The following is a 144,179-nucleotide window of genomic DNA, read 5'->3' as shown; positions in this document are numbered from 1 at the left end:
CCCTTTACAAATTATTATTTTTCTTTTATAAAAAGAAATTACAAACAAGGGGGGTTGCCATCTGGGACCTCTGGGCCCTTTAATAAAAAAATTCATAGACAAAATATATAAAATGAATAAATAAACATTTATAACAAAAAAAAGGTGGGGGGTTGCCCTGCAGGGCCCTGGGGACCTCTGGGCCCTTTAATAAAAAAATAAAATAAAACATTTATAAAAAAAATAAAAAAAGGGGGGTTTGTCACATGGGGCCCTGGAGACCTCATGAGCCATTTAATATATATATATATATATATATATATATATATATATATATATATATAAAAAGAAATAAAATAATATAATATAAAAAATAAATATTGTTTTTATAAAAAATGGGGGGTTGCCATCCGGGTCCCTGGGGACCTCTGGGCCCTTTAATAATAATAATAAAATATATATATAAGAAATAAAAAAATATATAAAAATGTATTAATTTTTTTTATAAAAAAAGGGGTGTTTTCATCCCGGGCCCTGGGGATCTCCGGGCCCCTGGGGACCCCCATACCCCTAAGAAAAAATAAATTGTCCCTTTAATAAAAAATAAATTAGAAAAAATATATATTTTTTATAAAAAATAAATAAAAAAAAGGGGGGTTGCCATCCGGGGCCCTGGGGACCTCCGGACCTCTAAAAAAAAAAATGGCCCATTAATAAAAAATAAAATAAAAATATATTAAAAAATATATATATATTTTTTATAAAAAATAAATAAAAAAAGGGCAGTTGTCATCTGGGGCCCTTTTTTAAAGGGGGTTGCCATCCGGGCCCGGCTACAGCAGGGCCAGTTGTACTGGCTTTTCAGCGGCCTTGACAAACATTCTCAGAACCAATGCTAACCAAGACAATATTAGCTGAAGCTGCCCAAAGGGTGGCGCTAAAGAGCTGAAAAAACACGTTGTTTCATGTATGTTGACCAACAATGTTTTGCCGTATGTATGCAGAACAAGTTCACGGCCAACGCCCTTCAGACAGAGCCGGACTGGCCTACCGGGATACCGGGAGATATCCCGGTAGGCTGCCAGTTCTGAGGCCGGTTTGAGCTAAGCCACGGCTGCCCCGCTCCTCTCCCGCCTCCTGTCACACACTGCTGGCACTGAGGAACGGAGTTCATTGTGAAAAGTTTGGCCGCGCTGCCTGTGACAAAAATCCCGCCTTCCTCCTAGACCAACTCATGTTATAGACGCAGTGTTCTGTCTATCACAAGAGCTGGTCTAGGAGGATGGCGGGACCTTTGTCACAGGCAGCGTGGCCTGCTGAGGGAAGGTAGCGGCATAGTCGCCGGGAGACGGTCGGAGGTAGGTCCCGATTCCTCGGCAACAGCCCACTTCTCTTAGCGGTAGCAACAACTTTAAACCGAGGGAGAGGCATCCGCGGGTCAGAGCACCAGCAAAGCCCGCCCCCTCCCTCCTTGCACACAGACTCGCCCACCTATGTGTCTACACAGCCACCTTCACCTGCTTCCCATCACTGCAGCGGAGCGCCCACATAGACAGTGGCGGTGCTGCGCATGGAGGAGAGGGTGGGGGCAATATTAACTTGCCAAAGGTGGAAGATCTGTTGTGACAGCAAGTCATTCAGAGAGTGGCTTGTTCATGAGATATTTAATTTTTTTTATTTTATTATTATATATTTATGTGTGTATTTATTTATTTTTGTATGTATTTATTTGGATTTATTTATGTGTGACTTTTATTTATTTATGTGTGTATTTATTTATTTATTTTTGTATGTATTTATTTTTATTTATTTATGTATTTATTTATTTTGCTAAGGATAAATGCAACTGTCTGTGTAGTACACCGATGAAAGGAACTTGGGGTGTCCGCACACACACTTCAATAAACAATCAATTTATTTACTGTACAGGATTTATAATTTCATTAACAGTTTGCGCAGCACTTTACACCAATGAGGGCAGACAGGACAATTATTATACAATTCATGTGCAGCACCGCCACTGCCTATGTGGGCGCTCCAGTGATGGGAAGCAGGTGAAGGTGGCTGTGTAGACACATAAGTGGGCGAGTCTGTGCGCAGGGAGGGAGGGGGCGGGGCTTTGCTGGTGCTCTGACCCGCGGACGCGTTCAGGTGATACAAAAGGTAATTACTGGGGAATGAACTGATGGAGAAAATGGAATTGAGTGATCGTGCGACTCTGTTTCCAAACAAAATGTATGCCCCTTTTTTTGCACAAATGGAGCTTTCTTTTGGTGGTATTTGATCACCACTGCGGTTTTTATTTTTTGCGCTATAAGCAAAAAAAAGAGCGACAATTTTGTAAAAAAATATAATTTTTTACTTTCTGCTATAAAACATACCAACAAAAAATGTCTTCATCAATTTAGGCCAATATGTATTCTGCTACATATTTTTGGTAAACAAAATTACAAAAAGCATAAATTGATTGGTTTGCGCATAAGTTATAGTGTCTACAAACTATGGGATATTTTTTATTTTTTTTATTTTTTTTTGCTGCAATTGTGGGCACAGTAAGGCTGCAATGGGCATGGTAAGTAGGGGTGCAACGGATCGAAAAACTCACGGATCGGATCGATCCTCGGATCAGGAGTCACGGATCGGATCATTTTTCGGATCAGCAAAAAATAAAAAAAAGACTAATCTTGTTACACCCAACAGAGTTTTAGATTCAGTTATTTTCAACACAAAATATAGTTTACATGTTAAATTTTAAAAGCCGCAGCAAACCTTACATGTTTGAAAATCATAGGTGTTCTGTCACATTAGCAAACATGTAAGGTTTGCTGCGGCTTTTAAAATTTAACATGTAAACAGTATATACGTATGTGAGATTTTATATAAATATACACAGTTGTTTTTTTTTTTTGGCAAATTTGTAAACTTAATTTTCTTTTAAAAAAATTGCCCAAAACCTTTTATGGCTTCATTTCAAGCTCTATAACTGCTCCTGGGCTACATCACTGACCTGTGCCATCCTTCCTATCCACCTGGTCTGTTTGCAGGAGAAGTTTAATCAGTGTGCAGGCAGATTGCATGGAGTGTGCGTCACAGTGTATTTTACAGTGGAAGCCAAGGCACCGGAATGAAGACACATGTCAGCAGAGATGATTCCCAGAGCGCGCCAAGTAAGCCAGCCAATCCGGGCAGCTCATCACGCGGGCCAATCAGGTGCAGAGACCGGACATCCCATCCAACCAATCACAGCCGATCTGTGATTGGTTGGGGTGGAGCAAGAAGCTCCGGAGCTAGGCCGAAGCCGGGGACTTTCCTACGGCCGAGGCTCCGGAGCGCTCCGCGGATCGCCTAGTGTGCCGATCCGAACGGGGTGACCCGTTCGGATCACGGATCGGTGACGATCCGTTGCACCCCTAATGGTAAGGCTGCAATTATGGGCACGGCGAGGCTGCAATGATGGACATGGTGAGGCTGCAATTATGGGCACGGTGATGCTGCAATGATGGGCACAGTAAGGCTGCAATGATGGGCATAGTGAGGCTGCAATGATGAGCACTGCGAGGCTGCATTGATGGGTAAAGTAAGGCTGCATTGGTGGGCACAGTGAGGCTGCAATGGTGAGCACAGTGAGGCTGCATTGATGGGCACAGTGAGGCTGCAATGATGGGCATAGTGAGGCTGTATTGATGGGCACAGTGAGGCTGTATTGATGGGCACAGTGAGGCTGTATTGATGGGCAGTGAGGCTGCAATGATGGGTACAGTGAGGCTACATTGATTGGCACAGTGAGGCTGCATTGATGGCCAGTGGTGAGGCTGCATTGATCTCCTGTAACATGCCCGCAGCCTCCGACATCTCCTGTACCATGCCCGCAGCCTCCGACATCTCCTGTACCATGCCCGCAGCCTCCGACATCTCCTGTACCATGCCCGCAGCCTCCGACATCTCCTGTACCATGTCCGCAGCCTCTGACATCTTGACATCTCCTGTACCATGCCGTAGCCTCTGACATCTCCTGTACCATGCCCGCAGCCTCCGACATCTCCTGTACCATGCCCGCAGCCTCCGACATCTCCTGTACCATGTCCGCAGCCTCTGACATCTTGACATCTCCTGTACCATGCCGTAGCCTCTGACATCTCCTGTACCATGCCTGCAGCCTCCGACATCTCCTGTACCATGCCCGCAGCCTCCGACATCTCCTGTACCATGCCCGCAGCCTCCAACATCTCCTGTACCATGCCCGCAGCCTCTGACATCTTGACATCTCCTGTACCATGCCCATAGCCTCTGACATCTCCTGTACCATGCCCGCAGCCTCCGACATCTCCTGTACCATGCCCGCAGCCTCCGACATCTCCTGTACCATGCCCGCAGCCTCTGACATCTTGACATCTCCTGTACCATGCCCGCAGCCTCCGACATCTCCTGTACCATGCCCGCAGCCTCCGACATCTCCTGTACCATGCCCGCAGCCTCCGACATCTCCTGTACCATGCCCGCAGCCTCCGACATCTCCTGTACCATGCCCGCAGCCTCTGACATCTTGACATCTCCTGTACCATGCCCGCAGCCTCTGACATCTCCTGTATCATGTCTGCAACCTCTGACCATCTCCTGTACTATGCCCGCAGCCTCTAACCATATCTTGTATCATGTCCGTAACCTCTGACCATCTTGTCCTATATCATGTCTGCAGTCTCTGAGGGAGTCTGGAGAGGAGAGGGAGCGCCGCCGGGATGGAGGTCAAGGTAGAATTCAGACTTGTGTGAACTGTGGAGAGGAGACAATAGGAAAACCAGAGCCACCAAGCTGGAGCCGACTGACTGAGCCCTGCACGGTGCACCTGAGAGGAGGTCAGTGACAGCACCGCCAGGCCAGTCTGAGGGGGGTCACTGATGTAAGGGGGGAGTGAATACAATAATGTAAGGGGGCACTGATATAAAGGTTGCCCCCTTATATCAGTAACCCCCCCCCCCTTACCTTAGTGTATTCTTTCTGCGGAAAGGTTGTCGCTGGTCATCAGAGTCTCCCCACATTCCCAGTGTCTCAGGTGTCCCCCTTGATAATCGCTCCACTTTTACCACTTTTAACTGGAATTTGCCTTTATTTATATATATATATATATATATATATATATATATATATATATATATATATATATAATAGCCCTATGGGCTTTTATATCTGTCTTATCTATATATAATACGCTCTTCAAATCAGTTTTAAAATGCATGGTTTTCCCTTTTATGAACAAGAAAATAATGGCGTCATGCTGTTACGCTGGTATATTAATGTTATGGGGCTGGTATGAAATTATTTCCAGGGCTGGTTTTTATTCACAGTCCGGCCCTGCCTTCAGACAACATTCCACGGATTTGTCCGATGAAAATCTGATCGTGTGTACGAGGCTGATGAATGACAAATGTTCGGTCATGCTACACTTAACCATGTGAATTTTTTTATCATTTTCTTCACACAAATAGAGCTTTATTTTGGTTTTATTTAATCTCTGCTGGGGTTTCTATTTTTTACAACAAAAAAAAAAGACAGAAAAAAATAAAAGTTTTTCCTAGTTTCTGTAAGTACATTTTGTAAATAAGAAATTTTTCTCCTTCACTGATGTGCGCTGATGAGGTGGCACTTATGGGCACTGATGAGGCAGCACTTATGGGCACTGATTCGGTGGCACTGATGAGGAAGCACTAATATGCCACACTTATGGACACTGATAGTCAGCGATGGACTGGCCATCGGGAGTACCGGGAGATTCCCGGTGGGCTGATCGGAATTGGGCCTGCTGTCAATCACTGTCAATGTCAGTGATTCTGATTCAGTATTTATTTACCTGGCTGTACGAATCCGGCGTCGGCGGCGCCGTCAGCCAATAACCATCCATTACGCTGCGGCTGCCACTTCCCTCCGGCTCCTCCTATGTTTAGACCGGCCCTGCTCCCCTCCCAGCGGCGTGACGTATCTCAGGGGTCATGGCCGTATGCAGGAGGGGATGGGAGGAAGAGCATGGGAGGAGCCAGAGGAGAGAGGCTGTTCAAGTAACAAGAGGAGGCGGAGCCAGCGCCGCCGAGGAGGAACAAAGAACGACGATACAGTCAGTGCCACCACCACCATTGCCAGCAAGTTACACAAGTAAGGTTAACACAAACTTACTAAGGCATCTGACTACAGTGCAGTTTGATCGGATGTATGCAGATTATGATCTGTGACTGCCATTCAGATTTTTTTAATATGCAGCATGGGGGGGGGGGGGGTGTTAAATCTGCCACCACTGGTCATAGTTACTGATGTGATATGTGTATGAAGATTATGAACTGTGACTCACAGTTCATAATCTTCATACACTTATTACATCAGTTACTTTGACCAGTGGTGGCAGACAGTACATTCCCCTCCCCCTCCCCTCGCCATGCTGCGTATTAAAAAAATCAGAATGCCAGTCTGTGAGGGGGGGGGGGGGTGGAGGAATGTACTGTCTGCCACCACTGGTCATAGTAACTGATGTAATAATGTGATATGTGTATGAAGATTATGAACTGTGACTGCCATTCTGATTTTTTTAACCACTTCCATACCGCGCCATAGGGAAATGACGGCGGCAGGAACCCCTCGCCGATCCGGGTGGACGTCATATGACGTCCTGTGTTCCCGGCGATCTAGGGCGCGCGCCCGCGGCAGCGCTCATGACCCAGCGCGGGTGCCCGGCGGCCGCGATTGCTGCCGGGTGCCCGCGATTGCCGTGTGTGTTTGGAAAAATAAAGTGGGCCGGTCTGGCTGAAGTCCAGGGCCACTTTATTGTCCCAGTCCATCCCTGCTGATAGTTGGCACTGATGAGCACTGATGGTGGGCACTGAAAGGTGGCACTGATGAGCACTAATAGGCAGGACTGATGGTGGGCACTGATAGGCAGCACTGATGGGTGGCACTGTTTGGAAGCAATGATGGGCAACAATGATAGGCGGCACTTATAGCCAGCACTGACTGGCATAACTAATAGGCGCTGATTGCTGGCACTGGTGGACACTGATTGTTGGCACTGGTGGCAATTTATTGTAATCAGGGCACTGATGATCAGTGCCCTGATTACATGTTTCCATGTCCCTTGCGAGGAGATGCCACTCTTTGGCTCTCCTCATCATCACACACTCTGTCAGTTTAAGGTGATGAGAGCAGATTTCTGGCATTTCCGTGTTTACATGTGACCGGCTGTGATTGGACACAGCTGATTACACGGCTCGGCCACGATCGCCGCGCTGTGCGGCCCCGCAGGCGCACGAGAGCGGCCATTCTGGGACGACTTCATATGACGTCGTCCTAAAACTAGAGCTGCACCTCCCCTCTGTCCAGGGGCGTACCTAGAGCATTTGGCACCCGGGGCTGATCCTACATCTGGCACCCCCCCCCCCCCCCCAACGTTTACCTGGAAAAACAGCCACAATTTTTTTTCATGTTCTCAAGAACATTTATTGCACGAATTTGTAAACTTTACATCAACTTAAAAAAAAAAAAAAAACATTGGAAAATAAGTTATTAACTTACTTAAACCCATTTCAATTATTTATAACATTTACTCAACAGATAATACTGCTTTTTTTTTTAACAAAACCATAGCATAGCAAACGCCTGGATTCTGCACACTGTAAATCGCACGTGTCTACATTCTGCACACTGTAAATCGCATATGCCTACATTCTGCAACCCTCCCAATCAGGTCAGCTACAGTGTTACACTATACACATGGCAGGGGGCCCCAAATCAGGGCCGTCTTAATAGCATCATGGGCAAATGGGCAAAGCAATGCTCTTAATAGCATCATGGGCAAAGTAATGCTCTGGGGCCCCTACAATGGAGACAGTGCAGGGTAAACAGACATCAAGTAGGTAGGCGGTAGGGGATATCTAGGGTGTAGAGGGGTCAGAGTGCTGGAGGGATATCTGGGATGTAGAGGGGCAGCCCGGGGCCCAAGGAACAGCTGCTTTGGGGAAAGAGCAGGGGCCCCCATGCAACTGGGGCCCCTGGGCAGTGCCCAGTGTGCCCTCTCATTAAGACAGCCCTGGGGCAGCTACATACAGTGCTAGTACACATGGCAGGGGGTGGCGGACACAGCAATCACCCCCCCAAATCAGGTCAGCTACATACTGTGCTAGTACACATGGCAGGGGGTGGCGGACACAGCAATCACCCCCCCAAATCAGGTCAGCTACATACAGTGCTAGTACACATGGCAGGGGGTGGCGGACACAGCAATCACCCCCCCAAATCAGGTCAGCTACATACTGTGCTAGTACACATGGCAGGGGGTGGCGGACACAGCAATCACCCCCCCCCAAATCAGGTCAGCTACATACTGTGCTAGTACACATGGCAGGGGGTGGCGGTCACAGTAATCACCCCCCCCCCCCAAATCAGGTCAGCTACATACAGTGCTAGTACACATGGCAGGGGGTGACGGACACAGCAATCACCCCCCCCCCCCCAAATCAGGTCAGCTACATACAGTGCTAGTACACATGGCAGGGGGTGGCGGACACAGCAATCACCCCCCCCAAATCAGGTCAGCTACATACTGTGCTAGTACACATGGCAGGGGGTGGCGGACACAGTAATCACCCCCCCAAATCAGGTCAGCTACATACTGTGCTAGTACATATGGCAGGGGGTGGCGGACACAGCAATCACCCCCCCAAATCAGGTCAGCTACATACAGTGCTAGTACACATGGCAGGGGGTGGCGGTCACAGTAATCACCCCCCCCCCCCCAAATCAGGTCAGCTACATACAGTGCTAGTACACATGGCAGGGGGTGGCGAACACAGCAATCACCCCCCCAAATCAGGTCAGCTACATACTGTGCTAGTACACATGGCAGGGGGTGGCGGACACAGTAATCACCCCCCCCCAAATCAGGTCAGCTACATACTGTGCTAGTACACATGGCAGGGGGTGGCGGACACAGCAATCACCCCCCCAAATCAGGTCAGCTACATACTGTGCTAGTACATATGGCAGGGGGTGACGGACACAGCAATCACCCCCCCAAATCAGGTCAGCTACATACAGTGCTAGTACACATGGCAGGGGGTGGCGGACACAGCAATCACCCCCCCAAATCAGGTCAGCTACATACTGTGCTAGTACACATGGCAGGGGGTGGCGGACACAGCAATCACCCCCCCCAAATCAGGTCAGCTACATACTGTGCTAGTACACATGGCAGGGGGTGGCGGTCACAGTAATCACCCCCCCCCCCCCCCCAAATCAGGTCAGCTACATACAGTGCTAGTACACATGGCAGGGGGTGACGGACACAGCAATCACCCCCCCCCCCCCAAATCAGGTCAGCTACATACAGTGCTAGTACACATGGCAGGGGGTGACGAACACAGCAATCACCCCCCCAAATCAGGTCAGCTTCATACTGTGCTAGTACACATGGCAGGGGGTGGCGGACACAGCAATCACCCCCCCAAATCAGGTCAGCTACATACTGTGCTAGTACACATGGCAGGGGGTGGCGGACACAGTAATCACCCCCCCCCAAATCAGGTCAGCTACATACTGTGCTAGTACACATGGCAGGGGGTGGCGGACACAGCAATCACTCCCCCAAATCAGGTCAGCTACATACTGTGCTAGTACACATGGCAGGGGGTGGCGGACACAGTAATCACCCCCCCCCCCCAAATCAGGTCAGCTACATACTGTGCTAGTACACATGGCAGGAGGTGACGGACACAGCAATCACCCCCCCCAAATCAGGTCAGCTACATACTGTGCTAGTACACATGGCAGGGGGTGGCGGACACAGCAATCACCCCCCCCCAAATCAGGTCAGCTACATACTGTGCTAGTACACATGGCAGGGGGTGGCGGTCACAGTAATCACCCCCCCCCCCCAAATCAGGTCAGCTACATACAGTGCTAGTACACATGGAAGGGGGTGACGGACACAGCAATCACCCCCCCCCCCCAAATCAGGTCAGCTACATACAGTGCTAGTACACATGGCAGGGGGTGGCGGACACAGCAATCACCCCCCCCAAATCAGGTCAGCTACATACTGTGCTAGTACACATGGCAGGGGGTGGCGGACACAGTAATCACCCCCCCCCAAATCAAGTCAGCTACATACTGTGCTAGTACACATGGCAGGGGGTGACGGACACAGCAATCACCCCCCCAAATCAGGTCAGCTACATACTGTGCTAGTACACATGGCAGGGGGTGGCGGACACAGCAATCACCCCCCCAAATCAGGTCAGCTACATACTGTGCTAGTACACATGGCAGGGGGTGACGAACACAGCAATCACCCCCCCAAATCAGGTCAGCTACATACAGTGCTAGTACACATGGCAGGGGGTGACGAACACAGCAATCACCCCCCCCAAATCAGGTCAGCTACATACTGTGCTAGTACACATGGCAGGGGGTGGCGGTCACAGTAATCACCCCCCCCCCCCAAATCAGGTCAGCTACATACAGTGCTAGTACACATGGCAGGGGGTGGCGGACACAGCAATCACCCCCCCAAATCAGGTCAGCTACATACTGTGCTAGTACACATGGCAGGGGGTGGCGGACACAGTAATCACCCCCCCAAATCAGGTCAGCTACATACTGTGCTAGTACACATGGCAGGGGGTGGCGGACACAGCAATCACCCCCCCCCAAATCAGGTCAGCTACATACTGTGCTAGTACACATGGCAGGGGGTGGCGGACACAGCAATCACCCCCCCAAATCAGGTCAGCTACATACTGTGCTAGTACACATGGCAGGGGGTGGCGGACACAGTAATCACCCCCCCCCCCCAAATCAGGTCAGCTACATACTGTGCTAGTACACATGGCAGGGGGTGGCGGACACAGTAATCACCCCCCCAAATCAGGTCAGCTACATACTGTGCTAGTACACATGGCAGGGGGTGGCGGACACAGCAATCACCCCCCCAAATCAGGTCAGCTACATACTGTGCTAGTACACATGGCAGGGGGTGGCGGACACAGCAATCACCCCCCCAAATCAGGTCAGCTACATACTGTGCTAGTACACATGGCAGGGGGTGGCGGACACAGTAATCACCCCCCCCCCCCCAAACCAGGTCAGCTACATACTGTGCTAGTACACATGGCAGGAGGTGGCGGACACAGCAATCACCCCCCCCAAATCAGGTCAGCTACATACTGTGCTAGTACATATGGCAGGGGGTGACGGACACAGCAATCACCCCCCCAAATCAGGTCAGCTACATACAGTGCTAGTACACATGGCAGGGGGTGGCGGACACAGCAATCACCCCCCCCCCAAATCAGGTCAGCTACATACTGTGCTAGTACACATGGCAGGGGGTGGCGGACACAGTAATCACCCCCCCCCCCCCCAAATCAAGTCAGCTACATACTGTGCTAGTACACATGGCAGGGGGTGACGGACACAGCAATCACCCCCCCAAATCAGGTCAGCTACATACTGTGCTAGTACACATGGCAGGGGGTGGCGGACACAGCAATCACCCCCCCAAATCAGGTCAGCTACATACTGTGCTAGTACACATGGCAGGGGGTGGTGGACACAGCAATCACCCCCCCCCCCCAAATCAGGTCAGCTACATACAGTGCTAGTACACATGGCAGGGGGTGGCGGACACAGCAATCACCCCCCCAAATCAGGTCAGCTACATACTGTGCTAGTACACATGGCAGGGGGTGGCAGACACAGCAATCACCCCCCCCCCCCCCAATCAGGTCAGCTACATACTGTGCTAGTATACATGGCAGGGGGTGGCAGACACAGTAATCACCCCACCCCAACCCCCCCCCCCCAAATCAGGTCAGCTACATACAGTGCTAGTACACATGGCAGGGGGTGGCAGACACAGTAATCACCCCACCCCAACCCCCCCCCCCAAATCAGGTCAGCTACATACAGTGCTAGTACACATGGCAGGGGGTGGCGGACACATCAATCACCCCCCCCCCCCACACAAATCAAGTCAGCTACATACAGTGCTAGTTGTACACATGGCAGGGGGTGGTGGGCACATCAATCAACCCCCCCTAAATTAAGTCAGCTACATACAGTTCTAGTTGTGCACATGGCAGGGGGTGGTGGACACATCACCCCCCCCCCCCCCCCAAATCAAGTCAGCTACATACAGTTCTAGTTGTACACATGGCAGGGGGTGGTAGGCACACCAATCAACCCCCTAAATCAAGTCAGCTACATACAGTGCTAGTTGTGCACATGGCAGGGGGGTCCCCCTCCCCCCAAATCAGGTCAGCACACACAGGGTGGCAGAGCAGGCAGACACACTCCTACAGGCTCTTCTTCATACAACACCCCCCCCCTCACCACTGTTGTCCAGCCTCAGGCTCTCAGACTCAGCCTCTGCTAGGGAGTAACTTGGGAGGTCCAGATGGATTTGATTCCTGATCCTGCCTCACTGCCTGTGTCTGTATGTGAAAGCAGCAGCCGAGCCGCCCCAGCGGAGAGAGATGACAGACACAGGCTGAGGCCGCAGTGGTGGGTGGAGGCGGAGCTATCAGGAGGGAATTCAGTCAATAAAACTGGACAATCTGGACTAGTCCATTGCGGCCGCGGCGATGGGGGTGTTCTAAAAAAACACCTAAAGGGAAATGGAGCAGCCAGACCCAGCAGGGATGCCTTGGGATGATTAGACAGTATCACCCGACTTGGGTATGGAGTGCACCCCACATAGCGAAGTCACTCGGCCACTGACACCCCTTCAATGTGTGGTACCTGGGGCGGACCGCCCCCGCCGCCACCCTATTGGTACGCCCCTGCCTCTGTCATTTCACAGTGGGCGGGCGGCAAGCGGTTAACAAAAAAACAAAACAGTAAAGTTAGCCCAATTTTTTGTATAATGTGAAAGGTGATGTTATGCAGAGTAAATAGATACCTTACATGTTATGCTTTAAAACTGCACACACTCGAGGAACGGCGACAAACTACGGTACTTAAAAATCTCCATAGGCAACGCTTTAAAAATATTTACAGGTTACCTGTTCAGAGTTACAGAGGAGGTCTTGAAATGATTTCTCTAAAGCCCTGTACACACGGCTGGGAATCCCATCAGGAAAAAAACATTGGTTTTCCTGACGGGATTCCTGGCAAGCTTGCCGTGCATACAGACGGCCATTCAAAAGAACCGCCATTCTTTTGAATGGCAAGAACGCGGTGACGTCATCGGCTACGACGAGCCGGCGCTCATCACATTCAATGCCGTCGCCGCCATCTTGCTACACCCCACACTAAACTTGTATGCTACCGCACATGCGCCAAACTCTTATGGAACATGCGCGGGTTTAGCATGGAACAGGTAAGCATACAGACGACCGGTTTTCTCGGCAGCAAACACTCTGCCGGGAATCCCGACGTGAAAATAGAGAGCAGGTTCTCTATTTTTCCTGGGCAGTTTTCCTGTCAGGAAAACTACTAGGGAGCATACACACGGCTGGGATTCCCGGCCAAATGCTCTCCTGGCAGTTTTCCGGCCGGGAAAACCGGTCGTGTGTACGAAGCTTCACTCTAACTGTGCCCACATCAATTGTCGCCCGTCACTTACCTTTCTGGGGTTAGCCATCCTCCTTCCACGGTCCCTCTGTCTTCTCCCGCCCTCAATGACGCTTCAGCCAATCAGGTTACCAGAACCGGTGTACCTGATTGGCTGAGATGCCAGTCAGTCTTATCCAAGGAATGCACTGTTGTGCGTCCCCTGTATAACTATTTGGAAGCCGATTACAGCCTGATAGGCACTTCCAAAGCCGCTGGCTCTGATAGGCACTTCCAAAGCCAACCAGCTGCCGTTATTCAGATGGCCGGCGATCACCAGGGGGCCGGCCATCTGAATAGTGGGCGGCAGCAACAATACATAGATTTATGCAATCTAGGCGCCAAGTAGAGAAGACATCAAGTAAGTGCGCTAACACTACACTGACACCAGGACACATAGGCACACAAATCACCCCCTGCACCCCCAGACACAGTGTCACTGATTGCAGTGGTAATTTTTTTACTGATCACTGCATGCAGTGTCATTTGTGACTGTAAAAAATGTCAGGGCAGTTAGTCTTAGGCCCCTTTAGTTCCAGGCTACCCACCTAATAAAGGTTTAACCCCTTGATTGCCCCCCAGGTAACCATTTCACCCCCTGTTGCCAGTGTCTGACCGCCGTATTTAGGTTCACCACCAGGTTTTTATATAGTGTCAGGTACCCCCATATATTACCTAATAATAAAGGCTTTAACCCCCTGTTTGCTGCAGATTGGCACAGCACGCCTGGGTTTTTTTTCGCCTTCCTCTGGACCATGGGTGCTCAACCTGTGGCTCTCCAGCTGTTTCAGAACTACAATTCCCATGAGGCATTGCAAGCTACTGACTGTTACAAGCATGACTCCCAAAGGCAGAGGCATGATGGGACTTGAAGTTCTGCAACAGCTGGAGAGCCACATGTTGAGCACCCATGCTCTGGACCAATCGGGGAGAGAAGACTCAACGAGTGACGGCTCACTTGGACAGTCTTCCACCCATCACCATATAAGACCCCCCCCAATCAACATTACTTCCCTGCGTTTTTTTCTGCGACCATGGGTTACCTAAAATACTCTGCAGAAACCATCCGGGAACTAAAACCATTTGCCTCTATACTCCCAGTTGTCACCAAAAAAGCTCTAAGGAATGAGCGACTGTTGAGAATCAATCAACGATCAACAGTCAAAAACTACGCGCAGGTACCCCAGCCCAAGCACATAATATGCGCTTTGGTCAACACAAGATCGGCAGTAAAACACTGACAAGAAATCTATGATTTCATCCTTCAACACGATCTAGACTGCCTCTTCATCACAGAAAGCTGGCTGACAGCCGACTGCAACACCATTCTAACAGAATTGGTGCCAGCAAATTATCGCATTCAAATGCAAAACAGAGCGGGGCAAAGAGGGGGGGGCCTGGTGGTGATCCACAAGACTCACCTCTCGATCACCAAACCAGTCCTTCAAAACTCGCTTCCATTTATGGAAACCCTCACTCTGCAGCTGCAAACAAATCCCCAAGATACGGTCCATATGCTACTTTGCTATAGACCACCAGGCCCAAAAACGCACCTTCTCACGTCATTGACGGAATTCATCTCCACATATACCCTAAACATCAAACACCTTTTGGTGCTTGGGGATTTCAACCTCTGGGCCAACCCCTCGCTGGACCCCGTAGCCGACGCCTGCATCGACCATCTGGAAGGATTAGGTCTGCAGCAACTAATACAAGGCCCCACTCATGCCTCAGGCCATACGCTCGATCTCATTTTCAAACAAGATTTGGAAATTGACGTCCTGGGAAATGAGCCGCAACCATGGACCGATCACCATGCCATCAAATTCACAATCACCAAAAATGCCAGCCCAAAAAAAACCGACAAAACCGGTGACAACTCACTGGACTAGATCTCAGAAGAAGCTCCACTCGGAACTCTTCAAAACAACACTAGGGAACAAAATAAAAACAACCCAACAAAAACAAACAGCCACAGAAACACTTGACACCATCAACAAGGCGCTACTACAGTCAGCTGACTTAGTAGCACCAAAACGCAAAACTTGCATGCGGAAAAACAACTCCAGCTGGTTTAATGACCAGCTGACGTTGCTAAAGCAAGAGCGTAGAAGAGCAGAAGCTGCGTGGAAAAGGTGCTCTTCAGATAAAAACCACACCATTTACAAGATAATAACAAAGAAATATCACAAAGCAATCTTCACGGCCAAAAAAAATCATTTCTCCAACATCATCGCAAATGCCCTTAACCGCCCCCGAGAACTCTTCAAGCTGGTCACTCAGACTATAAATCCAGCTTGTTTAGAGGCCCCTAATTCTGATTCACAAGAATTTTGCAACGAGTTATCGGATTATTTCATTAATAAAATTGAAAAAATCCGTGAAAGTATTCAGCAAAACGGAACCGTCACCAACTCCCCCCCAAATCACAAACCTAATACCCACATAAATCCGCCGCAATCGCCAAAATTCACTTTAAAACCCATTTCCATCAATGCCACTAAAAACATCATCGGGACTCTGCGTAATAGCACAGCACCCAATGATATCATCCCCACTAAACTGCTGAAAGAAAGTGCCGATATACTGGCACCAGCTATCACGCAGCTCATTAACCAATCATTCAAGGAGGGCATGGTGCCCACCTTGCTAAAACAAGGTACAATAAAACCAATTCTAAAAAAAACTACCCTCGACCCCAAAGACCCAAACAACCGGAGGCCCATAACAGCTCTAAATGTCTTCTCCAAGGTAATGGAGAAATTAGTTGTACAACAGCTGCAACTGCATTTAGACACCCATAAATTACTCGATCCGTTTCAATCAGGCTTCCGTCCGGATCACGGAACAGAAACGGCGCTGCTCAAAATATGGGATGATGCTCTAGAGGCCGCAGACGAAGGAGAATCTTGTCTCCTGATACTGCTGGACCTAAGCGCGGCTTTTGACACTGTAGACCACGGACTACTACTGGCTAGGCTAGCTGAAGTAGCCGGAGTCGCTGAATGTGTTTTACCCTGGTTCTCCTCCTTTTTGGAAAACCGATCACAAATAGTGAAACTGGGGTCTTTCACTTCTGAAAAACGTACGGTGTCATGCGGAGTCCCTCAGGGATCTCCCTTATGGCCCGTATTGTTTAATATCTATCTTCGTCCTCTCTTTGAAATCATCAGTAACCAGAAGTTACTTTACCACTCCTATGCAGACGACACACAACTGTATTTCCGCATCTGCAAAAAAAAAGATCATTCTCTTGGACTAAAGAAATGCCTCACTCTAATAGATAACTGGATGACAAACAGTTATCTTAAACTCAATGGTTCGAAAACAGAACTTCTCCTGTTTCACGCTAACCGGAAAAATCACCCCGCGTCAACATGGACTCCCCCACCCATTCTGGGTAAAACTATCACCCCTAGCACCAAAGTCAAAAGTCTCTGAGTCATTTTCGATACCTACATGACAATGGATGCACAAATAGGGTCAGTAGTCAGCGGATCCCACCATCTGCTGCGCCTACTACGCAGACTCACGCCCTTTATCCCGAAAGAGGACATTGCAGTCGTGGTGGGAACAATCATCAATTCTAGACTCGACTACGCAAATGCCCTCTATCTAGGACTCCCCAAATACCAAATCACTCGTCTGCAAGTCGTTCAAAATACGGCCGCTCGACTAGTGACTGGGAAAAAACCATGGGAATCAATCTCACCTTCACTGAGATCCCTTCATTGGTTGCCAGTAAAAGACAGAATCACTTTCAAGGCACTCTGCCTAATACATAAGTGTATTCAAGGCAACGCCCCCCAATATCTATGCAAAAAAATAAAAGCCCATAACCCCAATCGCATTCTGCGATCCACCAATCAAAACCTCCTCCAGATACCCAAGGCCAGATACAAGTCCAAAGGAGATCGAAGATTTGCAGTCCAGGGACCTCGCCTGTGGAATGCACTACCAACCACCATTCGACTGGAGTCGGACCACTTGGCCTTCAGGAGAAAGATTAAAACCCATCTCTTCTGAGGTCAAGGGGTACCTTACCCATGAAATGGATACAGCGCCCAGAGGCGATTCAGTTCGCATGTGTTGCGCTTTACAAGTCTCTCTCTCTCTCTCTCTGATTGCCCCCTAGTTAACCCTTTCACCAGTAATCACTGTAAAAGTGTTACGGGTGACGCTGGTTAGTTAGTTTGCTTTTTATAGCGTCAGGGCATCCGTCATTTATTACCCAATAAAGGTTTAACCCCCTGATCGCCTGGCGGGTGAAATCAGTTAGGTTTAGTGTCGGATAGGGTCTGCGTTGCCCCAGGCAGCATCAGATTAGTGCCAGTAGTGCTAACACCCACGCACGCACCATACACCTCCTTTAGTGGTATAGTATCTGAACAGATCAATATCTGATCTGATCAGATCTATACTAGTGTCCCCTGCAGTTTAGGGTTCTCAAAAACGCAGTGTTAGCGGAATCAGCCCAGATACCTGCTAGCACCTGCGTTTTGCCCCTCCGCCCAGCCCAACCAAGTGCAGTATCAATCGATCACTGTCACTTACAAAACACTAAACACATAACTGCAGCGTTCGCAGTCAGGCCTGATCCCTGCGATCGCTAACAGTTTTTTTGGTAGCCTTTGACTCAGTCGCTGACAGTCAGGTGCTTTTTTACCTGTGAATCTCACTAGTCATACCAGTAAATTTAGAGCCCAAAATGGCAAATCAAAAGATAAAACTAGTGAAGAGGCCTACACGTTTTTGAGCATGACAGATAGTGAAGAGGAGGTCACTCATCTGTCAGATTCAGGCTCAGAATACGATCCTGTAGATGACAGCGGCTCCATGACAGATAGCTCTGACGATGAAGTTGAGGTCCCTGCCAAGGTCAGGCGTACCCGACCCCATTCTTCTGCTGTTGTTGAGGTGCAAGAACCGCAGGGCTCTCGTATGGAGCAGAGAAGTACTAGCACCCTCATCCTTCTGGTGAACTGGCAAGCACCAGCGGCCTAGTACATCCTGGTCGTACATCCAGCACTGCAGTAACACTTGGTGACGTGGCGAGTCCCATAAGTGCAGTTCAAGCTGGCGAGGTGGCAAGCACAAGTAGTGTCCGGCTGCCACCAAGAAGAAGACAAAGACAGGCCTGTCGTCCCCATAGTGTCCTTCCTGCAGAATTCGCCAATCCTGATTGGGTGCCCACCTGTTCTTGGGGTGAAGCTAGAAGACCCTTGAGAGGACCTTGTTGTCACTACTGTCACATAAGGGGCTTGTCAGTACATACATACATGGTTAGGACACACGTTAACGCATAAACACATATTACACATCCCTACACACAGCAGAAGTGGAAGAAGTAGCCAGAGCCCCTTCCAGCCTTGCAAATGTGGCCTGTGCATCCAAGAGGTAATGACCCCCGGTCATGAAAAGATTGAATAAAAGAGGAAGCAATTCAAATGTAAATATAACACATTTTTATTGTGTGTTTATGAAAGTATAATTATGGACCTATACAAATGTTTTTATTTTCCAATTATCTAGTTATCCAGAGGGTTTAATCTCTGGAGGTGTGACCTGTGGGCTGATATAATACACAATCAACCATGTGTGAGAAAATATATATATCAGGGACACAATGTACCCAATATTTGGTGTGGATAACCTAAATACAAACAATCTATAGAAATATAATTTATGCAAGTGTGACACAGTATTTTAAACGTGAATCAAAGATTTGGATTGGTGTGTCGGCATACACATCAATATGCCATAGTGCTCCTGTGAAGGAAAAAAATGGCTACTGTTGCTACTACTAGCCGACTAAATGGTGAAAACAAACAATGCAAAAAAATATATATAAAATATTCAGAAAACAAACACACAATGTGCAATGTGCCAACTGTACCGTGAATAATCCAATAACTAATATTGAAAACAAATACCAAAAAATATGTATGAATCAAAAGTAATCAAGAAACCAGTACAATGTGCAATGTTCAAGCTGCACTGAAAATAGTCCAATGACAGACAATCTTGCTCTTATACAATAGGTTCCAGTATAACAAAAAGTTCAATGCTGGTAGTGCTGTATACAGAAAAGTGCAGCTATCTCTTCCACCCGACAAAGATTTGCCACCATCACCAATGGTTAAACTCAACACTCATCAGACCCCAGATAATATTAGGCCCCAAAGTGGTGTCTTTTCTTTGTCCGTCAGTGGGTGTTGCCTCCTTTTCCCTTTTACAAGATATCCTTAAATCCTCAAAAACAAGGGGCTCATCATGGTGTAGTATGTTAAAACGTATTTATTAAAAAAGATAAAAAAGTTGCACTTACAATATGGAGTGCCTATGACCGCCACTGAGTGTCTTTGGCTTTTAACGGTTGACACTGCCAAAGACACTCAGTGCCGGTCATAGGCACTCCATATTGTAAGTGCAACTTTTTTAATAAATACGTTTTAACATACTACACCATGATGAGCCCCTTGTTTTTGAGGATTTAAGGATATCTTGTAAAAGGGAAAAGGAGGCAACACCCACTGACGGACAAAGAAAAGACACCACTTTGGGGCCTAATATTATCTGGGGTCTGGTGAGTGTTGAGTTTAACCATTGGTGATGGTGGCACATCTTTGTCGGGTGGAAGAGATAGCTGCACTTTTCTGTATACAGCACTACCAGCATTGAACTTTTTGTTATACTGGAACCTATTGTATAAGAGCAAGATTGTCTGTCATTGGACTATTTTCAGTGCAGCTTGAACATTGCACAATCTACTGGCTTCTTGATTACTTTTGATTCATACATATTTTTTGGTATTTGTTTCCAATATTAGTTATTTGATTATTCACGGTACAGTTGGCACATTGCACATTGTGTGTTTGTTTTCTGAATATTTTATATATATTTTTTTGCATTGTTTGTTTTCACCATTTAGTCGGCTAGTAGTAGCAACAGTAGCCATTTTTTTCCTTCACAGGAGCACTATGGCATATTGATGTGTATGCCGACACACCAATCCAAATCTTTGATTCATGTTTAAAATACTGTGTCACACTTGCATAAATTATATTTCTATAGATTGTTTGTATTTAGGTTATCCACACCAAATATTGGATACATTGTGTCCCCGATATATATATTTTCTCACATATGGTTGATTGTGTATTATATCAGCCCACAGGTCACACCTCCAGAGATTAAACCCTCTGGATAATTAGATCAGCGCAGTAACATTTTTCTTTTTTATGCACATATAACCCCTGTTTAGGGTACACAGTACTGCAGCAGATCACGGTTTTTAATTTCTTTTTGTGCCGGTGACACCTATAACAATATTTTCCAATTATATATACTCTGATTAAATCAAGAGTCCTTTGGTAAAATCAGTTGGCCAGAAGTGAAGATCTAGTGATTGTCTCGCCCATTAGCTGTCACACTTTTGACCAAGAGATTCCAAGCCTGCCCACCACGACAAGGTAGACTCTTCTAGGGCAGGACCTACACTAACTACACTAAGCTACCCTACTGGATGCTAGTCATCCTTTTTCTAATGTTGGATGTATGTTTGTAGTAGGCCTCATCCTATAATCTGTGTGTGCAATCTACTCTCTCCTAATTTGATTGTCTGTCTGTGTTTATCTCTCTAAAGCATGGAGTGGTCAGTTCATGTACATCTGGACGTCCTCTGTTAGTGTAAGTCAATGCATGCCAGTCATTGTATGTTGTCCAGTGTGTGTCATAGTCGCCTGATCCGCTGTGGTCTGGGTATGGGAGAGGCGAGTGCCTCATGGGTGAGCAGATAGTCATGTTAATTGGGGATGCTGATAGCAGGCTTGTCTAGGAAGTTGAACAGCTCTGGTAGTTGGTCTGGGGATCGAAGACAGAAGTCAGAGCCCTGCTTCCGCACACTTAAATGAAAAGGGTGACCCCAGCGACAAATAGCTTCAGCTTTACGAATTACTTTGAGGAGAGGTCGCACGAGCCCTCGCAGGGCCCTAGTTTGCCTGGAGACATCCAGGTGGATCCATTGATGTTAATGTAATAATAGCCTGGAGTGTTCACCTGAGAGGTATTACCTCAATCAAGGTGAAGTGACTACATTTCTGTAGAATTCACCTGAGAGGTATTACCTTAATCAAGGTAAAGTGACTACATTTCTGTAGTACTCACCTGAGAGGCAGTAGCTCAATCAAGGTAAAGCGACTCCTTTTCTGTATTAGTTGCCTGGAGTGTTCACCTGAGAGGTATTACCTCAATCAAGGTAAAGTGACTACATTTCTGTAGCATTCACCTGAGAGGTATTACCTCAATCAAGGTAAAGTGACTCCTTTTCTGTAGAATTCACCTGAGAGGTATTACCTCAATCAAGGTAAAGTGACTACATTTCTGTAGTACTCACCTGAGAGGCAGTAGCTCAATCAAGGTAAAGCGACTCCTTTTCTGTATTAGTTGCCTGGAGTGTTCACCTGAGAGGTATTACCTCAATCAAGGTAAAGTGACTACATTTCTGTAGCATTCACCTGAGAGGTATTACCTCAATCAAGGTAAAGTGACTCCTTTTCTGTAGAATTCACCTGAGAGGTATTACCTCAATCAAGGTAAAGAGACTACATTTCTGTAGCATTCACCTGAGAGGCAGTAGCTCAATCAAGGTAAAGCGACTCCTTTTCTGTATTAGTTGCCTGGAGTGATCACCTGAGAGGTATTACCTCAATCAAGGTAAAGCGACTACATTTCTGTAGTACTCACCTGAGAGGTAGTAGCTCAATCAAGGTAAAGCGACTCCTTTTCTGTAGTAATAGTCTGACGTATAAATATACACATTGGTATAATACAGTGATGGAGAACCTTGGCACCCCAGATGTTTTGGAACTACATTTCCCATGATGCTCATGCACTCTGCAGTGTAATTGAGCATCATGGCAAATGTAGTTCCAAAACATCTGGGGTGCCAAGGTTCGCCATCACTGGTATAATACATTACAGGGGGTGCCCGACTTACGAACGCGTTAGGGACTTTCGCTTTGTTCTTAAGTTGGAAATGTTCATAAGTCAAGCCGTGCATGCGCAGAACGGCAATTGCGAACATTTCCGACATTTTCCGATGTTCCTTTGAAAGGCTGTGCATGCGCAGAATGGCAATTACGAACATTTCTGACAGTTTCCGATGTTTTCCGAGGTTCCGTCTAGCCGCGCATGCACAGATCGTCAGTAAGTCGGGCGTTCGGAAGTCGGGGACCCCCTGTACCCCATGATGTTTTCAGGGGATCTGAAAGAGAACATTGTACAACCTGGGAAAGTGGGATGGGGGAACCATTTGCATCAATCACCAGGAGACCATCAATGTGCACACCGTCTGCACGTTACATAATATACACACTACCGTCTTCACGTTGACATACATACCAAACTGGAACCAACGCCCGGCACAAGGGACATGTCAGGCCTGGGGACCCTTGAAGCCAACTGTAAATACAAGAAAAATGATATCTGTGAGTACAGCTTAACTGAAAAGAGTCCTCCTCACTATACTCACACAGGCAAATGGAACAGGTAGGCTGCTCCATTGCCGGTGGTCTCGGAGGCGCTGGCTGCTGATCCCTGGCGGCATCCTCTCGTTGCCTCCGAAGCCGTCCTCTCGTCCGGTGGGCGATCGGCTCCGCTCCTCCCTCCTGGCGTCGCCTTCCACCTGACCGGCGTCGAGAAGGTCGGGGCATCTTTATGCCGGTGTACCTGAAAAAAAAAAAAAAAAAAATGTTTAATATTAATATATACAATAATAATATGATAATGGAAATATATTTGAATAAAAATGCCAATAATCGCAGGAAACACAATCTTATAATGTGACTCGCTCAGCTCCCAGAGCAGGAATGATTTGAAACAACTTCAGCCCACTGTGACGTCACACACCTCATACCAACTGACACTTTTCAGGCCTGGAAACTGACTGGGAATACCTTGGTCATGTAACACTGTAGCCAAATAAATGTTATATCATTTTATAGATTTTACATATAATTAAACTGTAATATGGTAATTTAAATGGCTGGGTTTGCTGGGTAGAATTCTCAGTATCTGTTCTTATTCTGTATGTATGGACCCTGCACAGTACCACTTCTCTTGTCCTGTATGCTGGGTATAATTCTCAGTACAGTGGAATTCCACTGGGGGGGGGGGGGGGGTTTGTGATAAGAGGAGAGACGGGTGATAAGAGGAGGAACAGGGGGGGGGGGCATTTGTGCTAAAAGGAGGGACGGAGGGAATTTGTGCTAAAAGGAGGGATGGGGGAGAATGTGTGCTAGAAAGGATAGGGGGGATTTGTGCTGGGAGGAAGAATTGGTGGTATTGGTCCTAGAAGAAGTAATTGGGGGACTTGTGCTGGGAGGAAAGATTGGGGGGGGTGCTGGGATTAGGGATTGGAAAGGATTTGTGCTGGAGGGAGGGATTGGGGGGGGGGGTTATTATGCTGTAAGGAGGTTTTATTTAGGGGGGGTGTTTGTGCTGGAAGGAGGGGTGGGGGGATTTGTGCTGCGAGGAGGTTATATTTTTTTTTGGGGGGGGGGGGGGTGTGCTAGAAAGGACTGGGGGAATTTGTGGTCGAAGGAGGGATTGGAGGGGGGTTTATGCTGCAAGGAGGTTTTATTTATTTTTTTTTGGGGGGGGGGGACTTGTGCTAGAAAGGATTGGGGGGATCTGTGCTGGGAGAAAGAATTGGTGGTATTGGTCCTAGAAGAAGTAATTGGGGGACTTGTGCTGGGAGGAAAGATTGGGGGGTGTGCTGGGATTAGGGATTGGAAAGGATTTGTGCTGGAGGGAGGGATTGGGGGGGGGGGGTTATTATGCTGTAAGGAGGTTTTATTTAGGGGGGGTGTTTGTGCTGGAAGGAGGGGTGGGGGGATTTGTGCTGCGAGGAGGTTATATTTTTTTGGGGGGGGGGGGGGGTTGTGCTAGAAAGGACTGGGGGAATTTGTGGTTGAAGGAGGGATTGGAGGGGGATTTATGCTGCAAGGAGGTTTTATTTATTTTTTTGGGGGGGGGGGGGGATTTGTGCTAGAAAGGATTGGGGGGATCTGTGCTGGGAGGAAGAATTGGTGGAGTCGGTCCTAGAAGAAGTAATTGGGGGGATTTGTGCTAGGAGGAAAGATTGGGGGGGGGAGGGGTTGTGCTGGAAGGATGAATTATGGTGGGGATTTATGCTGCAAGGAGATTTTATTTATTTTTTGGGGGGGGGGGATTTGTGCTAGAAAGGATTGGGGGGATCTGTGCTGGGAGGAAGAATTGGTGGAGTCGGTCCTAGAAGAAGTAATTGGGGGGATTTGTGCTAGGAGGAAAGATTGGGGGGGGAGGGGTTGTGCTGGAAGGATGAATTATGGTGGGGATTTTTGGTGGAGATTTTATTTATTTTGGGGGGGGGGGATTTGTGCTGGGAGGAAAGATTGGGGGGTTGTGTTGGGATGAGGGAGTGGAAATGATTTGTGCTGGGGGGAGGGATTGGATAGGATTTGTGCTGGGGGGAGGCAATGGATAGGATTTGTGGGATCTGTCCTGGAAAAAGTAATTGGGGAGATCTGTGCTGGGAGGAGGGATTAAGGGGGGTGTGCTGGGAGGAGGGATTAAGGGAGGGTTGTGCTGGGAGGAGGGATTAAGGGAGGGTTGTGCTGGGAGGAGGGATGAAGGGAGGGTTGTGCTGGGAGGAGGGATTAAGGGAGGGTTGTGCTGGGAGGAGGGATTAAGGGGGGTGTGCTGGGAGGAGGATTCCATAAAGGTGTTATCGCTGTGTTTCGGTACCCAGTCATCCTGCAAGAGATGGAGAAACGGGGAAGGTGTCCGGGGCGCCCCCTTCAGGCCAGCTAGTTACCGGAGCTCAGTGTCGGAACTTGCACTGGGCTCTGGACTTTGTTCAGCACACATCAGGATGGAGGTGCCAGGAGAGTCTAATGGGGCCCCTGGAGACTCTTGGGCCCCCTACATCTGTACTGGCTGTCCTGCCTGATGGCGGCCTCACTGTTAAGATTACATAGAAAGTAATGACCAGGGGAGGGCTGGCAGTGGCAAAGTGATGAACCAGGAAAACAGTCTAAGCTTTTCCATGATCACAAAGGTGGGGGGAGGGGCAGGGAGGACAATGTGGCCCTCCAGGGCCCGTGGGGGACTCAGACCACCATGGCCTCCAGGAACTAAAGTGCATACAAGTCCCTGTAAGAATCCCTCACAGCTGAGGACCTGACCCCCCCAAGTAGTGAGGGACTACAAGTCCAAGCATTAATGCCTGAGCTCTAATGTGGCGTACACATGACCATTTTTAATGGTCTAGAAAAAGCGACGTTGTTTTCGAACTGGTTCTTGATAAGCCGGCCTTGCCTACACAAGACCGTTAAAAAAAAATGCTCTAGCAAAGCGCGGTGACGTACAACACGTACAACGGCACTATAAAGGGGAGGTTCCATTCGGATGGCGCCACCCTTTGGGCTGGTTTTGTGTTAGTAAAAGTTTGGTGAGAGGCGATTTGCGCTTTTCAGTCTGTTACAGCGTGATGAATGTGCTATCTCCATTACAAACGCTAGTTTTGCCAGAGCGAGCGCTCCCATCTCATAACTTGCTTCTGAGCATGCGTGTTTTTTTCCCACACAAAAAAAATAGGATTTTTTGTACTCACCGTAAAATCCTTTTCTCTGACGTCCATGGACGGACACAGCTCCTTAAGTCTTGACAAGTGGGTTATGTTCCCTGTTTACAGGAGAGGACTAGGCAGAAACATGTTAAATGGTTAAATACATGTTACATTAACAGAGTTGAACAGCCCCGCCCAGGGGGCGGTCCCTCCAGACATAACCCTCCTCACTGCAGCTTGCAGCCTCAGTTCGTAACAAGCAGTACAAACCTAAAAAGGAGGGGTGGGAGCTGTGTCCGTCCATGGACGTCAGAGAAAAGGATTTTACGGTGAGTACAAAAAATCCTATTTTCTCTTATCGTCCATGGACGGACACAGCTCCTTAAGTCTTGACAAGTGGGACGTCCCCAAGCAGTGTCAAAAAACGAGGGGTGGGAAATATATCAGTAAAACCAATTTTAACTTCACCCCAAAACAAGCAGAGCTCCTCAAACGGAGGAGATGCAACTTCAAACGGCCGCCTGCAAACACTAGCGGGCGAAAAAAAGCATCAGAAGATGCACTCACAGCAACCATGTAAATTCTGGAAAGGCTGTGAACGGACGACCAAGTCGCCGCCTCGCACACCTGAGACCGACGCATGTTGTCGGACCGTAAAAGGGGGGCCCGCCCCTTAGGAACACAGGCCTGTATGACAGCCTACCTGATCCACCGAGAAATGGTGGGCAACGAGATTGTCAGTCCCCTTTTGTGGACCAGACACCGACACTAAAGAGTCAGATCTTCCGAAACTGAGCAGTAGCAGGCTAGTATACCCGCAAAGTGCGTACCCCGCCTAAAGTATGAAAGGCAACCTCTGTAGGATGCGGCGGCCGAGGACAGAAAGATGTGAGAAACAATGTCCTTATTCTGGCGAAAAAGCCGAAACCACCTTCGGAAGAAGGGTAGGTCGCGGACGCACCACCACCTAAGGCTATGAAGGATCAAACATGGCGGCTTGCAAGACAAGAGCGCCAATTCAGAAACCCCTCTAACAGAGGTAAAGCCACTTAAAGGGGCCACTTCTGATATAGTGTCAAGAGAAAATCTCTCTGATGTTTCCAAAAGGAAGATTCCCGAAGAACCGAGAGCGCCAGAGTCAAAACTCATGGGGGAAAAGATGGGCCAAGGGGGGGTAAGGTATAGGATAAGCCCCCTCCACAAAAAAAGGTACCCACCAGGGAACGGCCGCAGAAAGGCCACTGAAAGAACACAGCCAAGGCTGAAATCTGCCCCCAAACGGTGCTCTAAGCTAATTTTTTGATCCACCAAGCTGTAAAAACAGCAGGCCGATGGACCCCGAGTACGTCCGTGGACGTCACTCCATCTCCTTGCACCCAGAGATGTAGGTCCGCCAGACACGACGGTAGGTTCACCGAAAGAAGACTACCGTGCACTCAGCATTGTTGAGGTGACCGGGTCGGACAGACCCCGGTCCCTTAAAGTCTGGCTTCCAATAGCCCTGTTGAGCAAGTCAGTGACTGTACAACAGGAGGAAGTATGGGACCTCGAGACAGGAGGACCTCCTGCCCTGGCTACCGCCAGGGTACCTCCGCTACCAGGCGGCCGAAATCGGCGCACCCAGGATCTGAAGCTATTAAAATCGTCGGGATTCCTCAGCCTCCACTCTGTGGGGAAGCCACTACAATGGGGGAAAGGCATAAAAGTCGCCGAGACAGACCCCACAGGGCCACCAGCGCAACTTGCACGTCTGTACCAGATCGCTAGATCTGGCCACTAACCTTGATACCCCTGTGGCTGAGACGAGTGGCTAGGAGATCCATGCCCTGCGAGGCTCACCTCCTGCCAGGGAGTTGACTCCATGTACCAAGACCAGTTGTCCTGATTCAACATCAGGCGACTCCAGTAGCCCGCCTGCCGGCATACCTGATGGTAGCCCGAAGCCACCGGCGTGGCGTTGTTAGGTTGAATCAAGATCGGACGACCTTGCAACCCCCTCGACCATGAGGAGAGGCATAGCCTCTCATAGTACCGCCCATAGTACTAGGGCAAGTAACGGTAGACAAGGTCTACGGCACCTGGTATTTCCAGGCGGACTCCCACCCAGGTGCTAACCAGGCCCGAGCTTGGGCAGTTACCGAGATTGAGCGCATATAGGCCTGTGTGGTCGTAGGTCCACTCACGTCCAGCGGCTCTGGGCCGACCGGACCCCCCAGACGCCCTCACAACCCTAGAGGTTGGCGTCCATTGTAATCTCCACAGAAGGGAAGAAACCACCTCCCAGACCGAAAAGTCAGGGATCCCAGCCACCAATTCAGAGAGACACTGACTAGGTGGCGTACCTGAATCTGATGATTCAGAGACCAGAGATTCGACAGCATTTCCCTCTGGAAAAAAACACGAGTGTGGAACTAGGCATACTCTACCGCCTCGGAGGAGGCTATCCACAGACCTAGAATTTGCTTGCAAACGGAGAGACCAATTGCGTGATGTCAATAATCACCACCGACTGAAGAGTCTGCAAGTTCTCCAGGGAGAAAAAAAGACCTTTGCCACCGAGGAGTCCGGAAGTCGTAGGCAATCCAAACTGAGTCGGAACCAGGGCCGACTACAAATGTTTAACACCCACCCGAATTCACGGAGGGTCCGAAAAGCCACAGACACAACCTCTGAGTCAGGAAGTCGTCTAAGTAGCCACGACAGCAAAGCCTCGCTGTCCCAACAAGGATAGGATAAGTGCAAAACTCCTTGGTGAAAATCATTGGTGGCGCCCAACGTGGGACACGAACCCACGACCCTGCGACTGAGCTAGCCGGGCTGCTGGCACCAGTTCAAAAGGAAGGCCCACAACTGACCGTGGGCATCTCCATCGCGAGGCACAGAAAAACTCTATGACTTGCGCAAAGTTGAACAAGCATGTATGCGTCCTTATGTCCAAGGACGCCAGAAAGTCCCCCGGATGGAGCGCAGCTAAAAGCTATATAGGTAGCAGCCCCATGGTGGGTCGTACCTATGACCTTCTGCACCGAAGTGCAAGTGGCTACCCCACTGAACGAATGGATTCCGAGCGGACCTACCCATCATTCACAAAGACCTTTAGGTCCTTGAAGCCCAAAATCGAATGGATCATGCCCATCCTTGGGACCGAGATAGAGTCCCTCAAACCACTAGTCCTGCGGAAAAGATAAAATCACACCGCAGCTTAGCAAGTCCCATACTGCTCAAAGGCAGACCGAGCCGGGAGAGGGAGACACGAGGGAAGAAAACTGTTCGGTGGATCGGAAGGGACCCTATCTAGTACCCCGAAGATACCACCTCACAGACCCACTGTCGGAGGGCAGGGAGGTTCACCGAGCTGTTAACAGCAAAGGCGACCCCCCACTTCAGAGACGGGCAGGGGAAGCTACATACATTGGCGGGTTCGGGTGCCGGCGCAATTGGCTTACGCACCCAGGGACGGATCAGCCCCCCAGCTGAGCCCTTGTCGGCCCAGGAGGTTCGCCCGCGGCCCCTGACTGCCGGAAAAAGACCGCTTTGGAAAAAGAAGGACCCGGCCCACGGCGGGGCCCCTTCCCCCTGGAAGCCTGAGGGAGGAGAGCGCTCTTCCCTCCAGTGACATCCTTGATAATGTCAACCAGCAAGGACCCAAAGGTCTCCCATCAGAAACCAAAGCCCTGGATATCAAGGGCGCGGCATCCAGTGAAACATCACAGACATATACAGGGCCCTGGACCTGCAGGTCCGTTAGCCTAACAACTTCGGGAGAGAGTAAAGTACTCATTGCATTGTCCGGGAATCGAACCCGGGCCTCCCGCGTGGCAGGCGAGAATTCTACCACTGAACCACCAATGCATTTATCCACTGTATGGTTCAAAATGCTCACTCAGTGAGCGACTGGGATCCAGAGTAGTGGCCACAATAGGCCGCAAGACAGACCCCAGCATGATAGACATGGAACGGGTCAGAACTTCGGATCTTCTCAGTCAAATTCATACAAGCGGGGGTGTCCCGCAATAGGGGGGGGTGGTCACCTATACATGACGCCCGGAGGGTCCACCACCGGAGGAGAAGCCCACTCTCTTAAAAGGCTCCCCTCAAGGGGCACCGAGCCGCCAGGCGGTGAGGGACTACAAAAGCCCTCAGTGGCTTTTCTCATTCCGCGTTTTTTTAAAAATTAGCAAGAAAGGGCACAGAAGGAAAACCTACACAGAGCGGTCTGATTTGTGTGATCCCAAAAAAGACCGAGCCCTCAGCGGAAACCCAGCTGCACTATCCAGCTACAGGGAGTCCCGTCCAGCAGTGAGAAGCGCACCTCTAAGTGCCTTATCCTGCACCCCCAGGTATCTGGTCAATGGCTCCATCTGTGACAGAGCATTCCCCAGGGGATAAGAGGGGGGGGGGGGAGGAGGGCACTCCTTTGACCCCTGCCCGTCCACAGTCCCCCACCCTGGCACCAAGGTGTCCAGGACAAACAGTAAAAAACCATCTGTGGGATCCCAGGTGGGGAAGGACCAGATACTGACTCCAATAGAGCAACCCATACACATAGTGTGTATGTATAAATTGCCATTGATTTACAGAAGCTCCAATGCCCTATGCAGGGCAACTCACCCTTCGCTGCGCTGGTCGGGGGTATCCCAGGGGACTCACCGAGGAGGAGACTGCCCAGCGCGCCATCCGCCCACAGCACACGGCGTGTGGGGAGGAAAAAATACTGTGAGGAGACTGCGGCATCCGAGGGACCTGTGTGTACCGTAGGATTCAGCACTAGGGGTCAGCCAAGATGGCCGCCGAACGTCCTCAGAGCGCGGCTACGGCAAAATGGCCGCCAATGGGAGTTTTCAATGCAATTGAAAACCACCCCAAAAATGGCGCCAGAGCCGGCCGAATGGCGGCAAAACGCAGCATTTAAACAGCAAAAGCCTCTAAGGCTTTTAAAAGTGTAAAAAAATTAAAAAATACACACAGAAACCTCACAGAAAAACTCAGGCCAGACACAGTCCCCTCAGGGAGCCCCCCCCCCCCCCCCCCGACAGCGGCAAATGTTTGCAATGCAGCAGAGGGAAAGGAGCAGGGGAGGGAGGAGAAAAGGCCCCCCAAACCCCGGGAATGCCCAACCGTACCAACCCACCTAAGCGGGAGGGACTGTACTTACCTCAGAGCGAGCATTCGCTGACGCATTCCTGACAGAACTACAACCGCAATGGAGGTAGCTGTCGGCCCGGTCCACTGTGAGTGAGACAACACCACAGCCCAGTCATATGTGGACCTCAGAGCAAAGCTCACCGGCCACCTCAGGAGTCATGAGGTATGGCGTGGCAGACCAAGCCTCTTTGCAAAGGTGTGTCCACGCATGCTGGTCGGACTGAGAAGACTACAAGGATCTATAATATCCAGCCTGTCTCTCAGCCGACAGTTGAAAGAAGATTCTTTAAGAAAAAATTAAAAGAAAAGAAAATAAAAGAAAATTTCTCCTCAAGGCGCTGGGCCCAAAGGGAGCCATACGTCCATCTCCTTTGCTAGGCAGAACGAAACTGAGGCTGCAAGCTGCAGTGAGGAGGGTTATGTCTGGAGGGACCGCCCCCTGGGCGGGGCTGTTCAACTCTGTTAATGTAACATGTATTTAACCATTTAACATGTTTCTGCCTAGTCCTCTCCTGTAAACAGGGAACATAACCCACTTGTCAAGACTTAAGGAGCTGTGTCCGTCCATGGACGATAAGAGAAATTTTATTTTTCACATCATGAAAAAAGGTCGTGTGTACGCGGCATTAGGATGTGCCCCCCCAAACTAGTGAAGGACTACAAGTCCCAGCATGAACCCCTGATATCTAAGAATGTGACCCCCCCAACTAGTGAAGGACTACGAGTCCTTTATTAATATAAAAAAAAAAAAAAAATTGGGCTAACTTTACTGTTGTCTTATTTTTTAATTACATAAAGTGAATTTCCAAATATGGTGTGACAAAAAGTATAGCAACGACCGCCATTTTATTCTCTAGGGTGTTAGAAACCACAAACAAACATACATACATACACACACATATATATATATATATATATATATATATATATATATATATATAATAGATATATATTTTTTTTTCTTTTTTTTTTTATAGCAAAAAAATGTTTTTAACTTATAAACACCAAAATCTCAGAAAGAGGCTCGGTCCTTACGTGGTTAAAGGGTACATGATGCTGTGCAGAGTGCAGTAATCTATAGTAACCAGATGTCAGTTCATTGAAAAATACATATAGCCAGATTCTGAGAGACTTACGTCGGCGTATCAGTCCGAATCTGCACCGTCGTAAATTTAAGCGTATTCTGGAAACCAGATACGCTTAAATTAGGCTAAGATACAAGCGACGTAAGTCTCCTACGCCGCCGTATCTTAGGGTGCATATTTACGCTGGCCGCTAGGTGGCGCTTTCGTTGAGTTCGGCGTAGAATATGAAAATGACTAGATACGCCGATTCACGAACGTACGTGCGCCCGTCGCAATTAGTTACGCCGTTTAAGTTAGAGATACGCCGGCGTAAAGATAAAGCTGGTCTCTAGGTGGCGCATCCCATGCAATGTATGGACGTCGGAACAAGCCTATCTTTTTACGTCGTTTGCGTAAGTTGTACGCGAATAGGGCTGTGCGTAAATTACGTTCATGTCACAGGCATTGAGCCAACGTATCTTTGGGCGTAAATACGACGTGATACTGAGAATGCGCGCGCATGCGCCGTTCGTTCGGCCATGCATCTACATGGGGTCAAGCCTCATTTAAATACAACACGCCCCCTACAGCCTACTTTGAATTACGCGCGCTTACGCTGGCCCATTTACGCTACGTCGCCGTAACTTAGGAGGCAAGTGCTTTGTGAATACAGCACTTGCCTCTCTAAGTTGCGGCGGCGAAGCGTAAATACGGTACGCTACGCCCGCGCAACATAGATCGGCCGTACCTGAATCTAGGCCATAGATTAGTTGCTATGGGTTACAGATTTTGGCATATTTCAAACCTTTGCCCTGATGAATAGATCTAGTAGTTCAAACACTGTAAATGGCACATGTCTACATTCCGCACACAGGCACTAGGGCTGCAACGGATCACAGGTGATCCGTGATCAGAACGGGTCACCCCCTTCGGAACGGCACACACTGCGATCCGCGGATTGCCGCGGCTCCGGAGCTAGGCCGAAGCCGCGGCCTTTCCTAATGTTATGTCCGCGGCTCCGGAGCTAGGCTGAAGCCACGGCCTTTCCTAACGTTATGGCCGCGGCTTCGGCCTACCTCCGGAGCCATGGCCATAACGTTAGGAAAGGCCGCGGCTTCGGCCTAGCTCCGGAGCCGCGGCAATAACATTAGGAAAGGCCGCGGCTTCGGCCTAGCTCCGGAGCCGCGGCCATCTTGGTACACCCGGCAGCGGCCGCCCTATATTATAGTGGGGGGGATGTGGATATTACAGTGGGGGGGGGGGGGGGAGATGTGGATATTACAGTGGGGGGGGGAGATGTGGATATTACAGCGGGGGGGGGGGGGGAGATGTGTATATTACAGTGGGGGGGGGGAGATGTGTATATTACAGTGGGGGGGGGGGGAGATGTGTATATTACAGTGGGGGGGGGGAGATGTGTATATTACAGTGGGGGGGGGGAGATGTGTATATTACAGTGGGGGGGAGAGAGATGTGGATATTACAGTGGGGGAGAATTTTTTTTTTTGCCAATCCGAAAAATGATCCGATCCGTGACTCCTGATCCGAGGAACGATCCGAACCGTGAGTTTTTTGATCCATTGCACCCCTAACAGGCACTGACCATTGCCAGGAATGCAGCACCTATCATTGTCAGGAATGCACTCACCATTGCCAGGAATGCAGCACATATCATTGCCGGGAATGCACTCACCATTGTCGGGAATGCAGCCCTTATCATTGCTGGGAATGCACTCACCATTGTCGGGAATGCACTCACCATTGTCGGGAATGCAGCCCCTATCATTGCTGGGAATGCACTCACCATTGCCAGGAATGCAGCACCTATCATTGCCAGGAATGAACTCACCATTGCTGGGAATGCAGCACCTATCATTGCCAGGAATGCACTCACCATTGCCAGGAATGCAGCACCTATCATTGCCGGGAATGCAGCACCTATCATTGCCAGGAATGCACTCACCATTGCCAGGAATGCAGCCCCACCATTGCCAGAAATGCACTCACCATTTCCGGGAATGCTTTCACCATTGCCGGGAATCCAGCACCTATCATTGTCGGGAATGCACTCACCATTGCCAGGAATGCAGCACCTATCATTGCCGGGAATGCACTCACCATTGCCGGGAATGCAGCACCTATCATTGCTGGGAATGCATTTACCATTGCCGGGAATGCAGCACCTATCATTGCCGGGAATGCACTCACCACTGCCGAGAATGCAGCACCTATCATTGCCAGCAATGAACTCACCAATGCCGGGAATGCAGCACCTATCATTGCCGGGAATGCACTCACCATTGCCAGGAATCCAGCACCTATCATTGTCGGGAATGCACTCACCATTGCCAGGAATGCAGCACCTAACATTGCCAGGAATGCACTCAACATTGCCAGGAATCCAGCACCTATCATTGTCGGGAATGCACTCACCATTGCCAGGAATGCAGCACCTATCATTGCCGGGAATGCACTCACCATTGCCAGGAATACAGCACCTATCATTGCCGGGAATGCACTCACCATTGCCAGGAATGCAGCACCTATCATTGCCGGGAATGCACTCACCATTGCCAGGAATGATCAGTGTCCATCTGCAGCAAAGCCCAAGTGTCCATCTGTAGCCAGCCGTGCCCAAAAATTAAGCTTTCTTAGTTTTAAATTTTGCCGCCGAGATAGAGCCGGATGTCTTGTGTAATCGGCTGTACTTGGCTCCTCTTGCAGTCCCGCCCCTTGGCCTGGCTTCTATGATGGACATAACACACGTTCAATGGCGGGACTGGGCATGACTGCGAGCGGAGCCGAGCCTAGCCGAGTACACAGTACACTCGGCTTGGGCTATTTCGGCGGCGCTCGCTCCTCTTCCCCTCACAGGCAGCAGGGATCGGCGTATAATACACACCCCTGATTTTAAGGGGAAAAAAAGTATGTGTTAAATGCCGATAAATACGGTATATCTTTTGTGGCCCTGGCGCTGGGAGATCATCAGGGGCCAACAAAGATATATATGTGTGTAGATAACCAGGCGGGCCGCTCAAAAGTGGACATCGCGGCCCGCAGGCCGGACTTTGGATATGCCTGGTATAGGATATTATAATGACGGGTTGGGGTAGTATAGGGTATTATAATGACGGGTGGGGGTAGTAAAGGGTATTATAATGACGGGTTGGGGTAGTATAGGGTATTATAATGACGGGTTGGGGTAGTATAGGGTATTATAATGACGGGTCGGGGTAGTATAGGGTATTATAATGACGGGTCGGGGTAGTATAGGGTATTATAATGACAGGTCGGGGTAGTATAGGGTATTATAATGATGGGTGGGGGTAGTATAGGGTATTATAATGACGGGTCGGGTAGTATAGGGTATTATAATGACAGGTTGGGGTAGTATAATGACGGGTGGGGGTAGTATAGGGTATTATAATGATGAGTGGGGGTAGTATAGGGTATTATAATGACGGGTGGGGGCAGTGTCATCTTAAGAGCATTATAGGCCCCCGGGCAATACAGTGCACTGGGGCCCTGTCTACACAATCACGCACGAGAATTTACTGACAAAAATCATAAAATTTACTGGCAGAACCACGTCTTTTACTGCCAGTGCAAAAAAAGTACCTACAATTACAGTTTTCAGTGCCGAACAATGCAAATGTCAGTATTTAAACTATAAACATATACAGTAGCTAGTGCTATTAGCAATGTGTTTAAGTTAAACAAAAGTTAAAAAAAAAAAAAAAAAAATGACATGAAGGTCAGGTTACTATAACCCAGCCAGCACAGAGTTTCCTCTAACATCAGAGTCTGCAGGATTCCCCCTTACAGTGAAAGGGAACTCGTATGTAAAGGGGAACGCTGCAGATCAGGATCTAAGAAGGGAACTCTGATGTGGAGGGGGGCTCTGGTGATCAGAGACCATCTTATATAAGAGTCCACAACTTTCTCTTTCCCACTTACATCAGGGTCCGCAGACTGAGTTCCCCCTTGCATTGTAAGGGGGAATCCTGCAGACTCTGATGTAAAGGGGAACTCTGATGTGGGGGGCACGCTGGTGACCAGAGACCACCTTCCGTAGAGTAAATACACTAAGGTAAGGGGGGTCACTAATATAGCTGGGGGAACCTTTATATCAGTGCCCCCTTACATTTGTGCATTCACTCCCCCCTTACAGAGAAGATCGGATCTTCTTTGTGATTTCTGCAAACTGGGCATGGGCAGTTCTAACCCGTCACTCTCCACAATTTTTTACTTGCTGGGCAGCCGGTGGGGCCCCCCAGGCAAGCAGGGCCCCCGGGCAACTGCCCAGCGTGCCCAATGGAAAAGATGGCCCTGGGTGGGGGTAGTATAGGGTATTATAATGATGGGTGGGGGTAGTATAGGGTATTATAATGACAGGTCGGGGACCGGGGTATTATAATGACGGTTGGGGGTAGTATAGGGTATTATAATGATGGGTGGGGGTAGTATAGGGTATTATAATGACGGTTGGGCGTAGTATAGGGTATTATAATGACGGGTGGAGAGGGGGGGGTCTATGGTGATGGGGGGGGGGGGGGCTCGAGGGACAGCCTGACCTGATTGGATGACTGGGGAGACAGGCACCGCCCTCCCCCCATGGACTTCTGATGATTATAAAGCTGGGAAGGTGAAGGGGTACCGATCATTATGACAGATGTGATCATTCCACTCTGCACCCCCCACAATGTGTCCCCCCCCCCCCCTAACATCACTGCCCGGCCTCACCGATAAAATAATGGAAAATAATGACACTTACTGTCTCTCCGATAGATTAGGGAAGTCGCTGTGGTTGTAGTACTCGGATGATTACACCTGGGGCGCTGTCCTGTCACAAGCGAAGCAAAGAGACGATGCTCGGTGCTCCTTATAACGGGACAAAATGGCGCTGGTGTCAGGCGAGTGCGCTATGACTCATCGCCAACACGCTCTGCCACCGCGCGCTATGACTCATCGCCACCGCGCACTGCCTGTGCGGTCTCCGGCAGCTGAATAGAGGATTAGGATTTCTCCTCCCTCCAGCCTGCAGGTGGCACTAGAGAGCTCCGCTGTGCAGTGAGGACAGGCTGGCTGTGATATGAGGGGAGCAGAGTGTGGAGATCTCCGGAGGAGAACCAACCATGTCTTCCCGGTGAGGGGCTGTGTGTGACAGATCTCCCCTCCCCCCTCCTCTGTGTGTCATTATTATACACCATTCATATCTCTCCAGTGTGTGTGACTTTACACGATAAGAGCTTACACTCTAATATATGATCTGTCCTGTATACCTGTCATGTGTCTGTATACCCCTCTGATCTGTCATGTGCTATCCTGTATGCCTGCCATGTGTCTATATACCCCTCTGATCTGTCCTGTGCTCTCCTGTATACCTGTCATGTGTCTATATACCCCTCTGATCTGTCCTGTGCTATCCTGTATACCTGTCATGTGTATATACCCCTCTGGTCTGTCCTGTCCTGTGCTATCCTGTATGCCTGTCATGTGTGTATATATACCCCTCTGGTCTGTCCTGTGCTATCCTGTATACCTGTCATGTGTATATACCCCTCTGATCTGTCCTGTGCTATCCTGTATACCTGTCATGTGTATATACCCCTCTGATCTGTCCTGTGCTATCCTGTATACCTGCCATGTGTATATACCCCTCTGGTCTGTCCTGTGCTATCCTGTATACCTGTTGTGTGTCTATATACCCCTCTGATCTGTCCTGTGCTATCCTGTATATCTGCCATGTGTATATATACCCCTCTGATCTGTCCTGTGCTATCCTGTATACCTGTCATGTGTCTATATACCCCTCTGATCTGTCCTGTGCTATCCTGTATACCTCTCATGTGTCTATATACCCCTCTGATCTGTCCTGTGCTATCCTGTATACCTCTCATGTGTCTATATACCCCTCTGATCTGTCCTGTGCTATCCGGTATACCTGTCATGTGTCTATATACCCCTCTGATCTGTCCTGTGCTATCCTGTATACCTGTCATGTGTCTATATACCCCTCTGATCTGTCCTGTGCTATCCTGTATACCTGTCATGTTGGTTCCAATGCCCCCAGTTAAGCCCCTCCCCTGATGACCGTGTTGAGCCCGATGATTGGTCGCTGTGCTGTGTAGGAGGCGGAGCTGCGAAGGTCCTATGGAAGTAGTGGGGGGGGAGGGGGCGGGTCACATATCTCACCTTGTTATGGACATGCCGGTTCCAGGGCAGTGACTCCTCACCATCCAATCACTGATCTCCATGGGCGGCCCTACAGCCCACAACTGCCGCAAAGTAGCTCTTTGGTGCGTTTTGCCAGTTTGATGGCGACTAACGCCGTGTCCTCCACACAAAGCTCCATTCTCAGAGAGGTGTATGAGCGGCTTTGTCACATTTCTATCACTGAAGAGAGAGGCGTCCCCTTTGTGTGCCACAAAAACACCGGATTTCACACCGGATCCCAAACCGCTCCAAGCTGGCCGATCACCAGAAATACTGTGTGTGAGAAATTCCTCAGATTTTCTGATAGTTAGTGGAGTCATCCTGACAATAAGATCTCTGCCCCCCCCTGTGTGTCTGATCTCTGCCCCCCCCCCCTCCTGTGTGTCTGATCTCTGCCCCCCCCCCCCTCCTGTGTGTCTTATCTCTCCCCCCCGTGTGTGTCTGATCTCTCCCCCCCGTGTGTCTGATCTCTGCCCCCCCCCCTCCTGTGTGTCTGATCTCTCCCCCCCGTGTGTGTCTGATCTCTGCCCCCCCCCTCCTGTGTGTCTGATCTCTGCCCCCCCCTCCTGTGTGTCTTATCTCTGCCCCCCCTCCTGTGTGTCTTATCTCTGCCCCCCCTCCTGTGTGTCTTATCTCTGCCCCCCCTCCTGTGTGTCTTATCTCTGCCCCCCCTCCTATGTGTCTTATCTCTGCCCCCCCTCCTGTGTGTCTGATCTCTGCCCCCCCCCCCTCCTGTGTGTCTGATCTCTGCCCCCCCCTCCTGTGTGTCTGATCTCTGCCCCCCTCCTGTGTGTCTGATCTCTGCCCCCCCCTCCTGTGTGTCTTATCTCTGCCCCCCCTCCTATGTGTCTTATCTCTGCCCCCCCTCCTGTGTGTCTGATCTCTGCCCCCCCTCCTGTGTGTCTGATCTCTGCCCCCCCCTCCTGTGTGTCTGATCTCTGCCCCCCCTCCTGTGTGTCTTATCTCTGCCCCCCCTCCTATGTGTCTTATCTCTGCCCCCCCTCCTGTGTGTCTGATCTCTGCCCCCCCCCTCCTGTGTGTCTGATCTCTGCCCCCCCCTCCTGTGTGTCTGATCTCTGCCCCCCTCCTGTGTGTCTGATCTCTGCCCCCCCCTCCTGTGTGTCTGATCTCTGCCCCCCCCCTCCTGTGTGTCTGATCTCTGCCCCCCCCTCCTGTGTGTCTGATCTCTGCCCCCCCTCCTGTGTGTCTGATCTCTGCCCCCCCCCCCCTGTGTGTCTGATCTCTGCCCCCCCCCCTCCTGTGTGTCTGATCTCTGCCCCCCCCCCTCCTGTGTGTCTTATCTCTCCCCCCCGTGTGTGTCTGATCTCTCCCCCCCGTGTGTCTGATCTCTGCCCCCCCTCCTGTGTGTCTGATCTCTCCCCCCCGTGTGTGTCTGATCTCTGCCCCCCCCTCCTGTGTGTCTGATCTCTGCCCCCCCCTCCTGTGTGTCTTATCTCTGCCCCCCCTCCTGTGTGTCTTATCTCTGCCCCCCCTCCTGTGTGTCTTATCTCTGCCCCCCCTCCTGTGTGTCTTATCTCTGCCCCCCCTCCTATGTGTCTTATCTCTGCCCCCCCTCCTGTGTGTCTGATCTCTGCCCCCCCCCCCTCCTGTGTGTCTGATCTCTGCCCCCCCCCTCCTGTGTGTCTGATCTCTGCCCCCCTCCTGTGTGTCTGATCTCTGCCCCCCCCTCCTGTGTGTCTTATCTCTGCCCCCCCTCCTATGTGTCTTATCTCTGCCCCCCCTCCTGTGTGTCTGATCTCTGCCCCCCCCCCTCCTGTGTGTCTGATCTCTCCCCCCCGTGTGTGTCTGATCTCTGCCCCCCCCTCCTGTGTGTCTGATCTCTGCCCCCCCCTCCTGTGTGTCTTATCTCTGCCCCCCCTCCTGTGTGTCTTATCTCTGCCCCCCCTCCTGTGTGTCTTATCTCTGCCCCCCCTCCTGTGTGTCTTATCTCTGTCCCCCCTCCTATGTGTCTTATCTCTGCCCCCCCTCCTGTGTGTCTGATCTCTGCCCCCCCCCTCCTGTGTGTCTGATCTCTGCCCCCCCCTCCTGTGTGTCTGATCTCTGCCCCCCTCCTGTGTGTCTGATCTCTGCCCCCCCCTCCTGTGTGTCTTATCTCTGCCCCCCCTCCTATGTGTCTTATCTCTGCCCCCCCTCCTGTGTGTCTGATCTCTGCCCCCCCTCCTGTGTGTCTGATCTCTGCCCCCCCCTCCTGTGTGTCTGATCTCTGCCCCCCCTCCTGTGTGTCTTATCTCTGCCCCCCCTCCTATGTGTCTTATCTCTGCCCCCCCTCCTGTGTGTCTGATCTCTGCCCCCCCCCTCCTGTGTGTCTGATCTCTGCCCCCCCTCCTGTGTGTCTGATCTCTGCCCCCCTCCTGTGTGTCTGATCTCTGCCCCCCCCCTCCTGTGTGTCTGATCTCTGCCCCCCCCCCCTCCTGTGTGTCTGATCTCTGCCCCCCCCTCCTGTGTGTCTGATCTCTGCCCCCCCTCCTGTGTGTCTGATCTCTGCCCCCCCCTCCTGTGTGTCTGATCTCTGCCCCCCCTCCTGTGTGTCTGATCTCTGCCCCCCCCTCCTGTGTGTCTGATCTCTGCCCCCCCTCCTGTGTGTCTTATCTCTGCCCCCCCCCCCCCCTCCTGTGTGTCTGATCTCTGCCCCCCCCTCCTGTGTGTCTGATCTCTGCCCACCCCCTCCTGTGTGTCTGATCTCTGCCCCCCCTCCTGTGTGTCTGATCTCTGCCCCCCCCCTCATGTGTGTCTGATCTCTGTCCCCCCCTCATGTGTGTCTGATCTCTGCCCCCCCCTCCTGTGTGTCTGATCTCTGTCCCCCCCTCATGTGTGTCTGATCTCTGCCCCCCCTCCTGTGTGTCTGATCTCTGCCCCCCCCTCCTGTGTGTCTGATCTCTGCCCCCCCTCATGTGTGTCTGATCTCTGCCCCCCTCCTGTGTGTCTGATCTCTGCCCCCCCCTCCTGTGTGTCTGATCTCTGCCCCCCCTCCTGTGTGTCTGATCTCTGCCCCCCTCCTGTGTGTCTGATCTCTGCCCCCCCCTCATGTGTGTCTGATCTCTACCCCCACCCTCATGTGTGTCTGATCTCTGCCCCCCCCTCATGTGTGTCTGATCTCTGTCCCCCCTCATGTGTGTCTGATCTCTGTCCCCCCCTCATGTGTGTCTGATCTCTGCCCCCCCTCCTGTGTGTCTGATCTCTGCCCCCCCCTCCTGTGTGTCTGATCTCTGCCCCCCCTCATGTGTGTCTGATCTCTGCCCCCCCTCATGTGTGTCTGATCTCTGCCCCCCCCTCCTGTGTGTCTGATCTCTGCCCCCCCTCCTGTGTGTCTGATCTCTGCCCCCCTCCTGTGTGTCTGATCTCTGCTCCCCCTCCTGTGTGTCTGATCTCTGCCCCCCCCTCCTGTGTGTCTGATCTCTGCCCCCCCTCCTGTGTGTCTGATCTCTGCCCCCCCCCTCATGTGTGTCTGATCTCTGCCCCCACCCTCATGTGTGTCTGATCTCTGCCCCCCCTCCTGTGTGTCTGATCTCTGCCCCCCCCTCCTGTGTGTCTGATCTCTGCCCCCCCTCCTGTGTGTCTGATCTCTGCCCCCCCTCCTGTGTGTCTGATCTCTGCCCCCCCTCATGTGTGTCTGATCTCTGCCCCCCCTCATGTGTGTCTGATCTCTGCCCCCCCTCCTGTGTGTCTGATCTCTGCCCCCCCTCCTGTGTGTCTGATCTCTGCCCCCCCTCCTGTGTGTCTGATCTCTGCTCCCCCTCCTGTGTGTCTGATCTCTGCCCCCCCCCTCCTGTGTGTCTGATCTCTGCCCCCCCCCCCCTCCTGTGTGTCTGATCTCTGCCCCCCCCCTCCTGTGTGTCTGATCTCTGCCCCCCCTCCTGTGTGTCTGATCTCTGCCCCCCCCTCCTGTGTGTCTGATCTCTGCCCCCCCCCCCCTCCTGTGTGTCTGATCTCTGCCCCCCTCCTGTGTGTCTGATCTCTGCCCCCCCCCTTATGTGTGTCTGATCTCTGCCCCCCCCTCCTGTGTGTCTGATCTCTGCCCCCCCCCCCTCATGTGTGTCTGATCTCTGCCCCCCCCCCCTCCTGTGTGTCTGATCTCTGCCCCCCACCCCCCCTCCTTCCTATTTGTCTGATCTCATATGACGGCGTGCGGTTTTGAAGTGGTTAAACCACTCAAGTGTTGCTTTTTTTTTACTTTCTGCTATAAAACACTCCAAATAAAATTAAATTTCTTCCTCAGTTTAGGCCAATATGTATTCTGTTACATATTTTTGGTAAAAAAATCCCAATGAGCGAATATTGACCGGTTTGCGCAAAGTTATAGCGTCTACAGCTATGGGATATTTTTTTTATTTTTTATAGCTGGACTGTGACATTGCGGCAGACAAATCTGACACTAGGTGACACTTTTTGAGGACCAGTGACACCAATACAGTAATCAGTGCTAAAAATTATGCACTGTCACTGTACTAATTACACTGGCAGGGAAGGGGTTAACATCAGGGGCTATAAAAGGGTTAAATGTGCTCCTGGGGGGGGAATGCTTTTTAACTGTGTGGGGGAGGTGCTTTGGCTGGGAGAAGACATAGGTCCGTGTTCCCGCTTGACAGAAACACAGGATCTGTCTCCTCTACCAGCAGAACGGCGATCTGCCTTGTTTACATAGACAGACCGCCGCTCTGCCTCTCGGGAACAATCGGAGCGACTCGTGAAGTGCAGTATATTTGTTTTTAGTAAATCCCTTGTATTTACTAAACCCCATGAGGAATGATCATATCGCTTCCTTTTCCAGTATTTCCAGACATGTTTTTATTCCTGGCACCTTATAATAGAATGTTTTATGTCATTTCTATGACCTTGTCAAAAGAAAAATCGCACTCCTGATGTGTCTCATAGGTGAGCATTATTTGTTTGTATCCTTTGCAGGGCCAGGAAAATGTCCTTATTTTTTATTTATTTTTTTACTATGAGCCACCACCAAATAAAGTACATTTTCCCACTCCTGTGCTCATGAGGATACCGGAAAAGGGTGAGCAATCAGGTAAACGGTAGAGATGGGCTCAGGAATGTTCGGATCGTCTAAACTAGAGGTCGGCCGATTATTATGTAAAAAAGAAAGGCAGATTGTAAAGGGATCTGAGGCAGGGGTGTGCTGGGTGGAAATCTACTGCACTGATGGACACCAATGAGGTGGCACTGATGGACACTGATAGGCTGCACCGGTGGGCACTAATGAGGTGGCACTGACAGGCTGAACTGGAGGTGGCACTGGTGGGCACTGATGAGGTTGCACTAACAGGCTGAACTGGTGGGCACTAATGAGGTGGCACTGATAGGCTCCACTGGTGGGCACTGATGAGGTTGCACTGACAGGCTGCACTGGTGGGCACTAATGGACACTGATAGGCTGCACTGGTGGGTGCTAATGAGGTGACACTGATAGGCTGCACCCACCTCTCCACCCTAAACAATAACCCCCCCCCCAGTTCTCCACCCTAGATTTTATCGGCCGCAAAAATCGGCAACATATATCGGCCATCGGCCGCCCCGATTTCTAAATATCCATCGGCCAGAGAAAAACCCATATCGGTCGACCTCTAGTCTGAACCCACCAGAACAATCCTGCCAGGAAGCGATTATCTGTCCATGGCCAATCATAAGCAGCCAAGGCATTGCCCACCCCTCAGCCACATGTAAACAAGGGGCGTGTCTAGGTGTGGCAGAAAGTCAGGGAATGCCTTCGGCTGCTTATGACTGGCCACGGACAGATGACGGCTTCCTGGCAGGATTGCTCTGTTGGGTTTAGACCAGGATGGGAGAAATGCCCCTGAGCCCATCGCTTGTAAACGGCCCCAAGATATGGATTTCTATTCCTCCCACTGACACCAGTGACGGGGGCACTATTCCTCCCACTGACACCAGTGACGGGGGCACTATTCCTCCCACTGACACCAGTGACGGGGGCACTATTCCTCCCACTGACACCAGTGACGGGGGGCACTATTCCTCCCACTGACACCAGTGACGGGGGGCACTATTCCTCCCACTGACACCAGTGACGGGGGGCACTATTCCTCGCACTGACACCAGTGACGGGGGGCACTATTCCTCGCACTAATACCAGTGACGGGGGGGCACTATTCCTCGCACTAATACCAGTGATGGGGGCACTATTCCTCCCACTAATACCAGTGACGGGGGGGCACTATTCCTCCCACTAATACGAGTGATGGGGGCACTATTCCTCCCACTAATCCCATTCATGGGGGCACTATTCCTCCCACTAATCCCAGTGATGGGGGCACTATTCCTCACACTAATACCAGTGATGGGGGCACTATTCCTCCCACTGACACCAGTGACGAGGGCACTATTCCTCCCACTAATACCAGTGATGGGGGCACTATTCCTCCTCTTACTGACCACATGCAATATGTAATCTTTGTCCTCCTGCTGATCACCAAGCCTGAGGTCTTGTCCACTTACTGTGTTGCTGGGACATTTTCTACTCCCACTGACCACAGCCGCCCTCCCTGAAGTCTGAAGTGAACTGACCTTTGCTTAGAAAGTTTGGTGACCCCTGGTATTGGATGTAACAATGCTTTTTGGATGGGTAATCGAGAAGATAATGCCGATATTGCAAGTGTATTGGTGCCAGAGCATAGGTGTGGGATGTGATTGAAAGATGATATCATTACTTTGCACTGCATTATATACTCTACACTACAGTATATACTCTGCACTGAACTGTAGTATATACTCTGCACTGTATTATATACACTACACTGACTTCACTGTAATATATATTCTACACTGCCTGCACTGTATTATATATTCTACACTGACTGCACTGCATTATTTATTCTACACTGGCGGTGCATTGCCACGAAATGAGATTTGCCATCGGATGAGATGGTCCGCCCCCATCACATCCTATTGGCTCACTCCTGTCACGTGACATATTTAAACGTCAAGTATCGACGCGAACATCAGTCTCAGCTAGGCTATCATAGGGAGAGGATCTCCTCTCCCTGTGATAGCTGAAGCTGCACGGAGCTGGTGCACGGAGCTCACATGGCCTCTGTGGCCCGATTCCGAGAGCGGAATCGGGCCACAGAAGCTCATACATTTACTAGGCTAATAAATGTTCTTTATTACAATGTCAGGCTAGAAAATGTTCTCCTTCATTACAATGTCACTTCGGGATCTACAGCGATATCGGCATCCCTCTGCCCGATATCGCTGTCAGCGTGCCTCCCGCCAGCGCTAACTACATCCCGCGCCCGCAGCTCTACTCCCCGTCCCCCGTTAAGGCTCAGGGAACGGGGAACAGAAAGTAGAGCATCGGGTGCAGGTAAAGTAGTAGTGCGCAGGCGCAGCACTACGCAAATAGCTCCGTGCACCAGCTCCGTGCAGCTTCAGCTATCACAGGGAGAGGAGATCCTCTCCCTATGATAGCCTAGCTGAGACTGATGTTCGCGACGATACTTGACGTTTAAATATGTCACGTGACAGGAGTGAGCCAATAGGATGTGATGGAGGCGGACCATCTCATCCGATGGCAAATCTCATTTCGTGGCAATGCAGGGGCACTGTATTATATATTCTACACTGCCTACATGCTCTATCCACTAACTAACCTACCTAGTCTATCTGCACTACAAAACACTACATACAGCTGCCGTGTTGTCATGGTGTGTTCACCTTTTGATTTGATTTACAACTTTCTTCTCAGCTACCTGAACATTTTCATTCATCTAATATACTCCAGTATGGCCTCTGCAGAACACGGAAACAGACGCCACACAAATATCCAAACTGCAAACATCCTTTTTATTTGTTTAATACATACAGTCTTTTTGTAAGCCAAAATGCTTAAGGATCTTTGTACATACAGTAAAACCTTGGATTGCGAGTAACTTGGTCTGCGAGACGAGCACATTTTTTTGGGGCAATTTTAACTTGATAAACAAGCGAAGTCTTGCAATACATGTAGTTTGGAATCCGACATGTGAGGCTCCAAGTCATGTGACATCCCATTTTAGTCAATGAGAGATGTCTTAATTAGCACTACTGCAGTCGCTCTGGCTTTAGAAAAGTTTCCTGTACTACTTCGAGGCACTTCTATCTGACTTGTACCCATAGACTTTAGGGTTTGTAAAAAAAAAAACACTTATGCTCAAAAAAGCTCAAAGAAACTCAATAAAAACATGCACAAGAGCACAAAAAAAGCACAAGCTTCTTAAAACTCAAATAAAAGCTCAAATATTTTTTGAGCTGCAGTGTGCATGACCCCTAAGCCGGATCCTCATCTTAACCTCTTAAGGACCGGACCAATATGCTGCTAAATGACCCAAGGGGTTTTTACAATTCGGCACTGCGCCGCTTTAACAGACAATTGCGCGGTCGTGCGACGTGGCTCCCAAACAAAATTGGCGTTCTTTTTTCCCCACAAATAGAGCTTTCTTTTGGTGGTATTTCATCACCTCTGCGGTTTTTATTTTTTGCGCTATAAGCAAAAATAGAGCGACAATTTTGAAAAAAATGCAATATTTTTTACTTTTTGCTATAATAAATATCCCCCAAAAACATATATAAAAAATTTTTTTTTTCCTCAGTTTTGGCCGATACGTATTCTTCTACCTATTTTTGGTAAAAAAAATCGCAATAAGCGCTCGATGGTTTGCGCAAAATTTATAGCGTTTACAAAATAGGGGATAGTTTTATTATTTTTTTTTTTTTTACTACTAATGGCGGCGATCAGTGATTTTTTTCGTGACTGCGACATTATGGCGGACACTTCGGACAATTTTGACACATTTTTAGGACCATTGTCATTTTCAGAGCAAAAAATGCATTTAAATTGCATTGTTTATTGTGAAAATGACAGTTGCAGTTTGGGAGTTAACCACAGGGGGCGCTGTAGGAGTTAGGGTTCACCTAGTGTGTGTTTACAACTGTAGGGGGGTGTGGCTGTAGGACTGACGTCATCGATCGAGTCTCCCTATAAAAGGGATCACTCGATCGATGCAGCCGCCACAGTGAAGCACGGGGAAGCCGTGTTTACATACGGCTCTCCCCGTTCTTCAGCTCCGGGAGCGATCAGCTCCGGGGAACGATAAACGAATAGCCGCGCCGTCGTCCCAGATCGCTCCCCGTGGGAATCCGACCGCCGCATGTAGCGGGGGGGGTCCCGATCGGACCCCCGACCCACGTCTAGGCAGGGACGTACAGGTACGCCCATGTGCCTGTACGTGCCATTCTGCCGACGTATATCTACATGCGGCGGTCGGGAAGTGGTTAATTGATGTGATTTGGATCTGACATTACAGGAAGATTAACTAGGCATTCCCTGAATTTGCCTTGAAGTAACATTGCTATAATCTTTTTATATGGACTAGACTGAAGGACTTTTGAATAAATGGTTGTGGAACGAATCACCTGGATTTCCATTATTTCTTATGGGAAAATTTGCTTTGATATACGAGTGCTTTGGAATACAAGCACGTTTCCAGAACGAATTATGCTCGCAATTCAATGGTTTTACTATATTTAGAATTAAAGTACAATAACTAATACAATTAAAACAAAATGAATTGCACATTAAAAAGCTTTATCCTGTAGTATGATTTAAGAGCTATGAAAGAACACAGGGCCTAACTGAATGAGGTGTGAAGTAAGTTTAAGAATAATAAAGTTCACATCACAACATCCAGTCATAGTAGAGCTGCACGATTAATTGTTAAAAAAATCGCATTTCCACGATTCATTTAACAAGTGCATCACAACATTGCTCAGCTCTGAGAGATAAAAAGAAACATTGTATCATTTGGTTCTTTTAGAGATCAAAGGGATTTACTGCAGTCTGTAAATGAGGTCAGTTTAACTACTTCAAGCGGAGTTCCACTCAAAAGTGGAACTTCCGCTTATGTATTTCCTCCCTCCCTCCGGTGCCACATTTGGCACCTTTCGGGGGGGGGGGGGATGTGTATTTGTTTTTGTCCCCTTCCCTACTTCTGGAGACGGAAGTTCGCCCCCCATTGTCCTTCCTCGGCTTCCAGGCCAAATAAAAAGCGCAGCACACTTTGCGCATGCGCAGTAGGGGACTGGCTGTGAGGCCAAAAGGCTTCACTGCCAGTTTCCCTTACCAGGAATGGCGGCGGGAGCATCCGACAGCCAACCCGAAAATCGGCTGGGGTGCCAACATCGCAGGAACACTGGACAGGTAGTTGTCCTAATATTAAAAGTCAGCAGCTACAGTATTTGTAGGGGGGGGGGGGGGTTGGGGCCATAACACTGTTTTAAAGACTAATGCCACGTACACACTATGAGTGAGTGAGTGAAAAACGTATATAGCGCCGCACATGCAAACTAAATCGCCTCTGGGCGCTTGTTTGACCATCAGAAATTCCGACAAGAAAAGTCTGATGTGAGCTTTTGGTTGGAAATTCCGACCGTGTGTATGCTCCATCGGACTTTTGTTGTGGGAATTTCCACCAACAAAAGTTTGAGAGCAGGTTCTCTATTTTTCCGACGGAAAAAAATCCTATCGGAAAATCCACTCGTCTGTATGCAATTCCGATGCGCAAAAAACCTGTATGCTCCGAATCAAGCAGAGGAGCCGAACTGCCTATTGAACTTCATTGATCTCGGCTCGTCATACGTATTGTACATCACCGCGTTCTTGACGGTCGGAATTTCCAACAAGATTTGTGTGTATGCAACACAAGTTTGAGCCAACATTCCGTCAGAAAAAAATCCACGGTTTTCTTGTCGGAATTTCCGATCATGTGTACGCGGCATTTGCCTTTTTCTGACACTTGTTGCTTACAAGTTAAAATCAGTATTTTTTGCTGGAAAATTTCTTAGAACCCCCAAACATTATATTTATATATATATGGTCGTTGCAATATTTTATGGCACACTTTATTTGTGCAGCGGTCTTTCAAACACAGTTTTGTTGGGGAAAAAACACTTCAATAAATAAAAAAATAAATAAACAGTAAAGTTAGCCCAATTTTTTTCTAAAATGTGAAATATGATGTTACGCTGAAAATCGTGATCTTTATTCTAAGCAAAAAAAAATTGCGATTCTCATTTTATCCAGAATCATGCAGCTCTTAGTCATAGTCAAAAAATGTTATGTTATTTAATTTCTCTGAACACGATTGGATGTTCACTTCTTTTCAATGCAATTCACCTCACTTGGCTCATTGGTAAATCAGGCACACAGTCTACCCGTACATAGTTGGAAGGATCTCCTGAGTATAAAGCTTGGTGGCAAGCATCCTGGAATTTCAGTCTGTCACCTTGGGAAGGCCTTACAGCCATTTTGTATGGATAAGTGTATCTTCTTATCAAGCTTCATCTTCAGTTTTTCATTTTGTACAATATGCATAGTCGTCTTTTCCTGCTACTTCTGGGATATATCTGCAACGATAATAACAGTTTGCCAATAATTAATGCATTTTATTTTAAAAGGTGGACATCTATAAACATATTGGGGCAGATCCACAAAGGAAGTACTTCTGATACGCCGGCGTACTTTCAAATTTCCCGCGTCGTATCTTTGGTTTGAATCCTCAAACCAAGATACGACGGCATCTGGGTTAGATCCGACAGGCGTACGGCTTCGTACGCCTTCGGATCTTAGATGCAATACTTCAGCATCCGCTGGGTGGCATTCACATCGTTTTCCGCGTCGGGTATGCAAATTAGCTATTTCCGACGATCCACGAACGTACGCGCGGCCGTCGCATTCTCTTACGTCGGCTTTTTCTGGCGTATAGTTAAAGCTGGTATTTCGTCGCGTATAGTTAGACTTGCCATGTTAAGTATGGCCGTCGTTCCCGCGTTTATTTTGAATTAATTTGAAAGTCGTCCGTGAATCGGGATGGACGTAATTCACGTCTATGTTAAAAAAAATTACGTCCTTGCGACATCATTTAGCGCAATGTACGGCGGGAAATTTAGGGACGGCGCATGCGCAGTTCATTCGGCTTCATTTAAATGAAACACGCCCCCTAATCGCCGATTTGAATTCCGCTTGAGATGCAGTACGCCGCCGTAACTTACGGCGCAAAATCTTCCTGGATTCGAAATAAAGCCAGGTATGGTACGGCGGCGTAGCGTATCTCATATACGATGCGCCGGGGCAGATCTTTGTGGATCTGCCCCTTTGGATATTAAATACAAATAAATTATATGATGTCAGTGATGATATTGGAAACAATTGTTATCGACTGACTTATGATCCACAAAGTGTACAAAATATTGCTACTGGGATCTGTTGAAATAAAAATATGGGAGGTTCCATTGCTACCTAGATTGTAAAGGCTACATGGATTTCATTCTCATTTCTGAAATGGACCAAGCATGGGCATATTAGGTATCCTTAAATTAAAGTAGGGTTGCAACTAACGATTATTTTCATAATCGATTAGTTGGCCGATTATTGTTTCGATTAATCGCATAATAGCCTTAAAAAAATAAATAAGTTAGCATTTTTACATTTTTTTGGGGCCAATTTGTTGTTGGGCAGATTACAAAACACAAGTTGCCACAAAAACACATTACATGCTTTTCTGCAGCTTCTCCATTGAAGTATATTGAAGCAAAAAAAAGATGGATTCCTTGTATGTCTGTCGGGGGAAAAGTGTTGTGGTGAAGTATGCTTGTTCATCCATGAGCACATGATCAGTGAATATTTGGGGATATGGCACACTTCTCTCCAGAAGAGTTACAAAGAAGCACAAGTTTAGAAAACATGTAGGGCTAGATTCAGATAGCCCGCCGTAACTTTGTGCGGGAGTAGCGTATCTCAGATACGCTACGCTGCCGTAACTTAGTGAGGCAGGTTCTGTATTCACAAAGAACCTGTTCCCTAAGTTACTGCGGTGCAGCGTAAATCTGCCGGCGTAAGCGTGCCTAATTCAAAATGTGAAGAGGTGGGCGTGTTTTATGTAAATAAAACATGACCCCACGTAAATGACGTCCTGATGAAGTCACGTGGTGTGACGAATACGCGATGGGATCGGAGCACTGGACCTGTTGCAGCACCTGACGGACGGTAGACAAGCTTACAGCTTGTGGATGTGTGACCGCCTCAGACTGCTCTATGTGAGTGTTTTTTATTGATGCTTTTGTTTTAATAAACCGTTACTGTGTTACGCGATGTGCCCTCCTTTTCTTCTCCCCGCCCGCATTACCATCGCCTGAGCCATAGGCGGGATCGGTGTGACCATAGGGAGTGTTACCAGAGAAGAATTAGGACACTGATGAGCTCGCCGCTCGTGGAGATAGGCACCCTCTCCTAAGACTCTGTGTAAGTGTACACCCATCCATCTTAGTGGAGGTTCCTCAGTAGTGACAGGACTACGCAATGTTGTCTTTTATTGTGTCTCCCACATGCACTACCTGGTATTGGGACCTACTAGATTCATCACCCCACCCTCCAGGAAGATATCCATCCGCTAGGGGGCTGAAGCTTCTTCCTTTGGTTTGGCTATATGTGATAGCTATGAGGTAAGCTGCTAGGATCACAAGAGGTGTGGGCTGCATGTTTGGATTTGTTTGCTGCGCCTTTTCACAGACCTGGCTGTTGGAATCTTCACCTCAGACTTTTCACCTATTTATTTATCCATTCCACATGCTCTACCTGGATTCCTCTTCCTTTTGATCGTGGGATCGGGACTGTTATGTTTTATTTAATGTATTGATTCACTATGTCTATTCAATGTTTGACTCACTCTGTTACTGGTATTGACATTGACGTTTGCATTGCTTATTTGTTTGTCACTTAGAGGCATTCCCTATCACCTCACTGCCCCCACGGGCTCATTCCCTTTTCATTGCCCTTAACCCATTGGCAGTGCTCCTTTCACAGCGCAGACACTATCACCTTTTTCATTTACTATATTTGTCTATTAGGATAGACTTTTTTTGTTTGCTGCAGTGCACCCATTCCCCATTTTCCCTTCTCCTCCCTCTTCCTTCCCCCTCCCCCACTCACCGATCCACTACAGCGCAGGAGTTTCACCTATCACTCAGTTTAAAAATATTGATTCTGGAACTTGGGGATCTTGATGGCTTCATAGTGGGTCTCTTGTATGAAGCCATCATGTGCTGTAGAGTGTTTTTATAATCATTGTCACGCACTCCTGTACTTAACAAGAGTCTGTCCGCCGTATACGCTTCTTTTGTCCGGTACCAGCACGATCCAAAAAATCCTTAGCCCACCCAGTCACTTTTCGAGACAGCGTAGGATGGAAAACATAAGACTGTGTGCTCAAACATAGGCACGAAGAGATATACACTCAGGGGACAACCCCCCGTATTTGCATAATGACACACGGTGGGATAAACTTTGCCTCCTCTAGTAACATGACACACAGGTATATTCAACTATCCAACAGGAGACCGTCTTTAGGAGGGGGATACAGCCACACCACAAATGATCTAGTAAAAAGTCTACAACAGTTTATGAGCCCAAGCTCATACAATATTCCAGCAGTTGGAAAGGTGGAATTCATTCATCTTCACATATTTTTTGAGGGATATTGTTCAGAAATATTACTGTCCAAAGTGAATGAGCCCCTTCATTCTTTCAACACAAACCACACATATAAGACCCTGGATAACATGGGTAACACGAAATGCAGAATCCGGTATGGTTGTACGGTGAGTCTGATTAGTGCAGATCAGACTGGGGTCCTCGGTCACCCTGGGCCCCTATTAGACACAGGGTTACTTACAAATAGGAGGGGCCGGGGGGGCTGGACAAGGAGTTTCCAGAACTCTCTAAGGTAAGCTGTGTTCCACAAGCCCAAAGTCACAATTATCATTTTTTTCTGGCGTGTTTCCCAGGAATTTATGGAAACAAATTTGCATGGCTGAGACAATCTTTCTTAATGAAAAAGGTCATGCATGGGGGAGGAAATATTATAAGTTCAGTTATGGAAATATTGAGTTTGAGGAAGTTGTGTGTCTTTCATACTGATATGTCAGTGAATTAGTGATGCACGAGGAGACCAAAGGGGTGTGCTAATTAATAGAGAGATCAATTTATGTGTCAACATAGAGATCATATTGGAAGCCATGGTAGTCTACCAACCAAACCAGTGAGGAGGTGCAGATAGAGAATAGAAGAATAGAAGGAGTCTGAGAACACGGCCTTGGGAGACGCCTACAGAAAAAAGAAAGTAAATAGAATTATAGGTTTATGTTTATTCAATTCGCCATATCCCTTTAGATTGAATGAGTTTTTGCAGCTTGTCATTGATGTTCTGTACACACATGAAGACTGTACATATGTGATTCTACCTGTAAAGACACTCAGAAAATATGCATGCAACAGATTTTTTGAAAGAAAGTGTTTTTTACTATAGGTTTTATTCAGATCTAGCATAACCTGCATAATAACCGAATTGTCAACAGTGGCGTCGCTAGGGGGGGGCGGGGTATGCGTGCTGCATCCGGATGACACCAGCCAGAGGTGTGACACCTATGGGCAGCGGCATTGCATGATCTGCACACCCCCACACTGACCAGCTGTCTCCCTTAGTGGAGCGGAGCAAATCTGCCTCCTCTCTCCTCTCTGTTTAGATGTACACAGGCGGAGGGAGTCCGAGGAGGGGCACGCCACTTTTCTGAGGTCTGAACAGTGTATTGTATTTGTAGATGGACATGTGCTGGGGGCGCTATGGGAAAGGAGAGGGGGGGGGACTATTGGCCCAAGTGGAGAGAAGGGTCTGCACTGGGGGGGTGTTTATACTTATTGAGGGGGGGTCTTTGCTGATGGAGTTGTCCATGCTGAGGGAGGGGGGTCTGCATTGAGGGGGTCTATGCTAATGGAGGGGGGTCTGAATGAGGGGGGTCTATGCTGATGTAGGGGGTGTTTATGCTGAGGGAGGTCTATGCTGATGGGGGGTCTATACTGAGGGAGCGGGCCTATACTGAGGAAGTGGGGGGTTTATACAGAGGAAAGGGGGTCTGTACCTAATGGAGGGGGGTCTGTACTGAAGGGAGACTGTAGTTGGTGAAGGGGGGGTGACACCTATTTTTTCCACAACGGGTGACACCAACCCTAGTGACGCCACTGATTGGGAAATATCTGAAAATACACGTAATTTGAAAACATATACTGAAATGTAGGTATTTGTATCAAACCTCAGCCCATATAATTATGATCTCTAAGGAGGACCTAGATCTGAATCATCTAAAAGGTGTTCATGTTAATTAGAAGATTTAAATATGCTTTGCTTTCTAACACTCACCTTATCCGCCTTAGGGTCTTATAGTATGCTCGGCACTCTGGGGGTGATTCCATCCATTCCTACACTTGAAAAAACAAATGTTGTTAAGGGGTAGATAAGAGCCATGAGGAAGCTATATACTGGGTGGAACTAATATGAGATGGGTGACTGGAACTATGCTAGCTATTTTATGCATTTATTGAACTTACTCCCTGGTACACCTAAATGTTTGTTTTTTGTAGATAACTTACATATTCATTGCTGGTAGTGTTGTAGTTGGGCCAGTAACATGATGCACTGCATGGGGAATTCCACCCATGTGCCCCATGGTGTTTGATGGCATCATCTGAGACCACATTGGATAGCCAAATGGTGGCTGTAGTGTTGGTGGAGCTGCAGGAAGGCCAGGAGGTGTATAGTGGTGATGGTGGTGTACTGAGGTGGGACGCGCCTTCTCTGCTCTAAGCACCACAGGGTTGACATAGTTATGATCCTAAAAAGGAAACACAGAATGGGTCTTTTAGAATCAAAGTAAAATAGAAAGCATATATGAAGTTATCATTAACACTGTGATTTGGGATCATCAAGTCGATTAGCCGTTTGGATCCAGGACCAGCTGTTTAGATCAGGGTGATCGATACAAGCCTTTGGTGACTTGGGCAGTATATACCTTCCCTAGTCATTAATATTTGGTAAACCCCCTTTTCTACCATTGGTGCTGGCACTTCTGTCAAGCTGTTGTTCTATCTTCAAGATCTCCTTATGGTGAAGCCATCTTTATCCACATTTATTTGGACTCTAGTCACTTCATGCACTTTCCTGTGGTGAAGTCACCCTTATTTCCATTCGTTTGGATTCCAGTCACTTTATGCACTTTCTCAATTCATTGTTATTATTTGCAAGCCTTTACTATATGTTGGCACACTAATATGTTTAGTAAGGTCACGTGGTGACACTTTAATAGTCATGTATTAATATATGTAGATTTGGTTTGTTATCTTTAGATGTGGGTTCTTTCCATATCTTTACACAGGTAGTAGCGCTACATTGTTCCAATTTACCTTATTTACTCTATTCCAAAGTTGTGGGGCGGCTTATATTTGTATTATACACAGTGCAGTTTATTCTTTATATTTTTGCACCTGCCTCTAAACAGCTTGATTTGTGACATGCCCACCAGGTGGAACACGACTTTGGCAATGATGCAGCGGGCCATCAACGAGTACCTGTGTGAGTATGGCACAACGACAGTCTCAGGCTGGCTCAGCTTTTTTTCCCCACGCCAATGGCTGCCCATAAAGGATGCATGCACTATACTGTCACCATTTGAGGAGGTCACAAGGATGGAGAGCCTTGACAATGCATGCATCCGTGACACAATCCCTTTTGTGTTCCTGCTGGAGCAGACTCTGCGTGGCATTATGGACAGGGCACTTGAGGCAGAGCAGCGGGAGGATAAGGAGGGCTTTTCTTTTCTCTCAAGGCCCACTTTATGCAGACCCCATTGTTCCTATGCCACAGAACACACAAGAAGAGAGGGAGGAGGATTCTGGCAGTTTTGGAAGCATTGAAGCAGAGGAAGACATACAAACAGTAAGAAAAGGTATTCCATCCGAAGAACCCTTGGGAGTATTACGTGGCTGGGAGGAGGCAGTTCCAGATACTATAGTCCTTAGCAACCCTGAGGAGTCTGCTTCTCATGCCTCCGCAAATTTGCGGTGCATGGGCTCCCTCATGCTTTAAACCTTGCGAAAGGACCCAAGAATACATGCCGTAAAGGAGAAGCATTACTATTGGTTGACAACCCTCCTTGACCACCGTTACAAAGGGGAAGTCTCAGAACTCATTCTGTCCCCACAGAGAGTGCAGAAGTTGAAATGTCTTGAGTCTCTTCTGAACAGGAAGATGAGGACGACCTTTGTCCAGATTGGTAAGGTTGGTGAATTGCCTTTAAATAGAAGTGAAGCTTTGGAAGTATTTCAAATACCTCCAGAGGACAGCTTGACAATTCCCTTATGTTGGATGGATCAAGTGCTCGTTCTACAAGATTGGAGTATGTTGTCACAGCAGGATGTCAAAGTTATGCCCTATTGAACTGAAAGATGTCTAGGGGCTGGGATCACCCCTCTGGTCAGTGTGTGTCCCTTGTGGGATTGGCCATATACATGACCTTACCATCAGAAGATGTTGCGACCTTAAAGGATAAATGCTACCACTGCATTTTTCTTGATCGTAGAAGGTCAAGCCTACATTTTTAATAGTGGTCAGTTTGGCTTCCTGCCTCAAGATGAATGTCTGCCGAGTTAACCTTTTGCCGACCGCGCCATAGCAGAAATACTGCTACAGCGCGGTCGAGTTATTGTGACAGGACGTCCCTGGGACGTCCTCGTGCACTTCCGCGTTTGCGCGTCCCCTGGGGCGCGCTCGCGGAAGTGTCCGTGCTCGCCAGGTCTAGAAGACCCGGCGCATCACGGATCACAGTAAATTGCCGCGAATCGCGGCTGTTTACCACGTGATCGCTCCGTCAAATGACGGAGCGATCACTTGTAAACAAACCGGCGTCATTTGATGACGCCGGTTCCTCCCTCTCCTCTCTGTACCGTTCGGTACAGTGCGAGAGGAGGAGGGGGGGGAGCGCGGGGTGTCAGCAGTGCTGTGGCTGGATCTGTGACAACTGCAGTCACAGATCCAGCCATCCCTCCCAGCTCAGCAATACTCTGCAATACCCCCCCATACTCTGCCATACCCCCCATACTCTGCCATACCCCCCCATACTCTGCCATACCCCCCCATACTCTGCCATACCCCCGCCATACCCCCCCATACTCTGCCATACCCCCGCCATACCCCCCCATACTCTGCCATACCCCCGCCATACCCCGCCATACTCTGCATACCCCCGCCATACCCCCCCATACTCTGCATACCCCCGCCATACCCCCCCATACTCTGCATACCCCCGCCATACCCCCCCATACTCTGCATACCCCCGCCATACCCCGCCATACCCCCCCATACTCTGCATACCCCCGCCATACCCCGCCATACCCCCCCATACTCTGCATACCCCCCCATACTCTGCATACCCCCCCCCCCATACCCCCATACCCCGCCATACCCCCATACCCCGCCATACCCCGCCATACCCCCATACCCCGCCATACCCCCATACCCCGCCATACCCCCATACTCCGCCATACCCCCATACTCCGCCATACCCCCATACTCCGCCATACCCCCATACTCCGCCATACCCCCATACTCTGCAAAACCCCCATACTCTGCAAAACCCCCATACTCTGCAATACCCTGCGCGATACTCTGCAATACCCAAATACTCTGCAATACTCCGCAATACCCCAATACTCTGCAATACCCCCAATACCCCAATACTCTGCAATACCCAAATACTCCGCAATACTCCGCATATATAATGTTTTGGGGTTCTATGTAGTTTTCTAGCAAATAAATTGTGATTTTTCCATGTAGGAGAGAAATGTCAGAATTGGCCTGGGTGCTCCAGAACGCCTGATGGCGCTCCCTGCATGTTGGGCCTCTCTATGTGGCCACGCCGTGTAAAAGTTGCACACATGGGGTATCGCCATACTCGGGAGGAATAGCAGAATGTGTTTTGGGGTGTCATTCGTGGTATGCATATGCTGTGTGTGAGAAATAACCTGCGAATATGACAGAAACAAGTTTGTTTGTTTTTTTTTTACAGAATTTTCGGTCGTTTTTCTTTTATAGCGCAAAAAATAAAAAACCCAGAGGTGATCTAATACCACCAAAAGAAAGCTCTATTTGTGTGAAAAAAAGGACAAAAATTTCAAATGGGTACAATGTTGTATGACGGAGTAATTGTCATTCAAATTGTGAGAGCACCGAAAGCTGAAAATTGGTCTGGTCAGGAAGGGGGTTTAAGTGCCCAGTGGTCAAGAGGTTAAAGAAGACCGAAAAACTCAAGAGTCCGTTTCCACTCATTCTCAAACCAGAGAGGTTAGCTCCTGCATTTCTGTCTGGGAGTCCAGGAAAAACTGGGATGCCAACGCATGAACCAAGAAGTCAGAAAAAAGTTCAATGTCAGGATGCTTTCTTGTATTTTGGGATTGTGCCACCTATACATGCCTTAGGGGCACTTTGTGGCTCCTCTGTGGCTTTTGTGATTGACACATGGTTCCTTCAAGCAATTAGCCCATATTTGGAGATCTTTCATCCTTCACGTCTCAGATTGAGTCATAGAAATCACTTTGCTCCAGCAGTTTTGGTAGGCTCAGTTTAACTCTCGCTCCCGTTCAAATCGGCTTTCTGGACCAGTGGCCTAAACTTGTGGTTGAACAAAATAAATCATCTGCAATGTCATTCCCTTCTGATGACCTAGTGGCTGGTGGTACAGTCAGATACCAGAAAAGTAGTAGGGAAGCCCTACTTCAAGAGCAATGGGCTCAGGGCCAAGGGTCCAAGATGGTGTCCAATGTCCTGGAGTTTGGAGCAGCATTTCAGGCTCTTAGCCTTCAGTCAGCTCATCTGGGGTAAGCCTGTCCTGGTAAAGTTCGACAGAGCAACGACTGTGGCCTACATCTGGAAACAAGGCTCATTCTCTCCATTCTGAAGGAGGTTTCTCTAATTCTAGTATCTGCCCAAGCCAATCTTCTGCAGTTATCTGTGGCATATGTGCCTGGTCAGAAGAATCTTCAGGCAAACTATTTGTTTAGGACAAGTCTGGACAACAATGAATGGTTCAGACTACTGCAAGTCTTTCGAGAACTAACAGAGCTTGTTTTTTTTTCTTCCAGAGGTAGACCCACTCACATCCCCAGTCAACACCAAGTTGCTGAAGTTCCATTCCAGGGCCCAGAATCCTCAAGCAATCGGGATGCTCTGTGAAGATTGTGAATACTCTTATGAAAAGAAGAAAGGACAGCGCTAACTGTGCCTAAAGTAGAATATGGCATAAATTCACAGTATTATCGCTGATCAAGATTTTACGCTGGACTCTTCAGAAGTTTGTTCTGAAATGTCTGCAGGCATGGCTTGATTTAGGTCTATGCGCAAGTATGCTATAGGCACACATTTGAGCTATCTCTGCCTTCAACGGCATACAGTGGGCATCCAACACCTAATTATACTGTTTTTCAAGATGAAATTTGGTTGAAACCTCGAATTGTTTCCGAAATAAGATCTCCCATTGCTGTTGGACGTTATTGCATCAGATGCCTTTAATCACCCTGTGGTACCTCTAACTGAAAACTGCTTTACTTGGGGAAATTACATCAGCCAGAAGAGAGCCAGCATTGGTGGTCTTGGGGTTTAAAGAACCCATACTCGTGTACTTCCCAGACAGGGTGGTACTCATGCTGATGCTCGAATTTGTGCCTTAACTGACCTTCAGAGTCCATATCACACAAGAGGTTGTCCTCTTAAATTCCTTTTAGGGAGTACTCAAGAAATTAGCCCATCGGATGTGGGCCAAGCTTTAAAATGTTTAATCAGGGCGACTTCTGCCATCAGGAAGTCGGATTCATTCGTTTGTCATTCCAGGTGGAACACATAATGATTTTACGGCTTTCAGCAAGATTATTGCCTCTTGGTTGGTGAAGCCTCCTTGGCCTACAAGTTGAAAGGGTTGGCTGTGCCAGGAGAATCACGGCACTCTTCACTAGAAGGGTCTTGACCCTGAGCGTGGCAACAGGCTTAGTGTCTGAAACTATCTACAAGTCAGCTACCTAGGCACCAAAATATTCATATTCATGGCTTAAAGGGATACTATAGGAAAAAAAAATGTTGCTTTAAAATAACAAACATGTTATACTTACCTCCACTGTGCAGTTCGTTTTTCACTGAGTAGCCCCGATCCACGTCTTCTGGGGTCCCTCGGCGGCTGTCTCTGGTCCTCCCCGCAAGAAGTCACCACATTCATGCGAGAGAGCTCACATGGTGGTGAGTCCTTGCGGGCGCGCTCCCATGATACAGCGAGCGGCCATAGCGTCTCGCTGTATCCCTCGGCGCGCCGCGTCACTGGATGTGATTGACAGCAGCGCCAGCCAATGGCTGCGCTGCTCTCAATCCATCCGCTCTAGCCAATCAGAGGCCAGGCTGAGCGGCGAAGAGGATCTCGGGACCGAGCGCAGGACTTTCGACGGGTCAGGTAAGTAAAACGGGGACTCGGGGGGGGGGGGGGGGGGCGGCATCATCAGATGTTTTAGATTGCATTAAAGTGAAAAAAATAATTCCTTTACAACTCCTTTAATGACAGTTGAGTTTGGCAGAGGCATCCTGGCTTCTGTTTTGTTTAGTCAGAATTGAGGAGTGTGTAGCGTTATCCATCCCCTGTTTTAGCTAGTTAGTTCCCAGCTGTGCTGACATGGAACCATCAGGAAAACTGAAAATAGTTACAGAACGGTAAGGGTGTAGGTGGGCTCCGATTTTTCCTTTCCAGAGTAGTTAAAATAGGCTTAGAATGGGGTGGGAGCATTATTTAAGATTAGTTATCATTTGACTATACTTCCACTTTAATATTGAAGTATAGGTTTGCATTAAACTGGATCTCAATGCAAAGGAAAAATCTATTTTAAAGAAAGCCAGGCTGGAACTACTAAAGGATGTCAGCATTGAAATTGTTATAACTGTGTAGTCTACAAGTTGTGTATTAAATACATATATTTCCTCCCTATTTTACCTTGAGGGAAACTACAGGACATCAGAGTAAAAGCTGAGAGGGCATCTGAAGTCTCACCGGTGCTGCCCTCTCATCTGCTTGACTTTATGCTGATAACACACACTGGCCCGGATTCTCAGTGGAGATACGACGGCATATCTCCAGATACGCCGTCATATCTCTGTGTTGTGCCGTCGTATCTATGAGCCTGATTCTTAGAATCAGTTACGCATAGATATCTGTTAGATCCGACAGGCGTAAGTCTCTTACGCCGTAGGATCATAACTGCATTTTTACGCTGGCTGCTAGGGGCGTGTACACTGATTTACGCGTCGAAATATGTAAATCAGCTAGATACACAAATTCCCGAACGTACGCCCGGCCGACGCAGTAAAGTTACGCCGTTTACGTTAGGCTTTTCCCGGCGTATAGTTACCCCTGCTATATGGTGGCGTAAGTGCGGCGTAACAATGTTAAGTATGGCCGTCGTTCCTGCGTCAAAATTTGAAAAAGTTACGTCGTTTGCGTAAGTCGTCCGTGAATGGGGCTGGACGTAATTTACGTTCACGTCGAAACCAATGCACACTGAGAAATTCCACGGACGGCGCATGCGCCGTTCGGGAAAAACGTCAATCACGTCGGGTCACAGAAGATTTACATAAAACATGCCCCCCTGATCCAAATTTGAATTAGGCGGGCTTAGGCCCCTTTCACATGTGCGGACCGTTCGTCCATTTTTTACAAGTCCGTTTACGGACTTGTAATGCATCCCTATGGGATTGCAGACATTAGCGGATGATGCATCCGCTAACGTCCGCAAAGATCCGCGTCCGGTTTTTCGGACAGAAGAAAACCCTATTTTTCTTCCGTCCGGCGGATCGGATCGGATGAATACGGACAGACGGTCCGTATTCATCCGATTCCCCACAGGGGAGAGCGGAGGAAAGACAGGGCGGTCTCTGCACAGTGTGCGGGGACCGCCCTGTCCGCTGACAGCTCAGCGGGGATAACGGATGATCCCCGCTGAGCCGACGGACACACACGGAGCGGACACAAAAACGGTCCGCTCCGTGTGAAAGGACCCTTAGGCCGGCCGATTTACGCTACGCCGCCACAACTTACGGAGCAAGTGCTTTGAGAATACAGCACTTGCCCGCCTAAGTTGCGGAGGCGTAACGTGAATCAGATACGTTACGCACGCACAAAGTTACGCGATCGGATGAGAATCTGGCCCACTGTCTCTCAGCTCCTGAGTGTGCATAATAATGTCAGTAGTACTAATATTTAAGTTCTTGCATAAGTAAATTGTGACTGTAATGATGAAAAAAAGGTAGTAGGATAAATATGAACATACTTTCTCTTATCGTCCATGGACGGACACAGCTCCTTAAATCTTGACAAGTGGGTTATGTTCCCTGTTTACAGGAGAGGACTAGGCAGAAACATGTTAAATAGTTAAATACATGTTACATTAACAGAGTTGAACAGCCCCGCCCAGGGGGCGGTCCCTCCAGACATAACCCTCCTCACTGCAGCTTGCAGCCTCAGTTTCGTTCTGCCTAGCAAAGGAGAAGGACGTATGGCTCCCTTTGGGCCCAGCGCCCTGAGGAGAAATTTTATTTTATTTTACTTTACTTTTTCTTGAAGAATCTTCTTTCAACTGTTGGCTGAGAGACAGGCTGGATATTATAGATCCTTGTAGTCTACTCAGTCCGACCAGCAAGCGTGGGCACACCTTTGCAAAGAGGCTTGGTCTGCCACGCCATACCTCATGACTCCTGAGGTGGCCGGTGAGCTTTGCTCCGAGGTCCACATATGACTGGGCTGTGGTGTTGTCTCAATCACAGTGGACCGGGCCGACAGCTACCTCCATTGCGGTTGTAGGTCTGTCAGGAATGCGTCAGCGAGTCCTCGCTCGGACGGGTAAGTACAGTCCCTCCTGCTTCGGTGGGTTGGTACAGCTGGGCATTCCTGGGGTTCGGGGGTCCCTTCCCCTTACTTCCCTGCTCCTTTCCCTTGCTGCATTGCTAACATTGCTGCTGTCAGGGGGGAGGGGGCCTTCCTGAGGGGACTGTGTTATCTGGCCTGTGTTTTCCTTTTTTGTATTGGGCTTTCCTGTGAGGTAAAAAGCCCTGTGATGAGCACAGATGTTTATGATTATACTTCAGCAGACGCTGACTGATTGGTGACACCTGTAATGGTTTTGCTTTTTATGCTGTATCTGTGACTTGTCCTTAAATAAAACAGCCCTATGAGGCTTTTCCTGTTTAAACACAGGTCCCTGCAAAAGTTACCTCACGGTTCTTTTCCTCACAGGCAGCGCTGGGCAGTCTCCTCCTGAGGGAGTCCCCTGGTTACCCCTGGTCAGCGCAGCAAGTGGGTGAGAGGCCCTGAATAGGGCTCTAGGAGCTTTTGTCTATTTGTATGGACAGGTGTGCATATTATAATACACACTATATGTAAATATTGGAGTCAGTATCTGGGTCCTTCCCCACATGCTGGTGGTGGCAGCAGGTGTTAGCACCTGTGATTCCCACAGAGTTTTTATTGTTAGTCCTGGACACAGTTTGTGCCAGGGTGGGGGTGGACTGCGGGCGGGCGGTAAAAGAGTGCCCCCTTCCCCCGTTATCCCCTGGGGAATGCTCTGTTATGGAGCCATGGACTAGGTACCTAGTTAAAAAAAAAAAAAAAAAGGCAGAATAAGGCATTTATGGGTGCGCTTTTTACTGCTGCAAGGGACTCTCCTAAGCTGCATAGTGCAGCTGGGTTTCCGCTGAGGGCTCGGTCTTTTTTGGATCACACAAATCAGACCGCTGTGTAGGTTTTTTCCTTCTGTGCCCTTCTTTGATAATTTCTGAGATGCGGAATGAGAAAAGCCACTGAGGGCTTTTGTAGTCCCTCACCGCCGGGCGGGAACCCCTACTTGTATGGATCTGACTGATAGAAGATCCGAAGTACTGACCCGTTCCATGTTTACCATGCTGGGGTCTGGCTTGCGGCCTATTGTGGCCACTACACTGGGGTCTCAGTGGTCGCTGGCGCTATTTTTTGGGAGATTTTTCAATTACATTGAAAACTCCCATTGGCGCCCATTTTGTCGTAGCCACGCTATGGCGCAGCTTACATTGTGCTGGCCTTTTTCCTGTGGCCGCGTTCTGAACGCTCGGCGGCCATCTTGGAGTAGTCCTGACCCCTAGTGCTGTATACAACTCACAGAGTGAGCATTTTGCACCAGACAGTGGAGGAGCACCGACTCTCTCCTGAGGTTATTAGCCTAGCGGACCAGCTGGTCCAGGGCCTCATATAGGTCTGTGATGCTTCATTGAATGCTGCGCCCTTGTTATCCAGGGCGTCTGTTTCAGAATGGTTTTATGCACACGGTGGTGTAGTGCTTAACTCCATTACTTGGCAGCAAAAGAGTCATTGGTTCAAATCTGCACACTGACGCCAATCTGCCTGGAGCTTGCATTGTCGCTCCCTGTGTCTGTGTGGGTTTCCTCCGGGTACTCCGGTTTCCTCCAAAGACATGTGTGCATACACCTACATAATATACATACACACTATGTGTGTGTGTATTATTTAGGGGCAACCCTCCCAGGCCGTCAAAGGCCCAGCTGGGGGACTAATCTGTCCCTGGGTGCATAAGCCGATCACGCCGGCACCCAAATCCTGCCAATGTATATAGCCTTCCCTCCCTGTCTCTAGGTGGGAGGGGCGGCTTGCAGGTTCACAATTCAGTGAAACCTCCCTGCTCTCCGACTAGTGGGTCTGCGAGGTGGTCTCTTCGGAGTACTAGATAGGGTTTCCTCCTATCCACAGAACAAAGTTCTGTCCTTGTGTCTTCCCCTCCCGGCACGTCGGTCTGCCTTGGGCAGTGTGGGATTTGCTAAGCTGCAAGGTAATTTTACCTTTCCTGCAGGACGAGAGTTTTGGGGTTTTCTATGGGCCTCAGGCCCTAAATACCTTTGTGAACGTCGGGTAGTTCCGCATGGAATCCATTTGTTCGGTGGTAGCTGCGCTTCATCCGGGGGATGTCCTGACGTCCTCGGACATCAGGGACGCATACATGCATGTCCCGTTTTGCACATGTCACAGTGTTTTTTTCTGTGCTTCATGATGAGAGAAGGGTCTCTGTCAGCCTGTGGCCCTCCCTTTTGATCTGGCGTCAGCACCATGGGTTTTCAGCTAGGAGCTCGCACTTATTTGAATTTTGTTGGGACAGCGAGGCTTTGCCTCATTGGCTACTTTGACGACTTTCTTCTGAGAGCAGCTTCTGTCTCCGACCTAGTGGATAGGTTATTCCCATTCAGACCCTCCGAAGATTCGGGTGGATGTTAAACGTTTAGGCCAGAAAGTGTAGCTCAGTGGCAGCAAGCCTGCCCTACATGTGTGCGACCCAGGGTTCAAATTATGGGCATGCTAGGTTCCGACTCAGCGTTGGAGTATCTAGTGTTGATCCAGACTCCTCAGTGGCAAAGGTCCTTCTTCCCCTGGAGAAATTGCAGACTCTTCAGTCTGCGGAGAAGGTATTGGCATCACGCAATCGGTCTTCTCTCCGGGCGCCTGCTGGTTCATGGTCTGTGGGTAGCCTACTTCAAGGTGGTACAGTATTCCCAGTTCCACACCCTGGTTTTCCAGTGGAACTACTGTCCAGGTGGTAAAAATCTCTTGTCTCTGAAATCATTAGATTCCTGTGCGCCACCTAGTCAGAGTCTCTCTGAGTTGGTGACAGAGATTCCCGACTCTTCGGTCCGGGAAGTTGTTCCTTCCTTCCAGTGGTCGGTGTTTACGACGAATGCCAGCTCACGGGTTGTGAACCTGGAGGTTCACAAAACTGGGGGGTCCAGTCGGCCCTGAGTCGCTGGACTTGCGTGGACCTATGACCACACCTCCTTGAATGTGTCTGGTCTCGGTAGCTACCCAGGGTCGGGCCTGGCTAGTGCCTGGTGGAAGACCGCCTGGGAATACCAGGTGCTGTCTACTGTTCATTGTCCTACTATTTTAGGCGATCAGGCTATGCTTCTCCTTGTGGTCGACCAATCTGGTTTCAGCCGGACAACGCCACGGCCGTGGCTTCAGTCTACCATCAGGTATGCCGGCAGGCAGACTACTGGAGTCGCCAGATGCTGGACCAGGGCGACTGGTCTTTGTGCTTGGGGTGTTTCGGCTCCCTTGCAGGAGGTGAGCCTCACATGGCATGGATCTCCTGGCAGCTTGTCTCCGCCGCAAGGGTGTCAGTTAGTGGCCAGGTCTAGTGATCTTGTACAGACGCGTCAGTCGCGCTGGTGGCCCTGTGGGGTCTGTATCGGTGATTTTTTGCCATTCCTCCATGGTAGTTGCTTCCTCGGCCGCTCCACAGAGTGGATGCTGAGGAGATCCCGATGATTCTAATCGCTCCAGATTACTCTCGGCGTCCTTGGTACGCTGATATCGGGCGCCTGGTAGCGGAGGCACCCTGGCGATTGCCAGGGCAGGAGGTTCCTGTCTCAAGGTCCCATACTTCCTCCTGTTGTACAGTCACTGACTTGCTTAACATGGTTATTGGAAGCCAGACTTTAGGTGACCAGGGTCTGTCTGACTCGGTCATCTCAACAGGGCACCGTAGTCTTCTTCCGGAGGATCTACCGTCGCACCTCTCTTGGTGCGAAGGGATGGAGTGACGTCCACGGGCGTACTTTCAATGTCCAGGGTCCTGCTGTTTTTAAAGCTTGGATTGGATCTAAAAATTGCTTAAAGCACCGTTTGGGGGCAGATTTCAGCCTTGGCTGTGTTCTTTTAGTGGCCTTTTTGCGGCCCGTTCCCTGGTGGGTCCCCTTTTTTTGTGTGCAAGGGGTTTGTCATATACTTTCCCCTCTTGGCCCATCTCTTCCCCCATGAGTTTTGACTCTGGTGCTCTCGGTTCTTCAGGAACCTTCCTTTTGGAAACATCAGAGAGATTTTCTCTTGACACTATCTCAGAAGGTGGTCCCTTTAGTGGCCTTTACCTCTGTTAGAGGGGTTTCTGAGTTGGCGGTCTTGTCTTGCAAGCCGCCATGCTTGATCCCCCATAAGGATTAGGTGATGGTGCGCCCGCGACCTTCCCTTCTTCCGAAGGAGGTTTCGGCCTTTCATACTTTAGGCGTGGTACGCGCTTTGCGGGTATACCAGCCTACTACGGCTCCATTTCGGAGCTTCTGACTCTCTTTTGTGTCGGTGTCTGGTCCACAAAAGGGCCTGGCGGTCTCGTCGACCACCATTTCTCGGTGGATCGGGCAGGCCGTCATACAGGCCTATGCTCCTAAGGGCGGGCCCCCCTTTCCGGTCACGGCACTTTCGACCAGGGCAATTGGTGCTTCCTGGGTTTTTTTTTTTTTTTCCCGACATCATGCGTCGGTCTCACAGGTGTGCGAGGCGGCGATTTGCTCGTCCGTTCACGCTTTTTCCAGAATTTACATGGTTGCTGTGAGTGCATCTTATGATGTTTTTTTCAGCCGCTAGTTTTTGCCGGCGGCTGTTTAAAGTTGCACCTCCTCCGTTGAGGAGCTCTGCTTGTTTTGGGGTGAAGTTAAAATTGTTTTTACTGATATATTTCCCACCCCTCGTTTTTTGACACTGCTTGGGGACGTCCCACTTGTCAAGATTTAAGGAGCTGTGTCCGTCCATGGACGATAAGAGAAAATAGGATTTTTTGTACTCACCGTAAAATCCTTTTCTCTGAAGTCCATGGACGGACACAGCTCCCACCCCTCCTTTTTAGGTTTGTACTGCTTGTTACGAACTGAGGCTGCAAGCTGCAGTGAGGAGGGTTATGTCTGGAGGGACCGCCCCCTGGGCGGGGCTGTTCAACTCTGTTAATGTAACATGTATTTAACTATTTAACATGTTTCTGCCTAGTCCTCTCCTGTAAACAGGGAACATAACCCACTTGTCAAGATTTAAGGAGCTGTGTCCGTCCATGGACTTCAGAGAAAAGGATTTTACGGTGAGTACAAAAAATCCTATTTTTCCATCATAACAAGAAAATCCCACAGCTTTTTATTTGACTATTGGCTAAAAGGCCTGTAGTAGTAGCTATGCATGTCATCAGTGGCTTCATTCTCGGTGAACACTCAGCGAATGTCAACAGTCCAGTGCATGGCTACTTTGGAATTAGGTTAGAACCAAGAAGCAAAATGTCACTGGATTTGGCTACAGCAGACACATTTAACACTGGTTCTACCCACGTTTTCAATGCCTCAGTAGCTTTGTGAACCAAAATCTGTTTATGTGTTATATTACAAACCTTTAGGCCCATTTCGCACTGACACGTTTTTTGGGTGTTATAGCGCTAAAAATAGCGCCTAAATACCGCCTGAAAAAGTCCTGCCCTGCAGTCTTCAGTGTAAAGGCCCGAAGGCTTTCACACTGACGCGATGCGCTAGCAGGACCGCTCCAAAAGTCCTGCTAGCCGAATCTTTGGAGCGGTGTTTACCGCTCCTCCACCCCTCCATCCCATTGAAAGCAGTGGGAAACCGCTGCAAACCTCTGCAGAGGCACATTGCGGGCGGTATTAACCCTTTTACAACCACTAGCAGGGGTTAAAAACCGCACCGCTGGCGGCCGAATATCGCGGTAAAAACAACAGTATAGCGACGCTAAAAATAGCCCGGCTATACCGCCAGGGCACCTCCTGCGCCCAGTGTGAAAGGGACCTAATGGCTGTTGTTGTGGTGTTTGTAAACAACAATATAGTAAAAAGAATGGTACAACACATAACTTCGTAGTCACAAAAAAAAAAAAAACACTACATATTACTATGAGCTACTGTCAACCAATCTCTTGTGGCTTTTCTATAGGATTATAAGGGGAACTGAGTAGAGCTAAGTGGCATTGGTGCTCTATGTCTAATCACAAGGGTGAAGAACAACTATCTCTCAAGATCCAGACATTTTTAAAGTGTATATCAAGCCAAAAACGTTTCTTTTAGGCCCCTTTCACACTGAGGAGTTTTTCAGGCGATACAGCGCTAAAAATAGCGCCTAAATACCGCCTGAAAAACTCCTGCCCAGCCTTCTCAATGTGAAAGCCCGAGGGCTTTCACACTGATGCGATGCGCTGGCAGGAGAGAAAAAAATCTCCTGCAAGCAGCATCTTTGGAGCGGTGAGTTGGGAAACCGCGGTATTAACCCTTTATCGGCCGAATCCCGTGGCAATTCCGATGGTATAGCGACACTATACCGCCACTGCGCCTCCTGCCCCAGTGTGAAAGGGGCCTAAGTTTTGGATAGAGTGGGGAAAGGTTATAATAACCCTTGTCTCTTTTTACTGCTATCCAAAATTGTGTTAAAGATTTCCCCTAACTTCCTGTCATGGTGACATTTTATCCTGTCTCTGTTGTAGATTCTTAGCTAGATTCACATAGAGTTAGGACGGCGTCTCAGTAGATACGCCGACCTAACTCGGAATCTGCGCCGTCCTAAGTTTAAGTGTATTCTCAAACAGAGATACACTTAAACCTATCTAAGATACGACGGCTTGCGCCGTCCTATCTTAGGGTGCAATATTTAGGCTGGCCGCTAGGTGGCGCTTCCATTGCGGTCGGCATATAATATGTAAATCACTAGATACGCTTATTCATGAACGTACGCCCTGCCGACACAGTACAGATACGCCATTTACGTAACGCATTATCAGGCCTAAAGATATTCCATCAAATAGTTGGAATAGTATTGTTAAAGTATGCCCGCCATTCCCGCGTCGAAATTCGAAAATTTTACGTCGTTTGCGTAAGTCGTTCGTGAACAGGAATTTATGTAATTTACGTCCACGTCGAAATCAATAGGACAGTGCAGCGTACTTAGCTGTAATGCACATTGGGATATGTAGGCAGACGGCGCATGCGCCGTTCCAAAAAAACGTCAATCACGTCAGGTCAACCCGAATTAGCATAAAACACGCCACCTCAGCCTATTTTGAATTAGGCGCACTTACGCGCGCCGCATTTACGCTACGCCGCCGTAACTTAGCAGGCAAGTACTTTGTGAAACTTGCCATACGGCAGCGTAGTGTAAACACGCTACACTACGCCGCCGCAAAGTTAGGGCGGGCTATGTGAATCTAGCCCTCTATCTCATTTTCTGGTAAAACCATTGTCAGCAAGGTAGTAAGTGAGGGTAAATCTCTCTAATAGAGGCTTTGGATAGCAGTAATATTTATAATCCCTGTTCCACTCATCTAAATGTAAAAAATATATAGATAGGGATAACAATTTGAATGGAATAATACATTTTGGGTAGACTTTTATTTAAGGTATCAGTGTAATGTAAGCAGGCATTATGTAAAAAAGACTGAATGATAATCAGGTGAGAACATTACCTGGTGGGACTGAGATGGGGCAGATGGTACATTTCCGGCAGGTTGTGACAGAGCCATAGGAGGCAGTGCTTTCAGCATCATGTTCTGCATAATGATCTGATGCATCTGGGCATTCTGCATAAGCATCATCTCCACCATGTCTTCAAAAGCAAGACGACAGAAAACATAAAAAAAAACACTTAATTTTCTGTACAATATTTTGAATGACTTGCAATACAGATGCTCTCACAAAGTATATGCCTTCCACGTATTTCATAGTGTAAAGCCTCATACACACGGTACGATTTTCGGAAGGGATTGTCTGCTGACAGACTGTTGTACGAAATTCTTATCATTAGTACGCTCCTTTCAACAACTGTTTTCCAATTTTTGTCCAACAAATGTTGGATGACAGGCTAGTAAATTTTTGTCAAACGACAGCTCCATGCCAGATTTTCGGATGGTCAGTACACAAATCCATCACACGAAAGTCGAAAGTACAAACAAACACTCGGAATCAATGCTCACCAAACACGAAATTAGCAGAAGGGGCCCAAAGAGTGGCGCTCAAGAGCTGAAATTCCTTGTAGTATGTCACTATGGGCCAGATTCACAGAAGAGATACGACGGCGTTTCTCTGAAACGCCGTCGTATCTCTCAGAGTATCTATGCGACTGATTCATAGAATCAGTTCCGCATAGATAGCCCTTAGATCCGACAGGTGTAATTGTCCTACACCGTCGGATCTTAGGATGCAGTACCTCGGCCGCCGCTGGGTGGAGTTTGCGTCGTTTTCCAGCGTCGGGTATGCAAATTAGCAGTTACGGCGATCCACGAAGGTTTTTCCCGTCGTTACAAGTCTTAGTTTCCCGTCGCAAAGTTAAGCAATGTTTTTCATTGCTTAACTTTACACCAGCCATGTTAAAGTATGGCCGTCGTTCCCGCGTCGATTTAGAATTTTTTTTTTCCGGCGTAAGTACGTTACGGACGTCGCGATTCACAAACACGTCGCGCCGCCGTAATTTCGCGCAAAGCACGTCGGGAAAATTGCGAACGGAGCATGCGCAGAACGTCCGGCGCGGGAGCGTGCCTAATTTAAATGGTACATGCCCCATTTGAATTGGGCGGGCTTGCGCCGGACGTGTTTACGATACACCGCCGCAAGTTTACAGGTAAGTGCTTTGTGGATCGGGCACTAAAACTGAAAACTTGCGGCGGTGTAACGTAAACGGGTTACGTTACACGGCCGCAATTGTACCTGAATCTGGCCCTATGTTCTTGTTTGTGGCAAGACAATTTGTGGAACGTTAGTATGCAGCAGGGCCGATCCGCCCTATAGGCTCACTATGCAAGCCGCTTAGGGCCCCGCAAACCTGCGGAGGGCCCCCCAAATTACTAGAGGCCCCGCCTGGTGAGAGGCGATTTTCGGCCCCTCACCCTGCTTCTCAACTCGCTGGCTGCATAGGGAGAAGAGGTAAGAAGTAACCCCCTCCCCCGCTTTTCACTTTAATATAAGATGTCATTTCCAGCAGCAGAACACCCCCTTCCCCCGCTTCTCAACTTTAATCTTTAGGCTGCATTCACACCTAGGTGTTTTTTGCCGCGACAAAACGCAGCGTTTTTTACCGCGATTTTCGCTGGAGGGGTGATTACACATTGTGTAATGTGGCCGAACGCCGAAGACGCCTGAAAAAAAGGGTCAGGGACTTGTTTTGAGCTTCAGGCGTTTCGGCGTTCGGCGTGGAGATGTGAACCATCTCCATAGCCGACAATGTTAAATCACCCCTCCAGCGTATTGCAGGCTGCAATAGTGGCGGGCGTCGGGCGTGAAAACGTCTAGGTGTGAATGGAGCCTTAATGTGACATGCCATTTTTCAACCTCCCACCCCCCCCGCACGCTTCTCAACTTTAATGTGACATGTCATTTTGCTTAGGGCCCCAGCGAGGTCAGGATCTGCACTGGTATGCAGGACAAGACCCTGGCACACGCCCTTTTGACAAAAATCAGATGCTCGGTTGTCCAACAATCGTACCGTGTGTACGAGGCTTTAAAGTAAACATCATTCAAGTGTAATATGTATTAGGGGAGATGCTACACCGATAACCAGTACTCAGGTAATGTCACTAAAGAAGAGCTTATGTAATCAAATCTTCATATAATAGTTTTCGGCGTAAGTGCTTGATTCACAAAGCACTTGCCTGTAAACTTGCGGCGGCGTATCGTAAAGCCGTCCGGCGCAAGCCCGCCTAATTCAAATGGGGCGTGTACCATTTAAAAATTGGTTCGGGGCTTCCCTTAATATTCATAGCAGACCCAAAGGGCCTGGTAATGGACTGGGGGGAAACCCATGCCGTTTTTTTCAATGAGTTTTATCTATATTGCCGAGACCCGACAATTCATTGCAGCAGTGAGTTTTAAATTACTTTAGAAATGTCATTTTGCTGCGGTATTGTTCTAAACACAAGAAAAGTTCCCCATATAAGTCTTTAAAATGAGCACTTTTGATTTTTCATGTTCGTGTCCCATAGACTTTGAGGCCTCGTACACACGGCCCAGGAACTCGACGTGCCAAACACATCGAGTTCCTCGGCCAGTTCAGCCCTGAAGCCGCCGAGGAGCTCGGCGGGCCGAGAGCTCCCATAGAACAACGAGAAAATAGAGAACATGTTCTCTATTTTCTCGACGAGTTCCTCGGCGGCTCCATCGGGCCGAAAGTGTACACACGACAGAGTTTCTCGGCAGAATCCGGCTCTGACCGAGTTTCTCGCCGAATTCTGCCGAGAAACTCTGTCGTGTGTACGAGGCCTCAGTGTTCGTACAAAGTTTTTGCCTGTTCGCAAGTTCTGGATGTGAACCGGGGGGGGGGGGGTGTTCGGGTCATCCTTACCAACCACTAGTTTATTGTGGTCTTCCTCCAGTCTCCTAAAGCAGCAGCAGTCAATATAATCCAAGCATTATACGTACATTCTAGTAGAGTTATACGTGCACAGGAGCTCAGTGGAGATAAATGCACTGTCAACTATTGAAGTAGACTTTAGAGTCGACCAACTTTAGTGGCCAACCAACATTTATTACGCCTTACTTTTACAAGAGATATAGCACTCTCCATAGAGAGGATGGATTTTATTTGGGATAGCTTCCAATTCTTTTTGATCCAGCAGCTAGGTCCTGTTGTGTGGAGAGCAACTTGATATAGGAGTGGATATCTACTCCTGTGCTAAACTCTCAGATTAGGGATAGGTCGTTATCCCAAGTCACTAGCAGTACAGTATGGAAAATACAGGACTCAACATTTGTGATAGTGAGATCCTTGCTCAGAAAAATTTGCTTTAGTTAGTGGTGTATGAACCACCATCTTGGAATCTAGATTTGATTAACCCTTTCACGCCGACGGAACGCATATATGCGTCCTCGGCTTTCAGGGGTTATACCGGGATGAAGCCTGCAGCCGCAGGCATCATCCCGGTACCGTTGTTTAGAGCCGGCGATCGGCTTTCCAAACATAACAACCGATGCGGCTAAAAGCCGCTTGGTTGTTATGCCGGAGGAGCGGGAGGGGACATCCCCCCCCTCCCGCCGCCTCTCGCCGCTCTGACCCGATCCACGATCCGGCGCCTCCAGCGTCTCGGCGCGCTCTGAAACAAAGCCGTAAACGGCTTTGATTCAGTGTCCGCATTGAAACCACGGAAGCGGCGTCATGACGTCACTTCCGGGTTTTTCAGATGCCAATGGCGCCAGATTCAAAAAAGTACACAGTATTCAGAATCGCCGTTTTCGGCGATCTGAATACTTTGAAGTGCAAAGGAGGGCTCGGAGGTCTTTTAGACCCCCGATCCCTCCATAAAGAGTACCTGTCACGACCTATTGCTGTCACAAGGGATGTTTACATTCCTTGTGACAGCAATAAAAGTGATCAAAATGTAAAAAAAAAAAAAAAAAAATTTAATATTAGAAAAAATAAATAAATAAATAAGAAAACAAAAAATTTTTTTTAAAGCGCCCCCCTCCCCGCGAGCTTGCGCAGCAAAGAAAGCGCATACGGAAGTCGCGCCCGCATATGAAAACGGTGTTCAAATAACACATGTGAGGTATCGCCGCGATCGTAAGAGCGAGAGCAATAATTATAGCACTAGGCCTACTCTGTAACTCTAACCTGGTAACCGTAAAAAAAGTTTAAAGCGTCGCCTATGGATATTTTTAGTTACCGTAGTTTGTCGCCATTCCACGAGTGCGTGCAATTATAAAGCGTGTCATGCTTGGTATCTATTTACTCGGCATAACATCATCTTTCACATTATGCAAAAAAATTGGGCTAATTTTACTTTTTCATTTTTTTTAAATTCATGAAAGTAAATTTTTCCCAAAAAGTTGTGTTTAAAACACCGCCGCACAAATACCGTATGACATAAAATATTGCAACAATCGCCATTTTATTCTCTAGATTCTCTGCTAAAAATATATATATATATATAATGTTTGGGGGTTCTAAGTAATTTTCTAGCCAAAAATATGGATTTTAACTTGTAAACACCAAATGTCATACATAGGCATAGGCATGAAAGGGTTCATTTCGAACTTTGTGTGATTGGCCAAAGAGAGTATTAGGGCTGTTAGGCCCCGTACACACGACCAAACATGTATGCTGAAACTGGTCCGCGGGCCAGTTTCAGCAGACATGTTTGGTCGTGTGTGGGCGCGAGCGGGCCGAATTCCAGCAAACATTTGCCCGCCGGGCCTTTTCCCAGCGGACAAATATTCCTGGACGTGTTTTAAAACCGTCCGCTGGAATCCTGCCCGCTCGGACATGTACGGTCGTCAGTACAGACCTACCGTACATGTCCAGGCGCCCGCCGTCCCTCGCATGCGTCGAATGACTTTGACGCATGCGTGGAAGCCTTTAAATGGCAGGCCCGCCCACGTCCGGCGACGACGCGGACACGCCCCCGTCGTACAGAAGCCCTCTGGCAGACATGTACGGTGAAAACGGTCCGACGGACCGCTTTCACCGTACATGTTTGTTCGTGAGTACCCGGCCTTAGATCCAGAACTGGCAGTGAGTGATGTTGATGCCATTTTTCATACCCACCCAAGCGATTACCTTATAGTTTGAATACAGTGGCGGCTGGTGTTTTCTTTTGGGGGGAGGGGGGCGGCAAACAATTACCCCCCGGGTGGCCGGTGGCAGCACTACCCCCGATAGCTGTCTGACGGTCAGTCTGGCACTTACGGCATCTAAGTGGCGGGCAGCGGCTCCGGTGTCCTCTCCACCAGCACGGCGGTTTCCACCGTGCATCTCCTCCTTCTAGGCGTCCAATAGGCTCGCCAGACGTTTTGGCCAATCAGGAAATGGGTCTTATGACTTGCTTCCTGATTGGCGGGGAGGAGATTTAATGTGAAAATAGCGAATATTCATTCACTTTTGTCACACAACTGAGTGGGCTCTGGGCACAGAGCATTGCGCCCTGATCCCACCCTTTTTTGAAGTCTATTAGAGCCTTTGGCTCTAATCACATGCTTAAAAACCACACCCTCACCATTGGAATCCCTAGTTCGGCGCTCTGTATGTAGATCAGGGGGCCGGATGCATGTATAGGGGGCAGCGTCCGTGCACCCCTAATGGACGGGCCGCCACTGTTTGTATACTTAACATGATTACTTGTAAAATAAATGTTAAGGGCAAACATCAAAAACACACACACACACACATATATATATATATATATATATATATATATATATATATATATATATATATATATATATATATATATATATATATATTATTGTTAGGATTTATATGGTGTGCTAATTATAACTTTTACATAGTAATATAAAGATTTATATAATTTTCAATAGCGGGTTCTTTGGCTGCAGTACTGTTATAACATTTAAAAAAGTGTGTGTACAAACAGTTTGGCAATAACTGACCTTCTTTAATGCTGCCTGAGCGTGGTGGCTGATAGGCCTGTGGAGGAGGAATCTGAGTGATAAGTGGCTGTGCAGGTAGCTGCTGAATTATGGTTGCTGGTTGCTGGGGTAACTATAAATAAAAACACAGTGATATTGAGTTAACATCTATGAACATCTAAGAATTTAGGATAAAACTCTGTCAAAGCTCTATATATGCCTTTTACGAAAGAACTTTCTTAGGTTGCCCTGAAGCCTCTTCTGGTGGCAGAATGATGTTCCAGGACTGCAGGTGTAAGTGGGACCTAAGCAGTGTACCAAACTTATCGAAGAAACATAAGGCAGAGTGGCCTAGCCCTGTTTTTTTGATTAACAAAATTCAAACGTCATCCGACAAGGCACCACTGTCAACTATAATCTTGGCACCACAAAAGCTGTGAGGGGCGCAGTTTCCTTGTCTGCAGAATACTGATAAGGATTCTCGTAGAATTGGCGTTGGCGTAGTGTAAGCCATTTACACTACGCCACCGCAACTTACTGGAGCAAGTGGCGTATTCTCCAAGCACTTGCTCCGTAATTTGCGGCGGCGTAGTGTAAATGGCCCGGCGTATGGCCGCGTAATTCAATGGGGGCGGCTTCTATTCAAATTAAGCGCGCCCCCGCGCCGATTGAACTGCGCATGCGCCGGGCTGAAAAATAGCCCAGTGCGCATGCTCCAGCTCACGTCGGAAAACGTCTATGACGCCGTTGTGAGCGTCATTGACGTAAAGTCGTATTCAAGAACGACTTAGGAAAACTATGTAACCGACGGAAAAAGTCGACGCGGACCCGACGCCATACTTAACATGGCATACGGCGGACTGGCGTAAGGTTACCCCACATATAGCAGGGGTAACCTTACGCTTACGGAAACGACGTACGCGACGCAAATTCGTTCGGGTATCGGCGTATCAGGCTCATTTGCATAGTCAAATGAGACCTGAACGTAAACGCCACCTAGCGGTCAGCGTTGTATTGCATTTAGGATCCGACGGTGTAAGTGACTTACACCAGTCGGATCCTAGCCTAATTCCGGCGTATCTTGCTTTGTGAATACAAAACAATGATACGCCGGCGGGAATTTCGAATTACGCCGGTGTATCAGTAGATACACCGGCGTAACTCTTTTGAGAATCTGGCCCGTAGTCTTTACTCCACAATGATTCAAGTTCCACTTACAAGTTCACTGTGTCAGAGGATGGTCCATTGGAGGGGGCGGTGATAGAGTTTTAAGATGATGAATTCCACCAGGCCACTGCGGTATATAAAGACCAGAAACAATCTGTGTGGGACTGGTGTAGAGTGGACATCCTAAAAAGAAAAGCGTTGCATTCCTACTTGAAACTCTGCTTACCACCTGTGCTTTTCCTACCCAGCGGCACTCTTTCCCTACCTATTGGCGCACAGCATGCACAATGTTGGCCCCCCATATTTATAGAGTCCCAAATAAAGATGGCTGTCCAAATCTCAAAGGAATTCAGCATCCAACAGTATCACCATCCTCCCCAAGATGCACGCCCGGAACTCAAGATAGGAGACGTTTCCTCCCCATTGAACTCCTCCGAACCTGAAGAGACAGTGCAGCGCTGCCTTTTGGTTGGAGGAAATACCGCAATCTGCACCTGCCAACACTGGGGAAGGAATGGGGGAAAGTCTGGAAGAATTCACTTTCATTGTAATATTAGTGAGCAACAAAATAATGCTGATGATATTTCCTAATAGTTTATATACTGTCCAAAGTAGGTTTCAGGAGACCGATTGATCTAAAAGTGGCGAGCATGGCCTCCTTTATGTTCTTGGTTCTACTTGGCAATCCTGCAATTTTTTTTTGGACATGCCTGGCACAAGCAGACCTAAACTGCCACCCCTTCTGCATCCATTTTTCTTTGTTTTTTGATGGCTTCCAGCTTTCCTGGTTATATATGTAACTTGCAAATGTAAAATGTAAGTTTCTATCATTCTAATAATACCTCACACAGCCAGGGCCGATCCTAGGCAGGATGCACAGGGTGCTCCGCACCCAGGCGCCTCAGAGGTGGGGGCACCGAAGCTCCAAAGTGCTCTCCTCCCTCCTCCTTGTCTGTGTCCAGAGCCGGAGCGCATGTAGCGGGTGCTGCGGTTCCCCATCCTGCTGGCAACTGACAAGAGCGCATACCTTCCGCTGTCCCCGGAATCCGGGCTGGGTACCACAGCAGAGTCTAGTACCGGAACACGTTTTGGCACTAGGCTCCACTAATTAATTCTGTCCGGCGTGCATGTAGCAGTCTCCTGTCTGCCTCGCCCCCTCTGCGTGTGTCAGCTCTTCTCCCATAGGCGGTGTGATGAGAGGCTTCTGGGTTGGCCGGAGCTGCTGCCAATCATCCCGTGCACTCCCAGAAATGCTCTCCGAGTGTCACCCTCCAAGTAACCAAAGATGTCACGTATTCCCCGCCCCCTGTAATGTGCTTCTGCTCCCAGTGCACCCGAGCTACAGGGATCTATTGGACAAGTTCTGATCTATGGGGACACCTGCTGTGGGGGGGCTCTGATGGGGACACCTGCTGTGGGGGGGCTCTGATGAGGGATACCTGCTGTGGGGGGGGCTCTGATGGGGGACACCTGCTGTGGGGGGGCTCTGATGGGGGACACCTGCTGGGGGGGGCTCTGATGGGGGACACCTGCTGGGGGGGGCCTCTGATGGGGGACACTAATGAAGACCTAGGGGAGCATCTCTGTGTTTGAGTCGTAGCCATAGAAACATTTGTAAAGGGGAGGAGTTAGTAAGATGACCACGCCCATGTGGGGGCGCCAGAAATATTTCTGCATCCAGGCGTCTGTGACCCTAGGATCAGCCCTGCACACAGCAACATGTTCATTGACTCTAGAATCATATCACCTTGTTGCGTCCTTGAAGACATTACATTGAGCCCAGGATTTTTTTGTAATAAGAAAAAAAAACTTTATTGAGACATGGAGAAAAGAAAACACAAAAAGCAATATAATTAAAGCGGGGGTTCACCCTGTTAAAAAAAAAAAATATGTTTTTTTTTATTAGACCATTACATTCGGCATCGTAGCGCGAGCTACGGTATGCCGGTCTTACATTTTTTATCCCCGTACTCACTGTGCTATGGCTCATTGAAGATTCCGGGGAATGGGCGTTCCTATGGTGAGAGAAGGTGATTGACGGCCGGCCCTGGCACGTCACGCTTCTCCGGAAATAGCCGAAATAGGCTTGGCTATTCACGGCGCCTGCGCATAGCCTGTGCGCAGGCGCCGTGAATAGCCGAGACCTACTCCGGCTGTCTTCGGGGAGCGTGACGTGCCAGAGCCGGCCATCAATCATCCTCCCTCTCCATAGGCACGCCCATTCCCCGCGGGAGTCGGATTCTTCAATCATCGATAGCACAGTGAGTACGGGGATTAAAAATTTAAGACCGGCATACCGTAGCTCGCGCTACGATGCCGAATGTAATGGTCTAATGATGTGAAGGAGGGTGAACCACCGCTTTAAGTTAGGTAAATTAAGTTAAAGTGAGAATAAACTCCCGTGCATGACTTTTACCTATAGGTAAGCCTATAGTAAAATGTACATATACTGTAGGTACAATAAATAAATAAATACTTTTGATGCAGCCGGTGATGTCACTGACACATTCACTCTGAAGGAACGGCATACCGTGCCATTCCTTCTGATTCCTGTGCCGTGAACAGTGGCTCCTGTGCGCATGCGTTGGAGTAACATCATCGCGACTCTGGCCCCTCACACAGCTGGAGTCTGCGAACCTGGAAGGAAAACCAGATGAAGATGGAAGCACCTTCTGTGGTGACAGCGCTCCGTTGGATGGCTTCGTTCTAAGGTAAGTGTCACATAATGCATGCGATGCATACTAGCACATTTACCTTGCAGGATGTAAAAAAAAAAATACAAAACAGCTGTAAACAGTTAAGGCATAGAGATTATGAAATAAAAAGACAATCAATTTTTGTGCATGATACAGAACATTAATAAGGAATGATGCAGTATACTCATTTACTGGCACTGGTACCCATACCTGCTGCTGAATGATCCTGGGAGGCTCTGGTGGTGGAGGAGGAGGATAAAAGCGCACTAGTGGTTCTGGTGGAGGTGATGTGTGGTAAATATGCATTGGGGCAGCAACAGGTTCTATACTGATCTTTTTCCTGCGGGTCCCTTCCCAGGTATGTGGCCGGGCTATCTCTTCTAGGAGGTGTTGTTCCTGCAAAACAAAGCACAAGAATCAAATTTGGGGAAAACAAATATCTTTTCATAGAAGTACATACTGTATTTGTGATGATGTTAAGACTGTGTAACACATCACTGTATTTCATTGCTGTGTTGTGCAGCAATTTATCATACTCACTCTCAGTTTGTGCAGCAAATCCTTCCTCCTGCGTAATGCAGATTGTAGAGCATCTTCCTGTCCATCATAACTCCCTGAAGACAAAGGAAAACAATCACAGCACTACAAAAGTAACACCATCCTGCGCATTCTACAGCTCTGCATGAGGTGGATTTGCATGTGTTGTATAGAGACATCTCCAGGGCTCAAGGCCTCCGTTCCCGCACTTTTTTCACAGCAGGAACTCAGTTCCCTTTGCAGGACTAGAGCAGCCGAGCCGCCTGAACCAATCCTTCACTAAGCGGCGATGCCCAGCTCGAGTCACTGTCAGGGGCAGGCGAACCTTAGTAATCCTTTATGTTACTGGCCGCTTCCTGTATATGGATTCATCAGGTAGTCTGCGGGTATTCCATCACTTCCTCGATGCCGCAATGTCTCCTGAGAGCTTTTGTCATTGTTCCCAGGAGACATTGCGGAGGTCTGCCGCGAATTATTGAGGGATTTAGAAAGAACTTGCTTCTTTCTAAATCCCGCAATAACTCGCTGCAGACCTCCGCAATGTCTCCTGGGAACAATGACAAAAGCTCTCAGGAGACATTGCGGCATCGAGGAAGTGATGGAATACCCGCAGACTACCTGATGAATCAGCCAGTACGGCCGGGTACACACGGGCAAACATGTACGATGAAACCGGTCCGTCGGACCGTTTTTACCGTACATGTCTGCCCGGGGACTTCTGTACGATAGCTGTACTAACCATCGTACAGAAGTCCGCGCGTAAACAATACGCGGGGCGTGTCTGCGCCGTCACCGCGACGATGACGCGGCGGCTATGTGGGCGGGCCTGCCTTTTAAATGCTTCCACGCATGTGTCGAAGTCATTCGACGCATGCGAGGGAGGGCAGGGGCGCTCGGACATGTACGGTAGGTCTGTACTGACGACCATACATGTCCGAGCAGGCAGGATTCCAGCGGACGGTTTTAAAACAAGTCCAGGAAAATTGGCCCGCTGGGAAAAGGCCCGGCGGGCAAATGTTTGCTGGAATTCTGCCCGCTCGTGCCTACACACGACCGAACATGTATGCTGCAACTGGTCCGCGGACCAGTTTCAGCATACATGTTTGGTCGTGTGTACGGGGCCTAACATAAAGGATTACTAAGGTACAGTAGATCAAAAAAAAATAAACATGCGGTTTAGTAATTATGCATATGAGCGTATCATTTATTTTTTTTGGTGGGGGAGTGGATCTTGGGTGGGAGTTCCAACACTTTTTTCCCCAGGACTTGACCCCTGGACATCTCCCTGTTTCTAGCAACCATTCAGCATCAGGAAACGTGTATATATAATCAATCAGCGCAATCCAATAATATGTGAATCAAATTTCTAATAAAAGTTGCTAGCCAACACCCATAAGTGATTCCAACCTTTCTATATTGATATATTCAACAAAATGATGTAGCGCAACTTACAAGAAATAAATATAAATATACAAGCAATTGTGCAAATATTTGTGCCAACAAAATAGTCCAATAAATATCCAAAAATATCAAAAGAAAAAACTACAGTGGAACCTCGGATTACGAGCATAATCCATTCCAGGAGAATGCTCGTAATCCAAAGCACTCACATATCAAAGCGAGTTTCCCCATAGAAGTCAATGGAAACGAAAATAATTTGTTCCGCATTGACTTCTATGGCATGCAATACCGCATGTGGCCAGAGGTGGGGGGGGGTTCGTGTTTTCCCAAGCATTTCCGAATGGCTCCGATCGGCTCAACTCAGCTTCGGCGCCACGCACCTCAGGCCAAACGCAGTACGTGCAGTACTGTGGCTTGAATCCTGCTCGTTTTACGAGACAACACTCGGAAACCAAGTCAGGGTTTTTTTTTTAAACAGTGCTCGTATTGTGAAACAGTTGTTGACCGTGTTACTCGCAATCCAAGGTTTCACTGTATATCCAATTCAAACAATATCCAATTTAAATCCACTCCAATCACCAATGTGACATGTAATACGAAAATGTGAATCCTCCACCCTTGTAGATAAGCCTCTCACCTCATTGCTGCATTACCAGTAGGTCTCACCACATGTTTTCCCCTCTATGGGAATGAAGACAATCAGCTACTGCTTCAGATACCTCTTATTCGGATAAATGGATGGGTTAATAGATTTCCAGTCCCCACAACATGCATGCATGAAGAAAAAGCTCACAAATCTAGTGCTCTCCGTTTAACCACTTAAGGACCGATGCACGACGATATACGTCCACAGAATGGCACGGTTGAGCACCTGTACGTCCCCTTTAAGAACCCAGCCGTGGGTCGCGCGCACGCGACCCTGTCCGAAGCTCCGTGATCACGCCCGTGGACCCGATCGCCGACGGTGTCCCACGATCGGGTCACAGGAGCTGAAGAACGGGGAGAGGTGAGTGTAAACAAACCTTCCCTGTTATTCTCTGTGGCTTGTCTCTGATCGTCTGTTCCCTGTCATAGGGAACGATGATCAGTGACGTCACACGTCCAGCCACGCCCCCCTACAGTAAGAAACACACAATAGGACACACTTTAGCGCCCCCTAGTGGTTAATCTCTTCACTGCCATTGTCATTTTCACAGTAATCAGTGCATTTTTATAGCACTTTTCGCTGTGAAAATTACAATGGTCCCAAAAATGTGTCCGATGTGTCCGTCCTAATGTCGCAGTCACGAAAAAAATAAATCACTGATCGCAGCAATTACTAGTAAAAAAAAAAACGTATTAATAAAAATGCCATAAAACTATCGACTATTTTGTAAACGCTATGGGCCAGATTCACAAAAGAGATACAACGGCGTATCTCCTGATACGCCGTCGTATCTCTGAGATACGATTGTCGTATCTATGCGCCTGATTCATAGAATCAGGTTACGCATAGATAGCCCTAAGATCCGACAGGTGTAAGTAACTTACACTGTCGGATCATAGGCTGCAATTCTAGGCCGGCCGCTAGTTGGCGATTCCATTGCGGTCGGCGTAGAATATGCAAATGACTAGTTACGTCGATTCACGAACGTCCGCTTTTCCCGTCGCTGTAAATTTACATAGTTTCCGTAGAGATATGTCGCATGAAACTAAAGCTGCCCTCTAGGTGGTCTAGCCAATGTTAAGTATGGCCGTCGTTCCTGCGTCGAAATTTGAAATTTCACGTCGTTTGCGTAACACATCACATCGAAAACAATGACGTCCTTGCGACGTCATTTAGCGCAATGCACGTTGGGAAATTTTAGGGACGGAGCATGCGCAGTACGTTCGGCTCGGGAACGCGCCTAATTTAAATGGTCCCCGCCCCATTTGAATTAGGCGGGCTTGCGCCGGGCGGATTTACGCTACGCCGCCGCAAGTTTACAGGCAAGTGCTTTGTGAATCAAACACTTACGCTGTAAACTTGCGGCGGTGTAACATAAATGGGATACGTTACGCCGCCGCAGCGTAACACATTTCTATGTGAATCTGGCCTTATAACTTTTGCGCAAACCAATCAATAAACGCTTATTGCGATTTTACCAAAGATATGTAAAAACAAAGAAAAAAATATGTTTTTTTATATATTTTTTGGGGATATTTATTATAGCAAAAAGAAAAAAATATTGCATTTTTTTTTAAATTGTCGCTAAAGTTTGTTTACACCGCAGAAAATAAAAACCGCAGAGGTGATCAAATACCACCAAAAGAAAGCTCTATTTGTGGGAAAAAAAGGATTTTGTTTGTGAGCCACTTCGCACGACCGCGCAATTGTCAGTTAAGGTGAAGCAGTGCCGAATCGCAAAAAGGGGCCAGGTCCTTTACCTGCATAATGGTCCGGGTCTTAAGCGGTTAAAACTTCACATTTATTAGAGAAGGGTAAAGTATTGCACTTACAAAACTGGCACTATAGGCAGTGCTAACCATGAATCACGTGTCTGTCACATAGAATCACAGGATCCTTAGCTGCAGAGATGATCATGGCATGGTTTCATATATGTGAAACCTCGTCCTATACGTACATTACGTCTAAACCTCGGGACTTCCTCAGTAGGAAAGTCCTACTGAGGAAGTCTCGAGGTTTGGACGCAACGTATGTATAGGACGAGGTTTTACGTATATGACGTCATCCCGTTTGCATTTGAATTCAATATAGTTTTTTCTTTTGATATTTGGGTATTTATTGGACTATTTTTTTTTACATATATATATTTTCCACAATTGTTTGTATATTTATATTTATTTCTTGTAAATTGCGCTACATCATTTTGTTGAATATATCAGTATTTGCAGGAAAACAAATAGCGACTGGGCAGTTTAAACTTTTTGTTTCAATAATATTCTTCACACTATTGGTGGACAGGTGTGACGGATCTCAGATACCCCGTCTGGGCACCTCCGCCAGAACTGTGTCTCCTGTTCTCCAAATGCACCCTCAGCCAGCCGACTCACCCTAAGAAGAAAAATGTTACTGCGCTGATCTAATTATCCAGAGGTATTTAATCTCTGGGAATATGGACATAAGTGAAATATCAGGGCCACAATGTACCCAATCTTAAGTGTGAATAACCTGAATACAAACAATAAAAAATATAAGAAATATATGAGACATACAAATGTGACACAGTGATTTCAAACTTAAATCATATATCTAGATCAGTGTGTCAGCATACAATCCATATGCCACAGTGCTTCTATGAGAAAAATGGCTGTTGCTGCTACTGACCAACCAAATAGTGAAAACAATACGAAAGATATTACAAAAAAATATATTATATATATATATATATATGTGTGTGTAAAAACCCAATATGCGGTACGCCAACTGCACCGTGAGTTGTCCAATAACCAATATTGGAACAAAATAAAATAAATATCAATAAAAGTGAAATAATTATCAAACAACCATACAAATGTGCAATGTGCTGGCTGCACTTAAAAATAGTCCAAATGACAGGCAATCTTGCTCTTATACAATAGGTTCCAGCAAACACAAGGTTCAATGTTGGTAATGCTGTATACAGGAAAGTGCCGCTATCTCTTCCACCCGACAAAGATGTGCCACCATCACCAATGGTTAAAATCAACACTCACCAGACCCCAGATATTATTAGGCTCCAAAGTGGTGTCTTTTCTTTGTCGGTCAGTGGGTGTTGCCTCCTTTTCCCTTTTACAAGGTGTCATCAATTCCTCAAAAACAAGGGGCTCATCATGGTGTAGTATATTAAAATATGTATTTATTTAAAAAAGGTAAAAAAATATAACACTTACAATATAAAGTGCCTCTGACCGGCACTGAGTGTCTTTGGCAGTGTCAACCGTTAAAAGCCGCTGACCAGCATTTAAGTGGCGTCCTAAGAGGTGTGCTTGCCCCGCTGTGCTCCGCATGTATTGCTACAAGGGGTCCGTGCGCGCTGGTGTGCTGCACCCTCAATGTGTGTGTCCAAACAGCCTCTACGCGTTTCGCTAGTTGCGTCGTCAGGAGAGCTCACCCTAACCAGCCCTTAACCCCGAATCACGAGGCAAACCACACAGATGTTGAGGGTTAAACATGCAGAGAATAAACTGCTTATTAAGTACAAAACATACACTTTTAAACACAGTTAGGGACACTTCCCTTAGCCTTGTCATATGGGGGGGGGGGGGGTAGGGGACAAGAAAGAACTAATGGGAACTCGACAGAAACTACAGTTGAAACACAAAAGGGATTATGATAAGCAGTCAGCCCCTCCTTACACATCCCCCACTGGGATGCGTCTCCACACCTTTTGGGGCAGATCCTCGTACAGCGGCGCATTTATGCGCCGGGCGTAGCGTATCTAAGATACACTACGCCGCGGCAACTTACTTTATTTTTTTTTAATCCACAAAGAATCCGTGCCGTAAGTTACGGCGGCGTAGTGTATCTTTTGCGGCGTAATGGCACGGAATTCAAATGGCTGTGATGGGGGCGTGTTTTATGTAAATACGTCGTGACCCGACGTAAACACCGTTATTTTTAACTGCGCATGTGCCGTCCGTGGGGGTATCCCAGTGCGCATGCTCGAAATTAACCCGGAACAAGCCAATGCTTCCGACGGTGACGTCATTCTACGCAAATCCTTATTCGCGAACGACTTACGCAAACGACGTAAAAATTTCACATTTCTACGCGGGAAGGACGGCCATACTTAACATTGAGTACGCCTCATAACAGTAGCTTTAACTATACGCCGGAAAAAGCCGAACGCTAACGACGTAAAAAAATGCGCCGGCCGGACGTACGTTCGTGGATCGCCGTAACTATGTCATTTGCATACTCGACGCGGAATTCAACGGAAACGCCACCTAGCGGCCGCCGAAGAATTGCAGCTTAGATCCAATGGCGTACTAAGACGTATGCCTGTCGGATCTAGCCGAGATGCCGTTGTATGTTGTTTTGTGGATACAAAACAAAGATACGACGCGCAAAATTTTAAATTACAAGGCGTATCAAGAGATACGCCGGCGTAATACCTTTGTGGATCTGCCCCTGCCATGATATAACATAATTAAACACAATAACAAGAGGAGGAGGATGGGAAGAAGGGATGAAACTTATATAGGGACATAATTACATTATCACAACGCCATTTTGTCCCCGTGTCTTATGTTTTCTGCTGGGCCATAGTCTGTGGGTAGGAGGCCAGCCCCCTCCAAAACACACAGTGACAGTGGGTTCTGTCACAGCAGATAACATTAAAAATTGTCCAATCAGCACAAATTAGCCCAGGGCACATTCACATCTCTGCATTCTTATGCATTGTGGCAGTTTTGTATTATTTGTACACATGGCCGCCATCAGAAGGGGTACAGGCATTACACCTGTAAGGGGCACGATGGTCCCCAGGGGCCCGGCTGGCCCCCCTCCCGTTTATTTTTTTTGCATTACACCTGTAAGGGGCCCAATGGTCCCCAGGGCCCCTTACAGGCCGGCCGGCCCCTTCCCATTTTTACTTTTTTTTTTGCATTACACCTGTAAGGGTGCAGCACCAGCGCCCTCCCCCGCGCATTATCTCACATCAGGAGAGATGAGATTACACTTGTTCTCTGCTCCAGGAGGGCCCTGCCTAAACAGGAACAAAGATAGTTTCTGGACAGCCGCAATACACAATACGCTTGCTGACTAAAGTTAGGGCACCTAAAACGATGACTAACTTTGCGACGGGAAACTAGACTAGCGGCGACGTAGCGAACGCGAAAATCCGTTGTGAATCGCCGTAACTCCTAATTTGCATACCCGACGCTGGTTTACGACGCAAACTCCCCCCAGCGGCGGCCGCGGTATTGCATCCTAAGATCCGACAGTGTAAAACAATTACACCTGTCGGATCTTAGGGCTATCTATGCGTAACTGATTCTATGAATCAGTCGCATAGATAGAAACAGAGATACGACGGCGTATCAGCATATACGCCGTCGTATCTCCACTGTGAATCTGGCCCTGAATTCATAAGCATGGCTGAGAGTTCAGTAAAACGGGGGCGGACAGCTGAAGTTACACTATGCAGAGCTCAGTGAGGAGAGCTTTGAGAGCTGATTGGAAGGAAGGGACACACCCCCCCCTTCACACAGCTCACAGGAACAGAGCTGAGGCTGTCAATCAGCTGGAAGTCCCTCCCCCGTCACTATTTTTTTCCTGGTGTCTGGAAAACTTGTCAGAAGTGATTGATGCTGATAGCAGAGGAATGAAGCAGCAGACAGAAATTACACTTAGTGCTTTTAAGACATTTACACACAGAGGGATAGGATTTAATCATATTTCATGTCTGAGGTTTACAGCCACCTTAAATAAAGATAGTGTGCAGCTACAAGATAGGACTACTAGGCGAGAATACTTTTTGCACAGGTAAAATAATAATCCATTCTACAAGTCTAGGATTCATTTTCTATTCTTACTTGCTGTTGTAACTTCTGTATCAGATGAATCATCAGCAATTTCACGCTCATTTTCTAATCTCTGTGAACAAACATGAAAAACTGACTTTATTAATTCATATTTATCAGTAGTTACACATTCTTTCATATGCTTATAAATTTCATTATAAACAATCAAAAAAACTGTGAAAAATCTGACATTTCAAGGCAGATAAAACAAACAACAAGGGTTGGTGCTGACAAAGATAAATCCCCTACTATCAAAAAGATGTGAAACGTACTGTTTTCCCCCGAAAGTAAGACCGGGTCTTATATTAATTTTGTCCACAAAAAACACAATAGGGCTTACTTTCGGGGTAGGGCTTATTTATTTACGGAATGTACAAATTTTCCAAAGATTCTGTGTCCCCTTGTCACCCCCCCCCCCCCCCCAACTGTCAGGTCAGAAGTCATTACGGTATTTTGAGAAAGACATCTTGGCACTGTAAAAAGTGCAGTACCATAGAAAATACCTTTTACCGTAGGGTATACAGCTCCCTGGTATACCGGTATTTACCTGCTCTTCTTTTGTCATCCCGGAGGAGAGAGTGAGAGAGAAGAGATTCTGCTGACGTCAGCGTGCTCCGCGCGCTGAGGAGGAACGGGCTGAAGACGTCAGGCGGGAGAAGAGAAGGAGGGAGAAGAGCCGAGGTCACCTGTCATCGGCTCGCTCCGTACAGTATGAAGGGATGGGCTGAAGATGTCAGGGGGGAGGGGAGGAGAGGAGGAACGAGAAGAGCTGACAGTAAAGAGGGACGGGATGCAGACGAGGCGAGAAGAGGACGGATCAGCAGTGGCTTTAAACATAACGGTACCATATTTTTAACACAGTAATAAACGGAAACACTGCAGCAATTTATAGGTTTAAAAAAAAATCGATTTTTAATGAACTTTGACTAGGGCTTACTTTCGGGGTAGGGCTTATATTGCAGCCCGCCCCGATAATCACGCTAGGGCTTACTTTCGGGGGAAACACGGTAGTAGAGTCTAATTCCGCGTACACACGATCGGAAATTCCGACAAGAAAAACTTGGATTTTTTCAGACGGAATGTTGGCTAAAACTTGTGTTGCATACACACGGTCACACAAAATTCCGACCGTCAAGAACGTGGGGACGTACAACACTACGACAAGCCGAGAAAAATGAAGTTCAATGCTTCCGAGCATGCGTCGACTTGATTCCGTGCATGCATGTTCTTTTGTGCGTCGGAATTGCATACAGATGAACGGAATTTCCGACAAGAACTTTTCTTGTCGGAAAAATTGAGAACCAGCTCTTAAATTTTAGCTGTGAAATTCCGACAGAAAAAGTACACGGTCGGAATTTCTGACCAAAAGCTCACATCGAACTTTTCTTGTCGGAAATTCCGACCGTGTGTATGCGGCATACTGATATATCATCGGTGTTCTGGAGCAAGATGAGCAGTCCACTGGAAAAGGGCAGACTGTAGTATGGGAGCAAAAGCGGTCTCCAACATGCAACAAGAAAACAATAGAACAGGCAAACAATAGAACAGGCGCCTCCAGGGGTGGACTGACAACTCATGGGGCCCCCGGGCAATAGAAGATTATGGGGCCCCCGGGCTTACAGATGGCCACCACGCCAGGAGGCAGTGCAGAGGCGGGGAAGCTAAAATCTCGGGATTTTCACATCAAAAGCCTGTTGGTTTCGGACATATCAGGGACAGATGTAAAAAAAACATAGATTTTTACATACTGTCCCTGGTTTTACTGAGCCTGGCAACCCTGATGGGGCCCCCTAGTGGCATGGGGCCCTCGGGCAGTGCCCGAGTGACTCAATGGTCAGTCCGCCCCTGGGCGCCTCTAAGTGCAGACTGTACGAAGGCTTATTGAAAACACACATCAGCTAAAACTCATTTTGGATGATAGATATAGGCACATCTGTATAGTGAAGCGACCAGTAACTGCGCGTCGTCTCTGCTGAGTCTGTCATTTCCTGGATGACAGGGAGGTGGTAAGATGGTGGAGGACCGGTGGAGAGGGCTGGAACGCACTCGGGAACGCACTGCAAGTCAGGATGGCGGACAGCGCATGCGCCGTTAAAAAAAAACGTCATTTACGTTGGGTCACGACGTATTGACATAAAACACGCCCCCATCACATACATTTGAATTGCGCGCCCTTACACTACGCCGCCGTAACCTACGGCGGAAAATCTTTGAGGATACAAAAAAAGAAGTTACGGCGGCGTAGTGTATCTTAGATACACTACACCGGACGGAGAAAAGTGCCGCGCTTCGTGGATGTGGCCCTTCAAGTCTTGCCATAGATTCTCAATTGGATTTAAGTCTGGACTTTGACTGGGCCATTCTAACACATGAATATGCTTTGATCTAAACCATTCCATTGTAGCTCTGGCTGTAGGTTTAGGGTCGTTGTCCTGCAGGAAGGGGAACTTCCACTCCAGTCTCAAGTCTTTTACAGACTCTAATGCCCCGTACACACCATCACTTTATGTGATGGAAAAAAACGACACTTTCTGTGAAGTAAAAAATGACGTTTTTGAAACTTCAATTTTCAAAGACGAAGTTGCCTACACACCATCGTTTTCTCACAATGATCTTGCAAAGTGAGGTTACGTTCCACCACGTTTTACCATTGAAGTAGCTTCTGGGCATGCGTGGATGAAAAAACGTCTTAGAAAACAACGTTTTTTGCTACACACGGTCAATTTCTGTGAAGTAAAAAACAACGTTTTGAAAAACGACACATAAAATTGAAGCATGCTTCAATTTTTTTTGGTCGTTTTTTACAAGACATAAAACGACGTTTTCCCCCACACACAGTCAATTAAAGTGACGTTTTTAAAAACGTCATTTTTTTTCATCACATAAAGTGATGGTGTGTACGCGGCATAATACCACGTACACACGATCGGAATTTCTGACAAGAAAACCATGGATTTTTTTCCGATGGAATGTTGGCTCAAACATGTGTTGCATACACACCGTCACACAAATGTTGTTGGAAATTCCGAAACGCCAAGGCAGGGGCAGATCTCCAGAATCCAGATAGGTGAAAGAGATGCAAGGAAGCTTTATGGGGAGTTGGGCTTACAAACTCAGTGCACCCCCAAACCCTGCACTCTATACACCATAGCTCCCAACTGTCCCTGATTTTGAGGGACTGTGCCTGATTTGGAAAAAAGTCCCTCTGTCCCTTTTTCCTCCTCATTTGTCCCTCATTTTGGTCTGATCTATGGAGTTGTATATAAAATGCACTTTTTATCTATCAAAAAGTGTTTCCCAGTTCTAAAGCTTTCATCTAATTTCTAAATTGCTGCATTTGTACATTTCAAAAGCCAATATAAAGTATAAGTAGTAGTGGTAAAAAAATAAAAAATAAAAAGCACTTGGGTTTAAAGGGGAGTTCCAGCCATTTTTTTGTTTATTAAAAGTCAGCAGCAACAAAAAGTGTAGCTGCTGGCTTTTAATAAACAGGCACTTACCTGCTCCAGCGCTCCAGCGACGCGCTGGCCGGGGCTCCGCTCCTCTCCCCCCCTCCCCGGCCGGCGTATTCATTTTCAGTGTGGGCACCCGGCCGTGACAGCTTTCGGCTTCACGGCCGGGCACCCACTGCGCATGCGCGAGCGGCGCGGCCCGGCGCCGCGCCGTGTAATTGGCCAGGAGATCGCCTAGGACCTGTGACGTGTCCTAGGCGATCGCCTACAGCAGCCACTTCCTGAAGGCGATTAAGCTTAGTCGCCTACAGGAAGGAGGAAGTGGGACAGGAAGTCCCACTCGTGCTGAAGCCCCCACTCCCCCCCCAAAAAAATTACATGCCAAATGTGGCATGTAAGGGGGAGAGGAGTGGATTAAGAGGAAGTTCCAAATTTGGGTGGAACTCCTCTTTAACTTATCTTTTTTTTAAATAATTCTCCTGTAAGGGGGCATGGCAGGGTGTGTGTCCTTTGCCTACATGCTTTTGCTGATAGGTTTCCCTCGTTCCCATCTCAAAAAGTTGGAAGGTATGCATACACAGCACACCCCTGAGTGCTGCATTATGTACGTAGCACACTCCTGAACTCTGCACTCTGTAGCACACTCCTGAACTCTGCACGCAATGCACTCCTGAACCTACGTAGTGCACCACAGATACAACTGGCCCTTTGAGGGAAACCATACTGCTCATGCAGCCCTGATAAAATTGAATTTGATGCCCCTGGTCTATCACATAAAATCCCAATAAAATACATTTAAGTTTTTGGTTGTAGAATGACAAAATGTGGAACATTTTAAGGGGTATATAATGCAATACACGTTAAAAGTCAACTAAAGAAAAAAAAAATGTATGCACAGAAGCAGAGGCTTTGGCCAAGATAGTAAAATGCTGAAAGCTAATGTCCTTACCTTCTCCAGTAGTTTGAGTTTTAGCCTAGTCATATGATCTATCAAGGAGGGGTCCGTCATCCTTTATTTTGCTGTAAATGAACAAATAATAATGAATACGAGATTTTTTTGCAGCCAAGCCAAAAAAGCTATTCTTTGCTACTATACCTGAACACTGTGGGGCAGATTCTCGTAGATCAGCGTAAAAATGGGCGGGCATAACGTATCTGATTTACGTTACGCCGCTGCAAGTTTTTCAGGCAAGTGCTTTATTCACAAAGCACTTGCGTGTAAAGTTGCGGCGGCGTAACGTAAATCACCTGGCGGAATTCAAATTCGGCAGGTAGGGGGCGTGTATCATTTAAATGAAGCGCGTCCCTGCGCCGAATGAACTGCGCATTCGCCGTCCCTAAAAAATCCCAGCATGCATTGCTCTAAATGACATCGCAAAGACGTCATTGGTTTTGACGTGGACGTAAATTACGTCCAGCACCATTTACGGACGACTTACGCAAACAGCGTAAATTTATAAATTTTCGACGCGGGAACGTCAGCCATACTTAACATTGACTGCGCCTCATAGACCCAGGGGCAACATTGGTTTTGACGTGGACGTAAATTACGTCCAGCACCATTTACGGACGACTTACGCAAACAACGTAAATTTATACATTTTCGACGCGGGAACGACAGCCATACTTAACATTGACTGCACCTCATAGATGCAGTAACGTCGTAACTTAACTGCGTCGGCCGTGCGTACATTCAGGAATTCGCATATCTAGCTAATTTGCATACTCGACGGGGATATCGACGGAAGCGCCACCTAGCGGGCAAAAAATTGCAGTTAAGATCCGACGGCGTAAGAGACTTACGCCTGTCGGATCTAATGGATATCTATGAGTAACTGATTACGACGGCCCAGATTAGGACTTACGACGGCGTAAGCCCTTTGAGAATCTGGGCCTGTGTACCTTTACCTTGGGAACACTTTATTACTTTACTGTTTGGAACACTGTACATAGACACCTTTACTTAAAACCACTTTATGGAGTAACACTAGTTTGTTTGAGCCCCTTGGCTATTACCACACCACTGTGCCTTATCAGATACAATCTAATGAGCTCCAACTGCCGTAGAAGACTATCAGGCCTGCATCTTGGACACTGTTGTTATTACCATACAAAGGGCTCTACTCTATCCCCTATTTCACCTGATCTCTCATTAGAATATGAATGTTGGAAAAAAAGGAAGCCCTAGGGCTAAAGCTGCACTAAATTGGGAAAATAATAAATTCAGTGATAATGAAATGTATAAGAGCAGTTGGCAGTTCAGTACAAAAAAACATAGGATAAATAGCAAAATTAGAAAGAGTGCAGCGCTAAATAATTGATATCATATTTGACATAACTAAAATAATAATGGCAAACCTTAAAATACAAAACAAGAAAATGTTAATGAAAAAAAAATATTTATTGAAAAGGAAAACTAATGCAGAGTCCAAAAAAAGTCAGTAAAGGGTTAACTAAAAAAAAAAAGAAATCCGTAAAGGGTTAAAGGATCACTAAAGGAAAACATTTTTTTTGCTGAGATGACTGTTTACAGGGTATAGAGACATAAAAGTTAACTGATTCCTTTTAAAAATGATTAAAAATAGATTAAATTCAATCATATAATGAGCCTGTAGTTTCACTTTCGTTTTTAAACTGGTTTCATGTTTATGTGAAGTAAAGAGACACACAGAACAAAAACAAACAAATCCAGGGCAGTGTTTTGTTTTTAAAATTAATCTGATTGGTTCTGTTAAGTTTTAGACACACAGTAATGACAGCTTAGACCACCGTAAATAGCTCCCAGTACGATGGTTATAAGGAGCCAGACAACCAGGAAGTGTGGAGATCACAGTAGTTTTACAGCAACATCAAAGCAAAAACGAGCAATGAGGACATGAAACCAGTACTGCATTAAGGTAAAGGAAGCTATTTAGCTAAAAAAAATGTTTCATTTAGTGATCCTTTAACTCCCAAAATAAGACAAGATAATTGCCAAGAAAGTGAAGATAAAGTTTCATGAGTGGTCAATTCCCAAAATAAATCAGGGTATTGCCAGGAAAGTAGTAAGGGCCCTTTCACATGCACAGACAAACGGTCCGTTTATTACAAGTCCGTTTACGGACTTGTAATGGTTCCCTATGGGATTGCAGACGTTAGCGGATGATGCATCCGCTAACGTCCGCAACCATCCGCGTCTGCAAAGATCCGCTTTTGCGGACAGAAGAAAACCCTATTTTTCTTCCGTCCGGCGGAACGGATCGGATGAATACACACGGTCCGTATTCATCCGATTCCCTATAGGGGGAAGCGGAGGAGAGACAGGGCGGTCTCTGCACTGTGTGCGAGGACCCAAGAACAGCGTGGTTTTTCAGGTGTGACACCCAAGTGAATAATATCCTGCTTACCAGATAGCTGTGATGCACTCACCTAGCCCAGGGAATGAGGTTTCCCCAAAACCTATAGATGTCACAGCTATCTGGTAAGCAGGATATTATTTTTATAAATTCTTTATTTTTCATTTTTCCTCATTTCACAATTCCACAAGAACAGGGATATTATCATATCAGAAAATACAAACCAACACTTAAACCACTATACGTTGTACTTGTTCCTGACCTATCTCTAAACTTAATTGCTTCTAACACCTATATTACCATATAGATCTAAAACAATTCCTCGCTCTTCTTATTTCCTATTCCCCTGAGACATTTAACCTGTCCTCTCTCTATTTAAGAAATTGAGAAATCCAGTCTCCCCCTCACCCACCCCAGCGTCCGGACCCCTTGTCCAAAAACCTTCCCGAGCCCGGACAAAAAAAAAAAAAAAAAAAAACACAATAATTTCCGTTCCTCCCTCTCCCCCCCCCCTACTCCCCTCGTTCCCTATAACTGTCATAGGGAGCCCATATCTCCCTATACTTCCCCTCCTGTTCCCTCAAAGCCATCGTGAGATTTTCCATACATTGAATTTCCCTGATTTTTTCATGCCATTGAGGTCTACTTGGTGCGCACGTGCTCTTCCATAAAGCTGGAATGCAAGCTCTAGCTGTTATTAGTAAATGTCTTATCAAGGATTTTTTATAATTTACTACTGACATCGGGATGTCTAGCAGCAGGTAAACCGCTGGATTCTCTCCAAGAGACATTTCAGTTATCTCTTCTATTTCCTCTGACACCATCTTCCAGAATTCTTTGACTCCTTCACAGTTCCAAAAAATATGTATCAGAGTTCCTTCTTCTTTTAGACATCGCCAACAAAGATTGGACGTTTGTGGAAAATTTGGTTTAAAACTTCCGGGGTCCTATACCACCTACTCAGGATCTTATATCCTCCCTCCTGGTATTTGGATGCTAGAGAGGCTTTATGATTGAACTCAAAAATTTTTCCCTTCTGGTTCTCTGTAAACGTTACCCCTAGGTCTCTCTCCCAAGTATGTATAAAGCCTATTTCTTGTGGAGCTTTAAGTTCATTTACCAGGGAGTAGAATATTGATAACGAATGTCTCACCGCTTCTCCCTTGAGACACAATTTCTCAAATTCCGACAAACTCGTCCTTACTATTGTCTGGCTCTGTATTGATCGCAGGAAACCCCTTAACTGTCTTCGCCTGAATGGTTCTAGAACCTCTGCTAGTTCACTTTCAATTTCCTCCCCTATCATTACCCGATTTTCCTTCTGGAAGTGAATCAGTCTAGTTTTGCCTTGTCTTTTTAAATTCTCGAACCCTGGGTCGTTCACACCTGGCATAAATGCCGGGTTTCCCAGGACCGGAGTCAGAGGATTTGCTTCTGTTTCATCATTTGATTTTCTAAATACTTTTTTCACCACCTTAATTGTCGTCCCTATTGTTGGGTGCTTTTTAACTGATTGTGGTAGAATAGATCTAGAAAGCCAAATTAGTCCTTCCAGTGGTATTTCTATCATTGCCTGTTCTAAGAGGATCCATGGTTTGACCTTCGGAATAACACACCAATCAAGAACTCTTGACAAATGTACAGCCTCATAGTATGCGAGTGGGTCTGGAAAACCTATGCCTCCTTTTTCTTTTGGTAAGGTTAAGATATCTCTCCTGACTCTGGCTGGTTTCCCTGCCCAAATGAATCCCGCAAACTTCGTTCTAATCTCTTTCAGGAAACCTTGAGATATACTGGTAGGGAGTGTCTGTAGTAGATATAATATCCTAGGCATTGCATTCATCTTTATAATATTAACCCTGCCAAACCAGGTAAAAACCTCCTTATCCCATTTCTGTAAATCACGTTTTATTTGCCTCATCAACGGTGCTAAATTTAGCTCTAAGATTCTATTTAGTTTCTTCGGGATTTTAGTCCCCAGATATCCAATATGAGAATTTGTCCATTTGAATGGAAAGGAAGCGGCTAATTGTCGTTGTTGTACCACATTCATCTCGACCCCCATTGCCTCCGACTTGTCATAGTTTACTTTAAAATTTGAGAGCACGCCATATTTAGCAATCTCAGCCAGCAATGGGGGGAGAGATAAAATAGGTTCCGTAAGAGAAAACAACAAATCATCCGCAAAAGCTGCTAATTTGTATACTCCTCCCTTTACACAAATACCTCTAATATCGGTATTCAGCCTTATCGTCCTCAAAAAGGGTTCAAGTGTCAAAATAAAAATAATTGGTGACAGAGGGCAGCCTTGCCGCGTCCCATTCCGTATCTCAAAGGGTTCCGACATAGTCTCGTTTATCTTTATTCTAGCTTTCGGCTGTGAGTATAGGCTCATAACCCATCTTTGCATCCCCTCCCCCAAACCAATATATTTTATAATTGCTTTTAAGAATTTCCAGTCAACCCTATCAAACGCTTTTTCAGCGTCGGTAGATACCAAGACTAGCGTTTTTTTAGATACCTGGGAGAGATGGATCGCGTTAATCACCCGCATCGTATTTTCCCTGCCTTCCCTTCCTGGGGTAAATCCCACCTGATCTTGGTGTATCAAATCAGGGATATGTGGTAATATTCTATTTGCTAGGATTTTTGTAAAAATCTTCAAGTCAACATTTAGTAGCGATATAGGGCGATAATTAGAACATAATGTTAAATCTTTTCCCTCCTTAGGTATAACCGCTATATGTGCCATAAGGGCTTCATCCGGTATCCCCTGCCCTTCTCTTATCGCGTTATATGCTTTTAAAAATCTTGGCATCAGTTTTTCTGCATAGGTCCGATAATAAAAAAGGGTAAACCCGTCGGGGCCGGGGGCTTTACCTGTTTTTAGCAATTTAAGGGTATTTGTGAATTCCTCAGCCGTAATCGGCCCTTCCATGTTTCTCCCAATTTCCTCTGCTAATTTCGGCATTCCTGCCTTCTCTATGTATTCCTTTATCTTCTCCTCCTGCCTACTCATCTTTCCTGTATCCCTCTCTTCTTTTAGTTGATATAAATTCGTATAGTAATTTTTAAATACTTTTGCAATTTCTTGTGAGGATTTCACTATCCTATCTCCTGTTGTTTTGATGCCGTCTATATGATTTTGGGTCCTCGTTTCTCTTAATGCCCTCGCTAGCATTCTACTCGGCTTATTCCCATATTCGTAGAAGGCACGTTTACATCTTTTTAGTGAGGCTTTTGCATTGTCTGTTAATAACATATTCAGTTCATCTCGCGTCTGCCTCAACTTCTCCTCAATCTGAATTGCCAACGTTTTTTTATGTACATTTTCTAATTTACGAATTTCTCCTAGTAATGTTTCTATCTGTCTCCCTATCTTACGTTTCCTTTGTGTTCCCATTGAAATTAAAATCCCTCTCATAAAGCATTTATGCGTTTCCCAGATACAACTAGGCGACACCTCTCCTACCTCATTATCAGAAAAGAACCCTTCCATTTCCTGAACTATCTTTTCCTCATACTCTGGGTCTTTCAGGAGGGACTCATTGATTTTCCAGTGCCACTCACGAGCTGCAGGTTCTCCCCATTCCAGTATACAATTTGTCGGTGAATGATCAGAGATTGTAAATGATCCAATGGAGGCCTCCACAATATTCTGTAAAATATTCTGTGATACAAATATATAGTCTATTCGGGAATATGTTTTATGTTTGGCTGAAAAAAAAGTATAGTCTCTCTCATGGGTGTGACTGGTCCTCCAACTATCTACCACCTGTATCTCCTGTAGCAGACTCTTTGCTTTACTTAATTTGCTATATGACAGGTGTGATTCTCCCTTAGATGTATCTAGGATAGGATCTAGGGCCATATTCAAATCCCCTGCCAGTATGATTCTCCCTTCTGCATTCAACTGAATCACATTAATGTATTTCTCCAACGCTGCAATCTGTCCTTCATTAGGCATATAGACGTTAACCAGAGTTACTTTCTGGTCATTTAGGTATCCTTTTACTATAAGTAGACGCCCTTCCTCATCCTGAATTACCTTTAGTTCTTTCCATATAATCGTCTTTGATAGCATAATTGCCACCCCCTTCGTCTTTGTTGTCGATGAGGAACTCTGATAGACAATTGGAAATCTATGATTGCCCAGTTTTGGGTTTTTATTTTTCTTAAAATGAGTCTCTTGGAGAAAAACGACCTGTGTCTTTAGTCTCCATAATTCTGCTAACAATTTAGATCTTTTCTCAGGGTTATTTAACCCTTTTACATTATAAGACATCAAGTTAATCTTAGCCATTTTAGAATCTCAATCACGTGGCTCCTTGGGAAACTAATAGAGGTACCCAATAAGGAGATAAAGGGCTAAAGATAGGGGAATCCCCACTGAAAGAGGGAAAAACGACGGGCGAGAGAGGAGAGAGGGGAAAAAGATGAGAGAGAGGAAAGAACGGAAGAAAGAAAAAAAAAAAAAAAAAAAATTCTCTCTAGTCCTCCAATCCGGTTAATCCCCTAGGATCCCTAAGAGGACAAAAAAAAAAAAAAAAACAACAAAAAAAAAGAAAAAAAAAAAAAAAAAAACAATCAAGCGTCTCCGACTTCCCTCCACACGGAGGAGAGGCGCTTTAATGGGCTAAGGTGTGTGAGCACCGAGGAGAGTCACGCCCTAATATAAGTCCGGGTGCGCTACCCTGAGTTACCCCTTTCAATCCCTTTTTCCCCTCCACCCCCCAATTCTAATTGAGCACACAAAAAATGAAATATCCCCCCCCATCATAAAGACCTTACCGCTTATACATATTCAGTCGTATACATATACTATATAAGCACATTTGGACATATAAATCTCTGTCTAACTGCCTAGCTATCTGCCATTTAGAGGTAGAAATGTCTTTCTTTTTTTCTTCTCTTTTTTTTCTCCTTTTTTCCTTTTCACCTATTATCATGTTACAACCAACGTACGACTGACGTACTTCTGACCTCCCCCCTCTCCACTCTCTCTCTCCTAACCTCTTTTAGACTATTAACATCTTAACTCTTTATATCTGCTCCCCCCCTCTTGTATCCCCACCAAGAAAGGAAAAAAAGAAAAAGGTTCTATTCCCCTTTCCCTTACCCTTGCTTATTCTTTCTTCCTTCGTTTTCCTATTAGGTCATCTTATTAGGCCCCCGTTATCCCCAAACCTCGCTCACCCACTCTTACCCTCCCCACCTACCCCTATTCCCCTATATCGTCTTCCCTTACCCCTTACCCCTCCCCCCCACCTCTATATCCTATTCCAAAATAAGTGTCATGGCCTATTTGCCTTTAGTGTTTCAAAGTGTGTAAATGTGTCATCCTTTTATTGTGACTCCTCTAATCCCCCCTAACCCTCTTATCTATGACCCCAAAAAAGGAGATAAAAAAAAAAAAAAAAAAAAAAAATCCCCCCCCCCCTTCCCTTCTTCAATTCTCTGTTTCCCCACATCCCTAATCTCCCCTAATGGTGAACCACCTTGTACCTTTGCCCACCCCATCCATCGCCTCCACCTATTATAGACTCGGTGTGTCTTATCTTATACCTTCCCTGATCCTTACATCAAACGGATCTAGGGCTCTAGTGACATGGTGACTTAGTGAAACCCCCCCCCCCAAAAAAAAACCCATCCTCTTCAAAACGCTTCCCCCCTTTTTAAGAAAAACCCCCCCTCCCTATCCCTCCCAGCACAAACCCCCCCAGCAGGATATTATTAACTTGGGTGTCACACCTGAAAAATCACGCTGTTCTTGGGAAGATTTGTATCACTTACTACTTTCCTGGCAATACCCTGATTTATTTTGGGAATTGACCACTCATGAAACTTTATCTTCACCTTCTTGGCAATTATCTTGTCTTATTTTGGGAGTTAACCCTTCACGGATTTCTTTTTTTGGAATTAACCCTTCGCTGACTTTTTTTGGATTCTATATTAATTTTCCTTTTCAATTTTTTTTTCTTTCTTGTTTTGTATTTTAAGGTTTTCCATTATTATTTTAGTTATGTCACATATGATATCAATCATTTAGCGCTGCACTCTTTCTAATTTTGCTAGAATATAAATGTTGAATAGGCCTGCCTGGGGTTCCCCTTTAGTGTAATGCCCTGTACACACGATCGGTTAATCCGATGAGAACGGTCTGATCGATTTTTCCATCAGTTATCCGATGAAGCTGACTGATGATCAGTCGTGCCTACACACCATCAGTTAAAAAAACGATCGTGGCACAACGCGGTGACGTAAAACACAACGACGTGCTGAACAAAACGAAGTTCGATGCTTCCAAGCATGCATCAACTTGATTCTGAGCATGCGTGGATTTTTAACCGATGGACGTGCCTACAAACGATCGTTTTTTTTCTATCGGTTAGGAATCCATCGGTTAATTTTAAAACAAGTTTCACATTTTTTAACCGATGGATAAATAACCGATGGGGCCCACACACGATCGGTTTAGTCTGATGAAAGCGGTCCATCAGACTGTTCTCATCGGATTCACCGATCGTGTGTACGCGGCATGAGACTGTCTGTCCTAGATAGCTAACCTTTTACTGCCTTTACAGGTTATGCTTCAAGTAATTTATTGTACATACTGTATATGTAAATTGTGTTTGTGCTGTTGTACTGTTTTAAGCTTTAAGAATTATTCTTCCAGGTCTGGGCTGGTATACAGCACTTGGCTGACCAATTCCCATTTTCTGTGTATCAAAAACACATCACTTACTCCAGTAAAAGAGTATATACCATAAACATACAGGGCCAGATTCAGGTAGATCTGCGGTGGCGTAACGTATCGCATTTACGTTACGCCGCCGCAAGTTTTACGGGCAAGTGCTTGATTCACAAAGCACTTGCCTGTAAAGTTGCGGCGGCGTAGCGTAAATCCCTCTGGCACAAGCCCGCCTAATTCAAATGATTCGGGTAGGGGGCGTGGACCATTTAAATTAGGCGCGTTCCCGCGCCGAACGTACTGCGCATGCTCCGTTTTGAAATTTCCCGCCGTGCTTTGCGCGAAATGACGTCGCACCGACGTCATTTTTTGAACTTCGACGTGAGTTACGTCCTTTCCTATTCACGGACGACTTACGCAAAAAATTTTTAAAATTTAAAATTCAACGCGGGAACGACGGCCATACTTTAACATGGCAAGTTTATCTATACGCCACATAATAGCAGCTTTAACTATACGCCGGGAAAAGCCGACTAGCAACGACGTAAAAGAATGCAACGGCCGCGCGTAGCTTCGTGGATCGCCGGAAAAAGCTAATTTGCATACCCGACGCGGAAAACGACGCAAACTCCACCCAGCGGGTGCCGAAGTATTGCACCTACGATCCGAAGGCGTACGAAGCCGTACGCCTGTCGGATCGAAGCCAGAAGCCGTCGTATCTTGGTTTGAGGATTCAAACTAAACATACGACGCGGCAAATTTGAAAGTACGCCGGAGTATCAAGAGATACACCGGCGTACTTCTTCTGTGAATCTGGCCCACAGTATTTGACTTGTGTGACGTGTCATTGAAAGGTGTTGTGGAAGTTGTCTGAACCCAGAGTGTCAGGTGGGTTGGAATGTTCACAGGGTCATGGCGATGCAGAAGAACAGGTAAATCCAAGCAGTCCCCAAAGGGGCTGTGCTATATATGCATTTGACAAGCTATGATAAAAACAAAGGCCTTTTTTTAAAAAGTATACCAAACAAAAGGTTCATGCACACAGGTATAACAGGGAGCCTGTCTGCGTTCAGGGGCAGCCCATAAGTACCACTCAGATGTATGTGTGTATACAGGCCTGGGACAAGGGGTGGGCAGGAGGGACAGCTACCCTGGGGGAAGTGAAGCAAGATGGCAAATAATGAACACAAGGTGGTACACACATTCTACAGAATATATTAACAGTGGGGTAAGGGGGTGCAATTCTGGGTTCTTGCCCTGTGCACTGAACAACCCTGTCCCAGTACTGTGTGTATATACCTGTAGGTGTACAGTCATTGCATATTTCAGCCTGTACGGCCCTCCTACAGCTGAGTGCATGAAGCCAAATAGTTGTCACAAACAGTGCTGGGTTTCAACTACTCGAGGAACAGAAATGTTGGTGCCCAGAACACCCCCTCTGCTAGGATTTCCTCTTTTTTTTTTATTATACAGGTTTTATATAGCGCCAACAGTTTGCGCAGTGCTTAACAAAATAAAGTCAGACATTACAGTTACATTACAATTTGGTACAAGAGGAATCAGAGGGCCCTGGTCATTTGAGTTAATAATCTAAAAAATTGACACTGGGGGCCAGATTCTCGTAGAATCCGCGGCGGCGTATCGTAAGCCATTTACACCACGCCGCCGCAATTTACTGGAGCAAGTGCCGTATTCTCTTGTACAAAGAGTTTTATTGAAAAGAGACATCAATAAACAAAAAGAAATACAAAGAGAAAAATAAAGATAAAACAGCGGTGGACACACCATAAGCTATCAATCATCAGAACAGATAGTCCGTAAACCTGAGAGTAATCCGGCTTCCAGGGGTCCAAGGCGAATCCTGAGGACCGGCAATAAAACGTTCTCATGAGAGGTGGCCTGCTAAATTAACCTAATGATGGCTTAGGTAACATGCCGGCTAACAAGCCGGAGTAACTATAGAACTTAAAAGCAAAGTTGCTATACAATACGCAACAGTACAAAAAAAATAAAAAATGTTAAGATAGTACATAAAACAACAGAAAAAAAACACAAAAAAATCAAAATTCTAGCAGGCACATAGCAGAGGATATCTGTTTTTCAAAGTATAAAACAAATAATGCATCCCGCGTCCAGGGCCGACAGGACCGAGCCTGAGGGCCCAAGCCGCATAGAAAGGGAGGTTTGAAAAGAAAGAAAGTCAACTAGATAAGGCGCATGAGCAAATGGCAATAAAGAGAAAGAAGAAAAGAAATAGAGAAAAGTAAATAGAAAAAAAGAAAGAGAGAAAAATAGAAGGAAAGAAAGAAAAAAAGAAAGAAAGAAAGGAAGAGAAAAAAAAAAGGGGGGGTCCACGGGGCGGAGGGAACAGAGACCTATCAAAGAGAAAGTAGTGTTGGATTAAATCGTGAAGGGTGGTTGTTAGCCGCAAGTGCCGTATTCTCAATGCACTTGCTCCGTAATTTGCGGCGGCGTAGTGTAAATGCCGTAAAAATAGGCCAGTGCGCATGCTCCAGCTCACGACGGAAAACGTCAATGAAGCCGACGTGAGCGTCATTTACGTAAAGCCCTATTCGCGAACGACTTAGTAAAACTACGTAAACGACGGAAAAAGACGACGCTGTCCCGACTCCATACTTAACATGGCATACGACAGACCTTCGTAAACTTACCCCTCATATAGCAGGGGTAAGTTTACGCTTACGGAAACTACGTAAACGACGACGAGGTGGCGCAAAAACGTTCGGGAATCGGCGTATCAGGCTCATTTGCATAGACAAATGAGAAATCGTCGCGAACGCCATCTAGCGGCAAGCGTGGAATTACATCTAAGATCTGACGGTGTAAGTGACTTACGCCAGTCGGATCTACGCCGCATCTATGCGTAAATGATTCTAAGAATCACTCGCATAGATACCCGGGCTCAGAAACAGAGATACGACGGTGTATCTGGAGAATCTGGCCCCTTGAGAGCAGGGACCTACGTGAATGTACAATATGTAAAGAACTGTGTAAATTGTTGGTGCTTTAAAAATACGTGTAATAAATAAATCTAAATACATTTTTAATCTGTGTGTGTCATTTAGTGAAATTATGTCATAGTCAAAATTTGTATATCTAAGGGAACAAAAATAAGAACCTGTCTCTATTTTCATCTTTTTTCACACATTTTTAATGTAACTATCACAACACATTTCTTTAAAAAACGAAATAAAACATTTACCTGTATATGTCTTCCTGGCAGTTCAGCGAAAGTTTCTGGCTTTATTGACGGAGTCTCTTTGTCCTGTTAACTACTACCACTGTAAACAATCTGGTCTCTAAGGCATGTGACTGGTGGAGCCCAACCTCTTCTACACCTAGTATTAGCATTCTTTGTAATCTGTGCATTGTGTGTTACATACATAGTGACAGTCCACTTTATTTGATGCCACTTAGAATCTCCTCATTAAATTATCAGTCTAACCATAACGGTTGCCAAGGACGTGCCTGTAAATAAACAAAAAGAGCCAGCTGTCTGCGATTATTTTTTTACATCAGCAGCAAATAAAAGAAGTTGAAGGCATACATGAGGCTCCCCTAGACCCTCAGGTTAAATCTATCTACTCAACTGGATATTGGTATTATATATTGGTAGATTGTAGATTTCTATTATTATTAACCACTTGCTTACTGGGCACATATACCCCCCTCCTGCCCAGGTGAAATTTCAGCTTCCGGCACTGCGTCGCTTTAACTGACAATTGCGCGGTCGTGCGACGTGGCTCCCAAACAAAATTTAAGTCCTTTTTTCCCCACAAATAGAGCTTTCTTTTGGTGGTATTTGATCGCCTGTGCGGTTTTTATTTTTTGCGCTATAAACAAAAAAGAGCGACAATTTTGAAAAAAAATACAATATTTTTTACTTGTTGCTATAATAAATATGCCAATTAAAAAAAAAAAAACACATTCTCATTTTCTCAGTTTAGGCCGATACGTATTCTTCTACATATTTTTGGTAACAAAAAAAAAATCGCAATAAGCGCAAAAGTTATAGCGCCTACAAAATAGACAGAATTATTATTTTTTATTATTTATTTTTTACTAGAAATGGCGGCGATCTGCGATTTTTATTGGGACTGCGACGTTATGGCAGACACATCGGACACTTTTGACACATTTTTGGCGCCATTCACATTTATACTGCGATCAGTGCTATAAATATGCACTAATTACTGTATAAATGTGACTGACATTGAAGGGGTTAACACTAGGGGGTGAGGAAGGGGTTAAATGTATTCCCTGCATTGTGTTCTAACTGTGGGGGGAGGGGGGGTGTGACTGGGGGAGGTGACCGATCTATGTCCCTATGTACAAGGGACACAGATCGGTCTCCTCTCCAGAGACAGGACGCTGTCTCTGTGTGAGCCGGCAATGAGAGATGATCTCATATGTTTACATATGAGATCATCTCTCATTGGCCGCACAGATCGCATCGCAAACGGCCACTCTGATTGGCCGTTCGCGGCGATCTGTAATTGGCTGTGTCCAAGGGACATGGCCAACACAGAGTTTCCCCGCTGTGCGCTCTGGAGTGTGCGCGGGGAACGCCCAAAGGGGCGGACGTCAATTGACGTCCAGTTGGATATTCAGATCTGCGCTGTAGCCGTCATTCGGCTATAGCGCGGGTCTCAAGAAGTTAATATATATATATATATATATATATATATATATATAGACACAGGCCCAGATTCACGTGGATACGACAGCGTATCTCCAGATACGCCGTCGTATCTCTGAGTCTGAGGCGTCCTATCTTGGCGCCTGATTCAAAGAATCAGATACGCCAGGATTTTGCTAAGATATGACCAGCGTAAGTCGCCTACGCCGTCGTATCTTAACTGCCTATTTACGCTGGCCACTAGGGGCGTGTACGCTGATTTACGCCTAGAATATGTAAATCAGCTAGATATGCCAATTCACGAACGTACACCCGGCCGTCGCAGTGCAGATACGCCGTTTACGTTAGGCTTTTTCCTGCGTAAAGTTACCCCCTGCTATATGAGGCGCAGCCAATGTTAAAGCGGGGGTTCACCCGTACATGACACTTTTTCCCCTTAGATGGATGCTCGTTTTGTCTAGGGGAATCGGCTAGTTGTTTTAAAATATGAGCTGTACTTACCGTTTACGAGATGCATCTTCTCCGCCGCTTCCGGGTATGGGCTGCGGGACTGGGCGTTCCTATTTTGATTGACAGTCTTCCGAGAGGCTTCCGACGGTCGCATCCATCGCGTCACGATTTTCCGAAAGAAGCCGAACGTCGGTGCGCAGGCGCAGTATAGAGCCGCACCGACGTTCGGCTTCTTTCGGCTACTACCGTGTTTCCCCGAAAATAAGACCTACCCCGATAATAAGCCCTAGTAAAATTTGTTTAATTTTTTTTAATCCATTTTGCAGAATGATTGCAGCGGCTCCCCCTCTCCTCTCTCCTCCCACCCAATGCCCGCAGCCCCTCCCCTCCTCAGCACATGGGGTGCTGAGGAGGGGAGGCTCCCCCTTCTCCGCTCTCCTCCCGCCCGATGCCTGCAGCCCCTACCTCCTCAGAGTACAGAGCGGGCAGATGCCAGCTGGAAACCGGCTCCCCCTCCTCTGCTCTCCTCCTGCCCGACGCCCGCGGCCCCCTCCCCAGTGCACGGAGCAGGCAGATGCCAGCATGACACCGGCTCCCCCTCCTCTGCTCTCCTCCTGCCCGACGCCAGCGGCCCCCTCCCCAGTGCACGGAGCAGGCCGATGCCAGCGGGGATCCTGGAGCAGAAAAGAGCCCAGGCAGACCATGCGACAGCCAGGAAAGTCAGGGAAGCTGCAAGAAAGGTACCCACTTTAGGATCATTGTACATACCATAGTTAAATAAGACTCCCCCCGAAAATAAGCCCTAGTGTGTTTTAGGTTGCCAAAATTAATATAAGACCCGGGCTTATTTTCGGGGAAACACGGTAGTGACGCGATGGATGCGACCGTCGGAAGCCTCTCGGGAAGACTGTCAATCAAGAAGGAACGCCCGCTCCCGAAGACCCATACCCGGAAGCGGCGGAGAAGATACATCTCGAAAACGGTAAGTACGGCTCATATTTTAAAACAACTAGCCGATTCCCCTAGACAAAACGAGCATCCATCTAAGGGGAAAAATTGTTTTATGGGTGAACTCCCGCTTTAAGTATGGCCTGGGGGAGATGATGCCGGCCGTGCAGAGGAGGGTAGGGTTCACCTTCTTTTTCTCGTGACTCTTGTCTCTTCTCCTCACGTCACTGGTCACAGACCCCCGCTCCTGGCCTGGGGGAGATGATGCCGGTGACTTGTCGGTATCGTTCCCCTATGGAGATGGTTCCTGTAAGGACTGCGCAGGCGCAATCCTTGCCGACGGAAATCTCCGAACCTCGGCCGGCATCCAGGCTCATTCCTTAACATCCCCGTGGATTGGAGGATGTTAAAAAAAAAAGCCAGGAGGCCAAGCGAGCGTAGCGAGCCGTCCGAGCGAAGCGAGGACATGAGGCCGACTGGTCACTTACCTCAAATTCCACGTCGTCCTGGAGGTTCTGTGATTTACGTCGGCAAGGATTGCGCCTGCGCAGTCCTTACAGGACCATATTGTCAGATCAACGGCCGCGCAGAGGAGGGTAGGTTGAGCATTAGGCTCCGCCTCCGCTAGTTACATTGTATTTTTTCTCCTGCGCCAGGAAGTCATTGCGTGCCTGTCGCTCCCGGCCTCCACACAGGCAAAGTAGCGAGTGCCGCACAAGAGCCGAGAAGTCGCCACAGGAGGACGGGGCTAGAATCCGGCCCTACCCACGCAACGTCACTTCTGGTATTGGAGCATTTTCGCGAGTACCGAAACTCGCAAAAATGGATAGTATCGTCACCGATACCAGTATCGGTGCATTCCTAAATAAAACTATTACATTTCCATGTTCTGAGGGGGGACCAGATATAGTGACTGCAGGTTCTGGGTTTAATAACACTTTAAAAAGAAAAACTGTGCAACACAGTGTATTACATAACAACAAGATTACAGAGTTTGTTTAAAGCAGAGGTTCACCCCCAAAAAATGTTTTAACATTACATTCAGCCGAGTTGTGATAATGACATTAGGCTGTTTTTTTTTAACTTCCTTGCTGTACATACCGTTTTATCCATATCTTCACCGCGGCTTCCGGGTATGTAATCTGCGGGACTGGGCGTTCCTAATTGATTGACAGGCTTCCGACCGGCGCATACAGCGCGTCACGAGTTGCCAAAAGAAGCCGGACTGCGAGTCGGCTCTATACGGCGCCTGCGCACCGACGTTCGGCTTCTTTTGGCAACTTGTGACGTCCTGTATGCGCCGGTCGGAAGCATGTCAATCAAATAGGAACGCCCAGTCCCTAAGACCATACCCGGAAGCGGCGGAGAAGACGAATCTCAAAAACGGTAAGTATTGCTTCGTTTTTAAAAAAACTAGCCGATTCCCCTAGACAAAATGAGCATCAATCTAATCTTAAACATTTTTTGGGTGAACTACCGCTTTAAAAAAAAACAGCCTAATGTCATTATCACAACTCGGCTAAATGTAATGTTAAAAAAAAAATTGGGGGTGAACCCCCGCTTTAAAATCCTGTTTCCTGGTATGAATCTGCAGACTGTCACCGCCAAGAACAGCAGCATGAAAAAACAAACAAAAAAAACACTCGGGACTTTTTATTCTGATTTTTCTTTCTTCCTTTTATCAAACTCTCCATTCTGGCTGTTCTCCCCGCCCATAACCCCGCCCATGACCCGCTCTCTTGGTCACGTGGTCATGACATCAGTGACGTCCTTCTACCATCCACAGTATAATAGGAAGCAGCGCACTGTGCCCACGTGTGACCTGTGAGAGGAAAAGAGATGGCAGAACTAGGTGAGTGGAGGAGGGAAGCCTTCTATAATCATGGTTTGTGTTGCAGTGTCCTCCCTCTCCTGCGTTATAGCTCTTCACTGCTTGTCTTTACAGCCTTGTACCATCAGTCCCCTTCTCTGCCCCTCACCCCATGTCTACATGCATGGCACCTTTCTGGGCAGCCTCTGCCCCCGCTGTGTGTAATCACATTCCAGCTGAAATGGTTTAGCTCGGAATCCGGTGTATGACCAGCTCAAGTTCTGCTTTGATGTTCGAATTCCGTTACCTTTTCAAGGTGTGAGATGAACTGACCGTGCGCGGTACAAATGGGGGAGATTTTACTAAAACTGGTGCGGCTGTGCAAAATAACCAATCAGCTTCTAGGTTTGGCTTGTTCTTTATATAAGCCTTGAATAAAACCTGGAAGCTGATTGGTTATTATGCATCAGTTTTCTGTGTGCTCCAATCTGTGCATTCTACTAAGTTTACAATTGGAGGAGGTTGTAGTTTGATTTTGTTCAGTGATGCCTGTTCATACCCGAGTCGTGTGCCACTCTGTGCATTGCAGCTTCCCCTTGGTAAACTGTTTTTAGTTACTATGCTAAAAAATTTCAAATAACACCTATGCCCTCCTGACGCCATCTACTGTCCTACCCACAAACCTCTGCCCTACTGGCACTATCCATGTTTTGTTATATTTTTAAGATAAGAGAGTGATGTATAATTTGTACCCAACGCTAATACTCCACGTGTATGGTGGCGTATCTAGGGTATGGCAGCCATGGCAGGTGCCATGGGGAGGGGGCGGGGCGGCAAAAAGCTACCCCCTGCACGGGAAAAAAAAAACCACCCGTCGTCCTGTGACCGCTTCCTGTACTGCCAGCATCGCAGCCGGCCTGCTGAAGTGTGGCGCCGGCACAGCAATTGGTAATATTGCTACTTGGCCTAAGGAGGGGGGTGACAGGTGCCCCTATGATGGCCGATGACTGGCCATTGATGGCAGTGGCTGCTTTTGATGGGCACAGAGGCTGTAGTTGTGTTTTTTTTTTTTTTTTTTCAGTTTGTTTACGCCCCCCCAAAAAAAAAATTCAGCACCAGTGGTCCACAGTGTCCCTCTCTGTCCTTGTCGCACTGCGTCCCTCCCTGGTTATCTGAAAAGTTTCAAATGTTTTGACAGGAGCACAGTTTCAGTGCTTGCCATAGGCACCATTTTCACTAGATACGCCTCTGGGTAGCGTTAAAAACATTCAGAGGCAGAAACCCAGGTTGGTTGGGACAGAAGGGACAATAAAAAGTGGGTGTCATGCCTTTTTTCCAGTTTCCTACAGACAGAACATCTTTTTTGGGGTGTTCTTTGGCCTGAGGTACCACTTCTGGGAAGTGCCTCTCACGCAGCTGGCTCTTTGCATTGGGAAGTTGGGGGTGCAGCACCGTCTGGAAACAGATTGGCTGTGATGATCTTTTCCTGGAATTATAGGAAGGCTCCAGTTCGTCCTGACGCTTTGTATGGCGCGTAAACGTTCAGCAGAGCCAATAAAATTGGGTATACAGACTTTTTTTTTTTTTTTTTTTTTTTTGTACCAGCGTCTGACCTTACGGGGTGAGGGGTGTACTCACTTTTGTGTGATTTATTATTATAAAATTTTACCTTTTTAAAATATTCAACAATCCTGCAATTTAGGTGCTTGCTCGGGCCCTTCCTGGTATAGGGTGATGACTCTCTCCCCAGCTACCATTTTTGCTTCTGTTACCCTTTTATGTAGGCCATCGATGAAAACTACATGTGACCCTTCCGCACACATTATGCAGGCATGGTCCCCTGTTGTCACCATTGGGAAATTCTCCCTAAGGCTGCATTCACACCTGAGCGTAGCGTTTTGCAATGTTTTTTGCTGCGACAAAATGCAGCGTTTTTTGCCGCGATTTGCCCCCACAAAACACTGCGTTTTTTACCGCGATTTTTTTACAGGTCTAGGTTCATCAATGTAAAACGCCCAAATTCGAGCGACAAAAAAAGGGTCCAGAACTTGTTTGGGCTTCAGGCGTTCGGCGTCGGGTGTTTTGTAGTGGAGATGTGAACCATCTCCATAGAGAATAATGTATTTTTTCCCCTCTAGCGTTTTGGGGCGTCGCGCTTCAGGCGACAAAACGCTCAGGTGTGAATGCAGCTTAAGAAATGCCATGCCGATATTGCTGAAGTTTATTTGGACAGGAAGTGTCTGACATGTCCACTTGCATGCTAAACTGGAGTCTATTGCCGGTGACTTGTCGTTAAGGTTCCCCTATCGAGATGGTTCCTGTAAGGACTGCGCAGGCGCAATCCTTGCCGATGGAAATCTCCGAACCTCGGCCGACATCAGGCTCATTCCTTAACGTCCCCGTGGATTGGAGGATGTTAAAAAAAAAAAAGAAAAAAAGAGCCAGAAGGCTGGCCACTTTCCTGAAAATTCCACGTCGCCCTGGATGACGGCCGAGGTTCGAAGATTTCCGTCGGCAAGGATTGCGCCTGCGCAGTCCTTACAGGAACCATCTCGATAGCCGGAACCATATCTTCAGATCACCGGCACCGCACAGATTCCCAAAAGTAGCTGCACTGCATGAACCCGCACAGATGTCTCTAGAGGAAAAGAGATTTCACCTCCAAATACGGAAAGGTTTCTTCACAGTAAGAGCTGTGAAAATGTGGAACAGACTCCCTCCAGAGGTGGTTCTGGCCAGCTCAGTAGATTGCTTTAAAGGCCTGGATTCTTTCCTAAATGTACATAATATAACTGAGTACTAAGATTTGTAGGTAAAGTTGATCCAGGGTAAATCCGATTGCCTCTTGGGGGATCAGGAAGGAATTTTTTCCCCTGCTGTAGCAAATTGGATCATGCTCTGCTGGGTTTTTTTTTTGCCTTCCTCTGGATCAACTGTGAGTATGGAGTTGGGTGTATAGGATTGTACTGTGGTTTTTTATTTTGTTTTTTTATTTTTTGTGGTTGAACTGGATGGACTTGTGTCTTTTTTCAACCTGACTAACTATGTAAATCGCCTCCGAAGTTGGACTGAAATGTCAGTTTAAAATCGTAGGAGTTCAGCCTAGGTTCACATTGGAGCGATTTGTCACGCGAGTTGAGAGATCAAATCGCATGACAAGTTGCAGCCTATTGGAGGCAATGGCACTGTTCAAATCGGTGCGACACAAATTTTTGCAGCGCCGCACTGGTTTGCAAAAGTAGTTCCTGCACTACTTTTGCAGATTTTTTTTTTTTTTTTTCCAGGTGCGACTTCAATAGACATCTGTGCATGACGGTGCACATGTGTCTATCAAGTAGCATCTGAAATCGTGCTGACCTTGCTACTTTGAAATCGAGCTACTTCAAGTGAAATAGCGCGATTTCAAAGTAGTATCAATGTGAACCAGGGCTCAAACCTGCATTCAGTGTGAACCTTTACTGGCTCCTAATACAAAAAATAAATGCACATAATAATTTTTTTTTTTTTTAACTGCATAAAGATGTGTATTTATAAAAAAAAAAATTGTACAAAGGTCAACTTATCCTTAAATTTTTGTGCATTCCCGCATATTTGGAAGCTCATTGAATGAATGGCCTGCCAAAAGCGCGCCACACAGGACTGCACAAATGCATGAAGTCTAGTGTGAACTGGCCCTGAATGGGTAACTGCTTTTTGTGGCCAAAAAAAATTATGTATAAAACTCAATGCAATATGGAAACCTGGAGGCCCTCTGTACACAGTTGATGTACAGAATGCTGCCCAGAAATGTTGTTTCCTGTTTGTGTGACTGGCTTACTGGTTTTCCCAGAAGTCTGCAAGATGATATTCAGGCATCCTCTACAATATGAATTTTAGTTCTGGTGAGATACTAAGGGTTAAATGCTTTCAAAGGGTTGCAGACCTCATTAGAACATGGAGTGCACCAGGTAATTAAAATAGATCAGTCCTTCACATTCAGAATCTGGTCTGGTGTTTGCCATCACCCCCCCCGCCACATTTTGGGGGGGCAGGTACCTGGTTTTGTACCTACTCCCCACTTCCAGTGAGATGCACAATTGCATGTCTATAGGTCCTAGAAGACTGCGGGACCATTCACAAAAGTGCCAAATATGACGCCTGAGCGAAGGAGGGTTCTAAAAAGTGGAAGTTCCATTTTTGGGTGGAGCTCCACTTTAAGCCTGTACCCCAAAGGTTTGCTTGAGTGAGGACATCGTTTGACCCCCCTGGACAGGTACAGTAAGTGTCCTTATATTAAAAGCCAACAGCTACAGTATTTGTAGCTGCTGACTTTTCAATTTTTTTGGGGGGAGACTGGAGATCCTACTTTTTATTTTAGGTTTTTGAACTTCATAGTTGGTAAATGTTAAGGGGCGTACACAAAGCACGCGCAACTGTTTAATTAAATGTATATGGGATTGTCGGGATAAAACTAAATCCAATTAACGGATTCAATTGTTTCAAATCACCCATTGCCTGAAAATGGGCAAACATAATGGGGGGGGGGGGGGGAGTATATGACAGGGGGCTTCCCTCTGGAAAAATCAAAACTCACGCTCTTAGGAGACATCGGACATGATGAGCTTATCGGTACAATCTCCTTGTAAAGTAACTTGTTAGGATAGAATTGTGAATCTCCTGCTCTGATGCTATGCTTGTGGATACAGGAAGTGCAACTGAAGGCACCATGACTTTAGCTATAATTTAGTTAGAAACCTATGAGCTATAATGTATCTTATGACTGCACAAATATGGCTTTGTGTTTTGCAGTGGTCATGTGTTCTTGGGGTCATTAAGGACAATTTGGAATAGTGTTAAGGACATGGCGCTCCATAAACTAGTAAAGTTTTCACATGGAGGGCTGCTATTCTAAAAATTACATTTGGGTACAAATTGTGTAAGACACTCGTACACTAATGGGAGCGCTGTCTTTCACTAAATGTGCAAAGAACACCAATTCTTCCGAGGCTCCATTGCAAGCGAGGTGGGGTTCACCGCTCCAGGGAAATCCCAAGTGCAATTGTGGAGAAGTCCAGGTGGATGTGGGTGCTGGCAGTGCACTAGGCAATGGAAAGTAGCAAAGGACGGATGGACGGCCGCACACCAAAGAACTCTCGAGTTGTCTTTATTGAAGGAACATAAGCAAACACCGCAAATACACAGAATAAATCAAAAACAGCCGACGCGTTTCACACTTGGTGCTTATTCATGGCCTGAATAAGCACTAACTAAGTGTGAAACGTGTCGGCTGTTTTTGATTTCTGCTGTGTATTCTGCGGTGTTTGCTTATGTTCCTTCAATAAAGACAACTCGAGTTCTTTGGTGTGCGGCCGTCCATCCGTCCTTTGCTACTTTCCATTCTTCATAGCAAAGCATAAGTCTCTTATCCATTACAATAGATGTTGCATGTCTGCATTGAGAAATGCAGACATGCTGTACATCCATCAACCATAGCTTTTATGACCACCTACCTAATATTTTGTAGGTCCCTCTATTACAGCCAAAACAGCTCTGACTGGTTGAGGCATGGATGCCCTTTTTTTTTTCTCGAGTCGTCTTCCAGGACGGCACCTTGAGAGTAGACTGGCTCCACCTGACAGGAAACACAATCAAAAAGAGGTTTAAAAACCCCGCCCCTCCCCGTGCACCTCAGTTCATGATTGTGTTTCCCCCAGCGAAACGTTTTTTTTGTTTTTCCAAAAAGACCTAAGGCCTGGGGCTGGTGGTCCCCCTCCTGGAAGGTGAGCCATGGGTCCTGGGAGGCCTTGAGCTCAGTGAGGCTATTGCCTGTCCGGAGGGTCTCCCTGCATTGAGGGGGGGGGGGGAGCGGAAGGAAAAACCATGTTTGGAACCCCCCCCGGCTAGGTGTATCTGGGATAGTGGCTACCTCAGAACACCTAGGTGGCTGGAATCCCTCTCTCCCGAGCGTCCTCCTACCTGCTGGGCCGGGTAAGGACACTTCTCCGCGCTGTGGACTCGGCTGCTGTTCTCCCAGGCCCGTTTCTCGGTGGAGCCAGCATTTCCGACGCTGCGTCGATGGCGGCGCATGGTGATGACGCGCTTCCGGTTCCGGTCTTCGCCAAAATGGCGGCCGCCATCGGCGTTAGCTCACACGCTCGGAGCGCAGCAGGGGAGAGAGTGGCGCCCGATTCGATAGTGCCATGGAGCGTGAGGACCGCCCGGCACTAACCGCTGCTGCAGAGGAAGCCACCAAGGGTGAGTCTACCTCCAGAAACTTCATTGGGGCACTTGGACTGGGTCCTTATTCCCCACACACCCCCCTTCCCTTCCCCCTACTCCCTTTGTATTAAAGCCTTGTCTTTTACTTTCAGGGGAAGAGGTTACTGCCCAGGGGGAGGCTTCTAGTGTTTCTGCTAAACATACATCTAAAGCTAAAAGATGTGGGAATTGTAGCATTAAGCTAGCCACTGACTATTCCAAGCTTTTGTGTGCTAAGTGCATTCAAAAACTTACAGGGAAGGAAACTTCGCTAATAATGAAAGAATTCCTGACGGTTCAGTCAGAGATGCTTTCCACATTAAAAGAGTTTGAGGAAGCCTTAAAACCCAAAGGACCTGATCCCCTAGCAGCTGGACCCTCCTCACAGGAAAGCTTATCCACCTCGGCTCCAAAATTGTTGAGGGCTAGGGACGTTCTTCTGTCAGACTCTGAGGATTCAGAGGCTCAGGAAGAAGGTCTCATTGATAGCCAGACAGATGAGGAGGATGAAGATGCTAGATCAGGCAAATTCATTTTTTCAGCAGATGACATGGGTGGTTTACTGGCAGCTATCTATACCTCTGAGGGGATTCAGCAGCCGACCGAACTAGTGTCAGCACAGGATAAGATGTACCAGGGTTTAGCTAAACCCCAGCCAAAGGTTATCCCAGTTCACCAATCTCTTCAGGACTTAGTTCTAAAAGAGTGGGCAGAACCTGAAAAGAAGTTACTTAGGTACAAAACCTGGAAAAGGCGCTGTCCCTTTAAGGAGGAACTAGAAAACAAATTTTTCAAAGTCCCTAAACTAGACGCTTCCCTAGCTCAACTGTCTAGACAGTCTGACCTCTCCTTTGAGGATGCTGGGAATTTAAAAGATTCACTAGACAGACGGGCAGAGACCTCCCTTCGCAGGGCCTGGGAGGCTAATGCGGCAGCCCTTGGGCCCGCCCTGGCCTCATCCTGCATTGCCAGGAATACGGATACCTGGCTATCCAGGATGTTAGAACATATCCCACAGACTTCAAAGTTTAAGGATATCCGAGATTCCCTTAGAGTCATAGGTAGCGCTGTCGCCTATCTAGCAGACGCATCAATTGAGTCCGCTCGAGCCTCTGCTAAAACAGGCGCTCTTATTAACGCCTCAAGAAGGGCACTATGGCTCAAAACATGGGAAGGAGATTTGGCCTCCAAATCCCGTCTCTGTGCCCTACCCTTTGAGGGATCCTTCCTCTTTGGGACAGGTTTAGACCAGGCTCTAACTAGGGCCTCAGAAAAGGGGTAAACGGTTCCCTCCCAAACCTAAACAAAATAGGAGGAGATTTTTTCGAGGCCCCCAGAATAAAAATCGACCTTCAGACCGAAGAGCGGCCTTTAATAGGAAGTGGATCACAGGGAAGGATAAACCAAAAGGGGGAATCCTTTTCCCTGATCCTAAACCCGCTGGAAAAGACTCCAAGTGACTCGAGAGTCGGGGGAAGGCTCTCCCGATTTCTTCCAGCTTGGGAAAGCATAACGCAGAGTCCTCATATTTTGCAGATAGTGAAGGAAGGCTACAGATTGGAATTCCGCCATCTTCCCCCACCAATTTTCCTCCTCACTCATTTACCCCAAAATCCCCTCAAAGCGGCAAGCCTTCTAGGGAATGTGTCAGACCTAGCACAACAGGGGGTCATAGTCACAGTTCCGGTAGACCAACAGGGTCAGGGGGTGTACTCTCACATCTTCGTAGTACCAAAACCCTCGGGAAAATTCCGTCTAATCATCAACTTAAAACCCCTGAATACTTATCTCCTCTACAAGAGGTTCCGCATGGAAAACATTTACAGTCTCAAGGGACTTCTTTTAGAAGGGGTATTTATGATAACCATAGACCTGAAGGACGCCTACCTCCATGTCCCCATTTACCAGGACCATCAAAGATTCCTGAGATTCGCCATTGTTTCCCCTCAGGGGATCCAACACTGGCAATTCACCGCTCTCCCCTTTGGGCTTGCCTCCAGCCCAAGAGTTTTCACAAAGGTGCTAGCAGAGGTGGTCGCCTTTTTACATCTGAAAGGCATCTCCCTTGTCCCCTACCTCGACGATCTGCTGCTGTTCAATCCCAGTCGGGCACTTCTTCTCACGGACCTGACCACCGTCCTGACTACACTGGAATCCTTAGGATGGATTATAAACAGAGAAAAATCTTCTCTCCTCCCAGAACAGAGAAAGATCTATCTGGGATTCTTAATAGATTCCTTAGAGAAAAAGCTTCTCCTACCAGTAGACAAGGTCCAGAGACTCATCTCAGTGGTCAGGTCTGTCAGGGGAACAGCAGATATTTCACTCAGGGAGATCATGAGGTTGTTGGGACTTATGACCTCATGCATCCCAGCAGTTCCGTGGGCTCAGCTCCACTACAGGCCACTACAGGCCTTCCTCCTCTCCTCCTGGGACGGGAAGGAAACATCCCTAGACTCCAGGGTCTCCATTCCAGAGTCTTTAAAGAACACTCTAAAGTGGTGGCTCATTCCTCGGAACTTGGAAAGAGGCCTTCAGTGGAACCAGTCAAATCCCCTCAGGATAACTACGGATGCCAGTTCCTGGGGATGGGGAGCCCACGTGGCGGGCCTACAGGCCCAGGGTTCCTGGGATCGACACCAAAGGGAGTCGTCTTCCAACTTCCGAGAATTATTAGCGGTCGGAAGAGCCTTGGAAGCGTTCGAGGAGAGAATCCTGAACCAGGAAATACAAATTCTCTCCGACAACGCGACCACGGTGGCGTTCCTGAACCATCAGGGAGGCACCAGGTCCCGTTCGCTCCTAAGGTTGTCCCTAGAAATTCTAGGCTGGGCAGAACAGAGGGTCCACTCCCTGTCAGCAGTCCACATCAGGGGAGTCCTAAACCTAGAAGCGGACTTTCTAAGCCGCCAACACATTCTCCAGGGAGAGTGGGAACTAAGTCAGGAGGTCTTCGATTGGGTATGTCATCATTTCGGCATCCCAGAAATAGACCTCTTTGCTCACAGGAGGAACAAGAAGATAGAAAGGTTCTTCTCCCTCTCCCGGGATCACGGATCGGAAGGGGTGGACGCGTTGGCCCAGGCCTGGACATTTTACCTAGCCTATGCCTTCCCTCCTCTGAATCTGATCCCGAGGGTATTGCAAAAACTGAGTCGTTCACAAGGGAAGCTGATCCTGATCGCTCCCTGGTGGCCCAAAAGATCTTGGTTTCCAATGTTAGAACAGTGGTCGGTCCTTCCTCCCCTCCCTCTCCCAGTCCGGGTGGACCTTCTGCGGCAGGGGCCGATCGTTCATCCAGAGCCAGGCTTTTTCAGTCTGACGGCCTGGTACTTGAGAGGTGGAACCTGCAGCGGAAGGGTTGCTCAGAGAAGGTAATAGATACCCTCTTAGCGAGTCGTAAGGAAGTTACCAGGAAGATCTATGCCAAGACCTGGGGGGTGTTTTCACGCTGGTGCACAGCAAGACAAGCCCCACTACCCGAAATATCGGTTATCTTGGAGTTCCTTCAGGAAGGGGTAGATCTAGGTCTAGCTACGAGAACCCTAAGAGTACAGGTTGCCGCCTTGTCCTACTTTTTAGACAAGAGGCTGGCTCTGGATCCTCTTATTAAGAGGTTCCTGACGGCCAGGGATAGGTTATCACCTATACAGATATCCAGAGTTCCCCCTTGGGACCTCTCCCTGGTGTTAGATCAGCTATCCAAACCTCTGTTTGAACCGATAGACAGCATTCCGGTTAGGCTGTTAGTATTTAAATTCTCCTTTCTTTTGGCCATCACCACGGCCAAAAGAATAGGAGACATGCAAGCGCTCTCAATCAAAGAGCCTTATTTTCGTTTATTTGAAGACAGGGTAGTCCTAAGTCAGGATCCCCTGTACCTACCTAAGGTGGCAACGAAGTTCCATAGGTCACAAGAAATTATACTTCCTTCTTTTTGCGCAAACCCACAGAATGAAAGAGAACAAACCTTTCATTGTTTGGATGTAAGACGCTGTTTATTAATTTATTTAGAAAGGGTGAGCGAGTTCAGACGCTCATCACACTTGCTAATCAACTTTTCAGGACAGAAAAAGGGTTGCCAAGCATCTAGAGCCTCCATATCTAGATGGATAAGACAGGCAATTTCAGTAGCATACAGTAAGGCTGGCAAAACAGTACCTAAAGTCAAGGCACATTCCACGAGATCTATAGCAACCTCCTGGGCAGAGAGAGCAGGAGTTTCAGTGGAACAAATCTGTAGATCAGCAACGTGGTCAAGCCAGAATACCTTTCTAAAACACTACCGAGTGGAACTCCTGTCACCCCAAGACTTGACGTTTGGCAGAAGAGTCCTGCAGGCAGTGGTCCCGCCCTAAGGTAGGCCTGAGGGTTACTTGCTTATCTCTCAAGGTGCCGTCCTGGAAGACGACTCGAGAAAATACCAGTTACTCACCGGTAGCTGTTTTTCTATGAGTCTTACAGGACGGCAGGCCTATTTCCCACCCTGAGGAATTTATATGGTTTGTATTTTTATATACTGGTTCCCGTGCTCTTATGGTGGTTACTTTATCACGAACTGAGGTGCACGGGGAGGGGCGGGGTTTTTTAAACCTCTTTTTGATTGTGTTTCCTGTCAGGTGGAGCCAGTCTACTCTCAAGGTGCCGTCCTGTAAGACTCATAGAAAAACAGCTACCGGTGAGTAACTGGTATGTTTTTTTTTTTTTTTTTTTTTATTAACATTTTCAACTGTCTTATTTGATGGACAGCTTGGTCTGTTAACAAAGTGAAAGATAAATTTGGCAGCATCACCAGGTGAAAATATAGCAAAGAAAACAATGCGGCCACCACATCTATAAATTGGTAAGCTGTATTATAATTGTTTGTTTGGATTTCATACCACATTAACAATCGGGTACACATGGGGGGGGGGGGGGGGCTGGATTACTTTTCTTAATTTACTTTGCATATCCTGACCCACAATTTTTTTTTTTTTTTTTTTAATCTCCAATGCAATTGGAGCTTTTATTCTCCAATATAACCTGTTGATCGCAACCTTTCTTTCAGTGTATAAGGCTCCATTCACACTAATGCTTTTTTTATGCATTTTGCAGAAATGCAGGGAATTTTTTTAACATGGTTTCCTATGGAACATGTTCACATCAATGCTTTTTTGTGCCTCTGCGTTTTTGGAAATGGTCAGTGACTTTTTTTCATGCAAAAAGCAGCGTTTACCGGTTCATAGCTGGTTGTTAAAGGAAATGTAAAAAAAAAAAAAAAAATTACTGGCTTAAACAAACACAAATCGCGGTAAAAACGCACGTCAAAAAACGCAGCAAGCACTGCAAAAACGCTCAAAAGCAACATGCATAGGTGTGAATCAAGCCTTAGACTCTAAATGACCTGCTCCTACAAGGAATTCCTAAAGCGGCATAAATTGGGTGTTTATTTCACCAACTTTTTTTTTATTTTATCCTGTTTGCATGTTGCACGGTCTAAAAAAACAATCATCCCCCCCCCCTTTTTTTATTATTCTGGGGATTTATATGGGGGATATAAATGTTTTTGTTTTTTTTTCCAGCTCTTTTTAGTGTCTCTGATAAGACTGGCCTCGTGGAGTTTGCTCAGAAGTTGAGTTCTCTTGGACTGTCCTTGGTGGCTTCTGGTGGAACTGCAAAAGCTCTTCGTGATGCTGGGCTCACAGTGAGGTATAAACTACATTTTTATATTTATTAACCTTAAAACACAAAAAAAAAAAAATTCAAAACAGGCGGTCTGAGATTTGCTTGGTAAGTTGCAAGGACTGTTGGTTAGCCAATCTATTTTTCTAAAGGTGCGTGTTGCATGCATTTTTTTTTTTTTTTTTGTATGCTACCTACAAAATTCCCTAGATTTTACATTAAAGGAAATGTGGCTTTCAATGAAAACATAGATTCTGAAACAAATTCTCAGTAAACACCCCAAAGGAATTATTGGATCCAGTCAGTAGTACTACTCTTATCTTGCTTTTTAGGATAAACTCTTCGTAGCATACTAGCTCATTTTGAATTGCTTACCTTAGAACAAAGCCCCCGCAGTGGTCCTCGGGCACCTCCTGTCGCCACCATGATACCCAGAGTGACTTCTGGGTATCGCTGCTCCGGCGCTGTGATTGGCTAGAGCAGTGATGACGTCATTCCCGCTAATGGCATGATGCCATTAGTGGCACGCTCAGTGCGCCTGTGTGCCATTGTCTACGGCGTATGTGCCGTCTTTCTTGGAAATGTCTCCTAAACCGTGTAGGTTAAGAAGATATTTCTTGCACCTACAGGTAAGCCTTAATCTAGGCTTTCCTGTAGGTCAAAGTGGTCTGTAAGGGTTTACAACCACTTTAATAAGTAATTGATTACCAAGCGTTATATCTTTTGTAACCGTAATGATTGTTTTTTTTTTTTTTATATATTTATTTATTTATTTATTTTATTTTTTTTCTCCAGGGATGTCTCTGAGCTTACTGGGTTCCCGGAGATGTTGGGGGGACGTGTGAAGACTCTGCACCCAGCTGTGCATGCCGGTGAGCACAAGACATTGAGGCTAATTAACTGTAGCATAAAGAGTACAGAGACCCGTTCTACTCAGTTATTCCTTGGCACTTTCTATCTGTTGCTGACATTCTTTCAAGTAAGATTACTCCAAGGTTGCTTCCAGAACAAGTCCTATTAACACTGAAGCTGGTCTCTGTATTTTGATTAGGTTACTGCAATAGGCTATCCAAAAAAAAAATGGAATTACATTTTATCATATAGTCCATGCTGACTGATCTTATAAAAAGTACCCTACCGACTTAAATAAAACTGGGGTCCCTGAAGCCATGGTAAACATGCAAACAGAAAGTAAACCAAAGGTTTGAATGGAAGCCTCAAATGGGAACACACTGCAGTACAAAAAACTTTTAATTGATGCAAAAAAGACGCATGTAAACATTATAGCTGGCTATTGAGCCAAAATGAAAAGAACCTTCACTAAAAGTGTAAAAACATTATGGAAACGTTGTCACAATGTGAAAAAAAACAGCCTGGGCTCACTTGCGTGCACATTCGCTACTTACATACTCGGGGGTGGTGACTAGATGCTTGACAGTCTGGATATAGGCATCCGGTAATACTAAGTACTGGGGAGCGTGAAGTTCAAGGATCCCTTAAATAAACTGACGAAACAAACGCGGAGCCAGGAATGCCACTCTGGAGGAACTGCCACAGTGAACCAACAGTATGGACATTGCTGAGATGAACTGTAATTATTCATGTGGATGTAAGCATGGAGATTGTCAGTAAAAGAGCATATAGGTGGAGATGGATTATCTGAGTGAAGCTGCAGCAATGTATTGGTGTGAGTCTATATTGGTGATGACAAACCTTTGAGACCCAGATGTTTTGGAACTACATTTCCCATGATGCTAATACACTCTGCGGTGTAGTTGAGCATCATGGGAAATGTAGTTCCAAGACATCTGGGGTGCCAAGATTCGCCATCACTGGTCTATGTAATGAAAACACAGTGTGAAGATATAAAGCAGGACAAACCATCCCATGGATTGGTCTCGCCTGTCGTGCAGCCTGCGCCAATGGTCTGCCAATGACCATGAAATGTTGCTATCAAAAAGCTCACAAGGTCTCCCAATTGGTTTGTCTTGTGTTCCATGACACCATTTTGGAATGAACCTCATTTAGGTATATATTGCTTGGAGCTCTCTCACACTGGGACTGTGCAGTGGGGGTGTATGGTAAATGGCTGTAGTACCGTGAAACTGTGGGGTGGGGGCGGGGAGACTGCATGTGTGCGGCAAGAGAGCTGGGCTGTAGGACTCAAGGTGTCGATGCATTTTTACATTAATAAAAAAAAAAATGTAATTTTCATGAACTGGCGATGTAAATAAAATTCAGTCACCTAGATGGGTCTTTTGAGGGCTCTCTTAATATGCTATGACCAACTGTAGGAGGGTTTGGCCAAGTCTTTCATTGCCCAGAAGTCAGCTGCATAATGTCTGTCTTTTTTGTGTGTGGGTTTTTTTTTTTTGTGGCAGCCACAACACTTTGAAGGGGCAGGGATGAGTTGAATGAGGGTGTGGCTTCGTGTTTGTAAAGTCACATCTATTGGTAATTTTCTGTTTTTGGTCCAGTGTGTTTTGTTGAAATTATAATGCTAAAGATAATTTTTGCATAGTGCTGCTGTGCAGTCATGTGTCCTCCCTTGGTTTCCCTTCCCGATCTAAGACTGTGCAAAGGAGGTAGCCTTATTTTAAAGTGGTTGTAAACTCTTACAGATTGGCTTCATAACTTGCACGCATAACTATGGAAATGACAGTGAAAGAGGAGGAGATGCAGAGACTAGGAGAGCTGGATGATGGAGGCATGTAACTGACCACACTCTCATGGATCAGCAGCCATAATTGGGTGTGGTCAGTACAGGCAGAATCAACCAGGTGTTGTACAACATGGAAAGGGCCAACTGACCCTGCAAAAGCACTATGCTATATATCATGGCTTAAGCATGGTTGCTCAACCTGTGGCCCTCCAGCTGTTGCGGAACTACAAGTCCCATGAGGCATTGCAAGGCTGACTGTTGCAAGCATGACTCCCAAAGGCAGAGGATTGATGGGACTTGTAGTTTTGCAATAGCTGGAGGGCCACAGGTTGAGCACACATGGCTTAAAGGGTGGGGAACCGCCCCCCCCCCCCCCAACCTTTTTACTGAAAGGGAATCTGACACTTGAACACATCTGACAACTAAGTTGCATTAACATGAATAAAAAAGTAATTCATTCTCACAATTTAATTATGTGTCTGGAAGGGCCTGGTGTTGAAGTCCAGGTCAGAAGATACAGCATTTCACATGAGACCAAATACAATGAGTACAAAAATTGTAACTGTGGAATGGGGACCCCCCCCCTAGCAAATGAAGTGGGGGGGGGAAAAATATATATATATTTTTTTTATTTTTATTTTTTTTCTTAGGTATCCTAGCAAGAGGGACCCCTGAAGACCAAGCTGATCTTACCAGATTAGGTTTCAGCTATGTCAGGTACAATATAGGCTTTTAAGCTGGAGATGGAAATATGTTGGATAAATGTTTAGATATATAAAGAAAGGTGTGCAAGAGAACTAACATTCTAAGTTCACTGCTTGAAGCTAGCCATACTACCAACTGAAAACAATCTTGGTTGATGAATTTTATATTTTCAGTGGGGCCATACTGCTGGATGTAAAAATTGAAACTCCTAAGTGAATTACCATTTGGTATACTTCATATTAAAGATAAATCTGCCCCCTTCAAAACTGTTTTTTTTGCATAGTTAACGTTTAATATTAAATGTTAATAGTGTGTGTGTGTGATTTTTATTGATTCACTTTTTTTTGATGACTTTTTTCAGGGTGGTTGTGTGTAATCTGTACCCATTTGTGAAGACTGTGTCTGCCCCTGGTGTCTCAGTGGAGGAAGCTGTGGAACAGATTGATATTGGTAATCATTGGTTCCCTCCCTAGGCTGAAAGTGTAAAGTTTGGGCCCTGCAATCTTCTTTTTCCCATGCATTTTAGTGTTGAACCTTGCAAGTATCAAGGACAACTATAATCTCCATGTTCTCTTGTGGGAACCGTAATCTTAAAAAAAAAAAAAAAGTTCTTGGAAATGAAGGTTAATTTTGCACATGTTCTAGTTTAAAGCCCAAATGTAGCCTAACTATTTATTTATTTTTTGGCCGTATCGGGTTTTATTGCTGTTTCTAGCCCTTTTGGGAGGAGTCCCCTTGCTTTCATTCATGTAAGCGCACTTGGTGCACCACCTCTAGCTCAGACCATTTGGTGCCTGTTAACCACAATCGCCTGTAAACACAGAAGTCTGGTTTCTGTGTTTACAAGTGACAGTTGTGTAACCCCTTGAACTCTGCACTCTGTATGCAATTCTAATATGTAATGCCCCTTTAAGACCCTTCTACTGTTTGTGAAATCTGAACAGGTTGTGGTTGAGTTCCTGCACCTATTTTCTGAGAAAAAAAGCTCTGCTTCTACTCAATCCTTCTGAATCACATTTTTCCTCTGTAATGGTCTAATACCATTCCAGACTAAAATGGCTGATAACCCGATAAAGTCGTTTTCACACCTCCTACATAGGCATTCAAGCAAATTGTCTTTTGTAACAGGAGGGTTAAAGCAGGGCTAAGGTCTACACTAAAATGTATTTACCCTATCACTCCCACTGCCCTATTGCTCAATAAACATGACAACTGTCCAACAGCTACTCTTTTAGCTAATCAGATTCAAAAAAGCTGTTTGATCTTTGTCTGTTCCAGCATCCATGTAAACTCAGCCAAGCCAAATGTTTGTTTGCTCAAACCGTGCAGGGAATGGATTGCAGTCAGTTTGTGGCTGCACAGCAAAGCACCCCATGACCACCTTTTCTACTAAACAAAATATTCTTTTGTTGAATGCATCTATGATTTTCCAATCGGTAATCTGATTAGATGTGGGAGACTGCTGTATAAATTGGTATAAGTGATTGTGGGGTTGATTTACTAAAGCTGAAGAGTGTGAAATCTAGTGCATTTGTGCATAGAAACCAATCTGCTTCCAGTGTGGCTTTTTGTTTTTTGTGTTTTTGTTTTAATGCTAGAAGCTGATTGGCTACCATGCGCAGCTGCACCAGATTTTGCACTTCTCAGTTTTAGTAGATCAACCCTTGTGTGTTTTATGTCTCTCTCAGGTGGTGTAACTCTGCTGAGGGCAGCTGCCAAAAACCATGCACGAGTTACTGTCCTGTGTGACCCCAGTGACTACAGCAGTATTGCAGAGGAAATGGAGAAATCTGACCAGAAGGACACCACTCTGGAGAGGCGCTGTCAGCTGGCCCTTAAGGTGAGGTGAAAGAAGATCCAATTGGAATCTCCTCTTTTAGTGGACCATACACTATTTTCTCTATGTATGCAATTGTTTGTCTGTACAATCTCTAGAAGCTTTACCAAAACTATAAAATCGGATTGTATGGCCAACTTCAAATGCATTTGCCATGACAACCAAGTGTGGTCATCATCCCTTGCCCTTAAATGCAAATCTGGGTTTGTTTTTTGTGTGCAATTGTTCTTGCTGTTTGGCATACACGATTATTATAATGCATTGTATTTTATACATGCTGGTCTCCACAGGCATTCACTCATACAGCACAATACGATGATGCCATATCCGATTACTTTCGTAAGCAGTATAGTAAAGGGGTGTCTCATCTTCCACTCCGATATGGAATTAATCCTCACCAGGTTCCAGCTCAGATCTTCACTCGTGGAGCACAGCTGCCCCTCACTGGTAAGTGAATGCTATTGAATTACACACAAGGCAAGAGCCTTTAGGTTTGTACCTTCAGAATTATGTAGCTTGTGTAACCACTTCCTGACCAGCCGCCGCAGTTGTACTGCGGCAGGTTGGCTCCCATGGGTGGGCTCCCCTGGCTGAGCCAAGCTATGTATCGGCTTGCTTTCAGATCACTAGGGGCGCGCAAGCCCAGTGGTCACCCATGATCGCTCCACGCAGAGACCTGTCTGTTTACATTGACATATCTCCGTGCTGTCGGTGGAGAGGAGACTGTTCATACCAAGTATTGGTCTCCTAACCCAGGCTGTTCCATTCACTCTCCCCGCAGTTAAAATTGCTCCCCCCCCACAGTTAAAATCACTTCCTAGGACACAGTTAACCCCAGTAATACAGTAATCGGTGCATTTTTATGGCACTGATGGCTTTAGAAATGTCAACGGTCCCAAAAAAGTATCTGATCTGTTCCCAACACTGTTGCAGTCCTGATAAAAAAAAATCGCAGATCACCGCTATTACGAGTAAAAAAAATAATTGCAATAAGGGTGTAGTGATTGGTTAGCGGCTATATTTATGCCATAAATATAGCCCCTAATTTGTAGACTTAACTAGAACTTTTGTGCAAACCAATCGATATACCCTTATTTTTTTAGCGCAAAAAATAAAAATCGCAGAGGTGATTGCCACCAAAAGAAAGCTCTATTTGTGGGGGGGGGGGGAGGAGAGACATCAACTTTTATTTTTGTACAAAGTCGCGCGCACAATTGTCAGTTAAAACGGTGCCGAATCGCAAAAAATGGCCTGTTCATTAAAGCGGTCCTCCACCCTAAAGTGAAGTCCCGCTGATCGGAACCCTCCCCCCCTCCGGTGTCACATTTGACACCTTTCAGGGGGGAGGGGGGTGCAGACACCTGTCTAAAGACAGGTATTTGCACCCACTTCCGGCCACACGCTACGGGCGAAAGACGGGCATTCCGTCACATCCCGTCTGTCGCCCGTTGTGTGCTGGGAACACTCGGCTCCCAGCACACAGCGTGTGAGCCAATCGGCGGGCGCAGCGCGACTCGCGCATGCGCCGTAGGGAACCGGGCAGTGAAGCCGCAGCGCTTCACTTCCTGGTTCCCTCACCGTGGATGGAGGGGGGAGCAGCAGGGTGACGAGCGATCGGCTCATCCTCTGCTGCGATCACCGCTGGACTCCGGGACAGGTAAGTGTCCTTATATTAAAAGTCAGCAGCTGCAGTATTTGTAGCTGCTAGCTTTTAATATATTGTTTTAGTGGCACATCCGCTTTAAAGGGGGGGGGCTAATCTGGGGTTGAAGCTAGTGGTTATTTAAACACTGCCAAAAGAGGGCTGTTTAAACATTAGATACAATTTCTTTAGGTACATTATTGCATGACCAAGTCATTTGTCAAATTACCATAGCCATGAAAAAACGTTCTAAAAAGGAATGGGGTATTTGGTATTACAAATTGGCTGTTTTGGATCAAATGTATTTAATTCTTTTTTTTGCACACAGTGTCCTGATTTCAAGGACTGTTGTAATACACTGGCCTCAGCCAAAAGTGGTGCTGTGCGTTGATGGTTTTGTCACTTGCCTTTTTTTTTTCTTCTGCAGTGCTGAATGGATCTCCTGGATTCATTAACCTGTGTGATGCTCTGAACGCCTGGCAGCTGGTAAAGGAGCTGAAGAATGCACTGGGTCTGCCTGCAGCCACCTCCTTCAAACACGTGAGCCCAGCAGGTAATGGAGCTTAAAATGATGTGCTACAAAACCTTATCAGAGTCTAGACTTTTGTTTAAAAATATATTGAACTATTCAATAGAACAAAATGTATGCAGTCAGTGGCTGCACTAATGACCGTAAGTTGCCGCTTGTGGATCTAGCCATCTCTTAGCTGCTAAATGCACAGCTTTGCTATGTTGAATGTAAAGTAAGTTATAAAAATGCTTAATGGGGTAGGTGTGTCTAATTTGATTATTTTTTAAAAATTATTTAATTAGTCGCTTCTTCTGTGTTACAATTTGTTGCTGGAGATTTTGTAAATGTTGGGATCCCATTGTTCCACCAAAACAAACCTCCAAGAAAAACAAGAACAGGATATCCAAGTCTTTACATTAAATGTACATCTTCATGCAAACATTAGGGCGACTGCACAGTTTCAAGCATATCATTGCTCTTAAGCTGCAGTTATTAAAATGGCTTTTTTTTTGTATAATAAACATGTTCTACTCGCCTACTCTGTGCAATGTTATTGCACAGAGTGGTCCTGAACCTCCTCTTTTGGGGTCCCCCAGCTGGCACTGTCTGCTTCTCCTCTTGCCCCCATTTTAACCCACTCATGTGGGCTTGCTTCTGAGCTGGGCTGTGTTTGTCTATAGACACACACAATGTGTTCTGGCCACATCCCCTGCTTCCTCTCCACAGGTTTTAATTGACAGCAGCAGGTGTCGGTGGCTCCTGCTGCGGTCTCTGTACCTGTAAAAGAGGGAGAAAGGTCGGAGCACTGCTGCAGACAGGCACAGGGCTGGATCAAGAGGAGCCAGATAAGTATTTAAAGGGGGGGGGGGGAGCTGATCTGGGAATTGTTTTACCTTAATCCAGAAAACGCATGAAGGTAAAAAAGCCTCATGCCATTTAAAACCAATTTAATCACGACCCATGAAACTGAGCACTTTAAAATGCGTCAAGGCGGGGTTATTCCCAATGATGAATCGCAACAGTAACGGCACTGTTCTTCAGACTTTGCTGTGTGAACCCGTTTAAGTAGATACCTATGTTCTTAAGGATGATTATACTCTATGCTGTGTTCACCAGCGATGTAGCTGATTCAAGCTCTAATTGCAGCACTTGTGGTGCCTAGTCCTGTGCTTGGGGGATCACTGACCATATTTTGCTCTGTGGTGGAATATCTTGAAAGGATACTTCCATTATCTGCTCGTTGCAGAAAAGCACAGTCTGGTTAGCTAGGTCCACTTGTATGCCTTTTCAGGGTTTGACAGAATTTTGTCTCCTAATAGAGAGTATAAATCCCTCAAAGTTTCTGGCTATAGGTTACAGCCCTGCAGCACTAATAAATGGTTCAGTCAAGCTGGTTTACACTTGCCCATGTCTTTTTGGATTCTGATTCTTTTTGCTTTCCACAACCAGGAGCTGCTGTAGGTGTTCCACTGACCGAGGAAGAGGCACAAGTGTGTATGGTACAGGATCTGTTTTCATCACTAACCCCTTTAGCTACTGCATATGCTAGAGCAAGAGGTAACTTGTATTCAATTTGAACAAATTACTTTACAAATCTCGTTTTTGACTGATCATTTGAGGTTTTCTGTTTCCTAGGTTCTGACAGGATGTCCTCTTTTGGGGACTTTATTGCCATTTCGGATATCTGTGATGTCCCGACTGCAAAAATAATATCCCGTGAGGTAAGGGCATTACAGGTCTATTGCGAATAACCATGATGCACGCAATGAAATATGTTTGTTCTATCAAAAGTTTATATAATTTGTAACAGATATGCAGTGAAAGCGGCTAATGACACTGTTTTGTGGTAGGTGTCTGATGGTATTGTGGCGCCTGGATATGAGGAAGAGGCATTGAAAATTCTGTCTAAAAAGAAGAATGGCAGTTACTGTGTGTTGCAGGTGATATCGTGAACTTCTTTTCATAAAAGTTGGCATGTCTTTCCTTTTTTTTTTTTTTTTTTATTAGATATTCAAATCTTTTATTGCACGCACACATACTTTTTGCCAAGTATTCTCACCCCAAGGTTTAGTGAAATTGAGTACTGCCAGTCAAGTTTAAAATGTTTCCCTTTGAAGAACTTCTTTCTCAGCCCTTTTTCCATTTCAAATTCCGCTTGGTGAACAGTATAACAAAGTTTCTATTTCATGTTATGGTACAACTTTTCTTTTCTAATATGGTAAAATTGTCATCACTTGGGTTCTAATGACCATATCTACTTTCAGATGGACCCAGCTTATGAGTCAGAAAGCACTGAAATTCGGAGTATATTTGGTCTGCAGTTAGAGCAGAAAAAAAATGATGCAGTTGTAGATGCCTCCCTATTCAGCAATATTGTGACCACAAAGAAAGAGGTATGACTTAAGACTGTTTAATTGTAGATGTTAGTGACACGGCTCACACTATAAATGTTAATGTATTGGCTTTGCTTTTAGCTTCCTGAGTCGGCGACAAGAGACCTAATTGTTGCAACAATCGCGCTGAAATACACTCAGTCAAACTCTGTGTGCTATTCCAAGGATGGGCAGGTAAGGGAACTGTTAGCTGGTAGAAGGAATGGCGTTTTATTTATTCTTTGTCAGATTTGGGCATTTTCCTTTAAGGCCATGTACATTATACCTAATCCTGGCATTTTGGAGTTGACGAAGATGAGGGAGTCCTAATGCTAGCCATTTTGGTAACAATGTTTGCTATAACTAGCATTTTGATGCAAGAATCATATCTTTTTAGAAATACCGGTAACTGATGCTAAGTTGATAGTTTTTATTTAAAAGGATTACTTTTATTTTTTTTTTATTTTTTATCTAATTGAAGCTACCAAAATCAATGTAAATGCTAAAATGTCCTTCTCTGTCAGGTGGTGGGTATGGGTGCCGGGCAGCAGTCTCGCATACATTGTACCCGGCTGGCTGGAGACAAAGCTGATAACTGGTGGCTGAGGCACCACCCACATGTTCTTGGCATGAAGTTTAAGGCTGGTGTGAAGCGAGCAGAGATTTCCAATGCCGTTGATCAGTATGTGAGTGGCACCTTGGAAAAGGCAAGTATACAAACCTGAAGTGTCTGTACAACACGTACTGGATTATTTAAACGACTATCTGTAAATTTATTTTTTAAAGGTATATTGATATTTTCATGTGTTTCACTGTTTCCAGGAGGAGCTGGAACAGTGGAAAGCCCTGTTTGAACACCCCCCTGAACTGCTGACTCCTGAAGATAAGAAACAATGGATCTCTACCTTTACTGGAGTCAGCTTGAGCTCTGATGCTTTTTTCCCCTTTAGAGACAATGTAGAGAGAGCCAGTAAGGTAACCATAATATTGGGACGGGTTTAGTCTTTCTACCATCTTGTATCTGCCTTTCTACATTGTAGCACATTAATTTATTGACGGCAGTGATCATAGAATATTGACAAAAAATGTAAAGCCTTTTATACCGCTGAGTCTGAAAGTGTACCTCTTTGTACAAATGCTGTATTGGAAAGGTGAGTCTGGTTGCTAAAAATCAGTAGTGGCCAACTCTCTAAATATAGAGGGCCTCGAGTGCAGCCCCTGACATATTTAGGCCATGCAATAGATGTTTTGTAAAATTATCTTATGAATGTATTAATGAGCACAACCTTTTTATTTTGGATGAGGTGAGGTTTGCTGCAGGAGGACTTTTTTTTTCGCTGCTGTGTGCTACTTAGTTGAAGGGGGGGGAGTGCCATTTTCCATTTGTGTGTTTTGGTTTTTTTATTTTTTTTCTCTTGTTAGAGGTAGCCAACATAAAATGTTGGTGGGGGAGATAAAAGTGGGTAACAATAGCCACTTTACCCTTTCGTCTTCCAGGACAGCCCTGTAGATGTAGCTCCTCCCTCCGGGACAGGAAACACAATCACCCCCAATCATAAAAGGCGGTCCTCCAGGTCCTCTCCTCAGTTTTTTGTGTTTCCTGCCGGACGGGAGGAGATACAATCAGGGAACGTATTTTTTTTGTTTTTTGATGTGAGAGAACCTACCTCAGCCTTCAGCACTCCTCTGGCCCTAGGGGTAGAGAGCGTAGCTGGAGTCTCCTCCGCCGTGAGCTCGGCGAGAGTCGGACCCCGTTGACGGCGGGATCCGTCCCCTGTAGTGATCCGGGTGGCGTGGCTGCGAGGGTGAGAGACGCCATCGATTCGGCGCGCCACTTCCGGTATTCGATGAGGGGGCGGGTTCCATGCGTTCCAAAGAGAGGAAGGAGTATTCTCGGCGGAAGCGCGTCATCAGGGGGCGCCCGGAAGTATCGTTCCTACTTCAAAAAAGGGCGCGGAGGAGACTCGAAGGACCCGGCGCTGGTGTTTGTTCAGGGAGACTGAAATCGATTACACAGGACCATGGAGGCAGCAGCGGCTATTTCCGATCCTGGTCCAGCAGGCACCGGTACCTCTCAGGTAAGGCCTGGTGACGGCACATGGCTTACTCTGATAGGTAGGGGATTGTTACCCCAGATACCCCCCCCCCTAGGTGGTGAACCTGTTTGGTGGAGGTTTTTCTTTTGCACCTTCTAGGAAACCTTGTCACAGTGGTGAATGAAGGTTTAGCTGGTTGTAATGTGGTCAAACTGTGTTGTTTATTTTAACAGGTCAAGGCCCATGATAAGAACCAGCCTCCTAGGAAGAAATGTGCAGTGTGTGGGACAAAGCTAAGTTCTAATTGGGATAAGCCTTTATGTCCTGACTGTGTTAATAGCTTGGTTAAAGAAAGTTCGTTAACCACTTGTAACCAAATGTTATCATCTTTTAAAGATGAGATGGCATCCACATTTCAGTCGTTTAAGGGACTGATTGACAGGATGCAGGCTCCAGCCCCGTCCCTAACTAGGGCCTCTAGTACTCCTTCCTTACAAATTCAGGAGGAAGAGGAGGAAATTAGAGACAGAACTCCCAGATCAGTTGTTTCCTCTCAGGCAGGTTCAGCATCTGAATCAGAGGGAGAGGAGGATTCCTCCAGGGCGGCCAGATACAAATTATCATTAGATGATGTGGGGGATCTCCTGAATGCCATCTATGACACTTTGGATATCCAGGAGGAACAGGTCAGCTCTCACGGCATGACCTCATGTATCAGGGGAATGCGACCAGAACCAAGGTTTTTCCGGTTCATAAGTCTTTGATTGATATGATTCTGCGAGAGTGGGAACAACCTGAAAGAAGACCATTTTTTTCAGGCAGCCTCAAACGTAGGTTTCCATTCGAATCAGATGTGTCTCATCCTTGGAACAAGGTTCCTAGACTGGATGCCCCTTTAGCCAAGGTCTCCAGGAGGACAGATTTGGCATTTGATGACCTAGGTTCCCTTAGGGACCCAATGGACAAAAGGGGGGACCTACTATTGAAAAGAGCTTGGGACGCCTCTGCGATCAGTTTAAAACCAGCTCTATCGGCTACTTGTGTAGCAAGAAACTTAGAGTGTTGGCTCACCCAGTTACAGGCACACATCTTGGCCGGTACCTCTAGACAAGAGCTTTTAAAATCTTTTCCACTCTTGTTCAAGGCAGTGGGTTTTCTAGCTGACGCCTCAGAGGAGTCAGTAAAGTTGGCTGCCAGGTCAGCAGCCTTGGTCAATGCAGCCAGAAGATCAGTATGGCTAAAAACTTGGACGGGAGATGCCGCCTCAAAATTAAAATTGTGTGGTCTTCCGTTTTCAGGAGATCACCTTTTTGGACCCGGCCTCCAAGAGGCTTTGGAACGTACTCAGGACAGGAAGAAGGCCTTTCCTGAGAAAAAGAAAAAAGCCGAAGGAAAGAGTTTTTTTCGTGGCTTCAGGGGTTCAAACTTTTGGCAAAACCAGAAGAAGGAAGGCCAACCCAAGAAGCATTGGGCAGGCCACAAGGGGCGTGGTAGAGGAGGAATCCTGTTTAATCCTCCTCAACCCCCCCCAAAACCACAATGACTCCTGTGTCCCCGTGGGAGGAAGGTTGGGGCAGTTCCTCCCACAATGGACCAAGGCAACTTCAAGCCCGTTCATTCTAAATCTAATAGAGAACGGATACAAACTGGAGTTTGCGTCACTGCCTCACTGGAACTTCAGGGTGACTCATCCACCCAGGGAAAAGGCAAAGGCAGAAGCTCTCATGCTGTCGCTAGGAGAATTAGTGGATCAGAGAGTTCTAATTCCGGTACCCCTGGAGGAGCAGGGACAGGGAGTATATTCCCATGTCTTCATAGTAAAGAAACCATCAGGGAAGTTCAGGATGATCCTGAACCTTCGGCCCCTGAACAGATTTGTAAAGTACAAAAGGTTCAGGATGGAGTCGATCTTTACAGTTGCAAGATGTCTGTTCCCGGGGTGTTACATGGCGACCCTGGATCTCAGGGATGCTTATCTGCACATCCCTATACATCCAGATTACCAGAAATTTCTCAGGGTAGCAGTGAGGGCAACTTTAGGGATTCAACACTTCCAGTTCCAAGCTCTGCCCTTTGGTCTATCCTCGTCTCCGAGAATTTTTACCAAGGTTCTGGCAGAAGCTCTTGCCCCTCTCAGAGATCAAGCTATCACGGTAATCCCATATCTGGACGATCTACTGTTTGTAGCCAGATCGGCTCAACAGTTAGGAAAGGATTTACTGGTTGCACAGGAATATCTCTCCTCACTCGGGTGGATAATCAACCGGGACAAATCCCAGTTGGTGCCATCCCAGGAAGTGGTTTACCTGGGGTACAAGATATCTTCGGTAAAGAGAAAAATTTATCTCCCCGAGGAAAAGGTTACCAAAGTAAGTCAGGCCGTTGCCCAACTACAGTCCAATCAGTGGATTTCAATCAGAGAGGTAATGAGAGTCCTGGGGTTCATGACATCCTGTTTCCCTGCAGTTCCTTGGGCAAGACATCATCAACGCCCATTACAGGAACTTATGCTCCGTCTCTGGAGTGGCCAAAGTCAAGATTTAGAGTCGCTGATTCCAATCTCAGCCAAAGTAAAAAGGAAGTTGTGGTGGTGGCGAAGACATCACAACCTGAGCAAGGGTCTAGACTGGTCCTTCCCGGTGGAAGTAATAGTGACTACGGACGCAAGTGCCTGGGGCTGGGGAGCCCACCTAGGGGAAGCAGTAGCCCAGGGAGCATGGTCTCCAGCGGAGGCAAGTCGTTCTTCCAACCAAAGAGAGCTGTTGGCAATTCTAAGAACCATAGAGTCATTTCAGGGAAGGTTGGTAGGACATCACCTGCAAGTTCGTTCGGACAACGCAGCGGCTGTTGCGTACCTGAACAAGCAGGGAGGGACAAGAAGTCCGGCTTTGCAAGAAATATCCAACAAAATCCTCTCCTGGGCGGAGACCAACTTGTTTTCACTGACAGCAGTCCACCTAAAGGGTACTCAAAACTCTCTGGCAGATTACTTAAGTCGCCAGCCAGTGAAACAGGACGAATGGTCCCTGAACGAAGAAGTATTTGCTCAGATAACACAAAGGTGGGGTCTTCCGGAAATAGATCTTTTTGCCTCAGAAAAGAACAGGAAAGTAACCCAGTTCTTCTCAATAGATCCCAGAGATCAGGCCTTAAGGATAGACGCATTTTCCAATCCCTGGAGGTTCAACATTTGCTACGCCTTCCCCCCAGTAAGGATGATAGCAGCAGTGCTCCAGAAATTTCGGTTGGAGGCGACAGACTTGATTTTGATCGCGCCCTGGTGGCCAAAGAGGCCTTGGTTCGCAATCCTGAAGGAACTATGCATTTTTCCTCCATTTCCCCTTCCAATCCGGAAGGATCTGATCTCGCAGGGTCCAATCCTACACCCGCAGATAGACAGATTGAGTCTAACTGCGTGGTATCTGAGGAAGAGTTATTGAGAGCAGAGGGTTTCTCAGAGAAAGTAATAAACACCCTATTACAGTGCAGAAAGCCAGTTACAAGAGCAATCTATGCCAAATTCTGGAAGAGATTTTGTTCCTGGATGAGAGAACAAGAATTGGATCATCCAGGTATTCCAGCTATTCTAGATTTTTTGCAGGCCGGGGTAGATCTGGGTCTCTCCCCCAGCACTCTAAGGGTACAGGTAGCAGCCCTGAGTGTCTTCTTGCAGTGTTCCCTCCAGCAGAATTCATATGTTAGGAGTTTTTTCAAGGCCTTATCAAGATCTAGGCCAGTGAGGGTCTCGACCTGTCCTTCTTGGGATCTTTCATTGGTGCTCAGAGCACTCTCAGGCAAACCTTTTGAACCTCTGGAGGAATCCATCCTGAAATGGGTCACACTTAAAACGGTCCTCTTGGTGGCAGTGACCTCAGCCAGACGGGTGAGTGAGCTACAGGCTCTTTCAATCTTGGAGCCTTTTTTGTTGATTTTTGATGATAGGATTATTTTGAAAACAGACCCCAGTTTTCTTCCTAAAGTTGTGTCCAAATTCCATAGGACACAGGACATTGTCCTTCCTTCCTTTTGTTCCACCTCAGACTCAGAGGGAGCACCCCAAAACTTACTAGATGTTAGGAGGTGCCTTTTAGTTTACTTAGAAGCTTCCAAAGAGTTTAGGAAGAGTGATTCCCTTTTTGTTAATTTTTCAGGTAGTAAGAAGGGTCATAAGGCATCAAAATCCTCTATTGCCAGATGGATCAGAATGGCAATAGAGAAGGCTTATGAGTTAGAGGGCCTACAAGCACCATTTGTTAAAGCACACTCGACTAGAGCAGTTTCGAGTTCATGGGCCGAGAGGGGCGGAGCCTCACCAGAAGAGATTTGCAAGGCGGCAACGTGGTCAAGTTATACTACCTTCGCCAAGCACTATCGCCTGGACTTGATGTCTGAGAAGGATCAGGCATTTGGTAGGAGGGTCCTCCAAGCAGTAACCCCACCCTGATAAGTAAGTTTCTTGTCTATCATCTACAGGGCTGTCCTGGAAGACGAAAGGGTAAAACCGAAGTTAGGCTTACCGGTAACTCTGTTTTCAAGAGTCTTCCAGGACAGCCTGGCTTCCCACCCGGTGTATATTATTCTAAACTGGAAATGGAAGTTTGTACTAACGATGTGTTGGTAAGATTATGTTTTTCAGAGTCCGTCAGGAATTCTTGGATGAACTGAGGAGAGGACCTGGAGGACCGCCTTTTATGATTGGGGGGTGATTGTGTTTCCTGTCCCGGAGGGAGGAGCTACATCTACAGGGCTGTCCTGGAAGACTCTTGAAAACAGAGTTACCGGTAAGCCTAACTTCGGTTTTTGCGGTTGTAAAGGCTCTACATTTCGTTGCATCTCCTCCTTTTTTTTTTTTTTTTTTTCTTTCTAATCCCACGTTTTTGGGCCGTCCCCAGAAAAATGGCAAGGAAACCTAATAAGGGTAGTAGTTCTGGTGACCTAGGGGGGGCCTCCAATTTGTAGGGTGTGTTTTTTTTTTTTTTTAATTATTAAGCACTGTTCCTCCTCGCACTCCATTGGCAGAGCCGCTGAGTGTGTGAAACTGGCATTTGTAGCTGAATGCGCAGAGAGGAAATGTCGGGTGGGCGAGGCCCAGCAGCTATCAAACGCAAGCCAATGGGATGTGTTCTGCATGGGCTTGCTAGGTGTTTGTGACCCCACCCCTTTCTTAAGCAGCCCAATCATTGGCTGGTGTTTGACAGCTGCTGGGTCCTGCCCACCCCCGACATCACTGCTGAATTCTGTCTCTCCCCAAATGTCACTTTTACACAGTTACACTATATTGGCTCAGTGTGCCAACGCCAACCAGTGCCAATACAATGGCGTAAAATCGGCATTGTATAGCGGCCTTCCCGATATTTTTTTATTTATTTTTTTGTAATGTCTGCATCAGCCAGAGAAAAACCCATATCGGTCAATCTCTAGTTCATAGCATGTGGAGGACATCCTCTGTTGCAGTGACAGTGGTTACAGTAACAGGAAGTTGGGAGCTCTGTGCAGTAGGGACATAGACCGAAATAAAAACCTGTAGCTTGGGAAGGGTCTATTCCAATGACAGTGATGAGACGAAGTCAGGAGCACTCTGCAATAGGGACTTGGATGGCAATCTTAATTTTTGGAGTGGGGAAGCTTTTTAACATTATTTTTTATAATATATGTGTGTTTACCCCTAGAAAGCTGCTCCATGCAATGGTGTATTGATCTTTTTCGTTTTCTTTTTTTCCTCAGAGTGGGGTTCAGTACATTGCTGCTCCATCAGGCTCTGCGGCTGACAAAGTTGTAACTGAGGCATGCAATGAGCTGGGCATCGTGTTGGCACACACAAACCTGCGACTTTTCCACCACTAACCTTCCAAAAAAAACGTCTTTATACTGTAACAATAAAATGTTTGTGGGGCACTTTAACTGGTTGAGTGTTTTATTTTTTTCCTACAATTTATTTTTTTGTAACTTCTAGTTACACAGCAGTATGAAGAGCCCAACAATATTACATATTTAAAATGTTAAAGTGGAGGGGATTTTGGGACGTGAAGTGGGGCTGGGATCAAGGCTGCAGACCTACTTTATTTAAAGGGACTAAGATCCAGAGCTCCTACGGTGCACTCCCAGCCGGTGCCATTGTTGGGCTCCGAGTGGGGAAAGACAATTGTAATCTCCTTGACCAAATGGGTTAATCTAGTGAAAGATATTATGACATTTTCGGACTGTCACCAGCCAGTGTCCCTGCCACACCGGTTTATATGATCCTGTCCTGCACTGTTGACAGTATGTAATAAAAAATAAAATTTAATTTCGTATTTTTCCAAAAAATTATGATAAACGCTATGCCTTTAACTAAATACCTTGGACTGTCTACATTCCAAAAAAAGGTAATTTGGGGGATATTTATACTGTTCTGAAGTTTGGGCCTGAAGAAATGGGATAGGCCGTCAGTACCTCAGGATTGATCAGGTATACATAGATCAGATATACAGTATACATAGTGTATGGACTGTATAACTTTCCTACGGACTAAATAATGCTAATTTGGGTTATATTCACCTAAATTTATGAAGAGATTATTTAAAAAAAAATTATAACGGAAACAAACACTTTTTATTTAGCAAAAAACCCAGCGGCAATTAAATACCACCAGAAGAAAGATCTATTGGTGTGAACAAAATGATACAAATTTAGTTTGGGTACAGTGTTGCATGACTGTGCAATTGTCATTCAAAGGGCGACGGCGATGAAATCTGAATTTGCCTGTGCAGTAAGGGGGGGGGTGCCCTGTATTGAAGTGGTTAAGTGCATTGAAAAGTATATACAAAAACGTTTTTGAGTCTTTGATTATGAAAGTCCCAGTACGCACAAATCTAAATCAAAAATGATTAAGTAGCATGAAGTCGGGGGCATCCAGGGACCCCCTAGGGCAGGGGTAGGCAACCTCGGTACTTCAGCTGTGGTGAAAGTGCAAATTTCACCATGCCTGTGATTGTTGGGGTCTTGGAATGTCTCATGGGACTTGTAGTTTCAAGGTGGGCCCTCATCACAAGGGCTAGTGGAGCCTTGATAACAACCAGGGATTTGGGGTAGCAACTGCAATTGGATGTCTCTATGGACTTGGTAACAACACCAGCCCTAAGTTTTTAAGCCCAGCTCCAAAGAAGAGAAAAAGCCTTGTAGTGTAGACTGTAAAATAAACTTTTATTAACCACTTCCATACAGGGCAGTTATACACCCATCCATACCAGGCCTATTCTGGCACTTCTCTCCTACATGTACAAATCATAATTTTTTTGCTAAAAAATTACGCAGAACCCCCAAACATTATATATTTTTTTTAGCAGACACCCTAGGGAATAAAACGACGGTCATTGAAACGTTTTATCTTGCACGCTATTTGCGCAATAATTTTTCAAACGCCTTTTTTTTTTTTGGAAAAACATTGTTTCATGAATTAAAATAACAAAACAGTAAAGTTAGCCCAATTTTTTTGTAAAATATTAAATATGATGTTACACCGAGTAAATAGATACCTAACATGTCATGCTTTAAAATTGCGCACACTCGTGGAATTGCGCCAAACTTCGGTACCTAAAAATCTCCATAGGCAACGCTTTGAAATTTTTTACAGGTTACCAGTTTAGATTTACAGAGGAGATCTAGTGCTAGAATTGTTGCTGGCACTCTAACGCACGCGGCGATACCTCACATATGTGGTTTAAGCGGCGTTTACATATTTCGGCGGGACTTGCGTGTGCGTTCGCTTCTGCGCGCAAGCTACTGGGGACAGGGGCGTTAAAAAAAATATTTTTTATTTCTTTTTTTTTTTTTTTACATATTTATTTCTTTTTTTACACTTTTTTTTTATTATCACTTTTATTCCTATTACAAGGAATGTAAACATCCCTTGTAATAGGAATGTGTGTGACAGGTACTCTTTATGGAGAGATGCAGGGTCAATAAGACCCCACATCTCTCCTCCAGGCTGGAAAGCATGAAATCGGTGAAAAAAAATTCACCGATCTCATGCTTGCTGTTGCTTAGCAGCCGCAATTGCGGCTTGTTTACTTACGGGGACCCGGGCGTGACGTCATCACATCGTGCCCGGGTCCTCCGACGGTCATAGAGATGACTGGTGACCATCTGGTCACCAGTCATCTCTATGCTTCCTGCGAGCGCCGGACGATTCGTTCTCCGGGCCCCCGATGGCACGGGAGAGCCCGGAGAAGCACCGGATGGAGGGGGGGGGGGGGGGGGGGGGGGGGATGTCCCCTCCCGCCGCCTGTAAGAACGATCTAGCGGCGGAATCGCCGCTATGATCGTTCTTACGTTGTGCAGAATCGCCAGCACAAGAGAAGGATATCTGAATGATGCCTCTAGCTGCAGGCATCATTCAGATATCCACCCGCAAAGCCCAGGACGTCACATGACGTCCTCCTGGATCGAGGAGGGGTTCCTGCCGCCGTCATTTCACAATGACGCGGTAGGGAAGTGGTTAAACATGTATGCACTGTGTCAGAGTAGCGGGCACATCAAAGTACCAAGCTGCTACCTCCCATCTTAATAGGACGTACAGCCAACTGCACCATGGGTAGAATCTGGCAACTCGCTAGAAAAACATTCTTTACTTCTTGAGCCTGTGAATCTCTGCCCTACATGGCTTTTCATCGTCATGTCATCGGGGACACCGCATACCACAGACCGGGAGGTAGATTTATACAAAGGGGACCACAACTCTGCCTCTCGTTGTGCCCCTTCATAAGCAACACAATCGATTTATTGAGGAGGTGCTCAGACCAGAGCACTGCAGCTGGCATCCATCCACCCACGCATACCATGACGCTGAGATAGATTGCAGAGGAGCAGGCCACCTCCACCTATCTTCAAATTGTATAACATTTTGAATCGGGTTAAAAAGCAAGTGTTTGAACATATAAAGTGCAATAAAATATAAGATATCAAATGCAAACACTCAAAACATACAAAAAAAATTAATTGGATGGCTTAAAGGGACAACCAAAGAAGGGCAACCTGGGGAAATATAAATGACTGATAAAACAATTTAAATCTATATCAACATTGATGCCATTTGGAACAAGTGTATTGGCCTTGTATATCCACCAGGTTTCCCCCCACAGACAATGTTCTAAGCCCTGGTTCACTCCAGTGCAGCTTTGAAATCAAGCTACTTCAGCACAAGTTCAAAGCTGCTGATCAGCGTCATTTCATGTGCAGCTTGCTGACATCTGCAACTTAATTTACACACATGTCATGCAAGTTGCACATAAAATCGCACAATATTGCAAGAACCTTTTTCAAAGTGGCTGCATCACGAGTTGCACCGATTTGACTGGTTCCGTTGTCAGCAATAGGATGTGACGTGCTATGCAATTTTGAACTGTCGAATTGCATACAAATCGCACAGATGTGAACCAGGGCTTAGTGAATGCAGGGTCCTAGGTTTAGTTACACTATCTGGTTTCTTACAGTACACAGAACATGGAAATGTTAGTTTTAGTAAAGATAAATCGCGACATACCTTTTCTCATCGGCAGTTGGAGCAGTCTTGTGACTTTGGTATCTGGCTAAAGCTTGTAGGAGGAGTTTTCATTCCCCTGACTATCCTATGAGGCTGCAGGAAACCCTGCCCCCTCTGGACAGTGCTGATTGGCCCTGTGCTGATCACATGCACCTTCCCAAGAAAAAAAATCTTTCTAGCAATACACACCAAACTGAGCATGTGCACCTTGCCAACAAGACTCTGTTCTATCAGGAAATGGTTTGGGGACTGTGGAAGAAGGGGAGGATCAGAAAACGGGATCAAACCACCTTTTTACACAATGCAGAGGATTACCCCCCCCCCCCCCCCCCCCAGGTTCCACAGTGAGTATAACAAGCATGCTTTACTGCATATACAGACTGATTTTACTGTTGTGAGTTTAGTAACACTTTACGTCTCTTCAAAGTTTACTAGGTTTCTCTATCGCCCTAGAAATTCAGACCTTGAGAATCTCCATTATGACGATTGTTTGATAACATTAAGATCCTTGTTTGATATTGTAAACCTGCTCTCTGAGTCCAGTGGCCCAGCTTCCTGGTGGTCCTTCCATCATACTGGAGGCCACAGGGACATTGTAGCATATATAACACCCCCTCTAGCCTTATTAAAAACATAC

At 46.9% G+C, this 144,179-nt stretch overlaps 2 protein-coding genes and 1 non-coding gene across 4 annotated transcripts; 1 reads left to right on the top strand and 2 right to left on the bottom strand.

Moving 5' to 3' along the window:
- Nucleotides 1-29,957: 29,957 nt before the first annotated feature.
- On the bottom strand, nucleotides 29,958-30,028 carry TRNAG-GCC. Its single transcript has one exon. It is a non-coding gene; the product is annotated as a tRNA-Gly (tRNA).
- A 19,616-nt stretch (nucleotides 30,029-49,644) lies between these two features.
- On the bottom strand, nucleotides 49,645-106,087 carry C6H21orf58 (chromosome 6 C21orf58 homolog). Of its 2 annotated transcripts, none has more exons than XM_040357597.1 (10): nucleotides 105,715-106,087; nucleotides 93,415-93,485; nucleotides 89,026-89,086; nucleotides 81,130-81,203; nucleotides 80,800-80,985; nucleotides 76,748-76,859; nucleotides 70,840-70,979; nucleotides 55,103-55,344; nucleotides 54,873-54,936; nucleotides 49,645-50,028 (listed from the first exon to the last, which is right to left on the bottom strand). In XM_040357597.1, the coding sequence occupies exons 2-9, from the start codon at nucleotides 93,472-93,474 to the stop codon at nucleotides 54,891-54,893; spliced, it is 921 nt and encodes a 306-aa protein (XP_040213531.1). In that variant the 5' UTR covers nucleotides 93,475-93,485; nucleotides 105,715-106,087; the 3' UTR covers nucleotides 49,645-50,028; nucleotides 54,873-54,890. The 2 variants fall into 2 exon arrangements, with proteins under 2 accessions (XP_040213531.1, XP_040213530.1); XM_040357596.1 differs by having other exon boundaries at nucleotides 54,873-54,931; nucleotides 105,715-106,084.
- A 4,206-nt stretch (nucleotides 106,088-110,293) lies between these two features.
- On the top strand, nucleotides 110,294-139,923 carry ATIC (5-aminoimidazole-4-carboxamide ribonucleotide formyltransferase/IMP cyclohydrolase). The gene is made up of 16 exons (XM_040357595.1): nucleotides 110,294-110,401; nucleotides 122,158-122,284; nucleotides 123,053-123,129; nucleotides 125,570-125,636; nucleotides 125,986-126,074; nucleotides 127,313-127,464; nucleotides 127,752-127,908; nucleotides 129,531-129,656; nucleotides 131,064-131,171; nucleotides 131,250-131,335; nucleotides 131,465-131,554; nucleotides 131,879-132,007; nucleotides 132,089-132,181; nucleotides 132,511-132,693; nucleotides 132,809-132,961; nucleotides 139,747-139,923. The coding sequence occupies exons 1-16, from the start codon at nucleotides 110,389-110,391 to the stop codon at nucleotides 139,864-139,866; spliced, it is 1,770 nt and encodes a 589-aa protein (XP_040213529.1). The 5' UTR covers nucleotides 110,294-110,388; the 3' UTR covers nucleotides 139,867-139,923.
- The last annotated feature ends 4,256 nt before the right edge of the window (nucleotides 139,924-144,179 follow it).

This window comes from Rana temporaria, chromosome 6, assembly GCF_905171775.1.
Source record: "Rana temporaria chromosome 6, aRanTem1.1, whole genome shotgun sequence".
NCBI classification, from domain to species: Eukaryota; Metazoa; Chordata; class Amphibia; order Anura; family Ranidae; genus Rana; species Rana temporaria.
The sequence above is the reverse complement of the archived record's forward strand: the minus strand, read 5'-3'. Positions and strand labels throughout refer to the sequence as shown.

Coding starts and splice junctions, on each gene's coding strand:
- ATIC (XM_040357595.1), top strand. Junction 126,075..127,312: donor TGTGGAACAGATTGATATTG/GTAATCATTGGT, acceptor TGTCTCTCTCAG/GTGGTGTAACTCTGCTGAGG. Junction 129,657..131,063: donor CAAACACGTGAGCCCAGCAG/GTAATGGAGCTT, acceptor TTCCACAACCAG/GAGCTGCTGTAGGTGTTCCA.
- C6H21orf58 (XM_040357596.1), bottom strand. CDS start 93,474: ATGACGGACCCCTCCTTGATAGATCATATGACTAGGCTAAAACTCAAA. Junction 81,204..89,025: donor TACAGAAGTTACAACAGCAA/GTAAGAATAGAA, acceptor CTTTGTCTTCAG/GGAGTTATGATGGACAGGAA. Junction 70,980..76,747: donor CTCAGGCAGCATTAAAGAAG/GTCAGTTATTGC, acceptor TTGCTTTTGAAG/ACATGGTGGAGATGATGCTT.